At 25.9% G+C, this 121,896-nt stretch overlaps 3 protein-coding genes across 5 annotated transcripts; 2 read left to right on the top strand and 1 right to left on the bottom strand.

Annotated features, from left to right (window-relative positions):
• The first annotated feature begins 5,479 nt into the window (after positions 1–5,479).
• Positions 5,480–20,691, top strand: LOC142234384 (venom protease). 2 transcript variants are annotated; one of them, XM_075305512.1, is made up of 6 exons: positions 5,480–5,716; positions 14,188–14,329; positions 15,965–16,131; positions 16,811–16,947; positions 19,644–20,223; positions 20,284–20,691. In XM_075305512.1, exons 2-6 carry the CDS (start codon positions 14,245–14,247, stop codon positions 20,554–20,556), a joined length of 1,242 nt encoding a protein of 413 aa, XP_075161627.1. In that variant the 5' UTR covers positions 5,480–5,716; positions 14,188–14,244; the 3' UTR covers positions 20,557–20,691. The 2 variants fall into 2 exon arrangements, with proteins under 2 accessions (XP_075161627.1, XP_075161626.1); XM_075305511.1 differs by lacking the exon at positions 5,480–5,716 and adding an exon at positions 5,727–5,880.
• Positions 20,692–22,929: 2,238 nt separating this feature from the next.
• Lon (lon protease homolog, mitochondrial) lies at positions 22,930–33,208 on the bottom strand. 2 transcript variants are annotated; one of them, XM_075305509.1, is made up of 9 exons: positions 32,734–33,208; positions 32,410–32,662; positions 31,095–31,554; positions 30,893–31,022; positions 26,856–27,390; positions 26,602–26,794; positions 25,805–26,527; positions 23,521–23,710; positions 22,930–23,460 (listed from the first exon to the last, which is right to left on the bottom strand). In XM_075305509.1, the coding sequence occupies exons 1-9, from the start codon at positions 33,109–33,111 to the stop codon at positions 23,281–23,283; spliced, it is 3,042 nt and encodes a 1,013-aa protein (XP_075161624.1). In that variant the 5' UTR covers positions 33,112–33,208; the 3' UTR covers positions 22,930–23,280. The 2 variants fall into 2 exon arrangements, with proteins under 2 accessions (XP_075161624.1, XP_075161625.1); XM_075305510.1 differs by having other exon boundaries at positions 31,095–31,500.
• Positions 33,209–45,111: 11,903 nt separating this feature from the next.
• On the top strand, positions 45,112–66,772 carry LOC142234163 (cysteine sulfinic acid decarboxylase). The gene is made up of 6 exons (XM_075305242.1): positions 45,112–45,777; positions 57,768–57,955; positions 58,134–58,259; positions 62,115–62,463; positions 65,818–66,306; positions 66,375–66,772. The coding sequence occupies exons 1-6, from the start codon at positions 45,493–45,495 to the stop codon at positions 66,576–66,578; spliced, it is 1,641 nt and encodes a 546-aa protein (XP_075161357.1). The 5' UTR covers positions 45,112–45,492; the 3' UTR covers positions 66,579–66,772.
• Positions 66,773–121,896: the final 55,124 nt, after the last annotated feature.

Genomic DNA, 121,896 nt, shown 5'->3' with positions numbered 1-121,896 from the left:
AATATGAATATATGTATTTTATCTATGTATTTTGTATTGAAATCAAAATTTTTGTACCTATATTAAGTTTTGTAATATCCCATAATCTCCCCGAACATCTCTATAATCCCATTCCTAGTTTGCATCCCTAAATGTTCTAAGCTATAAAACCTAGAGATTTAAGTACACTGATTAGCCTATTGCACACACGGTATTGTAAGTTTGAAAATGTTAATAAAAATGTATTTAGTAATTTTAATAAATACACAAAAAAATGTTTAGAAAGGGTTAGAAGATTTGAAAGAATTTTTTTTATGCTAGAATGAATGATAAATGTATAAGTGATGTAATTCCATGTTAAAATTTCACGAGTGTTAGCACTCAAAAATTGTAAGAAATTAACAAAAACAAAAACCGTAAGCAATATGGTGTACCAGTATTATTACAAATAAATTAAATAAAATCAAAAATAAATATAAAAAAATATAAACTATTGTCAATGTCTCAAAAAGGTTTGTATAAGTTGACAAGTTACTAACTCGGTTGCCATAACATTTTGACAAAATTTTCTATGGAAATTTAATTTTCTATAGAAATAAAATTTTGCAAAAAAATTTTCTATAGAAAAAAATATTGAGAAATTTTTATATAGAAAAAAAAAAAATACTTTGACAAAATTTTCGATAGGAATACAATTTTTCTATCGAAGTATAATTTTGAGAAAATTTTCTATATAAATAAAATTTTCTATAAAACTAAAATTTTGACAAAATTTTCTAAAAAATATATAGAAATACAATTTTAAGAAAATTTTCTATAAAAATAAAATTTTGATAAAATTTTCTACAGAAAAAAATTTTTAACAAAATTTTTTATAGAAATAAAATTTTGACAAAATTTTCTATAAAATATATAGGAATACAATTTTAACAAAATTTTCTATAGAAATAAAATTTTGATAAAATTTTCTACAGAAAACAATTTTTTAACAAAATTTTCTATAGAAATAAAATTTTGACAAAATTTTCTATAGAAATAAAATTTTGACAAAATTTTCTATACAAATAAAAATTTGTTAAAATTTTCTATGGAAATAGAATTTTGATAAACTTTTCTATAGAAATAAAATGTTGACAAAATTTTCTATAGAAATAAAATTTTGACAAAACCTTCTATAGAAATAAAATTTAGACAAAATTTTCTATAGATATAAAATTTTGACAAAATTTTCTATAGAAATGACATTTTGACAAAATTTACAAAAAAAACTAAAATTGTGACTAAATTTTCTATAGAAATAACATTTTGACAAAATTTTCTATAGAAATAAAATTTTGACAAAACCTTCTATAGAAATAAAATTTTGACAAAATTTTCTATAGAAATAAAATTTTGTTAAAATTCTCTATAAAAATAAAATTTTGTTAAAATTTTCTGTGGAAATAGAATTTTGATAAACTTTTCTATAGAAAAAAAATGTTGACAAAATTTTCTATAGAAATAAAATTTCGACAAAATTTTTTATAAAATATATAGAAATACAATTTTAACAAAATTTTCTCTAGAAATACAATTTTGATAAAATTTTCTACAGAAAACAATTTTTTAATAAAATTTTCTATAGAAATAAAATTTTGACAAAATTTTTTATAGAAATAAAATTTTGACAAAACTTTCTATAGAAATAAAATTTTGTTAAAATTTTCTATGGAAATAGAATTTTGATAAACTTTTCTATAGAAATACAATTTGGAAAAAATTTTCTATAGAAATAAAATTTTGACAAAATTTTCTATAGAAATAAAATTTTGACAAAATTTTCTATAGAAATAACATTTTGACAATGTTTTCTATAAAAATAAAATTTTGGTAGATTATTTTTGGCTCGAGTGGCAACCATGATTATGAACCGATATGGACCAATTTTTGTGTGATTTTGGGGATCGGCTATATATAATTATGGACCGATATGGACCAATTTTGGCATGGTTGTTAGAGACAATATACTAACACCACGTACCAAATTTCAATCGGATCGGATGAATTTTGCTCCTCTAAGATGCTCCGGAGGTCAAATCTGGGAATCGGCTTATACGGGGGCTATATATAATTATGGACCGATATGGACCAATTTTGGCATGGTTGTTAGAGACAATATACCTATAAACGAAAAAGCAAGTAGTCCGATTTGTTTGAAAGAATTCAAATCTTTTCGAATTTGTTTTCAGCACGAAGGATATGGTTGACTAAGTTAACGCAAAATAAAATATAGAAATAAAATTTTGCAAAAATATTTTCTATAGAAAAAAATGTTGAGAAATTTTTATATAGAAAAAAAAAATACTTTGACAAAATTTTCGATAGGAATACAATTTTTCTATCGAAGTACAATTTTGAGAAAATTTTCTATATAAATAAAATTTTCTATAAAACTAAAATTTTGACAAACTTTTCTAAAAAATATATAGAAATACAATTTTAAGAAAATTTTCTATAAAAATAAAATTTTGATAAAATTTTCTACAGAAAAAAATTTTTAACAAAATTTTTTATAGAAATAAAATTTTGACAAAATTTTCTATAAAATATATAGAAATACAATTTTAACAAAATTTTCTATAGAAATAAAATTTTCTACAGAAAACAATTTTTTAACAAAATTTTCTATAGAAATAAAATTTTGACAAAATTTTCTATAGAAATAAAATTTTGACAAAATTTTCTATACAAATAAAAATTTGTTAAAATTTTCTATGGAAATAGAATTTTGATAAACTTTTCTATAGAAATAAAATGTTGACAACATTTTCTATAGAAATAAAATTTTGACAAAACCTTCTATAGAAATAAAATTTAGACAAAATTTTCTATAGATATAAAATTTTGACAAAATTTTCTATAGAAATAACATTTTGACAAAATTTACAAAAAAACTAAAATTGTGACTAAATTTTCTATAGAAATAACATTTTGACAAAATTTTCTATAGAAATAAAATTTTGACAAAACCTTCTATAGAAATAAAATTTTGACAAAATTTTCTATGGAAATAAAATTTTGTTAAAATTCTCTATAAAAATAAAATTTTGTTAAAATTTTCTGTGGAAATAGAATTTTGATAAACTTTTCTATAGAAATAAAATTTTGACAAAATTTTTTATAGAAATAAAATTTTGACAAAATTTTCTATAGAAATAAAATTTTGTTAAAATTTTCTATGGAAATAGAATTTTGATAAACTTTTCTACAGAAATACAATTTGGAAAAAATTTTCTATAGAAATAAAATTTTGACAAAATTTTCTATAGAAATAAAATTTTGACAAAATTTTCTATAGAAATAAAATTTGGAAAAAATTTTCTATAGAAATAAAATTTTGACAAAATTTTCTATAGAAATAACATTTTGACAATGTTTTCTATAAAAATAAAATTTTGGTAGATTATTTTTGGCTCGAGTGGCAACCATGATTATGAACCGATATGGACCAATTTTTGTGTGATTTTGGGGATCGGCTATATATAATTATGGACCGATATGGACCAATTTTGTCATGGTTGTTAGAGACAATATACTAACACCACGTACCAAATTTCAATCGGATCGGATGAATTTTGCTCCTCTAAGATGCTCCGGAGGTCAAATCTGGGAATCGGCTTATACGGGGGCTATATATAATTATGGATCGATATGGACCAATTTTGGCATGGTTGTTGGAGACAATATACCTATAAACGAAAAAGCAAGTAGTCCGATTTGTTTGAAAGAATTCAAATCTTTTCGAATTTGTTTTCAGCACGAAGGATATGGTTGACTAAGTTAACGCAAAATGTTCCTACAAATACGCTTCGGAAGGCGCAGCGAAGCGGGCCGGGTTACACTAGTTTTCTATAGAAATAAAATGTTGACAACATTTCGAGAAAATTGTCTATAGAAATAAAATTTTTACATTATAATATTATGAAAACGTTCGGATTTCTTTACAATATGATTTTAGTATAAGTCTGTGTTCACTTTTATTCTCTGTTTAAACTTTTAAGATAAAATTCTCTAACAGCTTAGCAATGTCGTACAATTAAGCTAAACTTGAAGATAATAGGCAACGATCTGTGAAATTCCATATATGCAGTGTACATTCATCCATACAAACGAGAGATGAGCGCGTGACATAAAACTATCTTAAGTCACGGATGTTCACATGATCTAAGGGATAAGAATCTCTAAGACAAAAAGAACAAAGAAATCGTTCCCGTGATAAGCAGACAATTTTCTCAAAATTTTATTTTTACAAAAAATTTTGTCAAAATTTTATTTCTTTAGAAAATTTTGTCAAAATTTTATTTCTTTAGAAAATTTTGTCAAAATTTTATTTCTTTAGAAAATTTTGTCAAAATTTTATTTCTTTAGAAAATTTTGTCAAAATTTTATTTCTTTAGAAAATTTTGTCAAAATTTGATTTCTTTAAAAAATTTTGTCAAAATTTTATTTCTTTAGAAAATTTTGTCAAAATTTTATTTCTTTAGAAAATTTTGTCAAAACATTATTTTTATAGAAAATTTTGTCAAAATTTCATTTCTATAGAAAATTTTCTGAAAATTTTATTTCTTTTGAAATGTTTGTCAAAATTTTATTTCTATAAAAAACTTTGTCAAAATTTTATTTCTACAGAAAATTTTGTCAAAATTTTATTTCTATAGAAAATTTTGTCAAATCTTCATAGAAAATTTTGTCAAAATTGTATTTCTATAGAAAATTTTGTCAAAATTGTATTTCAATAAAATTTTTTTTTTTTTAAATTTTATTTCTATAGAACATTTTGTCAAAATTGTGTTTCTATAAAAAATGTTGTCAAAATGTTATTTCGTACATCTTTCTCTAGTTTTTTTATACATGTCAACTCATTCTCTCGATTGACTTCCAGATTGATGAATAATTAACAAGCTATTGAAATTGTAGTCACGCGCACAGTTCTAACACTTTTGTAACAATTGATTTACATTCATGGGTAATATAATAGTTGCGATTATAAATACACGTCACACCCAGAGAAGGGGAATATGATTACATTAACTGAACTAACTCATGCAAAAAGTGAACTAGATTGTATGAAAGTTTCTTTTGGTTTAGTTTATATTGAACTTAAGTTGACGGTCATTGAACTTTATACCTACGTTTAGTTCATAAAATATTTGAGACATAGTTAAAAAAAAGTAAAATTTCATTAGGCTGTGGAAAATTTCAAAAATTAATAATAATATAAATATTTTTTTGGTAACAAAAAAAAAAGTTAAATTTAGTGTTAATTTAACTACGGACTTTTTTTCTGTGTGCCAAGTTTCAAGCCGATACCATGTTTCGTTCTAAAGTTAGCATGATTTAGATCAACTCACAATTTCACTACTGCTATTATTTTGTCCATGAATGTATATGTATGTATTCTCTGATTGTATTGCTATTAAAATTCGTTATAAAGATTTCATTATATCGTCTACATTTTGAAAACATTAACGTACTGTAAAAAAATAATCGCTTGAAATTCTAAAAACAAAACCTTAAAACCAAACATTCTGAGTGAACAAAATAAAATTTTGCAAAGAAAAAAAAACATAAAAAATACAGTAGAGAAGGAAGTAGTGAAAATGAAATGAACAAAAAAAGGGGAAATCAACCGGCTTGCAGTTGATTAAAACAACAATAAAATCAAGAAATTGTGTGAAATACATTAAAATTCACCGAAGTTAGTAAATTTATTTTCCTTGCTTGACAGTTGATATTCAAGTCTTGAAACGATATTGTGCTCAAGATTCCATCGTTGTCGTGTCTTCCATTTTTTTCGCAAATCATTACCGCTCATTGTCTTGTAATTCACAACACGGCATTGTGGAGTTTACAAAATTCGGGGTAAATGTTTAGGAACAAAGTGTTTTGTTCGAAAAATATGATTAAAAAAAAAAAAACAAAATATTCAATAACAAAGAAAATGAAAAGGGTTTTTTCCATTACATTTAAGTGAAAATTTGTCCATTTTGTGATCTATAAAAAAATTAAAAAAGTGATGTTTCTGTTTCGGTGTTTATTGAATTGTTGTAATACAAGCAAAACACAAAAAAAAAAATAATAAATAAATAAATTGAATCCTGAACAAATGAAGCTAAAAAAAAAACAAATATTAGTTGCCACTAACAACTTTGTGATCTCAAAGAGGCCAAAGGTTTTAATTAACATGGTTGCCAGAAAGTGTTATGTTATCGATGATTTTTTATTAATTATAAGATCGTAAGAAAATCAAGAATTGTAATGATATCGAATATTTTTTCCCTAAATAGAAATAAAATGTTGACAAAATTTTCTATAGAAATAAAATTTTGACAAAATTTTCTATAGAAATAAAACTTTGACAAAGTTTTCTATTGAAATGAAGTTTTGACAACATTTTCTATAGAAATAAAATTTTCAGAAAATTTTCTATAGAAATAAAATTTTGGGAAAATTTTCTATAGAAACAAAATTTTGAGAAAATGTTTTTCTATAGAAATAAAATTTTGGAAATTTTTCTATAGAAACAAAATTTTGAGAAAATTTTCTATAGAAAGAAAATTTTGAGAAAATTTTCAATAGAAACAAAATTTTGAGAAAATTTTCTATAGAAAGAAAATTTTGACAAAATTTTTTATAGAAAGAAAATTTTGAGAACATTTTTTTCTATAGAAATAAAATTTTGAGAAAATGTTTTTCTATAGAAATAAAATTTTGGAAATTTTTCTATAGAAACAACATTTTGAAAAAAATTTTTATAGAAATAAACTTTTCAAAAAATTTTCTATAGAAAGAAAATTTGGAGAAAATCTTTTTCTATAGAAATAAAATTTTGAGAAAATTTTCTATAGAAATAAAATTTTGAGAAAATTTTCTATAGAAATAAAATTTTGGAAATTTTTCTATAGAAAGAAAATTTTGAGAAAATTTTCTATAGAAAGAAAATTTTGAGAAAATTTTCTATAGAAAGAAAATTTTGAGAAAATTTTCTATAGAAAGAAAATTTTGAGAACATTTTTTTCTATAGAAATAAAATTTTGAGAAAATGTTTTTCTATAGAAATAAAATTTTGAGAAAATTTTCTATAGAAATAAAATTTTGAGAAAATTTTCTATAGAAATAAAATTTTGGAAATTTTTCTATAGAAAGAAATTTAAAAAAAAAATTTCTATAGAAATAAAATTTTGGGAAAATTTTATATAGAAACAAAATTTTCTATAGAAACAAAATTTTGAGAAAATGTTCTATAGAAAGAAAATTTTGAGAACATTTTTTTTCTATAGAAAAAAAATTTTGAGAAAATGTTTTTCTATAGAAATGAAATTTTGAGAAAATTTCCTATAGAAATGAAATTTTGACAAAAAATTTTCGGTAGAAATTAAATTTTGACAAAATTTGCTATAGAAATAAAATTTTGAGAACATTTTTTTTCTATAGAAATAAAATTTTGACAAAATTTTCTATAGAAATAAAATTTTGACAAAATTTTCTATAGAAATAAAATTTTGACAAAATTTTCTATAGAAATAAAACTTTGACAAAGTTTTCTATTGAAATGAAGTTTTGACAACATTTTCTATAGAAATAAAATTTTCAGAAAATTTTCTATAGAAATAAAATTTTCAGAAAATTTTCTATAGAAATAAAATTTTCAGAAAATTTTCTATAGAAAGAAAATTTTGGGAAAATTTTCTATAGAAACAAAATTTTGAGAAAATGTTTTTCTATAGAAATAAAATTTTGGAAATTTTTCTATAGAAACAAAATTTTGAGAAAATTTTCTATAGAAAGAAAATTTTGAGAAAATTTTCAATAGAAACAAAATTTTGAGAAAATTTTCTATAGAAAGAAAATTTTGACAAAATTTTTTATAGAAAGAAAATTTTGAGAAAATGTTTTTCTATAGAAATAAAATTTTGGAAATTTTTCTATAGAAACAACATTTTGAAAAAAATTTTTATAGAAATAAACTTTTCAAAAAATTTTCTATAGAAAGAAAATTTGGAGAAAATCTTTTTCTATAGAAATAAAATTTTGAGAAAATTTTCTATAGAAATAAAATTTAGAGAAAATTTTCTATAGAAATAAAATTTTGGAAATTTTTCTATAGAAAGAAAATTTTGAGAAAATTTTCTATAGAAAGAAAATGTTGAGAAAATTTTCTATAGAAAGAAAATTTTGAGAAAATTTTCTATAGAAAGAAAATTTTGGGAAAATGTTCTATAGAAAGAAAATTTTGAGAACATTTTTTTCTATAGAAATAAAATTTTGAGAAAATGTTTTTCTATAGAAATAAAATTTTGAGAAAATTTCCTATAGAAATGACATTTTGACAAAAAATTTTCTGTAGAAATAAAATTTTGAGAAAATTTTCTATAGAAATAAAATTTTGAGAAAATTTTCTATAGAAATAAAATTTTGGAAATTTTTCTATAGAAAGAAATTTAAAAAAAAAAATTTTCTATAGAAATAAAATTTTGGGAAAATTTTATATAGAAACGAAATTTTCTATAGAAACAAAATTTTGAGAAAATGTTCTATAGAAAGAAAATTTTGAGAACATTTTTTTTCTATAGAAAAAAAATTTTGAGAAAATGTTTTTCTATAGAAATGAAATTTTGAGAAAATTTCCTATAGAAATGAAATTTTGACAAAAAATTTTCGGTAGAAATTAAATTTTGACTAAATTTGCTATGGAAATAAAATTTTGAGAACATTTTTTTCTATAGAAATAAAATTTTGAGAACATTTTTTTTCTATAGAAATAAAATTTTGACAAAATTTTTTATAGAAATAAAATTTTGACAAAATTTTTTATAGAAATAAAATTTTGACAAAATTTTCTATAGAAATAAAACTTTGACAAAGTTTTCTATTGAAATAAACTTTTCAGAAAATTTTCTATAGAAATAAAATTTTGACAAAATTTTTTATAGAAATAAAATTTTGACAAAATTTTTTATAGAAATAAAATTTTGGAAAATTTTCTATAGAAACAAAATTTTGAGAAAATTTTCTATAGAAAGAAAATTTTGAGAACATTTTTTTCTATAGAAATAAAATTTTGAGAAAATGTTTTTCTATAGAAAAAAATTTTTGAGAAAATTTCCTATAGAAATGAAATTTTGACAAGGAATTTTCTGTAGAAATAAGATTTTGACGAAATGTGCTATAGAAATAAAATTTTGACAAAATTTTCTACAGGAATAAAATTTTGACAAACTTTTCTATAGAAATAAAATTTGACAAAATTTTCTATAGAAATAAACAATTTTTTCTAATGTCAAAGTGACTTTAGTCAAACTAAGTTTTCTTTCACGTTGAGATACCCAACTTGAAGTCGAATCACCTAACTATAAGGACAAAATGACTTCATTGAAAAGTTTATCGACTTCTGGACAAGGAAAACAACTTTATATCAGAGAAATGCATCTTCTATGCTAACCAAACTTCCCATTCGTAGTTTGAGGACATGAAATCGTTGGCCTCGTGACAATATGTTTTTTCAGTGTATGTGTTGCATTTCGCGTATGTTTAGCTCACGAGCAAGTTTTCTACAACTGCGGCGTGAATTTCGATCTTCAACTATAAATCTATATAACTATAAATCCTGGTTACCTGTAGTTCATTATAGCCGTGTTCGAATGTGTATGTGTTGCTACTGCTCATCTGATTTAAATTCGCTTACATCACATTCAGTGGAATAGCAAGAGTTTAATGACATATTTGCAATATTGAAGGTCTTATTTTCTGAATCTAGCCACTAAATGGTTGTATAGAATAAATGAAACGAGTGTAGAGTTTGTTTTAGTTTAATTAGGTATTTAATAACCAGAACCATGTTAAATACAAGATCCACAGGTCTTTTCTATATTGTGAAGGTTTTTATTAAATGTTTATTGTGATCCAAATGGGATGTAAAAGAAACAAGCTTGACTACGCCAATATACATATATAAGATAGGTGTTTCATAGAAAGACTTTATTTTATTTTGTCAAAATTTTATTTCTGTAGAAAATTTTGTCAAAGATTTTATTTCTATAAAAATGTTTGTGAAGTACTTCTTAGTTGGAGAGGAATATTTTGGAAAATCTAGAAAACATAAACGATTTTACATTTGTATTTCAATAGAAAATTTTCTCAAAATTTTTTTTAAATAGAAAATTTTCTCATAATTTTATTTCTATAGAAAATTTTGTCAAAAATTTATTTCTATAGAAAATTTTGTCATAATTTTATTTCTATAGAAAATTTTGTCAAAATTTTTCACATGACCTCAAACCAAATTAAACAAATATAATAAAAAAATTTACTTCTATTAAAAATTTTCTAACAAATTTATTTCTATTGAAAATGTTGTCAAAATTTTATTTCTATTGAAAATTTTCTAAAAATTTTATTTCTATACAAAATTTTATCAAAATTGTATTTCTATAGAAAATTTTGTCAAAATTGTATTTCTATAGAAATTTTTGTCAAAATTTATTTCTATACAAAATTTTGTCAAAATTTTATTTCTATACAAAATTTTGTCAATATTTTATTTTTATAGAAAATTTTGTTAAAATTTTATTTCTATAGAAAATGTTGTTAAAATTTTATTCCTATAGAAAATTTTGTCAAAATTTTATTCCTATAGAAAATTTTGTCAAAATTTTATTTCTATAGAAAATTTTTGTCAAAATTTTATTAACATAGAAAATTTTGTCAAAAATTTATTTATATAGAAAATTTTTTTAAAATTTTATTTCTATAGAAAATTTTGTCAACATTTTATTTTTATAGAAAATTTTCTAAAAATTTTGTTTCTATACAAAATTTTGTTAACATTTTATTTCTATACAAAATTTTGTTAAAATTTTATTCCTATAGAAAATTTTGTTAAAATTTTATTCCTATAGAAAATTTTGTCAAAATTTTATTTCTAAAGAAAATTTTGTCAAAATTTTATTTCTATAGAAAATTTTGTTAAAATTTTATTTCTATAGAAAATTTTGTTAACATTTTATTTCTATAGAAAATTTTGTCAAAATTTTATTTACATAGAAAATTTTGTCAAAATTTTATTTCTATAGAAAATTTTGTCAACATTCTATTTTTATAGAAAATTTTCTAAAAATTTTGTTTCTATTCCTATAGAAAATGTTGTTTTATTCCTATAGAAAATTTTGTTAAAATTGTATTCCTATAGAAAATTTTGTCAAAATTTTATTTCTATAGAAAATTTTGTCTAAATTTTATTTCTATAGAAAATTTTGTTAAAATTTTATTTCTATAGAAAATTTTGTTAACATTTTATTACTATAGAAAATTTTGTCAACATGTTCTTTTTATAGAAAATTTTGTTAAAATTTTATTCCTATAGAAAATTTTGTCAAAATTTTTTTTCTATAGAAAATTTTGTCAACATTTTATTTCTATAGAAAATTTTGTTAAAATTTTATTTCTATAGAAAAACAACATTTTGTTTTTATAGAAAATCTTGTTAAAATTTTATTTCTATAGAAAATTTTGTCAAAATTGTATTTCTATACAAAATTTTGTTAAAATTTTATTTCTATAGAAAATTTTGTCAAAATTTTATTTTTATAGAAAATTTTGTCAAAATTTTATTCCTATAGAAAATTTTGTCAAAATTTTATTTCTACAGAAAATTTTTGTCAAAATTATTTTCCATAAAAAATTTTGTCAAAATTTTATTTCTATTGAAAATTTTCTAAAAATTTTATTTCTATAGAAAATTTTGTCAAAATTTTATTTCTATAGAAAATTTTGTCAAAATTTTATTTCTATAGAAAATTTTGTCAAAATTTTATTTCTATAGAAAATTTTGTCAAAATTTTATTTCTGTAGAAAATTTTGTCAAAATTTTATTTCTATAGAAAATTTTGTCAAAATTTTATTTCTATAGAAAATTTTGTCAAAATTTTATTTCTATAGAAAATTTTGTCAAAATTTTATTTCTATAGAAAATTTTGTCAAAATTTTATTTCTATAGAAAATTTTGTCAAAATTTTATTTCTATAGAAAATTTTGTCAAAATTTTGTTTCTATACAAAATGTTGTCAACATTTTATTTTTATAGAAAATTTTGTTAAAATTTTATTTCTATAGAAAATTTGGTCAACATTTTATTTTTATAGAAAATTTTGTTAAAATTTTATTCCTATAGAAAATTTTGTCAAAATTGTATTTGTATAGAAAATTTTGTCAAAATTTTATTTCTATTTTTATTTTATTTTTATTTTTATTTTATTTCTATACAAAATTTTGTCAAAATTGTATTTCTATAGAAAATTTTGTCAAAATTTTATTTCTATAGAAAATTTTGTCAAAATTTTATTTCTATAGAAAATTTTTATCAAAATTTTATTTCCATAGAAAATTTTGTCAAAATTTTATTTCTATAGAAAATTTTGTTAAAATTTTATTTCTATAGAAAATTTTGTCAACATTTTATTTTTATAGAAAATTTTCTAAAAATTTTGTTTCTATACAAAATTTTATTAAAATGTTATTTCTATACAAAATTTTTTAAAATTTTATTCCTATAGAAAATTTTGTTAACATTTTATTTCTATAGAAAATTTTGTCAACATTTTATTTTTATAGGAAATTTTGTTAAAATTTTATTTCTATAGAAAATTTTGTTAACATTTTATTTCTATAGAAAATTTTGTCAAAATTTTATTTACATAGAAAATTTTGTCAAAATTTTATTTCCATAGAAAATTTTGTCAACATTTTATTTTTATAGAAAATTTTCTAACAATTTTGTTTCTATTCCTATAGAAAATGTTGTTTTATTCCTATAGAAAATTTTGTTAAAATTTTATTCCTATAGAACATTTTGTCAAAATTTTATTTCTATAGAAAATTTTGTCAACATTTTATTTCTATAGAAAATTTTGTCAAAATTTTATTTCTAAAAAAAAAAATTTATTTCCATAGAAAATTTTGTCAACATTTTATATCTATAGAAAATTTTGTCAAAATTTTATTTCTAAAGAAAATTTTTGTCAAAATTTTATTTCTACAGAAAATTTTTGTCAAAATTTTATTTCTATAGAAAATTTTGTCAAAATTTTATTTCTATAGAAAATTTTTATCAAAATTTTATTTCCATAGAAAATTTTGTCAAAATTTTATTTCTATAGAAAATTTTGTTAAAATTTTATTTCTATAGAAAATTTTGTCAACATTTTATTTTTATAGAAAATTTTCTAAAAATTTTGTTTCTATACAAAATTTTATTAAAATGTTATTTCTATACAAAATTTTTTAAAATTTTATTCCTATAGAAAATTTTGTTAACATTTTATTTCTATGGAAAATTTTGTCAACATTTTATTTTTATAGGAAATTTTGTTAAAATTTTATTTCTATAGAAAATTTTGTTAACATTTTATTTCTATAGAAAATTTTGTCAAAATTTTATTTACATAGAAAATTTTGTCAAAGTTTTATTTCCATAGAAAATTTTGTCAACATTTTATTTTTATAGAAAATTTTCTAACAATTTTGTTTCTATTCCTATAGAAAATGTTGTTTTATTCCTATAGAAAATTTTGTTAAAATTTTATTCCTATAGAACATTTTGTCAAAATTTTATTTCTATAGAAAATTTTGTCAACATTTTATTTCTATAGAAAATTTTGTCAAAATTTTATTTCTAAAAAAAAAAATTTATTTCCATAGAAAATTTTGTCAACATTTTATTTCTATAGAAAATTTTGTCAAAATTTTATTTCTAAAGAAAATTTTTGTCAAAATTTTATTTCTACAGAAAATTTTTGTCAAAATTTTATTTCCATAGAAAATTTTGTCAAAATGTTATTTCTATACAAAATTTTGTTAAAATTTTATTTCTATAGAAAATTTTATCAAAATTTTATGTTTATAGAAAATTTTGTCAAAATTTTATTTCTATAGAAAATTTTGCCATAGAATTCAAATTATTTCTATGGAATTTTTTCGAAATTTTGTTTTTCTGTAGAAAATTTTGTCAAAATTTTATTTCTGTGGAAAATTTTGTCAAAATTTTACTTCTATAGAAAATTTTGTCAAAATTGTTTTTCTATAGAAAATTTTTAGCGTGGTTTGGGGTTAAGGAAATTTTGAAGATATTTTTAGAGAAAACTATTTTAATATTTCTATTTTTTTTTTGTTTAGAATTTACTATAATTGCCTACATGATTTCTACGAAGGACTACACGAAAATATTGTAAAATGCATTTGAAGTGGGAGTACCTTTTTATAGCCTTTATTCAACTATTGGGCTGGTCACACTCTCTTCTAACGAAGGATTATATAGGTAAGTTAATTTTTAAAAGACATAGAATAATTATAATTAGTACATTGCAAGAATTGCTTTCTAAATGAATTTAAATTCGCAACTGGCATTTCTTCGAGTTTTAAGGGATTTTACATAAAACAAACATGGCAACTTTAATTCCTAATGAGATCAAAGACAATCTAGAGGAAGACGCAGCCTGGTTCTCTGAGAGAGAGAAAACAAATTTCAAGGTATAGAGCATAGACCTTATAATACATAGATGATCCACTATTCTCTCTAAAAAAATGTGTCAGTTCCAAAAATTAATTTTCTGACATTTCGTTTTGATTTTTTCGTAAAGAGTCAGTCCCAAACATTAATTTTCGTGCATTTGCTTTTGTGTTGTTCGTAAAGAGCAATGCTGCTCAAAATTAAATTTCGTATTTTCGCGGTTTTGGTCACAATTTTTTGTTCAAATATGAACTTTTAATATATTAATTTATTTATAAATCCTCTGGTACATCATAAACGGTCTAATTTTGTGTAAAATTGGCAAACTCTTATTTTTCTCGTTTATTCTTAATCTTCGGAACTGTCAAACAGGTATGGAAAATGCAGTACTATAGTACTTTTTTCAATACTTTTTCACCCCGGTCAGTACCGTAGTACCCCCGCGAAGGATTTAGTACCTTTTGTGTAGACATTTTTGAGTCGATATCAGATTTATGGTACAATAGCTTTGACAAAATATTTTAATATTTTGAGAAAGTCTTTATCAACCTTATTTGCTAATAGCCTTTTACAAATATGGCAAAACAGACATGTTCATGTGGGAAGAAAATCTCGATTTTGTAAAAGACATAGTCAAAAACAGGATTTTATTGAACTTCAAGAATGTTTTAGTCGAAAAAAGAATGCGATTCTATATTATCGATTTTTTTATTTTGGTAGAAAATGTTGTCAAAATTTTTTTTCTATATAGAATTTTTGCAAAATTTTATTTTTATAGAAAATTTTGTCAAAATTTTATTTCAATTGAAAATTTTGTAAACATTTTATTTCTATAGGAAATTTTTGCAAAATTTTTTTTTCTGTAGATTTTTTTTGCAAAATTGTATTTCTATAGAAAATTTTTGCAAAATTTTATTTATATAGAAAATTTTGTCAAAATTTTATTTTCTTTAAAATTCAGTCTCTTGACAATAATCTTCGAGTGAAATTTTTGTTGAAATTTAGTAAAAAGTACCTTTCCGCTCAAAAAATACCTTTTTTGTACTTCCTTAAAAATTGTATTTTCCATCCCTGCTGTCAAATATAGTTTGACACCCATGGATCATCTATATGTATTATAATGTCTATGAGGGCTATGATAAAACTTCATCTTCTTCTAGATAGTCTTTGATGACTTCAATTGATGCATGCCATTGTTGCCATGTGTTTTATATAAAATCTGACAAATTTTCAAAACAATTTTTTTCACAGTGATATGTTTAATTTTATTCTATATACAATTGTAAAACAATGCTTGCAAACAAAAAAACTTGTTTTTATAATGCCTTCTATTTAGAGCTGATGTTACCTCAAATAGTATATCATTAATGCCTATATAACTGTTTTTAATTATATCTATCGTATCTTCCTTTCCATTTCCAATTTCATTTATACGTTGAATAGATTTATTGGATTTACCGGATAATGATGAGTTCTATTGGAGCAGACAGGCAAACGATGACATCAAAATTGCTACTCATCTGCATGAGACTACATCAACGAACTTAACTGATTTTCCCATACGTCATCATTTGAGAAAACGTCAAGCAAATAACGTTCCGCAAATACAGGTAATTGAATTACAACACATGCAAAATAATAAGGGGGTTGCCACTCGAAAATAATCTACCAACATTTGGAAAAAAATCTATTTACCATATAGAAAATGTTGTCAAAATTGTATTTCTATAGAAAATTTTGCTAAAACTTTATTTCTATAGAAAATTTTACCAAAATGTTATTTCTATAGGAAATTTTGCCAACATTTTATTTCTATAGAAAATTTTACCAAAATGTTATTTCTTTAAAAAAAAATACTCCAAAATTTTATTTCTATAGAAAATATATACGCAAATAAGCAGTCATTTTGTATTTTTTTCCAAAAATTTTGAAAAATAGCAAGTTTGTCACACAAGTTTGTTTGTAAACAACTTGTTTACTTGTCCTTTGCAAACCATATGATTTGCAGATTTTAAATTTTCAGCGGGCGAATTCGAAAAATTTTATTTCACGGGAAGCCAAGAATAACCAAACATTTTTTGGGGGAAATCAAAGTGAAAGGTGAAATCTATGTGAAGGGAATGCACAACATATTGGTATTCCATCCTTTTGGCACTGCGAAGTATGGATCTCTTGATGCGGAGTTCAGAGTACGGGAAAACCGTCAACGGACGTTACACAAACATTGCGATTTGGCGGAAAACCGAAACCTAGTATCCACCTTTAATATGGAATATTTTTTACTTTCAGGAAAACCGTGCTTATGGGTCTTGTCGTACTCCAGGAGGAGAAGAGGGTACCTGTCGTCATATCGTGTACTGTCGTATGCCAGAATTGAAAGATGACATATGGCGTTTAGTATCGCATTTATGTATTATCCAAGGAAGGTATAAACAGCAATATTTATAACTGTACATCGCAACGAAGGCTTTCGTTCAACTAAAACGTCAAAAACAGCTGCTTTTTGGTTAGAATTTCAGATGTTTCGGAAATTCCAGTGGAAGAAAAGCATTCGTTCTGAATATGAGAAATTTCCCGATAGACTATGATATTTAACTACCCGTTTATCGGGCTTATCTGGAATATAGTAATTTCTTCTAATTGTCAAGTTCGAACGGAAGAACACAGTCCGTGGAGTTAAAACACTTTCATTTTCGGCTGGGTTTGAATCCATGGCGGGCCTACTAACCATGCAGCAGGTTGGCTCTTTATCCTTGCCATGCTCTTAACGAATTTGTCACTTAGACAGAGTAAAAGGGCTTTGTTCTAACTTGTAATGTTAGGTTAGGTGTAGTTGTGGGCCGTTATTTTTAGTCTCATTTAAACCCTTCAGTCCATTGTGATATAACAGGCGGTGCAGTTCTCTCTTTTCAATGAGTGTTGACCGTTTCTAAGTTTAGCTCTATGACAAAGGACCTCCTCTTTATAGCCGAGTCCGAACGGCGTTTCACATTACGAAACGGGGATACTGGGAGTGCGGGTGCACACCTCCTACCCGTCTAGGCAAATCCGACAGATGTACAAATCGACCGACAGACTTGGCGTGTACAATTGACTGACGGAATTTTTGAATTGTCCATGCCTGGAAGGGTGGGAGGTGTGCTCCCGCGAACCCAGTATCTCCCCTAAGTACCACCCACGTAACTTATAGACCCTTGTTGGTCAAGAAAAATTTTCCAACATTTTATTCTCTTGAAAATTTTGTCGAAATTTTATTTTTATAGCAAAATTTGTCAACATTTTATTTCTATAGAAAATTTTGTCGAAATTTTATTTTTATGGAAAAATTTGTCAAATTTTATTTCTATAGAAAATTTTGCAAACATTTTATTTCTATAGAAAAATTTTCAAAGTTTTTGTTTCTATAGAAAATCTTGTCACAATTTTATTTCTAAAGAAAATTTTGTCAAAATTTTTGTTTCTATAGAAAATTTTGTCACAATTTTATTTCTATAGAAAATTTTGTCTAAATTTTATTTCTATAGAAAATTTTTGCAAAATTTTATTTCTATAGAAAATTTTGTCAAAATTATATTTCTATAGAAAATTTGGTCAACATTTTATTTCTATAGAAAAATTTTGTCAAAGTTTTATTTCTATAGAAAATTTTTGTCAAAATTTTATTTCTATAGAAAATTTGGTTAAAATTTTATTTCTATAGAAAATTTGGTTAAAATTTTATTTCTATAGAAAATTTTTGCAAAATTTTATTTGTATAAAATTTTTTGTCAAAATTTTATTTCTATAGAAGATTTTGTCAAAATTTTATTTCTATAGAAAATTTTGTCAAAATTATATTTCTATAGAAATTTTTTTCAAAATTATATTTCTATAGAGAATTTTGTTAAAAGTTTTGTTTCTATAGAAAATTTTGTCACACTTTTATTTCTATAGAAAATTTTGTCTAAATTTTATTTCTATAGAAAATTTTTGCAAAATTTTATTTGTATAAAAATTTTTGTCAAAATTTTATTTCTATAGAAAATTTGGTCAAAATTTTATTTCTATAGAAAATTTGGTCAAAATTTTATTTCTATAGAAAATTTTGTCAACATTTTATTTCTATAGAAAATTTTGTCAAAATTTTATTTCTATAGAAAATTTTGTCAAAATTTTATTTCTATAGAAAATTTTGTCACAATTTTATTTCTATAGAAAATTTTGTCTAAATTTTATTTCTATAGAAAATTTTTGCAAAATTTTATTTGTATAAAAATTTTTGTCAAAATTTTATTTCTATAGAAAATTTGGTCAAAATTTTATTTCTATAGAAATTTTGGTCAAAATTTTATTTCTATAGAAAATTTTGTCAAAATTTTATGTCTATAGAAAATTTTGTCAAAATTTTATTTCTATAGAAAAATTTTCCAAAATTTTATTTCTGTAAAAAATTTTGTTAAAATTTTATTTCTACAGAAAATTTTGTCTAAATTTTATTTCTATAGAAAAATTGGTAAAATTTTATTTCTATAGAAAATTTTGTAAAAATTTTATTTCTATAGAAAATTTTGTTAAAAGTTTTGTTTCTATAGAAAATATTGTCACAATTTTATTTCTATAAAAAATTTTGTCAGTTTTATTTCTATAGAAAATTTTTGCAAAATTTTAGTTGTATAAAAATTTTTGTCAAAATTTTATTTCTATAGAAAATTTTGTCAAAATTATATTTCTATAGAAAATTTGGTCAACATTTTATTTCTATAGAAAAATTTTGTCAAAATTTTATTTCTATAGAAAATTTTTGTCAAAATTTTATTTCTATAGAAAATTTGGTCAAAATTTTATTTCTATAGAAAATTTTGTCAAAATTTTATTTCTATAGAAAATTTTGTCAAAATTTTATTTTTATAGAAAATGTTATCAAAATTTTATTTCTATAGAAAATGTTGTCAAAATTTTATTTCTATAGAAAATTTGGTCAAAATTTTATTTCTATAGAAAAATTTTGTCAAAATTTTATTTCTATAGAAAATTTTGTCAAAATTTTATTTTTATAGAAAATGTTATCAAAATTTTATTTCTATAGAAAATGTTGTCAAAATTTTATTTCTATATGTTTTCGCTAACAATTTCTTTCTTCCAGCACGATTGGAATGTGTTGTCCTACACGTGTCGTTAATCGCCTGGGACCACAAATTATAACAGATCCCAATGAATCTACACCACGTATTATCAACACTCATGCTGAACAAAGAGGCTGTGGTGTAACTACAAAGCAATTTCCTCGTGTATCCGGTGGACGTCCCGCCGAACCCGATGAATGGCCTTGGATGGCTGCCATTCTAAAACCAGGTTTACCACATGTCTGGTGTGGCGGTGTCCTGGTGACAGATCGTCATGTTCTTACTGCGGCCCATTGCATTTACAAAATCAATAAGGACGAAATGTTTGTACGATTGGGTGAATACAATACTTTGCTATTGAACGAAACAAGAGCCCGTGATTTTCGTATAGCCAATATGGTTACACACATCGATTATGACCCTTTGACATATGAGAATGATATTGGTTTGATACGAGTCAATAGGCCCACAATATTTAACACATATATATGGCCAGTGTGTATGCCACCAATTGGAATGGATTGGACCGGTAATATGGGAATTGTAACTGGTTGGGGTACACAAACCTTTGGAGGACCTCATTCTGATATTTTGATGGAGGTAAGTATAGCGCGTGGACACTGTGTGAGTTGGAAATCATTTTTGTTTTGGTGTTCCTAGGCTTCCTTACCCATATGGACTTTGGATGCATGCCGTAAAGCTATTGTTGAACGTATACCAGACACTATGCTGTGTGCTGGTTATCCTGAAGGTGGTCAAGATTCCTGCCAAGGCGATAGTGGTGGACCTTTACTATTGCAATTACCCAATATGCGTTGGGTGACTGTTGGTATTGTTTCTTGGGGAGTGCGTTGTGGTGAACCCAATCGTCCTGGCATGTATACTCGTGTGGATAAATACTTGCACTGGGTTATTGAAAATTCAGATATTTAAAATAGATTTTCATAAATTTTGAGAACTGTTCTTTGAAAGATTTTGATGCTGCAGCATCACAGCATCACAGAATCTAAATATATGCGCATTGATTTTATGTCAATGCGTTTTAATAAAGATAATTTAAACAAACAAGCTTTTTAAACTTAAAACTAGTAACAATTTTATCAATATTTTATTTCTATAGAAAATTTTGTCAAAATTTTATTTCTATAGAAAAGTTTGTAAAAATTGTATTTCTTTAGAAAATTTTCTATCGAAATAAAATTTTGCAAAGGTTTTTCTATATAAATAAAATTTTGCAAAAAATTTCTATAGAAATAAAATTTTGACAAAATTTTCTATAGAATAAAATTTTGACAAATTTTCTATAGAAATAAAAATTTGACAAAATTTCCTACAGAAATAAAATTTGCGAGAAAATTTTCCATAGAAATAAAATTTTGGCAAAACTTTCTATAGAAATAAAATTTGCAAAAATTTTATATAGAAATAAAATTTTGGAAAAATGTTATATAGAAATAAAATTTTAACAAAATTTCCTACAGAAATAAAATTTGCGAGAAAATTTTCCATAGAAATAAAATTTTGGCAAAACTTTCTATAGCAATAAAATTTGCAAAAATTTTATATAGAAATAAAATTTTGCAAAAATGTTATATAGAAATAAAAATTTGACAAAATTTTCTATAAAAATAAAATTTTTGACAATATTTTTCAAAAGTTTTCTATAGAAATAAAACTGCAAAAATTTTCTATAGAAATAAATTTCGAAATTTTTTATAGACATAAAATGTTGACAAAATTTTCTATAGATATACAATTTTGACAAAATTTTCTATAGAAATACAATTTTGACAAAATTTTCTATAGAATAAAATTTTGACAAAATTTTCTATAGAAATAAAAATTTGACAAAATTTCCTATTGAAATAAAATTTGCGAGAAAATTTTCCATAGAAATAAAATTTTGGCAAAACTTTCTATAGCAATAAAATTTGCAAAAATTTTATATAGTAATAAAAATTTGCAAAAATGTTATATAGAAATAAAATTTTGACAAAATGTTCTATAAAAATAAAATTTTTGACAAAATTTTCCAAAAGTTTTCTATAGAAATAAAATTTTGACAAAATTTTCTATAGAAATAAAAATTTGACAAAATTTCCTATAGAAACAAAATTTGCGAGAAAATTTCCTATAGAAACAAAATTTGCGAGAAAATTTTCCATAGAAATAAATTTTTGGCAAACTTTCTATAGCAATAAAATTTTGCAAAAATTTTGTATAGAAATAAAATTTTACAAAAATTTTATATAAAAATAAAATTTTGACAAAATTTTCTATAAAAATAAAATTTTTGACAAAATTTTCTATAAAAATAAAATTTTTGACAACATTTTCTATAGAAATAACATTTTGCAAAAAATTTTTATAGACATAAAATGTATTTATTTATTTAATCAAACGGAGCCCCCATGGGCCATATGTTGATAGATATATAAAGTAGAGCAATAATGAAAAAAATTGGAGAAAATTTTCTATAGAAATAAAATTATGAGAAAATTTTCTATAAAAACAAAATTTTGACAAAATTTCCTATAGAAATAAAATTTTGACAAAATTTTTTATAGAAATTAATTTTTCCTTTCCTTTTGTTTTTTATTGTTATTGTTGGTTTGTACTTCATGCAAGTAGAGGATGCTGATGAGGAATGTGGTAATTTCGAAACGTGCGTCCGTCCAACCATATTGCAGTCTATAGGGCTTTGCCCAAATAAATTTGATAACCATTATTTTCCTCTGTTGGTTAAGCTACTCTTGTAGTTTAGTCAACGCAATGGTTTTTAAGCTGAGATCAAAACTACAAATATGAAATAAAATTTTGCAAAAATTTTCTATAGAAATACAATTTTGACAAAATTTTCTATTGAAATAAAATTTTGCAAAAATTTTCTATAGAAATAAAATTTTGACAAAATTTCCTATAGAAATAAAATTTTGACAAAATTTTCTATATAGACATAAAATTTTGATGAAATTTTCTATATAGACATAAAATTTTGATGAAATTTTCTATTGAAATACAATTTTGCAAAAATAAAATTTTGGAAAAAATAAAATTTTGCAAAATTTTCTATAGAAATAAAATTTTGCAACAAATTTTTCCACACACAAAAAATCTTGACAAAATTTTCTATAGAAATAAAATTGTGACAAAATTTTCTATTTAAATGAAATTTTGACAAAATTTTCTATAGAAATAACATTTTGACACAATTTTCTATTGAAATTCAATTTCAATAAATTTTCAAAATTAAATAACATTTCAGTTTTTTTTTTGGAATTTACAGATAACATGAACCATTTCTGGTTGTTTTTATTATTTCTATTATTACAATCAACAACATATAAACTCTATATATTTACGAATATTTCATGTCTTCATCTTCGTTTTACAGTAAAATTGTAAAAAAGGCAAAGCTGAAGTAAAATAATAAAATTAAAAAAAAAAATATGAATGTATAACAATCTCTAATTATAATACAGACTATGTGTTCGCATAATGGATAGGGGGAAAGAGAATGGTCGAATTGAAAAAAAAAAGAAAAACAAAAACTAAAAAGAACTAAATCTTCTTCTTCTTAGATAAAATATATGCCCTTATAATGCTTAGCATTAATCTAGAAATGTTTATGAATTCTATATCGTATTATTCCTATTATTATTGTTGCTGTTGCTTTTTCAGTTCCTGATCCGAACAATCAAAGGCAATTTTGTACACATCATCGTAGATTGAGGCAAAATGAACTTCGAGACCATCAGTAATGAATGTGGGTAATTCATCATAATCTTTACGATTTTCTTCGGGAAGTATAATGCAGGTAACACCACTACGTTTAGCCTAAAAGAACAAAAATAATTTGTATCCCCATGTAATTTCAAATTGCAATTGAAAACTTACTGCTATGGTTTTCTCTTTGATACCACCAACGGGTAAAACTCTGCCTTTTAGCGAAACTTCTCCTGTCATAGCAATATTCTGCCGCACTGGCTTATCTGTGGCCAAAGACATTAAAGCTGTTACAATTGTGACACCGGCACTGGGACCATCTTTTGGTGTTGCACCTTCAGGAACATGTAAATGAACATTGCTGGAAATGAAACAAAGAAAATCTTATTACTTTAAAATATATTAAATTTTTAATAAAATCAAAATTTATTTCCATAAAAGAAATTTTTGCAAAATTTCATTTCCATAGGAAAGTTTTGCAAAATTTTATTTCTTTAGGAAGTTTTTCTTAAATTCCATTTCTACATGAAATTATTGCAAAATTTCAATTTTTAGGAAATGTTTTGCAAAATTAGTTTTTTATTTATTTATTCAGTCATCAATACAAAGGAAGCCAATAAAGGCCTATTATACATGTATTGTAGTAAGAAATCTATGTGTAGAAATTTAAAGGAAATTTTTTCCAAAATTTCACTTCTAAAGGAAATTTTTCAAAATTCATAATTTCCTCTTTATAAGAAATTTTTACAAAATTCCCCTTTATGAAAAATTTTCGCAAAATTTCGTTTCTAAAGGAACATTTTCAAAATATCATTTCCAAAGGAAATTTTTTGTAAAATTTCATTTCCATAGCAAAATTTTTGCAAAGTTTCTTTCTACAAAAATTTTTGTAAAATTTCCGTTTCTTAAGGATTTTTTTTATAAAATTTCAAAATTTCTTCTTTATAAAAAATTTTCGCAAAATTTCATTTTTATAGAATATTTTCGATAATTTTTTTTATAGGAAATTTTTGCAAAATTTCATTTCTATAGGAAATTTTTGTAAAATTTCATTTCTATAGGAAATTTTGTGCAAAATTTAATTTCTAAAGGAAATTTTTCAAAATTTCATTTCTAAAGGGAATTTTTGCAAAATTGATAATTTATATAAATTTTCATTAGAATTTTTTATAAAATTTCCTTCCTATTAGAAATTTTTCACATTCTCATCTTTATAAGAAATTTTTGCAAGTCCTCTTTATACGAAATTTTCTCAAAATTTCATTTGTATATAATATTTTCGGAAAATTTCTTTTCGACAGGAAATTTTTGCAAAGTTTTTTTCTATAAGAAATTTTATCAAAACTCCATTTCTAAAGGAAAAGTTTGAAAAATTTCATTTCCATAGCAAATATTTGCAAAATTTCATTTCCATATCAAAATTTCCTTTCTATAAAAACTTTTGTAAAATTTCCTTTTCAAAAGGATTTTTTATAAAATTTCCATTTTACAATAAATGTTTACAAAACTTCCTCTTTATAAAAAACTTTCGCAAAATTTCATTTCAATAGAATATTTTCGCAAAATTTTATTTCTATAGGAAATTTTTGCAAAATTTAATTTATATAAGGAATTTTTGAAAATATTTCTAAAATTACATTTCTAAAGGAAATGTTTGCAAAATTTATAATTTATATAAATTTCCATAAGGATTTTTTATTAAATTTCCTTTCTATTAGAAATTTTTACACAATTTATAAATATAAGAATTTTTTCAAAATTCCTCTTTATAAAAAATTTTCGCAAAATTTCATTTTTATAGAATATTTTCTTAAAATTTCATTTCTATGGGAAATTTTTGCAAAATTTGTTTAATGTTTTATCCTAATTTTTCCCTTTGATAATGTATAGATAAATATAGATTAAAACATATTGTTAATATCTCTGATGAAAAATCTTATTTGTAGCAATATCTAAAAGATAAAATCTCATTCAAGCATTGTAATTATATTGAGAAATGAAAACTAATAAAGACGAATTCAAAAAAAAAATTGTTTTCTATAAGAATTTTTTGTAAAATTTCCTTTTTATAAAGAATTTTTGAAAATTTACCTTTCTATAAGAAATTGTCGTAAAATTTTCTTTTTATAAGTAAGATTTGCAAAATTGCACATTTTTTTTGGAAATTTTTGAAAAAGTTCGTTACTATGGAAAATTTTTGTAAAATGTAATTTCTAAATATGCAAAATTTTATTTTCATTTCTATAGAATATTTTTTTTTTTTTTAATTTTATGTAGGAAATTTTTTCTATAGGAAATTTTTGCAAAATTTGATTTCTTTAGTAAATCTTAATTTCTATAGAAAATTTTTGCAAAATTTCTTGTCTGTTTTTTGCTTAATTTTTCATATACTTTATGAGCTATATTTCTTTATTAGGAAAATATATTTTTAATTAAACGCATTCGATTTACTTACGTATTATCTAAGAAATTATTATCTGGATCAATGCCACGCATATAATTTCGTGCTACTGTTAAAGCTATTTGTGCAGACTCCTTCATGACATCACCCAAATTGCCTGTCACATGGATAGTACCAGTAGAACTTTCCGATTTTGATGCTTTGATGGCATTACGTGTTGCTGTTTCGATATATAAAGCCGATCCACCCATTGCTGTCCAAGCCAAACCCATAACTACACCCGGTGGTGTCTGTTCATACATACGATCCGAAGAGAATACATGTTTACCCAAAAATGTGGTGAGATTATCCGAATTCACATCAAAGTGTTCACCCTCTTTTTGAACAAGTTTAAAGGCAACCTTGCGTACAACTTTCTCAATATGTTTTTGAAGATTACGAACACCGGATTCACGACAATAGCTGCGTATCAGAGTATTCAAAGCATCATCGGTAATTGTAATTTGTTTCTCTTCTACACCACAATCTTTCATAGCCTGTGGTATGAGATATTGACGAGCAATGGCTACTTTCTCTTCAGCCACATAACCAGACATTTCAATTAACTCCATACGATCCCGGAGAGGTTCAGGTATTGTGTGAATAACATTGGCAGTGCAAATAAACAGGACATGGGATAAATCGACGGGGACATCAAGATAATGATCTAGAAAATTGGAATTTTGTTCAGGATCTAAAAGTTCCAATAATGCTGAACTAGGATCTCCTTGATAGCCACTAAAATACAAGGAAATAAGATAAGTGGCTAAAGCATATGCATATTTCGTGTATGGGATATTTTGAAATCTTACCGTCCTATTTTGTCAACTTCATCGATAAGTACCAAAGGATTTTCAGTCTTTGTTTTCTTCATACATTGAATAATTTTTCCGGGCATGGCTCCAACATAAGTTCTTCGATGACCCTTGATTTCAGCCACATCAGTCATGCCACCCACACTGAAACGGAAATATTCCCTATTCAAGGCTCGGGCAATGGAACGAGCTAAAATATTAAATTGATTAATTCTTCTCTTTGGTAAAAACAAGAGGTCTTTCAAACTTACCTATACTAGTTTTACCCACCCCTGGTGGTCCATGGAAACATAGAATTTTACCCTGAGTTGAGCCCTTCAGTTGACTTACAGCTATAAATTCCAAAATTCTCTTCTTAATATCATCCATGCCATAATGATCATGATCGAGAATTTCTGTTGCTTGTTCTAAACTAAGATTCTCCTCGCTAGTAACACCCCAAGGCAGTGATGTTAACCAATCCAAATAGTTGCGGGTTACATTAAATTCTGAGCTATGGCTTTCCAAAAAATTCAATTTGTTTAGTTCTTCATCGATAACAGTCATTACATTTTCCGGTACGGTTTTATCTTTGAGTTTTTCACGATATTTTTCTCCGATGGCATCTTTATCGTCTTTCTCAATGCCCAATTCTTTTTTGATGGCTCGCAATTGTTCATGGAGAATATATTTGCGATGTTGTTGTTTAACTTTTTCCTCAACTTCCCGACCAATTTTTTGTTGTAATTTGGAAAGTTCGAGTTCTTTTTTCAAAATGGCCAAAGCCAAATGTAAACGTTTGGGTATCTAAAAATGGGAAGAGATATCCATTTATTATATAAAACAAAGTACGAATGGTATTTGAAAAAAAAAAAAAATTAAATTTTGACATTTTCTGTAGAAATAAAATTTTGAAACAATTTTCTATAGAAATAAAATTTTGACAAAATTTTCTATAGAAATAAAATTTTGACAAAATTTTCTATAGAAATAAAATTTTGACAAAATTTTCTATAGAAATAAAATTTTGACAAAATTTTCTATAGAAATAAAATTTTGACAAAATTTTCTATAGAAATAAAATTTTGTTGTTTTTTTATTTCAGCTTAAAACCATACATTGACTAAACTACAAGAGTAGCTTAACCAACAGAGGAAAAGAATGTTTGTCAAATTTATTTGGGCAAAGCCCTATAGACTGCAAGATGGTTGGATGGACGCACGTTTCGGAATTACCACATTCCTCATCAGCATCCTCTACTTGCAGCAAAACTATCAACCAATTATCAGAATAAATTCAGGCAGTTTATTAAACCCAACAAAAACCACACTTGAACCCTCCGAAAAAAGGTTTTACATTGATAGCCGGCTTATGCCGAAATAAACTCGAAACAAACATATCTCTTTTCCTATGCCACTGTCAAATCATCGATTTGAATTCACATGGCTGGGTTTATTTTGAGCGTGCCTCCTCTTCTTTTTCCATTTGTTTTGTTTTGTTATTGTTGGTTTTGTTCTTTAAGCATTGTTGTTGTTTTTTTATTTCAGCTTAAAACCATACATTGACTAAACTAAAAGAGTAGCTTAACCAACAGAGGAAAAGAATGTTTGTCAAATTTATTTGGGCAAAGCCCTATAGACTGCAAGATGTGAATTCAAATCGATGATTTGACAGTGGCATAGGAAAAGAGATATGTTTGTTTCGAGTTTATTTCGGCATAAGCCGGCTATCAATGTAAAACCTTTTTTCGGAGGGTTCAAGTGTGGTTTTTGTTGGGTTTAATAAACTGCCTGAATTTATTCTGATAATTGGTTGATAGTTTTGCTGCAAGTAGAGGATGCTGATGAGGAATGTGGTAATTCCGAAACGTGCGTCCATCCAACCATCTTGCAGTCTATAGGGCTTTGCCCAAATAAATTTGACAAACATTCTTTTCCTCTGTTGGTTAAGCTACTCTTGTAGTTTAGTCAATGTATGGCTTTAAGCTAAAATAAAAAAACAACAACAATGCTTAAAGAACAAAACCAACAATAACAAAACAAAACAAATGGAAAAAGAAGAGGAGGCACGCTCAAAATAAACCCAGCCATGTGAATTCAAATCGATGATTTGACAGTGGCATAGGAAAAGAGATATGTTTGTTTCGAGTTTATTTCGGCATAAGCCGGCTATCAATGTAAAACCTTTTTTCGGAGGGTTCAAGTGTGGTTTTTGTTGGGTTTAATAAACTGCCTGAATTTATTCTGATAATTGGTTGATAGTTTTGCTGCAAGTAGAGGATGCTGATGAGGAATGTGGTAATTCCGAAACGTGCGTCCATCCAACCATCTTGCAGTCTATAGGGCTTTGCCCAAATAAATTTGACAAACATTCTTTCCCTCTGTTGGTTAAGCTACTCTTGTAGTTTAGTCAATGTATGGTTTTAAGCTGAAATAAAAAAACAACAACAATGCTTAAAGAACAAAACCAACAATAACAAAACAAAACAAATGGAAATAAAATTTTGACAAAATTTTCTATAGAAATAAAATTTTGACATAATTTTCTATAGAAATAAAATTTTTACACAATTTTCTATAGAAATAAAATTTTGACATAATTTTCTATAGAAATAAAATTTTGACAACATTTTCTATAGAAATAAAATTTTGACAAAATTTTCTATAGAAATAAAATTTTGACAAAATTTTCTATAGAAATAAAATTTTGACATAATTTTCTATAGAAATAATTTTTTTTTACAAAATTTTCTATAGAAATAAATTTTTTTTGACAAAATTTCCTATAAAATAAAATTTTTTTGACAAAATTTCCTATAAAATAAAATTTTTTTGACAAAATTTTCTATAGAAATAAAAAATTGACATAATTTTCTATAGAAATAATTTTTTTTGACAAAATTTTCTATAGAAATAAAATTTTTTGACATTTTCTATAGAAATAATTTTTTTTTTGACACAATTTTCTATAGAAATAATTTTTTTTTACAAAATTTTCTAAAGAAATAAAATTTTTTTGACAAAATTTTCTATAGAAATAAAATTTTTTGACAAAATTTTCTATAGAAATAAAATTTGTTTGACAAAATTTTCTATAGAAATAAAAATTTTTTGACAAAATTTTCTGTTGAAATAAAATTTTGACAAAATTTTCTATAGAAATAAAATTTTGACAAAATTTTTTATAGAAATAAAATTTTGACAAAATTTTCTATAGAAATAAAATTTTGACAAAATTTTCTATAGAAATAAAATTTTGACAAAATTTTCTATAGAAATAAAATTTTGACAAAATTTTCTATAGAAATAATTTTTTTTGAAAAAATTTTCTATAGAAATAAAATTTTTTGACATTTTCTATAGAAATATTTTTTTTTTTTGACAAAATTTTCTATAGAAATAATTTTTTTTTTACAAAATTTTCTAAAGAAATAAAATTTTTTTGACAAAATTTTCTATAGAAATAAAATTTTTTTGACAAAATTTTCTATAGAAATAAATTTTTTTTTGACAAAATTTTCTGTTGAAATAAAATTTTGACAAAATTTTCTATAGAAATAAAATTTTGACAAAATTTTTTATAGAAATAAAATTTTCTATAGAAATAAAATTTTGACAAAATTTTCTATAGAAATAAAATTTTGACAAAATTTTCTATAGAAATAAAATTTTGACAAAATTTTTTATAGAAATAAAATTTTGACAAAATTTTCTATAGAAATAAAATTTTGACAAAATTTTCTATAGAAACAAAATTTTGACAAAATTTTCTATAGGAATAAAATTTTGACAAATTTTCTATAGAAATAAAATTTTGACAAAATATTCTATAGAAATAAAATTTTGACAAAATTTTCTATAGAAATAAAATTTTGACAAAATTTTCTATAGAAATAAAATTTTGACAAAATTTTCCATACAAATAAAATTTTGACAAAATTTTCTATAGAAATAAAATTTTGACAAAATTTTCTATAGAAATAAAATTTTGACAAAATTTTCTATAGAAATAAAATTTTGACAAAATTTTCTATAGAAATAAAATTTTGACAAAATTTTCTATAGAAATAAAATTTTGACAAAATTTTCTATAGAAATAAAATTTTGACAAAATTTTCTATAGAAATAAAACTTTGACAAAATTTTCTATAGAAATAAAATTTTGACAAAATTTGCTATATCCATAAAATATTGAAAAAAATGTATATAAATAAATTTTTGACAAAATTTTCTATAGAAATAAAATTTTGATAAAATTTTCTATAGAAATAAAATGTTTACAAAATTTTTTCTAGAGTGGAGATACTTACATCCATTTCTTCCATAACTTTCTGTAGTTCCTCAGGCTCCGCAGCAGACAATGAAGCCCCCAAATCACAAAGATATACAGGATTATCAACTACGCGTTGGTTTTGATGGAGCATTTGCTGCAGACTTTCTCTGTAAGAAAAAAACAAACCAATTTTTTTTTAATATTCAAAATTGTTGCAAATATTTCGATTTGCTCCTTACCTATACAAAGGATTCATAATGACTATGTCACGTATAGTTTTAATGACTTCTTGCGTTAGAGCTTTTACTTCTTCGTTTTGTTTGAAATTATCATGAGTAACATTCACCACTTCGACCATAAGAACAGGCATGGGTTCCGAAGATGATTCAGTCTCATTTATTGTCGTCTCTTTATCTTTTGAGGGCTCAGCTTCGCTAGTTTGGGGCTTACCATCTTCCGATGTTAGTGGAGTTTTCTTAACGCTACTATCGTAAATCGTTTCTGGTCCACTTTGTGCTGGTGATGTTGTCGTCTCGGATGTTACTTCGCGTTTGTTTATACGTCCAGGACGTGATTTTCTTGACATTTTACGTCTTTCGCCATCTGTTGATGATTTGGTGCTACCGGTTTGGGCTGTTTCATCGGCTGGTATTTGCATTTTGATATTAAATAGTGGATAATGTATAGTTGTGGTTTTTTCTGAGTAAGAATTATAGGAAATTTCAAAAACCTCTTAGCATAGAATTATCAGTAGATGCACTGGATGAGTTAGTGAATGCAAGCGGTGATATAGTAGGTATGACATACATTTTTTTAACTCTAAATGCAAGTCATGGAAAACAAAAAATATATGGGATATCCTAACACGGACAAAAATTTCTATAGAAATAAAATTGTGACAAAATTTTCTTTAGAAATAAAATTTTGAAAGAATTTTCTATAGAAATAAAATTTTGACAAATTTTCTAAAGAAATAAAATTTTGACAAAATTTTCTATACAAATAAAATTTTAAGAAAATTTTCTATGGAAATAAAATGTTGAGAAAATTTTCTATAGAAATAAAATTTTGACAAAAGTTTCTACAGAAATAAAATTTTGAGAAAATTTTCTATAGAAATAAAGTTTTGAATTTTGCATATTTGAAAAGATCATCTTTCGACTTTTTTGATTATTCGAAAGTCGCGACTATCACATTTTCCTAATAATTCAAATTTGACTTTTTAGGAAAATCGGTTTGACCCGATTTTCCAAAAAAAACCTAGAAGTCTATTAGTCGACTTTTAAGACAAAGAAACAGTCGACTTTGAGTTTTGTTTGATAGAACGGCAATTAGTCGAAACACTGATTTCTTATTTTCTATAATATTACTTTTTGTAATATTTTTAAGATTACAATGAGTATTTTTTTTTTGTTTGACAAAAAGGCGTTTCCAATTTTCTATAATACTTTGGAAGTATAGCAAGTGACAGTGCCAATACATGATAACAATACAATATAGATTATGTTTTAATTTTATAACTACATAGCATTGCTTAATATAATTGATAATTACCTTGGGGCATTAATTCTTCCAAAATTTGTCCAGTTATTTTAATACGACGATGGGCCACCACAACCATTCTTAGCTTATCCCCAAGATCTTGTAATTCTTGAATTTGAGCAAAAGTGCCAACATTGTACACCTCATCCAATCGTTGAACAATCTCCGCTTCATTGGAACTATCTTTCTTGAGAAAAATACCAACGTAGGGTTGATTCAATTTCACTTTACGGCGAATCAGATCAATCAATTGAGGATTGGATATCTAATTGGAAATATATGCATGAAAATCTATAGGCTATCAACATTTTACATAATATGTTTTGCTCCATTTACCTCCAAAATCTTCATAAAACGTGGAAATACTGGATTCCGATTTGTGGCCAAAAGTGGAACATGAGGCCAAACTTCGGGTACAGCTACAGTGGCCGGTAATCTAGGCTCTTTGTTGACAATAAAGTCTTGGGCATCGAGTAGATCTTCATCATCTCCCTGTTTGTTGTTGCTACTGCAAAAAGTTCTCGAACATACAGTCGTCGCCCCTAATGCTGTTCTCAGCTGTCGTTGTTGTTTCACAAGATCTACATTAAATTGTTTCACTATCAGACCGGTGGTGGTGGCTGTAGTTTGTGAGGGAACACGTCGATTTGCCGAAAAATGGTTAAAATTACGCGTTAGGAAATGTCTTTGTCTTGTGGCCAAACGTGCTAACATTTCGCTGCAAGTTTTAATTGACAAAAATACGAAAAATATATCTCCGAGAGTCTCTGATGCAATCTTCTTTCTGGAACGTCAACTAGATTCTAGTGTTGTGAAATGACTTTTTTCATATGATTTAGTGATGTAAAGCGCAATGAAAGGTTAACGGTGATACCTTATCGTTAATGTTTACATTTTCAATGGGGTACAATGTGGTCACATAGTACAGGGAGAATAAAAACACAAGAGAACGAAACTGTGAAGCGAAACTGTTTCAGTAGGTGGCAGTCATGAGGAAAATTTATCTAATAAAGAAAATAGTAACAAATGTTCTTTTTTATAAATATTTTCATTCCATTACATGTTAGCCTGATACCGAAACAGGCAATTGACGTCCAAATGCATTATATCTAATTATACAATTATTTTTCGAGCTTTATGGACAGATATAGATTAAGGAACATGGTTAATAGAGCCATTGAAAAGAAAACGCCAGATACCAATCTATACACGCCTGGACTGTACATGTTTCGGTTCGGGCGAATGAACCTTTCCACAGCCTTTAGTATATATCTGGCTGGGAGAGATAACTCAATTTTGGGCCCTTTATGCTAACTCCTTATGGAGAAAACATTTGGGAAATTTCCTCTTACAAATTGAATCATCTTTTCTCCCACTGTACATCATCTTTTCATATAACTTACGAGTCCCTTAATCTTATTTTTATTTCGTTTTGTTACATAGTAATGCAACAACACGAAATTTATTTTTAGAAAGCTAATTTGTTAGAATTCACCTAAGTGGTGAACAGTCGAACAATGCTTATTGTTTCTACATTCCATTACATTTTTTGGCAGACAATTTGAAATTATAACTGCCGATGCCTTAATAAAGAATTTATCAAAACTGCGCTTCGACCGCAACTTCGGTTATACCAAAGCTGCAGGCATTGTACGACATCTATACGGTTGACATTTGTTGTTTTTGTAGAAGAGAAATTTACGTCCTCTTGTTTTCTTAATACTCTCTGAATAGTACAAAGATAATTGAGTATAACAAGATTTAGCATTGTGCTCTTATAAAGAGAAAACAAATGTCAAGGTGTAGAGGGCTATGAGAAAAAAATTGTTTTATTTGTCAATTTTTTCCAAAGCAGCTCTGCCCAGGAATAAATTTAAACGGCAATATTCACATAAAACCATAATGAATATTTGCTTTAAAATACACATACGTTTTATTTTAATTTTCTACACTCGTTTTGGTATTGCTTTTGTGGATTTTTATTCAGAAATTTATGAAAAACACAAATGTTTTGATATTTTTCGACGCAAACGGCAGTACATTTGAGAGACACGTCGACGCAAACTTTATGATATTTTGTTGACAGAGTCCTCTGGTGCTTCAGTTTTGCTATGACAAGACTGCATCTTCTTCTCAATTATCTTTGAATAGTATGCTAATAGTGTTACCAGATAATTGGGAAGATTATTAAACCGTTGTATTCAAAAGCATGTGGAGAGTTGATATATGAAATTTCTCCATGGGAGGATGAACTAAACCCGAAAAATTATTTAGAATTTGTAGATAAATATGAAATGATATGGGCCAAGGGAAATAATATCACGTACCGAATTGTCATATTTGGAAATTGGTATATTTAATAAAGGCCCATGTTTTTTTAATTGGAGTATAACAGTTTTTCGTTAGAAAACGTGGTCCTAATACTAGTGAAAGCCATTAACACTACGGCTCTGCAAACCTGACACCTCTCAAAGCTGGACAATTTTCATGAGTAGTTTGCTATATTAGCACATTAAAAAAATTCGAGCGGTCGGTGGTGTCCACTTCTCAGACATTCCACTGTATAGATCAAAACATAGCCATAAAATTTTATACTATTCCACATACTCAAAACCGGGAACGGGGGAAATATGGGCGAGCAAACACGCGCACTGCATTATAATTCACGTGTCAGATGTTGAAATCTCTACCGTGGATTATGTGGTGGCAGACAGAGTGAAATGTCAATGGGATCATCAATCAGGTTTATTTCGTATTTATTGCAATAGTTCGTTATTCTAATCAAATATGATTTCAAAGCTTTTATAAAAATGGAAACATAATGGGCAAGTGATTTTATTTCGAAAAAAAAAATAGAGGGATCCGGGGGTAAAGACAGTATCTGCTAAATCGATTTGCTTGAAGAAGAAAGACAAGTGCTTGGAGGAGAGGAGGATTTTGTGTTATTTGTTCAGAGTTTTGAAATATCACTATATAGTCTCTGATTTTCATGAAATTTTCAGGGAAGATATAGGGTCGGAAATCAAACAACGAGAAATTAGAAGCAATAAAAAATATTTTAAAAATATATGCATTCATAGATAGATTAGTGTCAGCTACCCTGTATATGTATATATGTATAGTACCTTCATTGGGTATATTCCTCCTCATTGATAATTATTGTGAAAATCACCACGAATGCAGTTCAATCCGGTTTTAAGAATTTGCAATCATGACTTCTTGTGCTGCAAAATCAAAGTACAGATTAAGTTTAATGTCATTTTAAATCAATCAAGGAAGAAATAAAATCAAAAGAACCAAAGTGGGTCACCTCATCCGAGTAAATGAATTCATTGTGGAAAACTTTTAGAAAATCACAAACAAATTCAAATCTGAGAAGAAACGTATATAAAAGCGAAAATATTGGACATTGGTCGGGTGAAAACTATTTAAGGTTTTTGATATGGCTACACCGTTGCCACTAGATTCAAAAATAATCTACACAAATTTGGAGAAAATTTTACAAAAAAAAAACACTTAACGAAAATAAGATTGTCACAAATAGAAAATATTACAAATTGAAATTTTGTGAAAATGTTATTCTTACAAAAAATTTTTCACACAATATAGAACATTTTGTCAACATCTTCTTTCTACAGCAAATTTTATTTCTATAGAAAATTTTGTTAAAATTTCATTTACAAATTGAAATTTTGTGAAAATTTTATTCTTACAAAAAATTTTTCACACAATATAGAACATTTTGTCAACATCTTCTTTCTACAGCAAATTCTATTTCTATAGAAAATTTTGTTAAAATTTCATTTCTATAGAACATTTTGTAAAAATTTTATTTCTATAGAAAATTTGGTCAACATTTTATTTCTATAAAAAATTTTCTGAAAATTTTATTTCTCTAGAAAATTTTGTGCAAAATTTTATTTCTATAGAAAATTTGTCAAAATTTTATTTCCATAGAACATTTTGTCAAAATTTTACTTCCATAGAAAATTTTGTCAAAATTTTATTTCTATAGAAAATTTTGTCAAATTTTATTTCTACAGAAAATTAAAAATTTTGTCAAAATGTTGGTTACATAGTAAACATTGCCAAACATTTTTATTTCTATAGAAAATGGTGTCAAAATTTTATTTCTATAGAAAATTTGGTCAAATTTTATTTCTCAAATTTTATTTCTATAGAAAATTTGGTCAAATTTTATTTCTATAGAAAATTTTGCTAAAATTTTATTTCTATAGAAAATTTTGTCAATATTTTATTTCTATAGAAAATTTTGTCAATGTTTTATTTCTATAGAAAATGTTGTCAAAATTTTATTTCTATAGAAAATTTTGTCAAAATTTTATTTCTACAGTAAATTTTGTCAATAGTTTATTTTTATAGAAAATTTTGATACAATTTTATTTCTATTTCTATAAAAAATTTTGTCAAAATGTTATTTCTATAGAAATTTTGTCAAAATTTTATTTCTACAGAAAATTTTGACAAAATTTTATTTGCTATAGAAAATTTTGTCAAAATTGTATTTCTATAGAAAATTTTGTCAAAATTTTTTTTTCTATAGAAAATTTTGTCAAAATTTTATTTCTATGAAAATTTGGTCAAAATTTTATTTTTATGAAAATTTGGTCAACATTTTATTTGTATAGAAAATTTTCTGAAAATTTTATTTCCATAGAAAATTTTGTGCAAAGTTTTATTTCTATAGTCAACATTTTATTTGTATAGAAAATTTTCTGAAAATTTTATTTCCATAGAAAATTTTGTGCAAAGTTTTATTTCTATAGAAAATTTGTGCGAAATTGTATTTCTATAAAAATTTTGTCAAAATGTTAGTTATATAGTAAACTTTGCCAAAAATGTTTGTTTCTATAGACAATTTTTTCAAATTTTTATTTCTATAGAAAATTTTGTCCAAATTTTATTTCTATAGGAAATTTTGTCAATTTTTTTTTCTATAGAAAATTTTGTCAAAATTTTATTTCTATGAAAATTTCGTCAAAATTTTATTTCTATGAAAATTTGGTCAACATTTTATTTGTATAGAAAATTTTCTGAAAATTTTATTTCCATAGAAAATTTTGTGCAAAGTTTTATTTCTATAGTCAACATTTTATTTGTATAGAAAATTTTTTGAAAATTTTATTTCCGTAGAAAATTTTGTGCAATGTTTTATTTCTATAGAAAATTTGTGCGAAATTGTATTTCTATAAAAATATTGTCAAAATGTTAGTTATATAGTAAACTTTGCCAAAAATGTTTGTTTCTATAGACAATTTTTTCAAATTTTTATTTCTATAGAAAATTTTGTCCAAATTTTATTTCTATAGGAAATTTTGTCAAAATTTTATTTCTATAGAAAATTTTGTCAAAATTTTATTTCTATAGAAAATTTTGTCAAAATTTTATTTCTATAGAAAATTTTGTCAAAATTTTATTTCTGTAGAAAAATAAAAATTTTGTCAAAATGTTAGTTACATAGTAAACTTTGCCAAACATTTTCATTTCTATAGAAAATGTTGTCAAAATTCTATTTCTATAGAAAATTTGGTCAAATTATATTTCTATAGAAAATTTGGTCAAATTTTATTTCTATAGAAAATTTTGTCAAAATTTTATTTCTATAGAAAATTTTGGCAAAATTTTATTTCTATAGAAAATTTGGTCAAAATTTTATTTCTATAGAAAATTTGGTCAAATTTTATTTCTATAGAAAATTTTGCCAAAATTTTATTTCTATAGAAAATTTTGTCAATATTTTATTTCTATAGAAAATTTTGTCAATATTTTATTTCTACAGAAAATTTTGTCAAAATTTTATTTCTATAGAAAATGTTGTCAAAATTTTATTTCTATAGAAAATTTTGTCAAAATTTTATTTCTAAAGTAAATTTTGTCAATAGTTTATATTTATAGAAAATATTGATACAATTTTATTTCTATTTCTATAAAAAATTTTGTCAAAATGTTATTTCTATAGAAATTTTGTCAAAATTTTATTTCTATAGAAAATTTTGACAAAATTTTATTTTTATAGAAAATTTTCTGAAAATTTTATTTCCATAGAAAATTTTGTGCAAAGTTTTATTTCTGTAGAAAATTTTATTTCTATAAAAATTTTGTCAAAATGTTAGTTATATAGTAAACTTTGCCAAAAATGTTTGTTTCTATAGAACATTTTTTTTTAAATTTTATTTCTATAGAAAATTTGGTCAAATTTTATTTCTATAGAAATTTTTTTCAAAATTTTATTTCTATAGAAAATTTGGTCAAAATGTTATTTCTATAGACAATTTTGACAAAATTTTATTTGCTATAGAAAATTTTGTCAAAATTTTATTTGCTATAGAAAATTTTGTCAAAATTTTATTCGCTAAGAAAATTTTATCAAAATTTTTTTACTATAGAAAATTTTGCCAAATTTTTATTTCTATACAAAATTTTGTCAAAATTTTATTTCTATGAAAATTTGGTCAACATTTTATTTGTATAGCAAATTTTCTGAAAATTTTATTTCTATAAAAAATTTTGTGCAAAGTTTTATTTCTATAGAAAATTTGTGCAAAATTTTATTTCTATAAAAAATTTTGTCAAAATTTTATTTCCATCGAAAATTTTATCAAAATTTTATTTGCTATAGAAAATTTTGTCAATTTTGTTTTTCTATAGAAAATTTGGTAACCATTTTATTTCTATCGACAATATTCCCAAAATTTTATTTCTATAGAAAATTTGTCCAAATTTTATTTCTATAGAAAATTTGTCCAAATTTTATTTCTATAGAAAATTTTAACAAAATTTTGTTTTTATAGAAAATTTTCTGAAAATTTTGTACAAAATTTTATTTCTATAGAAAATTTTGTCAATTTTTTTTTTTCTATAGAAAATTTTGTCAAAATTTCATTTCTATAGATAATTTTTGTCAAAATGTTATTTCTATAGAAAATTTTGTCAAAATTTTATTTCTATAGAAATTTTTTTCAAAATTTTATTTCTATAGAAAATTTTGTCAAAATTTTATTTCTATAGAAAATTTTGTCAAAATTTTATTTCTATAGAAAATTTTTGCAAAATTTTATTTCTATAGGAAGTTTTTGCAAAATTTTATTTCTATAGGAAGTTTTTGCAAAATTTTATTTTTGTGGAATATTTTTCGTCTATGTCATTTCACATACCACTGACAGACTGCCTAAATATTTTTGTTTTTTTTCCAAAGCCAGTGCACATTGAATTCTTATCATGTGAAAGTCTTTTTTAATGATTCTATCAAAACCGATCTGTATAAGTATTGATACTGATATCATTATTATTATTATGTCCCATAATAGCTCAGCGGACAATAAATCCGAAAATATTGAAGATTGAAGAAATGAAAATATTTTTATATTTGCATTACGGTATATTCACCTACAACAACAATGGGTGGCATTACTCTAACTAATGGTGATAACCCAAAGAATTATAGATCAAATTGAGAAGAAAAAATAGAAAAAATTCAGACGATTATGTTCTTTATACTGGATTACCTTCCTGGGGATTTCCGGATTGTGTGATTTCTTGGTGATATTTAATTTTTGTTTTCTCATCTAGAATTGAATAATCGATGTTCCATTGAACGGAAGCTCACGTGAATGATGAAGTCACCTGTTATGATAATCGGGAAATATTGATAATATTATCGGTAAATATTTATAATATTCAACAAGTAAGTCGAGTGAATACCCTTAAACAAACCTACTAAATCAAATTATAAGGAAGATTTGCTACCCAATATATTTCCCAAGGCGGCAGACCCTTACAAGGGTGAGCCACTAAGTAGATTTTATCACTGTCTGATGTGAGAGTATACCAAGAGCAATGTTCAATCGTGTAGCATGTTCTTGTAAACCGCTAATCTCAAATCAATAGCAGTCCGGTCGAACTGGAATTTTAATACCCACCACAGCCACAGTGGTTCCAAATGGTGGTTTGGAAATAATTCTGCAACTGTTGAACGGATAAAGGTATCATTAGGCATTTTAAAAAACATTTCTATAGAAATAAAATTTTGACAAAATTCTCTATAGAAATAAAATTTTGACAAAATTGTCTATAGAAATAACATTTTGACAAAATTTTCCATAGAAATAGAATTTTGACAAAATTTTCTATAGAAATACAATTTTGACAAAATTTTCTATAGAAATACAATTTTGACAAAATTTTCTATAGAAATAGAATTTTGACAAAATTTTCTATAGAAATAAAATTTTGACAAAATTTTCTATGGAAATAAAATTTTGACAAAATTTTCTATAGAAATAGAATTTTGACAAAATTTTCTATAGAAATAAAATTTTGCCAAATTCTCTATAGAAATAAAATGTTGACAAAATTTTCTATGGACATAAAATTTTGACAAAATTTTCTATAGAAATAAAATTTTGACAAAATTTTCTATAGAAATAAAATTTTGACAAAATTTTCTATGGAAATAAAATTTTGACAAAATTTTCTATGGAAATAAAATGTTGACAAAATTTTCTATGGAAATAAAATTTTGACAAAATTTTCTATGGAAATAAAATTGTGACAAAATTTTCTATGGAAATAAAATTTTGACAAAATTTTCTATAGAAATAAAATTTTGATAAAATTTTCTATGGAAATAAAATTTTGGCAAAATATTCTATGGAAATAAAATTTTGACAAAATTTTCTATACAAATAAAATTTTGACTAATTGGTCTACAGGAGTAACATTTTGAAAAAAATTCTAAAGAAATAATCTCAGCAAAAAATGGAGCACTATTTCAGCAGGATTGTAAGTGAGAGAGGCAGTACCAAATGCTTACAAAACAACCGAATCAGCGCTGATATTTGTGGGCGATGTCCCGATTTATAGCAGCTTTAACATAGCGCTGATATAATTGCTCATTTCAATAACAATATTGCTCAGATGTTAGCAATATTGTTATTGGTACACACAAAAAACAATTTTTCTGATTCAATCACGAAATTAATTGATCCAATTAATTTTTTAATTGAAATGTCTTCAATCACAGAAATGATAGTATCAATTAAAAAATTAATTGAAGGTCAATTAAAAAATTAATTGATCCAATTAAACAATTAATTGATGCTATTAATTTTTGTGATTGATGTTTGTTTCAATTAAAAAATTTGTTGATTCAATTAAATTTTTAATTGAATATTTTTTAAAACCCAATTAAAATTTTAATTGGAAAAATTTTCGTGAAATTTTTTTCTGTGTATGAAGGAAAACAGTACCTTTCGCGCATATATACTCCATGAATTGGTTGCAATAACTTAAACGAATGATTATAAACTAGTTTGATTACTCGTTTACGTTATTGCCGCCGATACATGCAGTATGGATGCACTGTCTACTTTATTGTATACCAAAATGCGCAACTAAATTTTACTGCTAAAATATTTTTTGCTGAGTCGTTTACGTTATTGCCGCCGATACTATAGAAAAAACAATTTTGACAAAATTTTCTATAGAAATAAATTTTGCTGTAAAAATAAAATGTTGACAAATTTCTCTATAGAAATAAAATTTTGACAAAATTTTCTATAGAAATAAAACAAAAAAACCAAAAAAAAACTTTCTATAGAAATAAAATTTTCACAAAATTTTCTATAATAATAAAATTTTGATAAAAGTTTCTATAGAAATAAAATTTTGAAAAAAACATTCTGTAGAAATGTTCACGACCAAAGATGTGGGAGAAATCGCGGGGAAGCGACGGAAGGGAAAATCACCTGGAGTTTATAAAGTTCTCTTGAGCCGACACAAATTATACAAAACTTGTTTATATAGCTTGTGACTCCCGTTTTCACCAAAAGGTTTCAAAGAAATATCATCAAAGCATATGAAATAAAACACGAATAATTAGGGTTTTCTAATGGAATTCAAATTGGAATTATTTTATTTCATTTGGATAAATTCTTACCAAGATGGTCTGTCCTATTGCAAGGTTCAAAATTTTGAGAAATACAACTTTGGAAAAAGTTTCTATAGAAATAAAAGTTTGAAAAAAATCTATAGAAATAAAATTTTTAAAATTTTTTTTACAGAAATAAAATTTTGATAAAATTTTCCTTGGAAACAGAATTTTGACAAAATTTTTCGATAGAAATAAAATTTTGACAAAATTTTTCGATAGAATTAAGATTTTGACAAAATTTTCTATAGCAATAAAAATTTGAAATCTCATCAAAGCATATGAAATAAAACACGAATAATTAGGGGTTTCTAATGGAATTCAAATTGGAATTATTTTATTTCATTTGGATAAATTCTTACCAAGATGGTCTGTCCTATTGCAAGGTTCAAAATTTTGACAAAACTTTTATAGAAATAAAATTTTGATAAAATTTTTTTGCAGAAATAAAATTTTCCATGGAAATAGAATTTTACCAAATTTTTCTATAGAAATAAAATTTTGATAAAATTTTCTGTAGAAATACAACTTTGAAAAAAGTTTCTATAGAAATAAAAGTTTGAAAAAAATCTATAGAAATAAAATTTTTATATTTTTTTTCGATAGAAATAAAATTTTGATAAAATTTTCCATGGAAACAGAATTTTGACAAAATTTTTCGATAGAAATAAAATTTTGACAAAATTTTCTATAGTAATAAAATTTTGACAAAATTTTCTATAGCAATAAAAATTTGAAATCTCATCAAAGCATATGAAATAAAACACGAATAATTAGGGTTTTCTAATGGAATTCAAATTGGAATTATTTTATTTCATTTGGATAAATTCTTACCAAGATGGTCTGTCCTATTGCAAGGTTCAAAATTTTGACAAATTTTTTATAGAAATAAAATTTTGATAATTTTTTTTTGCAGAAATATAATTTTCCATGGAAATAGAATTTTGACAAAATTTTATATAGAAATAAAATTTTGATAAAATTTTCTATAGAAATACAACTTTGAAAAATGTTTCTATAGAAATAAAAGTTTGAAAAAAGTTTATAGAAATACAATTTTTATAATTTTTTTACAGAAATAAAATTTTGATAAAATGTTCCATGGAAACAGAATTTTGACAAAAATTTTCGATAGAAATAAGATTTTGACAAAATTGTCTATAGTAATAAAATTTTGACAAAATTTTCTATACCAATAAAATTTTGACAAAATTTTCTATAGCAATAAAATTTTGACAAAATTTTCTACACCACGGAGCCACCGTGGTGCAATGGTTAGCATGCCCGCCTTGCATACACAAGGTCGTGGGTTCGATTCCTGCTTCGACCGAACACCAAAAAGTTTTTCAACGGTGGATTATCCCACCTCAGTAATGCTGGTGACATTTCTGAGGGTTTCAAAGCTTCTCTAAGTGGTTTCACAGCAATGTGGAACGCCGTTCGGACTCGGCTATAAAAAGGAGGTCCCTTGTCATTGAGCTTAACATGGAATCGGGCAGCACTCAGTGATAAGAGAGAAGTTCACCAATGTGGTATCACAATGGACTGAATAGTCTAAGTGTGCCGGATACATCGGGCTGCCACCTAACCTTACCTTACCTTACCTTACAAAATTTTTGACATAATTTTTCATAGAAATAGAGTTTTGGCCAAATTTTTAATAGAAATAACATTTTGACAAAATTTTCTATAGAAATAAAATTTTTACAAAATTTTCTGTAGGAATAAAATTTTGACAAAATTGTCTATAGAAATAAAATTTTGACAAAATTGTCTATTGAAATAAAATTTTGACAAAATTGTCTATAGAAATAAAATTTTGACAAAATTTTCTATAAAAATATAATTTTGACAACGTTTTCTATATAAATAAAATTTTGACAAAATTTTGTATAGAAATAAAATTTTAGCGAAATTTTATACAGAAATCAAATTTTGACAAAATTTTCTATAAAAATCTAATTTTGACAAAATTTTCTATAAAAATCTAATTTTGATAAAATTTTCTATAAGATTTGGACAAAATTTTCTATAGACAAAAAAATTGACAAAATTTTCTAAATAAAAAAAAATTAACAAAAATTTTATTAACAATTTCAAAATTATTTCTTTTAATTTTGTATATTTTCTTCAAATTTCGGTAAATTTTGATAAAATTTTCTATAAGATTTGGACAAAATTTTCTATAGACAAAAAAATTGACAAAATTTTCTAAATAAAAAAAATTAACAAAAATTTTATTAACAATTTCAAAATTATTTTTTTTTTTAATTTTGTATATTTTCTTCAAATTTCTGTAATTTTGGTACGCTATAAAAACAACACGGGACAAATGTTTAAAAAGATTTTTTGCCTACCTAATTGTTGGCGCGGGGCCAACCTAATGTACTTGAAAAAAAAAACTAATCAAAATTGATGAGAAAAATTTGGTTAACAATGACTGTAAAAAATATGCTGGAATTGAACACCGCAATATACATTTGGAATGGTTGTTTCATATACGAGTAAGTACTTGTCTGGGAAATATTAATCGTGCTCGCATACACATTTGCCTGCCATGGGATCATGCAATCAATGCAAAATGATGATAAAGTTGATAATTTGGGAATGGAATAGTTTTGTTTTTGTACTGGGAATGGGATGGGCTAAACGAGATCGAATAATCAACAATTGTTTGCGATTACCATTCAAACACCGACCGTCGTCCCTTTGCACTTGGTTGAATTGGTATGCCGAGCAGATTGCCGGTAAACAATCAGCAAGCAAGCAATACGCACAGTTGGACACAGTAAGAGTAGTGGTGATTGTGGTCGTGGTGTGGTGCTATTGATACGACACAATTCGTCCAATGCTTTAGTCAGGGTTTAGAGAATTCTGAGCCAGCACAACGTTCGCGGTCTTCGACACAGACGGTTGGTTTTCCCATTCCAAAATCATTTGCAAAAAGAATAACCAACCACCCAACCCCGATCCCAATATAGTGACTTGTCAATAGAAAATAAAAATACAAAACTACAAAAAAAAACAAAAACAACAAAAAAAGATTAACAAAACAAATTTTAAACATAATCCCAAGTGGTTATAGAAAATAACAAGTGGAGAAGCTAGTTGATCAACTCTAACCATCTAAAATAAAAATTTCGAAAATGTTGTCGTTTAACAGCATTAGTGCACCTACTACCTCTAATCCACCTTCCTCCAGCAATGGTCTAAGAGTGGGTGCAACCGCGACGGCATCAATTAGCACATCAAAAGGTGCCAACACTTTGCCATCATCCAAAGAAGTGGCTGAGATACGTCTTAACTTGGCCAACGATTGGAAAGTATTGAGTTCCGTTCATCAAATGTTAGTTGACGAGAAAGCCTTTTGTGCCAACCCCAATGAGTGGCATGAGAAAATTGTCGATTTTGTGCCACCAGAGGAATTGAAGGTAAGTCATATAAGTGAGTTAATAGTACTCTGGAAATCTATAAACGAAATCTGGTAATTACTGTTTGTTCAAAATTTTGCCTTTGTTAAACTGAAATGTCAAAAACAGCTGAAATTTATAATTAGAAATCAGCTGTTGTTGACATTTAAGTCAAATGAGAGCATTTGCTTTGGATATGCATGTATTGTGCGTGATAGTTAAACCAGTTTTCTTTTACTTAATTATGGCCAAGCCGTGAGGGCCTAAACGAAAACATAGTCAGAACATGTACATAAAATGTGCAACACTGATATCAGCTGTTTAAATAAAATCGCAGAAAGCGAGAGCAATTTTACATTTTCCGTTTATGAATATATTTCTGTAGAATTTGTTTTTATTTCTACAGAAAATTTTGTCAAAATTTTATTTCTATAGAATGTTATGTCAAAAATTTTTTTTATAAAAAAGTTTGCCAAAATTTTATTTCTATAGGAAATGTTGTCAAAATTGTACTTCTTTGGAAAATTTTGTCAACATTATATTTTTATAGAAAATTTTGTGAACATTATATTTCTATAGAAATAAAATTTTGACAAAATTTTCTATAGAAATAAAATTTTGACAAAATTTTCTAGAGAAATAAAATTTTGAGAAAATTTTTTATAGAAATAAAATTTTGACAAAATTTTCTATAGAAATAAAATTTTGACAAAATTTTCTATAGAAATAAAATTTTGAGAAAATTTTCTAGAGAAATAAAATTTTGAGAAAATTTTCTATTAAAAAAAATTTATTTCTATAGAAATAAAATTTTGAAAAAAATTTTCTATTGTCAAAATTGTATTTCTATAGAAATTTTTGTGAAAATTTTATTTCTATGAAAATTTTGTATTTCTATTGAAAATGCTGACAAAATTTTACAAAATTTTCTATTGTTAAAATTGTATTTCTATAGAAAATTTTGTCAAAATTTAATTTCTTTAAAAAATTTTGTCAAAATTTTATTTCTATAAACAATTTTTTCAATATTTTATTTCTATAGTAAATTTCTTCAAAATTTTATTTGTATAGAAAATTTTGTCAAAATTTTATTTCTATAGATTTTTTTTTTCAAAATTTTATTTCTATAGAAAATTTTGTCAAAATTTTATTTCTAAAGACAATTTTATTTCTATAGAAAATTTTGTCAAAATTTTATTTCTATAGAAATAAAAATTTTAAATTTTTTTTTTAGAAATTTTATTTCTATAGAAAATTTTGTCAAAATTTTATTTTCATAGAAAATTTTGTCAAATTTTTATTTCTATAGAAAATTTTGTCGCAATTTTATTTCTATAGAAAATTTTAGTCAACATTTTATTTCTATAGATAAATTTGTCAAAAGTTTATTTCTATAGATAAATTTGTCAAAAATTTATTTCTATAGAAAATTTTGTCAAAATTTTATTTCCATAGAAAATTTTGTCAAATTTTTATTTCTATAGAAAATTTTGTCGAAATTTTATTTCTATAGAAAATTTTGTCAAGATTTTTTGTGTATAGAAAATTGTTGCAAAATTTTATTTCTATGGAAAATTTTGCAAAATTTTATTTTTTCCAATATTTTATTTCTATAGAAAATTTTGTCAAAATTTTATTTCTATAGAAAATTTTGTCAAAATTTTATTTCTATACACAATTTTGCTAAAATTTTATTTCTAAAGAAATTTTTGCTAAAATTTTCTTTTTCTATAGAAAATTTTGTTAAAATTTCGTTTCTATAGAAAATATTTGTCAACATTTTATTTCCATAGAAAATTTTGTCAAATTTTTATTTCTATAGAAAATTTTGTCAAAATTTTATTTCTATAGAAAATTTTCGCAAAATTTTATTTGTATAAAAATTTTTGTCAAAATTTTATTTCTATAGAAATTTTTTTCAAAATTATATTTCTATAGAAAATTTGGTCAAAATTTTATATCTATAGAAAAATTTGTTCAAAATTTTATTTCTATAGAAAATTTGGTAAAAATTTTATATCTATAGAAAAATTTGTTCAAAATTTTATTTCTATAGAAAATTTTGTCAAATTTTTATTTCTATAGAAAATTTTGTCGAAATTTATTTCTATAGAAAATTTTGTCGAAATTTTATTTCTATAGAAAATTTTGTCGAAATTTTATTTCTATAGAAAATTTTGTCAAGATTTTTTGTGTATAGAAAATTGTTGCAAAATTTTATTTCTATGGAAAATTTTGCAAAATTTTATTTTTTCCAATATTTTATTTCTATAGAAAATTTTGTCAAAATTTTATTTCTATAGAAAATTTTGTCAAAATTTTATTTCTATACACAATTTTGCTAAAATTTTATTTCTAAAGAAATTTTTGCTAAAATTTTCTTTTTCTATAGAAAATTTTGTTAAAATTTTGTTTCTATAGAAAATATTTGTCAACATTTTATTTCCATAGAAAATTTTGTCAAATTTTTATTTCTATAGAAAATTTTGTCAAAATTTTATTTCTATAGAAAATTTTCTCAAAATTTTATTTCTATAGAAAATTTTGTCAAGATTTTTTGTGTATAGAAAATTGTAGCAAACTTTTATTTCTATAGAAAATTTTGGCAAAATTTTATTTCTAAAGAAAATTTTATTTCTATAGAAAATTTTGTCAAAATTTTATTTCTATAAAAAATTTTGTCAACATTTTATTTCTATAGCCAATTTTGCTAAAATTTTATTTCGAAGAAAATTTTGCTAAAATTTTCTTTTTCTATTGAAAATTTTGTCGAAATTTTATTTCTATAGAAAATTTTTGTCAAAATTTTATTTCTATAGATAAATTTGTCAAAAGTTTATTTCTATAGAAAATTTTGTAAAAATTTTATTTCCATAGAAAATTTTGTCAAATTTTTATTTCTATAGAAAATTTTGTCGAAATTTATTTCCATAGAAAATTTTGTCGAAATTTTATTTCTATGGAAAATTTTGCAAAATTTTATTTTTTCCAATATTTTATTTCTATAGAAAATTTTGTCAAAATTTTATTTCTATAGAAAATTTTTCAAAATTTTATTTCTATAGAAAATTTTTCAAAATTTTATTTCTATAGAAAATTTTTGAAAATTTTATTTCTATACACAATTTTGCTAAAATTTTATTTCTAAAGAAATTTTTGCTAAAATTTTCTTTTTCTATAGAAAATTTTGTTAAAATTTTATTTCTATAGATAAATTTCTCAAAAGAAAATTTTGTCACAATTTTATTTCCATAGAAATTTTGTCAAATTTTTATTTCTATAGAAAATTTTGTCAAAATTTTATTTCTATAGAAAATTTTGTCAAATTTTTATTTCTATAGAAAATTTTCTCAAAACTTTATTTCTATAGAAAATTTTGTCAAAATCTTATTTCATAACAACTTTCTTAAACAGTTAAATTGAAGTGTCTCTTAGTTGTAGTGGAATGTTGTGCAAATTCTACCAAAAAATCAAGAGTAAAAATCTACCAAACACCAAACCATTCTTGTTTTTCACTCTGGCTTTTACAAAATCGAGATTTTCTTCACGCATGAACTTTTTTGTTTTGTCAAATATGGAAGGATGTTGGATCAATATACTGCAAAATACTTTTACCAATTAAATTTGTTAAAGACTTTATTTATATATTTGCAAGTTCAATTTTTAGTCCATTAGTTTTAAGTGCATTAACTACACTATAACATGTTTGGGACATATATGTTAATATTTTACAACATATTATGTTTGGCACACAACATTTTCGTAAATATAATTTCTACGGATGCAAACATGTATTCATTTAGAAATTTCCTATAAACATATATATCTTTAGAAACATCAGAGAGAGAGAGAGAGAGAGAGAGAGAGAGAGAGAGAGAGAGAGAGAAAGAGTGCTGGAGAGAATAGAAGAAAAAGATAAAAATGGAGCTAAATAACGAAAGACATGTAACAGTAAAACATATGAAAAACACTCCTTTCCATTCGTGTAGGGAACATTTTTTTCAACAGGATCGAATGAAATTTGTTGGTCCAAGAGACTCTGGAAGTCAAATCTGGGGATCGGTTTACTCGTAGAGCTGTTTTTATTTATTTAATTATTTTTATTTTTTTGTAATTAATTTAATTATTGTAATTCTTGTTAATCTTAGAGAAATTCGAAAAAAAAATAATTAAAATAATGTGAACCAGCAAATTTCTATAAATATTTATATAAAAATAACAAACAAATTGAAATTATCACCAGGTGACGGCAATCGTCGTCACACATCAGTACACTTCCTATGGCTCTGAGACATATATAGTTCAGAATTGATTAATCTTCGTTAATTGGATGATGTAAGGCATAGTTGAATTGTTAACGACCTCAAACAATGCATTGGGAATATAAGGAGAGAAATTGAAATTTTACAATTATGAAACAAGACATTTAAAAAAAAATAAAACATTAATGTTGCTTTCAATACGATTATCGCTAGTATGTGGCCCTCAGACAATATGATTTGCAAAAGCAGTTCACTGGACCACTATGACGTTCGAATGAATCCACTTGGAGATTGTATGGCAACATTTATCAGCTGTTAATGGAAATTTACTTCATGTAACTAGGGCATTCTTTGAGTTCTGTGTATTAGTGGTAAAAAAAAAACAATCCTCTCTACCGAAAAATTCCAGTGGAAAGGAAAATTTCTATAATAGATTCTAGATAAGGATTAAGGCTACCATATGAGTCTATATAGTGTTACACATTTGCCATTGATCTAATTCCGGCTTAGTCTTTACATTTTTATTACGAGTTGCATATATGCTTCAACACAGAGACGATATATATTCATTTCATAACGGCCAGACCATTATTAGGAGGTGAATCTTGCACTGTGGGATGAAGAGGGCTACAAAATTCCCTTTTCAGGCACACAAAACAGACCAAAGACAATTGTTGCAAATCTTATCAAAAATTCTGACAAAATTTTCTATAGAAATAAAATTTTGACAACAGTTTCTACAAATTTTCTATAGAAATAAAATTGTGACAAAATTTTCTATAGAAATAAAATTTTGACAAAATTCTCTATAGAAATGTAATTATGACAAAATTTTCCATAGAAATGAAATTTTGACAACATTTTCTATAGAAATAAAATTTTAACAATTTTTTTTTAGAAATACAATTTTGACAAAATTTTCTACAGAAATAAAATTTTGACAAAATTTTCCATAGAAATAAAATTTTGACAAAATTTTCTAAAGAAATAAAATTTTGACATTTTCTATAGAAATAAAATTTTGACAACATTTTCTATAGAAATAAAATTTTGACAAATTTTTGTTAGAAATACAATTTTGACAAAATTTTCTATAAAAATAAAATTGTGACAATTTTTTTTTTCGAAATACAATTTTGACAAAATTTTCTATAAAAATAAAATTTTGACAAAACTTTCTTTCTTTTTACATACAATTTTGACAAAATTTTCTATAGAAATAAAATTTTGACAAAATTTTCTATAGAAATAAAATTTTGACAATTTTTTTTTTAGAAATACAATTTTGACAAAATTTTCTATAGAAATAAAATTTTGACAACATTTTCTATAGAAATAAAATTTTGACAATTTTTTTTTTTAGAAATACAATTTTGACAAAATTTTCTACAGAAATAAAATTTTGACAACATTTTCTATAGAAATAAAATTTTGACAATTTTTTTTTTAGAAATACAATTTTGACAAAATTTTCTATAGAAATAAAATATATATAGAAATAAAATTTATAAATAAAATTTATATAGAAATAAAATTTTGACAAAACTTTCTATAGAAATAAAATTTTGACAAAACTTTCTATAGAAATTAAATTTTGACAAAATTTTCTATAGAAATAAAATTTTGACAAAATTTTCTATAGAAATAAAATTTTGACAAAATTTTCTATAGAAATAAAATTTTGACAACATTTTCTATAGAAATAAAATTTTGACAATTTTTTTTTAGAAATACAATTTTGACAAAATTTTCTATAGAAATAAAATTTTGACAAAATTTTCCATAGAAATAAAATTTTGACAAAATTTTCTAAAGAAATAAAATTTTGACAACATTTTCTATAGAAATAAAATGTTGACAATTTTTTTTTTTAGAAATACAATTTTGACAAAATTTTCTATAAAAATAAAATTTAACAATTTTTTTTTAGAAATACAATTTTGACAAAATTTTCTATAGAAATAAAATGTTGACAAAATTTTCTATAGAAATAAAATTTTGACGAAATTTTCTATAGAAATAAAATTTTGACAAAATTTTCTATATAAATAAAATTGTGACAATTTTTTTTTAGAAATACAATTTTGACAAAATTTTCTATAGAAATAAAATTTTGACAAAATTTTCCATAGAAATAAAATTTTGACAAAATTTTCTAAAGAAATAAAATTTTGACAACATTTTCTATAGAAATAAAATGTTGACAATTTTTTTTTTTAGAAATACAATTTTGACAAAATTTTCTATAAAAATAAAATTTAACAATTTTTTTTAGAAATACAATTTTGACAAAATTTTCTATAGAAATAAAATGTTGACAAAATTTTCTATAGAAATAAAATTTTGACCATATTTTCTATAGAAATAAAATTTTGACAATTTTTTTAGAAATACAATTTTGACAAAATTTTCTATAGAAATAAAATTTATAAATAAAATTTATAAAGAAATAAAATTTTGACAAAACTTTCTATAGAAATTAAATTTTGACAAAACTTTCTATAGAAATTAAATTTTGACAAAATTTTCTATAGAAATAAAATTTTGACAAAATTTTCTATAGAAATAAAATTTTGACAAAATTTTCTATAGAAATAAAATTTTGACAAATTTTTGTTAGAAATACAATTTTGACAAATTTTTGTTAGAAATACAATTTTGACAAAATTTTCTATAAAAATAAAATTGTGACAAATTTTTTTTTTCGAAATACAATTTTGACAAAATTTTCTATAAAAATAAAATTTTGACAAAACTTTCTATAGAAATAAAATTTTGACAAAATTTTCAATAGAAATTAAATTTTGACAAAATTTTCTAAAGAAATAAAATTTTGACAAAATTTTCTATAGAAATAAAATTTTGACAAAATTTTCTATAGACATACAATTTTGACAAAATTTTCTATAGAAATAAAATTTTGACAAAATTTTCTATAGAAATAACATTTTTACAAAATTTTCTATAAAACAAAATTTTTACCAAATTCTCTATAGAAATAAAATTTTGGTAAAATTTTCTATAGAAATAAAATTTTGACAAAATTTTCTATAGAAATAAAATTTATACAAAATTTTCTATAGAAATAAAATTTTGACAAAATTTTCTAGAAATAAAATTTTGACAAAATTTTCTAGAAATAAAATTTTGACAAAATTTTCTATAGAAATAAAATTTTGACAAAATTTTCTATAGAAATAAAATTTTGACAAGATTTTCTATAGAAATAAAATGTTGACAAGATTTTCTATAGAAATAAAATTTTGACAAAATTTTCTATAAAATGAAATTTTGACAAATTTTTTTTAGAAATACAATTTTGACAAAATTTTCGATAGAAATAAAATTTTGACAAAATTTTTCAGAAATAAAATGTTTACAAAATTTGTTAGTGAAATAAAATTATGAGAAGATTGCCTATAGAAATTTTATATAGGAATACAAATTTTCTATAGAAATAAAATTTTGACAAAATTTTCTACATAAGTAAAATTTTGACCAAATTCTCTATAGAAATAAAATTTTGGCAACGTTTTCTATAGAAATAAAATTTTGACAAAATTTTCTATAGAAATTAAATATTGACAAAATTTTCTATATAAATTAAATTTTGACCAAATTCTCTACAGAAATAAAATTTTGGCAAAATTTTCTATAGAAATTAAATTTTGACAACATTTTCTATAGAAATAAAATTTTGACAAAATTTTCTAGAGAAATAAAATTTTGACAAAACTTTTTAGAGAAATAAAATTTTGAGAAAATTGTCTATAGAAATTTTATATAGCAATAAAATTTTTACAAAATTTTCTATAGAAATAAAATTTTCTATAGAAATAAAATATTGACAAAACTTTCGATAGAAATTAAATTTTGACAAAACTTTCTATAGAAATAAAATATTGACAAAACTTTCTATAGAAATTAAATTTTGTTGTTGTTTTTTATTGCAGCTTAAAACCATACATTGACTAAACTACAAGTGTAGCTTAACCAACAGAGGAAAAGAATGTTTGTCAAATTTATTTGGGCAAAGCCCTATAGACTGCAAGATGGTTGGATGGACGCACGTTTCGGAATTACCACATTCCTCATCAGCATCCTCTACTTGCAGCAAAACTATCAACCAATTATCAGAATAAATTCAGGCAGTTTATTAAACCCAACAAAAACCACACTTGAAAAAAAATTAAATTTTGACAAAATTTTCTATAGAAATTAAATTTTGACATTTTCTACAGAAATAAAATTTTTACAAAATTTTCGGTAGAAATCAAATTTTGACAAAATTTTCTATAGAATTAAACTTTTGACAAAATTTTCTTTAGAAATACAATTTTGACAAAATTTTCTATAGAAATAAAATTTTGACAAAATTTTCTATAGAAATAAAATTTTGACAAAATTTTCTATAGAAATAAAATTTTGACAAAATTTTCTATAGAAATAATTTTGAAAATATCGCCCAATTCCGCCAAATAATAATATCAGATTTAATCGATAAATCGATTTATACAAGCAATACATAAATAATTATGTCCATATTTATTATTGAAGACTAAATGTATGCCATGTTTAAATTTGGCGTGGAAAACATTTTCTAAAGTGGGTGGTTTTTCTCTCGAAGCAATGGCAAGAAAGTTACCCTTGTCCATTTTGGATTACTTTGCAATGCAGTAGTACGTGTGTGTATCCATGCAATCATTTGAGACATGTTTTGTCAGTATGCCAGTTATTGGATTGCATCCATGGTATGTGGTGAGATTGGTGTCTAGGCCATAACCAATCTGTGATTTTTAGACCATAAGCATTGCAGTGTTTTTAGTGGTTTGCTTATCTTGAATGAATAAATGTCTTGAAGATTGTCAACTGTTTTGGTTATATTTTAGCTTTGCCATCATAATTCCAACTCTAATGTCATCATAGATGTCATTGTTGACATTGCAATAACCAAGAAAATCATCATCATGTGGTGATAACTGTTGCGCCTATGATTTATCTTTGTTTAATCAGTGTTTCCCAAAAAGGGGAGTGAAACTATGTTCTGTGGTTCATGCAGAAAGAAAAATAAATATAAATGTAAATATAAATGAATAAATGTTTCCCCATTACAAAGGAAAACATTTCGCTGGCTCATTTTTATCGCAATTTTCTTTGTGTGTAGTGTCAGGCAAAACCCCAATTGGTTTGGGAAATCCTGAATTAAATGAATATTTTTTAAAACCAATTCAATTCAACTATCTGTAGAAACAAAGTCATTATAAAATTTATGACTGGTCATCCTAAGTGAATTGTGGTGAAATGTCATAATTTTCATTTTTAAGCACAAGTTTTTGTGCAAATACAGGCACCTAAAAGATATTTGTGCAATTCATCATTAGATAGTCGCAGCAAAGTTGAACATAAGCCTTAACATAAATGACACTTTCAACACATTCGTAAACTTTTCAAACAACAAATAAGAAAGCAACACAGATTCCGATATTTTTTTTAGAAAATCACAATTGCTTCATTAGATTTAAAATTAAGAGGGTTTTGTGGACTCAAATATATGTTGTGCATGGGGTGAAGAACACTGTTGCCACTCGACCCAACAATAATCGAACAAAGTTTTGTTTCATTAGAAGATTTTTTTCTTTTCTATAATTTTCTATAATTTTGCCAAAATTTTATTTCTATAGAAAATTTTGTCAAAATTTGATTTCTATAAAAAATTTTGTCAAAATTTGATTTCTATAAAAATTTTTTTCAAAATTTTATTTCTTTAGAAAATTTTGTCAAAATATAAATTCTTAGAAAATTTTATCAAAATTTTATTTCTATAGACAATTTATTTATATTTTATATCTTTAGAAAATTTTGTCAAAATTTTATTTCTATAGAAAATTTTGTCAAAATATTATTTCTTATAAAATTTTATCAAAATTTTATTTCTATAGAAAATGTTGTCAATATTTTATTTCTATAGAAAATTTTGTCAACATTTTATTTCTATAGCTAATTTTGTCAAAATTTTATATTTATAGAAAATTTTGTCAAAATGATATTTCTTTAGAAAATGTTAACAACATTTTATTTCTGTAGATAATTTTGTCAAAATTTTATTTCTATAGAAAATTTTGTCAAAATTTTATTTCTATAGAAAATTTTATAAAAATATTATATCTACAGAAAATTTTGTAACAATTTTATTTCTATAGATTTTTTTTTCTTTTTCTATAGAAAATTTTGTCAAAATTTTATTTCTATAGAAAATTTTGACAATATTTTATTTCTATAGAAAAGTTCTACTCTCTGCGCTTCCTGGACTTGACGGACTGTGGATAAGCCCTTCGCCTTATTTGTATCCTTAGAAAGTGGCTCCAAATTCTACCAACCCTAATAAAATTTTTTCTTTGTTTTCGTTACAGAAATTAATCGATTTAAAAATGGAAGAAAATCAAAAAAAAAAAACAAAATATTTCTTTAGAAAATTTTGTCAAAATTTTATTCTATAGAAAATTTTATCAAAATTTTATTTCTATAGAAAATTTTGTTAAAATTTTAGTTCTTTAGAAAATTTTAACAAAATTTTATTTCTATAGAAAATTTTGTCAAAATTTTATTTCTATACATAATTTTATTAAAATTTTATTTCTCTAGAGATTTTATTAAAATTTTATTTTTCTAGAGATTTTGTTAAAATTTTATTTTTCTAGAAATTTAGTCAAAATTTTATTTCTTTAGAAAATTTTGTAAAAATTTTATTTCATTAGAAAATTTTGTCAAAATTTTATTTCTATAGAAAATGTTGTCAAAATTTTATTTCTATAGAAAATTTTGTCGAAATTTTATTTCTATAGAAAATTTTGTTAAAATTTTATTTCTGTAGAAAATTGTGTCGGAATTTTATTTCTATAGAAAATTTTGTCAAAATTTTATTTCTATACAAAATTTTTGCAAAAAGTTTGTCAAACTTTTATTTCAATAGAAAACTTTTTCAAAATTTTATTTCTATGCAAAAGTTTGTCAAAATTTTATTCCTATAGAAAATTTTGTCAACATTTTTTTTTCTGTAAAAAATTTTGTCAAATTTTAATTTCTTTAGAAAATGTTTGTCAAAATTTAATTTCTATAAAAAAATTTGTCAAATTTTTTTTTCAGTAGAAAATGTTGTTTTCTATAGAAAATTTTGTCAAAATTTTATTTCTTTAGAAAATTTAGTCAAAATTTTATTTCTTTAGAAATATAGTCAAAATTTTATTTCTTTAGAAAATTTAGTCAACATTTTATTTCTTTAGAAAATTTAGTCAAAATTTAATTTCTATAGAAAAATTATTTCAAAATTTAATTTCTATAGAAAAATTTTGTCAAAATTTTATTGCAGTAGAAAATGTTGTTTTCTATAGAATATGTTATCAAAATCTTATTTCTATAAACATTTTTGTCAAAGTTTTATTTCTTTAGAAATTTAGTCAAAATTTTATTTCTTTAGAAAATTTAGTCAACATTTTATTTCTTTTGAAAATTTAGCCAAAATTTTATTTCCATAGAAAATTTAGTCAAAATTTTATTTCTATAGAAAATGTTGACAAAATTTTATTTCTATAGAAAATTTTGTTAAAATTTTATTTCTATAGAAAGGTTCTAGTCTCTGCTCTTCCTAGACTTGACGGACTGTGGATAAGTCCTTCGCCTTAGTTGTAGCCTTAGCTGGTGGCTCCAAATTTTACAAATTCTAATAAAATTTTGGCTTTGTTTTCGTTACAGAAATTAATCGATTTAAAAATCGAAGAAAATCAAAAGTATTCACTGGAAGAAATCCAAAAAATATGCCAACAAGTGATCAAGTATTCAGTGAAAACAAGTCATGGACGTTTTCACAATCAATTATTTGGACAAATGGATCCTTATGGTTTGGCTGGCAGTTGGATAACAGAGGCCCTCAACACAAGTGCGTAAGTTCAAAAACGATGATTATTAAACTATTCCATCCAGATACCATATTAATAATGGTGGTGGTGGATATGTCACATCACAAAATAATTTGTTATCTAAGCCTGTCTATTTGGATTTGGATGGGTACTTGCATTTTGACATCTCTGTCAATGTTATGTGTTTTGCTTTTATTTGCAGGTATACATTTGAAGTGGCGCCAGTCTTCTCATTAATAGAAACTGAAGTTGTGCGCAAAGTATGCGAATTATGCGGTTATGGTCAAGGTGATGGCATATTTTCGCCCGGTGGATCAATATCAAATATGTGAGTAGTTGCACACAACAACACAAGAGCCTGGTAAGATGTGCGATATCGATGATCCAAGGCCATAAATCATAAGAGTGGTGCTTGACAATACTGATGTTTGTGTATTTGACATCTATATCATTAATATGGGCACTTGATTTTAGGTGGTGGGGATGGTTTCAATGTAGGTTCATTACTCTTGTAAAAAAATTATTTCTTTTGAATGGAAATAAAATTTTGATAAAATTTTCTATAGATATAAAATTTTCACAAAACTTTCTATAGAAATAAAATTTTGACAAAATCTTCTAAAGAAATAACATTTTGAAAAAATTTTCTATAAAAATAAAATTTGAGAAAATTTTCTATAGAAATAAAATTTTGACAAAATTTTTTATAGAAATAAATTTTTGATCAAATTGTATATAGCAATAGAATTTTGATAGAATTTTGACAGAATTTTTACTGATTTAGACAAATTTTTCTATAGAAATAAAATGTTGAAAACATTTTCATAGCAGTAAAATTTTGACAAAATTCTCAATAGAAATAAAATTTTTACAAAATTCTCTATAGAAATAAAGTTTTGACAAAATTTTCTACAGAAATAAAATCTTGATCAAATTTTATATAGCAATAAAATTTTGATAGAATTTGACATAATTTTTACTGATTTAGACAAATTTTTCTATAGAAATAAAATGTTGACAACATTTTCATAGCAGTAACATTTTGACAAAATTCTTCATAAAAATAAAATTTTTACAAAATTCTCTAAGAAATAAAATTTTGACAAAATTCTCAATAGAAAAAAAATTTTGACAAATTTTTCTATAGAAATAAAATTTTGACAACATTTTCATAGCAGTAACATTTTGACAAAATTCTCAATAGAAATAAAATTTTTACAAAATTCTCTATAGAAATAAAATTTTGATAAAATTCTCAATAGAAATAAAATTTTGACATAATTCTCCATAAAAATAAAATTTTTACAAAATTCTCAATAGAAATAAAATTTTGACAAAATCTTCTATAGAGATAAATTTTTGATCAAATTTTATATAGCAATAGAATTTTGATAGAATTTTGACAGAATTTTTACTGATTTAGACAAATTTTTCTATAGAAATAAAATGTTGACAACATTTTCATAGCAGTAACATTTTGACAAAATTCTCCATAAAAATAAAATTTTCTCAAAATTTTCTATAGAAATAAAATTTTTACAAAATTCTCTATAGAAATAAAATTTTTACAAAATTTTCTATAGAAATAAAATTTTTACAAAATTTTCTATAGAAATAAAATTTTTACAAAATTTTCTATAGAAATAAAATTTTGACAAAATTCTTCATAAAAACAAAATTTTTACAAAATTCTCTATAGAAATAAAATTTTGACAAAATTCTCCATAAAAATAAAATTTTTTCAAAATTCTCAATAGAAATAAAATTTTGACAAAATTTTCTATAGAGATAAATTTTTGATCAAATTTTATATAGCAATAGAATTTTGATAGAATTTTGTCAGAATTTTTACTGATTTAGACAAATTTTTCTATAGAAATAAAATGTTGACAACATTTTCATAGCAGTAACATTTTGACAAAATTCTCCATAAAAATAAAATTTTTACAAAATTCTCTATAAAAATAAAATTTTGACAAAATTTTCTATAGAAATAAAATTTTGATAAAATTCTCAATAGAAATAAAATTTTTACAAAAATCTCTATAGAAATAAAATTTTCTCAAAATTTTCTATAAAAATAAAATTTTTACAAAATTCTCTATAGAAATAAAATTTTTACAAAATTTTCTATAAAAATAAAATTTTTACAAAATTTTCTATAGAAATAAAATTTTTACAAAATTTTCTATAGAAATAAAATTTTGACAAAATTCTTCATAAAAACAAAATTTTACAAAATTCTCTATAGAAATAAAATTTTGACAAAATTCTCAATAGAAATAAAATGTTTACAAAATTCTCAATAGAAATAAAATTTTGACAAAATTTTCTATAGAAATAAATTTTTGATCAAATTTTATATAGCAATAGAATTTTGATAGAATTTTGACAGAATTTTTACTGATTTAGACAAATTTTTCTATAGAAATAAAATGTTGACAACATTTTCATAGCAGTAACATTTTGACAAAATTCTCCATAAAAATAAAATTTTTACAAAATTCTCTATAGAAATAAAATTTTGACAAAATTTTCTATAGAAATAAAATTTTGACAAAATTCTCTATAGAAATAAAATTTTGACAACATTCTTAATAGAAATAAAATTTTTACAAAATTCTCTATAGAAATAAAGTTTTGACAAAATTTTCTATAGAAATAAAATTTTGATCAAATTTTATATAGCAATAGAATTTTGATAGAATTTTGACAGAATTTTTACTGATTTAGACAAATTTTTCTATAGAAATAAAATGTTGGCAACATTTTCATAGCAGTAACATTTTGACAAAATTCTTCATAAAAATAAAATTTTTACAAAATTCTCTATAGAAATAAAATTATCTCAAAATTTTCTATAGAAATAAAATTTTTACAAAATTCTCAATAGAAATAAAATTTTGACAAATTTTTCTATAGAAATAAAATTTTCTCAAAATTTTCTATAGAAATAAAATTTTTACAAAATTCTCAATAGAAATAAAATTTTGACAAAATTCTCCATAAAAATAAAATTTTAGAATTTTACAAAATTCTCAATAAAATTTTGACAAAATTCTCAATAGAAATAAAATTTTGACAAAATTTTCTATAGAAATAAATTTTTGATCAAATTTTATATAGCAATAGAATTTTGATAGAATTTTGACAGAATTTTTACTGATTTAGACAAATTTTTCTATAGAAATAAAATGTTGACAACATTTTCATAGCAGTAACATTTTGAAAAAATTCTCAATAGAAATAAAATTTTTACAAAATTCTCTATAGAAATAAAATTTTGACAAAATTTTCTATAGAAATAAATTTTTGATAAAATTCTCAATAGAAATAAAATTTTGACAAAATTCTCCATAAAAATAAAATTTTTACAAAATTCTCAATAGAAATAAAATTTTGACAAAATTTTCTATAGAGATAAATTTTTGATCAAATTTTATATAGCAATAGAATTTTGATAGAATTTTGTCAGAATTTTTACTGATTTAGACAAATTTTTGTATAGAAATAAAATGTTGACAACATTTTCATAGCAGTAACATTTTGACAAAATTCTCCATAAAAATAAAATTTTTACAAAATTCTCTATAAAAATAAAATTTTGACAAAATTTTCTATAGAAATAAAATTTTGATAAAATTCTCCATAAAAATAAAATTTTTACAAAATTCTCTATAGAAATAAAATTTTCTCAAAATTTTCTATAGAAATAAAATTTTTACAAAATTCTCTATAGAAATAAAATTTTTACAAAATTTTCTATAGAAATAAAATTTTGACAAAATTCTCTATAGAAATAAAATTTGACAAAATTCTCTATAGAAATAAAATTTTGTATTGAAATAAATTTTTGAAAAAAAAATTCTTAAGAAATAAAATTTTGACAAAATTTTCTATAGCAATAAAATTTTGACAGAATTTTAGTGGCAAGTTGTGGGAATTAAATGATTTTGTTTTTAATCTGTAACTTTAAAGGGATTTGGCATTAAAATGAAAACTATAACACTAAAAACCGGTGGCAAAAAATGTAAAAAGTATGGCATTTATTGACACAAAAGTGTCATCGCTTAAAAAAAAGTAGTCTATGTGGCACAAATCCTTAAGGGGCTATTTAAAATCTCATTAGTTAATACAATTTCCTTTACTATTTTCTACAGCTTATTGTTGTTTTTCTTTTCAGGTATGGTGTTGTTTTAGCCCGCTTTAGACGTTTTCCCAATATCAAATCGTCCGGCATGTTTGGTATGCCACCTTTGGTACTCTTCACTTCCGAAGAATCCCATTATAGTTTTAAAAAGGCCGCGCATTGGTTGGGATTTGGTGTCGAGAACTGTGTAATTATCAAAACCAATGCCAGGGGTCAAATGTTACCCGAAGATTTGGAAATAAAAATTCTCGAAGCTCAAGGTCAAGGGAAGATTCCGCTTTTTGTTAATGCTACTGCTGGTACCACGGTTTTGGGAGCTTTTGATGATTTCAATAGAATTGCTGATGTCTGCCAAAGATATGGTCTATGGATGCATGTGGATGTAAGTATGAATCATATTTTGAAAATTTAGTTTTTGTCAAAAGGAATTTCCTGCACTGATCGGAAAAAATATGGCTCTCCGAGAGTTTATATGGAGGCTATACTTAAAAGTGGTCCCATAGGGCTCTTTTTCAATACCACACACAAATTTTTTTTCTGATTCAATCACGAAATTAATTGATCCAACTAATTTTTAATTGAAATGTCCTCAATCATAGAAATGATTGTATCAATTAAAAAACAAGTAAATACGGCCGTAAGTTCGGCCAGGCCGAATCTTATGTACCCTCCACCAAGGATTGCGTAGAAACTTCTACGAAAGATTGTCATCCATAATCGAATTACTTGGGTTGTGATATCTTAAAACTTCTTAACATCGTTTTCTAAATTGTGAGTTAGTCCATACGTGGTATATAAGTCTACAAATAATTACGAATCGATATGGACTTTTTGCACGATACGTAGAGAGCCAGAATTGAAATATGGGGGTCGCTTATGTGGGGGCTATATACAATTATGAACTTGATATGGACCAATTTTTGTGTGATTGGGGATCGATTTATCTGAGGGCTATATATAACTATAGACCGATATGGACCTAGTTAGGCATGGTTGTTAACGGCCATATACTAGCACAATGTACCAAATTTCAACTGACTCGGATGAAATTTGCTCCTCCAAGTGACTCCAAAACCAAATATCAGGATCGGTTTATATGGGGTCTATATATGATTATGGACTGATATCGACCACTTTCGGCATGGTTGATAAATATCATATACTACCACCACGTACCAAATTTCAAGCAGATCGGATAAATTTTGCTTCTCCAAAAGGCACCGTAGGTCAAATCTGGGGATCGGTTTATATGGGGGCTATATATATAATTATGGACTGATATGAACCAATTCCTGCATGGTTGTTGGATACCATATACTAACATCATGTACCAAAGTTCAACCGAATCGGATGAATTTTGCTCTTCCAAGGGGCTCCGGAGGACAAATCTGGGGATCGGTTTATATGGGAGCTTTATATAATTATAGACCGATGTGGACCAATTTTAGCATAGTTATTAGAAACCATATACTAACACCATGTACCAAATTTCAGCCGGATCGGATGAATTTTTCTTCTCTTAGAGGCTCCGGAGTTCAAATCTGGTGATCGGTTTATATGGGGGCTACATATATTATTATAGACCGATGTGGACCAATTTTAGCATAGTTGTTAGAGACCATATACTAACACCATGTACCAAATTTCAGTCGTATCGGATGAAATTTTCTTCTCTTAGAGGCTCCGCAAGCCAAATCGGGGGATCGGTTTATATGAGGGCTATATATAATTATTGACCGATGTGGACCAATTTTAGCATAGTTGTTAGAGACCATATACTAACACCATGTACCAAATTTCAGCCGGATCGGATGAAATTTGCTTCTCTTAGAGGCTCCGCAAGCCAAATCTGGGGATCGGTTTATATGGGGGCTATATATAATTATGGACCGATTTGGACCAATTTTTGCATGGTTATTAAGGACCATATACTAACACCATGTACCAAATTTCAGCCTTATCGGATGAAATTTGCTTCTCTTAGAGGGTTTGCAAGACAAATTTGGGGGTCCGTTTATATGGGGGCTATACGTAAAAGTGGACCGATATGGCCCATTTGCAATAATATCCGATCTACATCAATAGAAACTACATGTGCCAAGTTTCAAGTCGACAGCTTGTTTCGTTCGGAAGTTAGCGTGATTTCAACAGACGGACGGACGGACATGCTCAGATCGACTCAGAATTTCACCACGAGCCCAGAATATATATATTTTATGGGGTCTTAGAGCAATATTTCGATGTGTTACAAACGGAATGAAAAAGTTAATATACCCCCATCCTCATTAATTGAAAGTCACTTAAAAAATTAATTGATCCAATTAAAAAATTAATTGATACTATTAATTTTTGTGATTCATTTTTGTTTCAACTAAAAAATTTTTTGAATCAATTAAATTTTTAATTGAATATTTTTTAAGATATTTTTCCAATTAAGACTTTAATTGGAAAATTTTTCGTGAAATTTTTTTCTGTGCATTCAACCTACATCAATAAGAAGGGCTTCTACTAACTTTCAAGTCGATAGCTTGTTTCGTTTGGAAGTTGGCGTGATTTCAACAACAAAAAATTTCACCAGCAAATTTTGTCATAATTTTATTTCTATAGAAAATTTTGTCAAAATTATATTTCTATAGAAAATGTTTTGAAAAATTTTATTTCAATAGAAAATTTTGTCAAAATTTTATTTCTATAAAAAGTTTTGTCAAAATTTTATTTCTATAGAAAATTTCGCACATTTTGCCAAAATTTTGTCAATGTTGTCAAATTTTTATTTCTCTAGAAAATTTTGTCAAAATTTTATTTCTATAGAAAATTTTGTCAAAATTTTATTTCCATAGAAAATTTCGCAAAATTTGCCAAAATTTTGTCAATGTTGTCAAATTTTTATTTCTCTAGAAAATTTTGTCAAAATTTTATTTCTATAGAAAATTTTGTCAAAATTTTATTTCCTTAGAAAGTTTTATCAAAATTTTATTTCTATGGAAAATTTTTGTCAAAATTTTATTTCTATTAAAAATTTTGTCATAATTTTATTTCTATAGAAAATTTTGTCAAAATTTTATTTCTATAAAAAGTTTTGTCAAAATTTTATTTCTATAGAAAATTTCGCACATTTTGCCAAAATTTTGTCAATGTTGTCAAATTTTTATTTCTCTAGAAAATTTTGTCAAAATTTTATTTCTATAGAAAATTTTGTCAAAATTTTATTTCCATAGAAAATTTCGCAAAATTTGCCAAAATTTTGTCAATGTTGTCAAATTTTTATTTCTCTAGAAAATTTTGTCAAAATTTTATTTCTATAGAAAATTTTGTCAAAATTTTATTTCCATAGAAAATTTCGCAAAATTTGCCAAAATTTTGTCAATGTTGTCAAATTTTTATTTCTCTAGAAAATTTTGTCAAAATTTTATTTCTATAGAAAATTTTGTCAAAATTTTATTTCCTTAGAAAGTTTTATCAAAATTTTTGGAAAATTTTTGTCATAATTTTATTTCTATAGAAAATTTTGTCAAAGTTTCTTTTCTATAAAAAATGTTGTCAAAATTTCATTTCTATAGAAACTTTTGTCAAAACTTCTTTTCTATAGAAACTTTTGTCAAAATTTTATTTGTATAGAAACTTTTGTCAAAATTTTTTTCTATAGGAAATTTTTTTAAAATTTCGATTTATTTCAGCCGAAACCTTGAGGAGATTTCTGTGTTCCTAAAATCTTTGTCATTTTTTTTCTTTTCAGGCCTGTTTGGGAGGTTCGGCCTTACTATCGTATAAATATCGCCATTTACTCAAAGGATTAGAACGTTCAGATTCATTTTCCTGGAATCCTCACAAGTCATTGGGTGCACCGCTACAATGTGCCCTCTTTCTAACACGTCATGCTGATATTTTGCCACAAGCCAATAGCACAGCTGTACATTATCTTTTCCAGCAAGATAAATTCTATGATGTTAGCTATGACACGGGCAATAAGAGCATACAATGTGGCCGCAAGATAGACGCCTTTAAATTTTGGATTATGTTAAAGGCTCGAGGTTATGGTAGTTTTGGACGTTTAATCGATCATGCATTGGATATGTCCAAATTGTTTATAGAAAAACTGAAACAAAGGCCAGGATTTCGTCTCTTATTGGATGACTATCAATATGGAAATGTGTGTTTCTGGTATGTACCAAAGGCAATGAGAGATCAAAAGGAAGATGAAAAATGGCTACAGAAACTGTATGAGGTAAGCTGGATTTTTACAACTAATCAAATTCGATAGTTTTTTAGCATTTCATACCAAATCTCTTATAGGTTGCTCCCAAAGTCAAGGAACTGATGATCCGCCAGGGTACCCTTATGTTGGGCTATTCACCTTTACAGTATCGTAATATTGGCAACTTTTTCCGTATGGTATTTACCTGTTTCCCCATTATGGATGAATCGGAATTGGATTTTATTTTAAATGAAATCGAAAGATTGGGTGATTGTAGTTGTCATTCAAATGGAATTCTCTGAAATAAAATACACCAGCTTTGACCTGCACACCAAAACAAAAACAAAAAATATAAAATAAATAACATATTCTGCCATGTACCTTAGTTTTTAGATAGTTTTTAACATCTATATGTATGTCTAATTTTAAGGATCTATGATTTGTATTATCCCTTTTTTTTCATATGCAATAAAATATATACCTCACAAAAATTTAATTAATTTATTTCTATAGAAATAAAATTTGGGGGAAATTTTTTATAGAAATACAATGTTGAGAACATTTTTTGACAAATTTTTCTATAGAAATAAAATTTTGAAAAAAAATTGTATGGAAATAAAATTTTGACAAAATTTTCTGTAGAAAAAAAATCCATAGATATAAAATTTCGATATAAGTTGCTATAGACATAAAATTTTGACGATTTTTTCTATAGAAATAGAATTTTGACAAAATTTCCTATAGAACTAAAATTTTGACAAAATTTTCTATAAAAATAAAATTTTAACAAAATTTTCTATAAAAATAAAATTTTGAGAAAAAAATCTATAGAAAAAAAATCTGTAGATATAAAATTTCGACAAAAGTTGCTATAGAAATGAAATTTTGACAAAATTTTCTATAGAAATAAAAATTTGACAAAAATTTCTATAGAAATAAAATTTTGAGAAATAAAATTTTGACAAAATTTTCTATAGAAATAAAATTTTGACAAAATTTTCTATAGAAATAAAATTTTGAGAAAATTTTCTATAGAAATAAAGTTTTGACAAAATTTTCTATAGAAATAAAATTTTGAGAAAATTTTCTATAGAAATAAAATTTTGACAAAATTTTCTATAGAAATAAAATTTTGCGAAAATTTGCTACAGAAATAAAATTTTGAGAAAATTTTCTATACAAATAAAATTTTGACAAAATTTTCTATAGAAATAAAATTTTGACAAAATTTTCTATACAAAAAAATTTTGGACAAAATTTTCTATAGAAATGAAATTTTGACAAAATTTTCTATAGAAATAAAATTTTAACAAAATTTTCTATAGAAATAAAATTTTGATAAAACTTTTTATAGAAATGAAATTTTGACAAAATTTTCTATACAAATAAAATTTTGACAAAATTTTCTATAGAAATGAAATTTTGACAAAATTTTCTATAGAAATAAAATTTTGAGAAAATTTTTCTATAGAAATAAAATTTTGAGAAAATTTTTCTATAGAAATAAATTTTTAACAAACTTTTCTACAGAAATAAAATTTTGACAAAATTTTCTATACAAATAGAATTTTGATAAAATTTTCTATACAAATAAAATTTTGATAGAATTTTCTATAGAAATAAAATTTTGACAAAATTTTCTATACAAATAAAAATTTGACAAAATTTTCTATACAAATAAAAATTTGACAAAATTTTCTATATAAACAAAATGTTGACCAAGCTTTTATATAGAAATAAAATTTTGAGAAAAATTTTCTATAGAAATAAAATTTTAACAAAATTTTTTACAGAAATAAAATTTTGACAAAATTTTCTATACAAATAAAATTTTGATCAAATGTTCTATAGAAATAAAATTTTGAGAAAATTTTCGATAGAAATAAAATTTTGACAACATTTTCTATACAAAAAAATTTTGACAAAGCTTTTATATAGAAATAAAATTTTGACAAAAATTTCTATAGAAATAAAATGTTGACAAAATTTTCTATACAAATAAAATGTTGACAAAATTTTCTATACAAATAAAATTTTGACAACATTTTCTATACAAATAAAATTTTGACAAAGCTTTTATATAGAAATAAAATTTTGACAAAATTTTCTATAGAAATAAAATTTTGACAAAATTTTCTATAGAAATGAAATTTTGACAAATTTTTTTATACAAAAAAATGATTGACAAAATTTTCTATAGAAATGAAATTTTGACAAAATTTTCTATAGAAATAAAATTTTGACAAAATTTTCTATAGAAATAAAATTTTTTTTTATAGAAATAACATTTTGAGAAATTTTTCTATATAAATAAAATTTTGACAAAGCTTTTATATAGAAATCAAATTTTGACAAAATTTTCTATAGAAATTAAATTTTGAGAAAATTTTTCTATAGAAATAAAATTTTAACAAAATTTTCTACAGGAATAAAAGTTTGACAAAGCTTTTATATAGAAATGAAATTTTGACAAAATTTTCTATAGAAATAAAATTTTAACAAAATTTTCTACAGAAATAACATTTTGGCAAAATTTTCTATAGAAATGAAATTTTGACAAAATTTTCTATAGAAATAAAATTTTGACAAAATTTTCTATAGAAATGAAATTTTGATAAAATTTTTTATATAAATAAAAGTATGACAAAGCTTTTATATAGAAATAAAATTTTGACAAAATTTTCTATAGAAATGAAATTTTGAGAAATTTTTCTATACAAATAAAATGTTGACAAAATTTTCTATACAAATAAAATTTTGACAAAATTTTCTACAGAAATAACATTTTGGCAAAATTTTCTAAATAAATAAAATTTTGACAAAGCTTTTATATAGAAATAAAATTTTGACAAAATTTTCTATAGAAATAAAAATTTGACAAAGCTTTTATATAGAAATAATAATTTTGAGAAAATTTTCTATAGAAATAAAATATTGACAAAATTGTCTATAGAAATAAAATTTTCTAAGAAATAATATTTTGACAAAAATTTTTAAGGAAATAAAATTTTGAGAAAATTTTCTATAGAAATAAAATTTTGACAAATATTTCTGTAGAAATAAAGTTTGGACAAAATCTTCTATAGAAATAAAATTTTGATAACACTTTGTATATCACTGTTGGACATTTTTGTAGATTTTGAACTTTGCAAGATATATACCTGACCAATTGTGCTACTCTCATGTTTAGGGTAATCATGTGAACGATATAAGTTGCATGTATGTGATGTCCATTGTAATCAAATAGGGATTTTTACTTACATTTTCTATAGTGCGTTTTTTTAAGTTTCTTTGTAGCATCTCATTGAACACCCTCATGAAGTTCATGCACACGTTTTGTGATTGTGCTGCCGGGGAGTTATGGCATTGACATCATCCAGTAAACTCAATTCAATGTCTTCGGTTTCACATAATACAGGGAACATGATTAAAATTATGTTGGAGTTTCTTTTTCCATTTTTAAATGAAACTCCAACGCATTAAATGAGCTATCCAGAAACGAAACTAATAGCCTGGAAACCTCAATTGCAGGCATTTAGGGGATTTTATTTGTCTTGTAAATTGCAAAGTTTTGCTGAGACATTACGAATGCACACACATAAGGAGGCGTGTGATGTATGAACAATGAAAGGTATAGCTTATACGCAATTATACTGAAAGAAAAAAATCATGAATCACAAATATATAGTGGCCATAAATAATTTGTCCAAAAACTTCTTAGAAGAAAACGAGAGAAAAATTCTTTAAAATGTGTCACAAATTTATTTCCATTGATAATTTTGTCAATAATTTATTTCTATAGCTAAATTAAAAAAAAAATATTTTTTTAGTAAATTTTTCAAAAATCTTATTGCTATAGAAAAATTTTCAAAAATTTTAGAAAATTTTGTGAAAATATTACTTTTATAGAAAAATTTGTCAAAAGTTTTATTTCTATAGAAAATTTTGTCATTTTGTTATTTTATTTCTATAAAAAATTTTGTAAAGTTTTTATTTCGAAAGAAAATTTTTTCAAAATTTTATTTCTATAGTAAAATTTTGTCAACATTTTATTTCTTTGGTAAATTTTGCAAAACTTTTATTTCTTTAGTAAATTATTCAAAAATCTTATATCTATAGAAATTTTTGTCAACATTTTATTCTTTAGAAAATTTTATTTTATTTCTTAAGAAATTTTTATCAACATTTTATTTCTATAGAAAATTTTGACAAAATTTTATTCCTACAGAAAATTTTGACAAAATTTTATTTCTAACGAAAATTTTGTCAACATTTCATATTATTTTTATTTCTATAGAAAATTTTGTCATTTTGCTATTTTATTTCTATAAAAAATGTTGTCAAAAGTTTATTTCTATAAAAAATGTTGTCAAAATTTTATTTCTATAGAATTTTTTTTCAAAATTTTATTTTTATCGAAAATTTTGACAACATTTTATTTTTATAGAAAATTTTGTCAAAATTTTATTTCTATAGAAAATTTTTGTGAAAATGTTATTTTTATAGAAAATTTTGTCAAAATGTTATTTTTATAGAAAATTTTGTCAATTTTGTTTGGCAAAATTGTATTTCTAAAGAAAACTTTATCAATGTTTTATTTCTATAGAAAATTTTAATTCAATAGAAAATTTTACCAAAATTTTATTTTTATAGAAAATTTACGCAAAATTTTATTTCTATAGAAAATTTTTGCAAAATTTTATTTCTATATGGAAAATTTTCTCAAAATTTTATTTCTGTAGAAAATTTTCGCAAAATTTTATTTCTACATAGAACATTTTCTCAAAATTTTATTTCTATAGAAATTTTTGTCAAAATTTTATTACTATAAAAAATGTTGCCAAAATTTTATTTCTATAGAAATTTTTGTCAAAATTTTATTTTTATAGAAAATTTTGTCAATATTTTATTTCTATAGAAAATTTTGTCAAAATTTTATTTCTATAGAAATTTTTGTCAAAATTTTATTTTTATAGAAAATTTGGACAAAATTTTATTTTTATAGAAAATTTGGACAAAATTTTATTTTTATAGAAAATTTTGTCAAAATTTTATTTCTATAGAAAACTTTGACAAAATTTTATTTCTATAGAAAACTTTGACAAAATTTTATTTCTATAGAAAATTTTGTCAAAATTTTATTTCTTTAGAAAATTGTCGCAAAATTTTATTTTTATAGAAAATTTTCGCAAAATTTTATTTCTTTAGAAAATTTTCGCAAAATTTTGCTTCTTTAGAAAATTTTCGCAAAATTTAGCTTCTTTCGAAAATTTTCGCAAAATTTTATTTGTATAGAAAATTTTCTCAAAATTTTATTTCTATTGAAATTTTTGTCAAAATTTTATTTTTATAGAGAATGTTGCTAAAATTTTATTTCTATAGAATATTTTGTCAAAGTTTTATTTCTATAGAAAATTTAGTCAAAATTTTATTTCTATATAAAAATTTTCTCAAAATTTTATTTCTTTGGTAAATTTTGAAAACTTTTATTTCTTTAGTAAATTTTTCAAAAATCTTATATCTATAGAAATTTTTGTCAACGTTTTATTTTTTAGAATATTTTACTTTAGTTCTAAAGAAAATTTTATCAACATTTTATTTCTATAGAAAATTTTGACAAAATTTTATTCCTACAGAAAATTTTGTCAAAATTTTATTTCTAACGAACATTTTGTCAACATTTCATTTCCCTAGAAAGTTTTGTGAAAGTATTATTTTTTTCTATAGAAAATTTTGTCCTTTTGTTATTTTATTTCTTTAAAAAAGGTTGTAAAAATTTTATTTCTATAGAAATTTTTGTCAAAATTTTATTTTTATAGAAAATTTTGTCAAAATTTTATTTTCATAGAAAATTTGGACAAAATTTAATTTTTATAGAAGATTTTGTCAAAATTTTATTTTCATAGAAAATTTTGTCAAAATTTTATTTCTATAGAAAATTATGTCAAAATTTTATTTTCATAGAAAATTTTGTCAATTTTGTTTGGCAAAATTTTGTTTCTAAAGAAAATTTTATCAATGTTTTATTTCTATAGAAAATTTTATTTCAATAGAAAATTTTGTCAAAATTTTATTTTTATAGAAAATTTTCGCAAAATTTTATTTTTTTAGAAAATTTTCTCAAAATTTTATTTCTATAGAAAATTTTTGCAAAGTTTTATTTGTATAGAAAATTTTCTCAAAATTTTATTTCTATAGAAAATTTTCGCAAAATTTTATTTTCATAGAAAATTTTCGCAAAATGTTGCTTCTTTAGTTTTTGTCAAAATTTTATTTTTATAGAAAATTTTGATAAAATTGTATTTCTGTAGAAAATTTTGTCAAAATTTTATTTTTATAGAAAATGTTGTTAAAATTTGAGTTTTATAGAAAATTTTGTCAAAATTTTAGTTTTATAGAAAATTTAGTCAAAGTTTTATTTCTATAGAAAATTTAGTCAATATTTTATTTGCTATAGAAAATTTTGTCAAAATTGTATTTCAGTGGAAATAAAATTTTGGTACTCTTTCATGAGTATCAATTTTTTCCAAGTATAAAGCCATCATTTTTTGTTTGCGATCCCAGATTTTAAGGGCAATTGAAAGCAGGGCTAGTGTGATGCATGTGCCTGCCACTCCCATTAAATTTGCTTTGGTAAGTATCGATTGCCATACGAGCGCATGGCGAACATGTTGAGCATTGTGTTCTGTGTTTTTATGCTCTGTCGCCATTAGCGGTTAGGCTTTTTTGCCTGTTGCATTTGTGTTTTTTATTATTTTCTCGCAGTTACTTGTAATGATTTACTCAGTTATGCTAAATTTAAGTAGGATTCAAGTTCAAAAGAAACCATCAGTTTTTTGTTGTATTCCCTTTTTTTTGATTTTTTGTTGTATTTGAAGTACCTACTGTTTGAGAGACCGATGTTGAGAGCACGTTTCATTGGTTCTTACTTGAATGTTGTTGCAAATTTAGCAGCATTACCCTACGCTGACTATATGTGGCCAATATTAGATCTGGTGGAGGGCTCTAGGGCAACAATGGATGACAGTATTGAGTAAAGAGTATATGGCATTTGGAAGAAGCTTTGTTATTGCAAAGCCGAATAACGAAAGGGGGAATATATCCGACTCCTCTTTTCAATCTCATCTACATTGGTTAAGAAACCAATCATTTCATCTACGAAAAAGTACATTACATTTACGAAAAAAATGTTCGTGACTGAAATTCAGTGAAAAAAAAATTTTAATATTACGCACCCTTTTTTGCCAATGCGTACATAGTCTAACGAGCAGATACGAAACACTGTTTATCGTGCTGGGCCATTGCCATTGGCATCATCATCGTTGCATTTCGTTAACATGTTCGCGTGTTCATTGTAAATGTCAAAAACAATAATACTCGTTTTTTCCTGGTGTTTGTTTGTAATCAGCAGGATCGAAGAACATTGGCGAAAGCTTAGCGCAATGTCAGCAACTCGAATACGATCCATGGTCGTTGTTGTGCTTATTCCGTTTTCAGTTCATCATGTTCTGAGTATTGTAGTGCCAATGGTATTGTTTACTTTTTTCTTTTCGCTTTAAGTTTAATTCAGTTTTTTTTTATGTTCTGGATTTATTTCAACACAAACAAACATGCGTTCGAGTTCGTTGCCATTCTGCTATAAAGAAAGAAAGTCGTTCCCAAACTTTTTCTTATATATAGAAAATTTTGTCAAAATTTTATTGCTATAGAAAATTTTGTCTAAATTTTATTTTAATAGAAAATATTGACAATATTGAAAATATAGTTTAATAGAAAATATTAACAAAATTTTATTTCTACAGAAAAATTTGTCAAATTTTTTTTCTATAGAAATTTTTGTCAATATTTTTATTGTGATAGAAACATTTTACATAATTTTTATTGTAATAGAAACATTTTGCAAAATTTTATTTCAATCGAAAATTGTGACAATATTTTATTTCTATAGAAAATTTTATTTCTATAGGAATTTTTGTCAAAATTTTTTTTTTATTGAAAATTTTGTCAAAATTTTATTTCTATAGAAAATTTTATAGAAATTTCATTTCTATTGAAAATGTCAAAATTTAAAATTTTGTTAAAATTTTATTTCTCTAAAAAATTTTGTTAAAATTTTATTTCTATCGAAAAATTTTTGTCAAAATTTTATTTCTATAAAAAATTTTCTCAAACTTTTATTTCTGTAGAAAATTTTGTCAAAATTTTATTTCAATAGAAAATGTTGTTAAAATTTTTTTCTATAGAAAATTTTGTTAAAATTTTTTTTCTATAAAAATTTTGTCAAAATTTTATATCTATAGAATTTTTTTCAAAAATTTTAATTCTATAGAAAATTTTGTTAACAATTTTATTGTAGTAGAAAAATGTTTCAAAATTTTATTTTTATAGAAAATTTTGTAAAAATTTTATTTCTATAGGATTTTTTGTCAAAATTTTATTTTTCTAGAATTTTTCAACTAAATCTTATTTCTCTAGCAACATTTAAAAAAATTTTATTTCTATAATTATTTTTCCAAAAGTTTATTTCTATGGAAACTTTTATTTCTATAGAAAATTTTGTGGAAATTTCATATCTATAGAAAATTTTGTTAAACTTTTATTTCTCTATAAAATTTTTCAAAAATTTTATTTCTATAGAACATTTTTCAAAAATTTTAGTTTTATAGAAAATTTTGTTTTTATAGAAATTTTTTTCAAAATTTTATTTTTATAGAAAATATTGACAAAACTTTATTTCTTTAGAAAATTTTGTAAAAATTTTATTTCTATAGAAATTTTTGTCAATATTTTTATTGTAATAGAAACATTTTCCATAATTTTTATTGTAATAGAAACATTTTCCAAAATTTTATTTCTATCGAAAATATTATTTCTATAGAAAATTTTGTCAAAATTTTGTCAAAAAAAAATTTTATAGAAAATTTTGTCAAAATCTTATTTCTATAGAAAATTTTATAGAAATTTCATTTCTATTGAAAATGTCAAAATTTAAAATTTTGTTAAAATGTTATTTCTCTAAAAAATTTTATTTCTATAGAAAAATTTTAGTCAAAATATTATTTCTATAGAAAATTTTCTCAAACTTTTATTTCTGTAGAAAATTTTGTCAAAATTTTATTTCAATGAAAATGTTGTCAAAATTTTTTTCTATAGAAAATTTTGTCAAAAATTTTTTTCTATAAAAATTTTGTCAAAATTTTATTTCTATAGAATGTTTTTTTTCAAAAATTTTAATTCTATAGAAAATTTTGTCAATAATTTTATTGTAATAGAAAAATGTTTCAAATTTTTTTTCTATAGAAAATTTTGTCAAAATTTTATTTCTATTGGATTTTTTGTAAAAATTTTTCTATAGAAAATTTTGTCAAAATTTTATTTCAATAGAAGATGTTGTCAAATTTTTTTTTCTGTAGAAAATTTTGTCAAACATTTTTTTCTATAAGAATTTTGTCAAAATGTTATTTCTATAGAATTTTTTTCAAAAATTTTAATTCTATAGAAAATTTTGTCAACAATTTTATTGTAACAGAAAAATGTTTCAAAATTTTGTTTCTATAGAAAATTTTGTCAAAATTTTATTTTTATAGGAATTTTTGTCAAAAATTTTTTTTATAGAAAATTTTGTCAAAGTTTTATTTTTCTAGAAATTTTCAACTAAATCTTATTTCTCTAGCTACGTTTAATAAAATTTTATTTCTATATTTTTTTTCCAAAAGTTTATTTCTATGGAAACTTTTATTTCTATAGAAAATTTTGTGGAAATTTCATATCTATAGAAAATTTTGATAAACTTTTATAATCTATAAAATTTTTCAAAAATTTTATTTCTATAGAACATTTTTCAAAAATTTTAGTTTTATAGAAAATTTTGTTTTTATAGAAATTTTTTTTCGAAATTTTATTTTTATAGAAAATATTGACAAAACTTTATTTCTTTAGAAAATTTTGTAAAAATTTTATTTCTATAGAAATTTTTGTCAATATTTTTATTGTAATAGAAACATTTTTCATAATTTTTATTGTAATAGAAACATTTTGCAAAATTTTATTTCAATCGAAAATTGTGACAATATTTTATTTCTATAGAAAATTTTGTCAAAATTTTATTTCTATAGGAATTTTGTACAGAAAAAAATTTTTATAGAAAATTTTGTCAAAATTTTATTTCTATAGAAAATTTTATAGAAATTTCATTTCTATTGAAAAAGTCAAAATTTTGTTAAAATTTTATTTCTCTAAAAAATTTTGTTAAAATTTTATTTCTATAGAAAAATTTTTGTCAAAATATTATTTCTATAGAAAATTTTCTCAAACTTTTATTTCTGTAGAAAATTTTGTTAAAATTTTATTTCAATAGAAAATGTCAAAATTTTTTTCTATAGAAAATTTTGTAAAAATTTTATTTCTATAGGATTTTTTGTAAAAATTTTTTATAGAAAATTTTGTCAAAATTTTATTTTTCTAGAATTTTTCAAATAAATCTTATTTCTCTAGCAACATTTAACAAAATTTTATTTCTATAATTTTTTTCCCAAAGTTTATTTCTATGGAAACTTCTATTTCTATAGAAAATTTTGTGGAAATTTCATATCTATAGAAAATTTAGTTAAATTTTTATTTCTCTATAAAATTTTTCAAAAATTTTATTTCTATAGAAAATTTTGCAAAAATTTTAGTTCTATAGAAAATTTTGTTTTATAGAAATTTTTTTCAAAATTTTATTTTTATAGAAAATATTGACAAAACTTTATTTCTATAGAAATTTTTGTAAAAAATGTATTTCTATAGAAAATTTTGTTAAAATTTTATTTCTATAGAAAATTTTATTTCTATAGAAACTTTAGTCAACATTTTATTTCTATGGAAAATTTTGTCAAAATTTAATTTATAGAAAAAATGTGGACAAAATTTTATTTCTATAGAAAATTTTCTTGAAATTTTTTTTTCTATAGAAAATTGTGCCAAAATTTTATTTCTATAGAAAATTTTGTCAAAAGTTTATATCTATAGAAATTTCGGAAATTTTATTTCTATAGATTTTCAAAAATTTTATTTCTATAAGAAAATTTTGTTAAAATTTTATTTCGATAGAAAATTTTGTCAAAATTTTATTTTAATAGAAAATTTTATCAAAATTTTTTTCTATGGACAATTTTGTCAAAACTATATTTCTATGGAAAATTTTGCCAAAATTATATTTCTATAGAAAATTTTCTCAGCGTTTTTTCTATAGAAAATTTTGTCAAAATTTTATTTCTGTATTTTTGTTTTTTTAATTTTATTTCAATAGAAAATTTTGTCCAAATTTTATTTCTATAGAAAATTTTGTCAAAATATTATTGCTATTGAAAATTTTGTCAACAATTTATAATCTAGAGAAAATTACGTCAAAATTTTATTTCTATAGAAAATTTTGTCAAAATTTTATTGCTATAGAAAATTTTGTCAAAATTCTTTCAAAAATTTATAATCTAGAGAAAGTTATGTCAAAATTTTATTTCTATAGAAATTTTTGCAAAACTTTAGTTCTATAAAATATTTTGTTAAATTTTATTTCTATAGAAAATTTTATCAAAATTTTATTTCAATAGAAAATTTTTTCAAAATTTTACATCTAGAGAAAATTTTGTGAAATTTTTATTTTTCTAGAAATTTTTAACTAATCTTATTTCTCTAGCAACATTTAACAACATTTTGTTTCTATAAATTTTTTTTCCAAAAGTTTATTTTTAGGAAAATTTTATTTCTATAGAAATTTTTGTCAAAATTTTATTTTTATAGAAAATACTGACAAAACTTTATTTCTATAGCAAAATTTTATCAAAGTTTTATTTCTATAGAAACATTAGTCAAAATTTTGTTTCTATGGAAAATTTTGTCAAAATTTAAATTATAGAAAAAATGTGGACAAAATTTTGTTTCTATAAAAATTGCGCCAAAATTTTATTTCCATAGAAAATTTTTCAAATATTTTATTTCTATAGAAAATTTTGTCAAAAGTTTATTTCTATAGAAATTTCGAAAATTTTATTTCTATAGAATTTTTAAAAATTTTATTTCTATAGAAAATTTTTAAAAATGTTATTTCTATAGAAAATTTTTAAAAATTTTATTTCTATAAAAAATTTTGTTAAAATTGTATTTCTATAGAAATTTTTGTCAAAATTTTATTTCTATAGAAAATTTTGTCAAAATGTTATTTCTACAAAAAATTTTGTCAAATTTTTATTTGTATAGAAAATTTTGTCAAAATTTTATTTCTGCACTGAAAAAAACATGTGCGGTTCCAAAGAGTTTGTCATTACTTTAACAATTTTGTTATTGATTCCGAGCCAAAGAAGCGGAGAATACAAGGATACTTTAAAGACATAATTCTCTTTTGAATTTGGGGTTTGTGTACTTGCTTCTAGGAAGAAAATTTTGATTTTTCAGATTTTTTTCGTCATATTCGATCAAACTTTTAAAAACGAGTTAACGACATCTTTATTTTCCAAATTCAGGCTCGACTTACAGTAGAAAGTATGCTATGTTTCAAGTAAAAAACATATTTAAAATCAAGTGGTGAAAAACATATCCTATTTTTGAACGTTTTTTTTTTGCTTTGTCGTCAAGTTGCAAACAACTGACAACAAATTTAAAGACAATTTCATTAATTTTAAAGAATTTTTCTGAATTATTAAAGTCAAGTTGACCTTAGCCCAAAAAATATTTCTTTCGTGTTATGATACTTATTTATAAGTAAAATCACTTAATTATAAGGACATTCTTTGAAATCGACTTTTGGGCAAGGAAAAAAATATATTAGGGAAATACGTCTTCTATGCTAAGCAAAATTTGCATTCGTATTTTAAGGACATGAATTCTTTGGCCTCACGACAATATTTTTTTTTGTGTATAAATAAATTTTCTAAATTTTTTTTCTATAAAACCATTTATGCTAGATTTTATTTTCACAAAAAATGTATGCTAGATTTTATTTCCACAAAAATTTATGCAAAATTTTAGTTCTTTAAAAAAAATACCATTTTTGCCACAGACTGCTTGGGAAACTCTGATTTTTTAGTGATCGCTTTAATCACGAACCCGTCCTTTAGATTTCTTTCCTTAAGTGATATTTGATTTTGGTCTCTAAGGCCGTTGCAATGATGTCGCACGCATATTGGATGTAAGCATTCAACACAATGGTGGAATACGTTTTTTCATACTGACTCTAAAAAGAGCACTTCAACAAAAACGCACATATCAAACAAACCCGAAAGAGCCATACGAAAGTAGAAAACAAAGCAGTAGAAAATTGAAAAGCAGAAAAACGGCACAAATTATATATTTTTATAGGTCGAACATGAAACATTTATGCGAATTACAGCAATATGCACAACATGCATAATGGCATGGAGTGGGATGGAAGTTGTGGCACACGCATGTGGGGAGGAAAAAATACTTTTGTAGTCACCAAACAACGACGATTGGATAAAACCAAGAAATACAGTTGAATTTTAATTTCAACATAAGGCAAACATACTGATACAATATAATAAAATATTAGCAGTACGAGGGGAAATAAAATTTTGACAAAATTTCCTATAGAAATATAATTTTGACATAATTTTCCATAAAATAAAATTTTGACAAAAATTTTCTATAGAAATAAAATTTTGAGAAAATTGTCTATAGAAATAAAATTTTGACAAAATTGTCTATAGAAATAAAATTTTTACAATTTTTTTTTTATAGAAATAAAGTTTTCACAAAATTTTATATAGAAATAACATTTTGACATAATTTTCTCTAGATTATACATTTTTGAAAGAATTTTGACAACATTTTTCTATGGAAATAAAATTTTGCCATAATTTTCTGTAGATTATAAATTTTTAACAAAATTTTCTATAGAAATAAAATTTGGACAAAATTTTCTATTGAAATTAAATAAAAAAAATACGGAAATGAAATTTCGACAAAATTTTCTATAGAAATAAAATTTTGACAAAATTATTTCTATCTAACTATATATATATATATATATATATATATATATATATATATATATATATATATATATATATATATATATATATATATATATATATATATATATATATATATATATATATATATATATATATATATATATATAAAATTCAAATTATGTTTGTTTATTTGTTTGTTTGTTTGTTTGTTTATTTGTATGTTCCGGGTTGGCGCGAAAACGGCTGAACCGATTTACTTGAAACTTTCAGAGATCGTGGGGGGCACTCATGTGCTGAAAATAGGGTACCTCATTTTTTGACATATGGTCGCGGAGAGGAACCTCCCCTTTGTCCGACTTTTTGCAAATTAGACCAAAGTTGACCGATTTGCACGAAATTTTCTGGGATAGTAGGGGGTGATCCCTAGACAAAGATTTGCAAATTTTTTTTTCGAAATTTGGTCGGGAGGGGGTACCTCCCCCTTAAGCGACTTTTTGAAAATAGAGCTCAAAATTTCCGATTTTCTTGAAATCGGAAACGGCTGAACCGACTTATTTGAAATTTTAAGAGAAGGTAAAGGATGATCATGTAGTACACTGTTAGAAAAATATGTTTTTCATATGTTCCGATATAAACAAAATGTGTTTCGGGCACAATTTTTAAACACAATATATTTAAGTGCAAACATGTAATGTTCCTAAATTAACTCTAAATGTTTGGGACACATATGTTAGTATGTTAGAATATATTATGTTTGGGGCATGAATGTTTCATAAAAATAATATGTGTGAATGTAAACATATATACATTTACAAATTTCGAGTAAACATATATATGTTGTGATATTATATTCAGAGAGCGACAGAGAGAGATAGTATAGAGAAAGAAATAGAAATGGAAACCGGGAGGGTTGACGAAAGATATCAACATAACACAGCGAGAGAATCAAAAGAGAGCAACTTGTGTGAAATTGTTTGTATGTTGTTTCGGAAAACTGTTTATGACAAGGCCAAAAATTTGATATGCTTAAGTCTAAATATTATTTAATTTGAATATTAGAATGAGTATTCGGAGTAAAGAGAATAGACATTTGAAAAAAAAAACAGCATGTAAAAAACTGTACATCCCTAAATAAATTTATGTGTATATTATAAAATTATTTATGTATGTTTATACTCGACTCCACGTTCTTCTTTTGTTAGAGTTTTTGGATTCCTTCCAAAATTTCAAACTTTTGTACCAAAAACAGTTTGTTATTACAAAATTGTTATTTTTCCAATAAAAAAATAATATTTTATCCAAAAGCTCAGTCCATTTCGTTTATATCAAGCACTGTTTCTGACTGTTCATAACCCACATTTCGAAGTTTCATTATAAAAATTTAATATAGTATAAATATAAATGTGTAGATTAAAAAAAAATTGGTGTACGGTCGGAGCAGGGATTGAACCCACGACCCTTTGCATGAAAGGCGGACATGCTAACCATTGCTCCACGTGGCAAACAAATGTATGTTTCTGTTAAATAATGTTTTGTTTGCATCGGCTCGTGGGCGCTGCAGACTATGCTACATAAATATAACTTATAACGATAATTGTCTATTGATGGCAATAACAGCTACGTAGCCCAGTGGATAGTGTGATGGCTTACAAACTGTATGGTCATCGGTTCGATTCTCCGTCCAGGAGAATGGTAAAAATTAAAAAATTTATAAAATTGAATAATTTCTTCAACATTATTTGTATTACAGAAAAAGGTGCAAAGAACTAAAAAATTTCGTGGAAATGAAAATTATGTGAGGGAATGAGCACAATCTTCTTTGGGGATAATTCTTCCAAGCATATAATATTTTTGGGCTCAAAATGCTTCCAAACATACAATATGTTCACATAAGACAAACATATTAATGTTTCGGCAGTATTCAATAATATATATGCTTCCTGCAAAATATGTTTGGAACATATGTTAGAGAAGCGATTTTTTTGAGGGTGTAGAAATAGGGTAAATCATTTTTATATTTCTGGCCCGTGGGGGGAGGGGGTGGGGGTACCACCCCCTTGCTCGATTTTTTTAGAATTGGACTTACGTTTTCAGATTTGCTTGAACTCGCAAACGGTTGAACCGAAGGTAAAATATGATCATTTGGTAGAAAAAGGTACTCCCTTTTGTTATATCCGGTCGTGGAGAGGTACCTCCCCCTTGCCCGACTTTTTGTTAATTTGACTTACGTTCTTCGATTTGCTTAAAATTTTCAGTGAAAGTTGGGGGTGACTATGGGACAAAGATCCGCAACTTCATTTTCTGAAATTGAATCAGGGAAGGGACCCTTTGCCGGAGGCGTACCTCCCCCTTGCCGATCCTTTTTCAAGTTTCGGATTTGCTTGAAGTCGGAAACGGTCAAGCAGATTTACTTGAACTTTTCAAGAATGTAGAGGGTGACCATGTGGTGAAAATAGGGTACCTCATTTTTTGGTATCTGGTCTGGGAGGGGTACCTCCCCCTTGCCCGATTTTTTTTGAAAATTGGACATAACTTCTCCGATTAACTTAAAATTTTTCAGGATGGTAGGGGTGGCCCCTAGAAAAGGAGCCGCTAATTTATTTTTCGAAATTTAGTCGTGGAGGGGTCTCCCCCCTTTACTCTACTTTTTTTAAATACAGTACAGTAAAATACAGTGTACAGTACTACTCTTCTCGGGTTTTATTGAAATTTACACAGTAGTCGTGCAAAATGTTTTTAGGAAACTGCTGCTTTTTGAAAACGAAATAGTGCGGACAAGCGTATCTTTTGATATTAAAACCAGTAAGGAAAGTCTAAAGTCGGGCGGGGCCGACTATATTATACCCTGCACCACTTTGTAGATCTAAATTTTCGATCTAAATATTACATCCGTCAAATGTGTTGGGGGCTATATATAAAGGTTTGTCCCAAATACATACATTTAAATATCACTCGATCTGGAAGAATTTGATAGACTTCTACAAAATCTATAGACTAGAGTGTGGAACACAATGTTAGTAAAAAAAATATGGGAAACATTTAAATCTGGAGCAATTTTAAGAAAACTTCGCAAAAGTTTATTTATGATTTATCGCTCGATATATATGCATTAGATGTTTAGGAAAATTAGAGTCATTTTTACAACTTTTCGACTAAGCAGTGGCGATTTTACAAGGAAAATTTTGGTATTTTGACCATTTTTGTCGAAATCAGAAAAAACATATATATGGGAGCTATATCTAAATCTGAACCGATTTCAACCAAATTTGGCACGCATAGCTACAATGCTAATTCTACTCCCTGTGTAAAATTTCAACTAAATCGGAGTTAAAAATTGGCCTCTACGGTCATATGAGTGTAAATCGGGCGAAAGCTATATATGGGAGATATATCTAAATCTGAACCGATTTCAGCCAAATTTGGCACGCATAGCTACAATGCTAATTCTACTCCCTGTGCAAAATTTCAACTAAATCGGAGCAAAAAATTGGCCTCTGTGGTCATATGAGTGTAAATCGGGCGAAAGCTATATATGGGAGCTATATCTAAATCTGAACCGATTTCAACCAAATTTGGCACGCATAGCTACAATGCTAATTCTACTCCCTGTGCAAAATTTCAACTAAATCGGAGCAAAAAATTGGCCTCTGTGGTCATATGAGTGTAAATCGGGCGAAAGCTATATATGGGAGCTATATCTAAATCTGAACCGATTTCAACCAAATTTGGCACGCATAGCTACAATGCTAATTCTACTCCCTGTGCAAAATTTCAACTAAATCGGAGCAAAAAATTGGCCTCTGTGGTCATTTGAGTGTAAATCGGGCGAAAGCTATATATGGGAGCTATATCTAAATCTGAACCGATTTGGCTGATATTTTGCAAGTTTTTCGAGACTCATAAAATATTCGGATGTACGGAATTTGAGGAAGATCGGTTGATATACACGCCAGTTATGACCAGATCGGTGAAAAATATATATGGCAGCTATATCTAAATCTGAACCGATTTTTTCCAAAATCAATAGGGATCGTCTTTGAGCCGAAACAGGACCCTGTACCAAATTTTAGGACAATCGGACTAAAACTGCGAGCTGTACTTTGCACACAAAAATACATCAACAGACAGACAGACAGACGGACAGACAGACAGACAGACAGACGGACATCGCTAAATCGACTCAGAATTTCATTCTAAGATGATCGGTATACTAAACGATGGGTCTCAGACTTTTCCTTCTTGGCGTTACATACAAATGCACAAACTTATTATACCCTGTACCACAGTAGTGGTGAAGGGTATAAAAACTATTAAATTGTGTCTTTGTTATTTTACCTTTCATAACTATTACCGATAAAGTAGTCAGTGTGAAATCAGTGTGTAGCAATAATTACCTTCGTGTGTAGCAATAATTACCTTTGCATTCACAACTCTGTAACAACTCTGTAACTCCTGTAATAAATTTTTAAATCATGCCAATGAAGAAGAAGGCAACTCTTACGAAACTTTCTATAAAATCGCAGAAACTAAAACAAAGAAGGAATAAAGAGTCGCAAGAAGAGCGTGAGTTGCGTTTAGAAGAAAATAGAAATAGAGCAACAAATTCTAGACAAGCAGAGACAAACCAACAGCATGAAATTCGAATCCTGTCACAAAGATTTCGATCAAGCACATTGCGTACATTAGAGAAATCTGAAGAAAGTCGCCGCAGAATCCAAGCACAACGAATACGGACGTTAGCTTTTCGAGAAATCGAAACTCAGAATCAGCGCGATATTCGGCTCCAATCGCAAATGGTAAGAACTATTGCATTGAGACAATCTGAAACGCAAGAACAACGCGATACACGACTCCAATCGCAATTGGTCAGAACTCTTTCATTAAGAGAATCGGTACGATTTTCAAATCGTATAAATTCAGAATCTGTAGAAGATCAAGCTACGCGTCTTTTATCACAGCGCTTAAGATCATCGAACCCTAGATCCGCCGAAAGTTCCAAAGGGAAGAGAAAGGCGACTAAGGAGAGAAAGTTTTCTTGAAATTTACATAGGCAGTGGGGGAAGGTTATGAACGAAGAGGCAACCTTCCTTGCCCCACACTTGAAGGAAAGTTTCAAGAACTTTCAGGGAAGGTTAGGGGTGCTATTCACTACGGTGTTTGTCGATATTGTATCGGGGAAAGTGACGTCCCTTTAAAACAATAGAGCAAAATTTAAACATCGCCGATCTACTTGAAATTTACAGGGAACGTGGGAGGAGGTGATTAAATTTATACATGATTATACCCTTCACCACTACTGTGGTACAGGGTATAATAAGTTTGTGCATTTGTATGTAACGCCAAGAAGGAAAAGTCTGAGACCCATCGTTTAGTATACCGATCGTCTTTGAATTAAATTCTGAGTCGATTTAGTGATGTCCGTCTGTTTGTCTGTCTGTCTGTCCGTCTGTCTGTCTGTTGATGTATTTTTGTGTACAAAGTACAGCTCGAAGTTTTAGTCCGATTGTCCTAAAATTTGGTATAGGGTCCTGTTTCGGCTCAAAGACGATCCCTATTGATTTTGGAAAAAATCGGTTCAGATTTAGATATAGCTGCCATATATATTTTTCATAATTGGCGTGTATATCAACCGATCTTCCTCAAATTCCGTACATCCGAATATTTTATGAGTCTCGAAAAACTTGCAAAATATCAGCCAAATCGGTTCAGATTTAGATATAGCTCCCATATATAGCTTTCGCCCGATTTACACTCATTTGCCCACAGAGGCCAACTTTTTGCTCCGATTTAGTTGAAATTTTGCACAGGGAGTAGAATTAGCATTGTAGCTATGCGTGTCAAATTTGGTTGAAATCGGTTCAGATTTAGATATAGCTCCCATATATAGCTTTCGCCCGATTTACACTCAAATGACCACAGAGGCCAATTTTTTGCTCCGATTTAGTTGAAATTTTGCACAGGGAGTATAATTAGCATTGTAGCTATGCGTGCCAAACTTGGTTGAAATCGGTTCAGATTTAGATATAGCTCCCATATATAGCTTTCGCCCGATTTACACTCATATGACCACAGAGGCCAATTTTTTGCTCCGATTTAGTTGAAATTTTGCACAGGGAGTAGAATTAGCATTGTAGCTATGCGTGCCAAACTTGGTTGAAATCGGTTCAGATTTAGATATATCTCCCATATATAGCTTTCGCCCGATTTACACTCATATGACCATAGAGGCCAATTTTTTGCTTCGATTTAGTTGACATTTTGCATAGGGAGTAGAATTAGCATTGTAACTATGCGTGTTTTTAAATTAGTATATGATTTTTCGATATCTGGTTGGGGAAGGGGAAAATTGAAATAAACTTTGTCGATTTACTTCGATAGAATTTATAGGGACCATTGAGTAGTTGCGAAATTAATATACGGTACGTGATAGACCGATATCAGGTCGGAGTGGAGCGAAGGTGGGGGGAGGGTTCCCTTTTGTCCTTTTTTTTCTTAAATTGAAAGTAGAGGGTTGTCCGTAAATGGGAACTCGGTACATAATTTTATAATTTTTGCACAGGCTTCTGCCAGACTTCTTTTTAGTAAAGAACTTAAATTTACATGAAATTGGCAGCCAACGTAGAGGGTGCATCATTTTCCAACATTTTAGCAAATGTTAATGTGGTAAAATTTTTTACTAATTTTGCTTTTTCCGATTTATTGGATGGGAAAGAGTAATTCTTTGTATGTTATTATAATATAGTGCCTAATTTTCAGATATGTTGAGGAGAAGGATACCTTTCCTTGACAAACCACACTTAAAATTCACAAGAAATATAGAAGAAGGTACACCCACTCCCACCGTATTTGTACCTATAAACCGATTTGTTTAAAAGAATTCAAATCTTTTCGAATTTGTTTTCAGCACGAAGGATATAGTTGACTAAGTTAACGCAAAATATTCCTCCAAATATGCTTAGGAAGGCGCAGCGAAGCGGGCCGGATTACGCTAGTATTTCTATATATATTCTATATTTATTTATTTTCTATAGAAAAAAAAAATTTGAGAAAATGTTCTATAGAAATAAAGTTTTCAGAAAATTTTATATAGAAAAAATTTTTACATATTTTCTCTAGATTATACATTTTTTACAGAATTGTGACAAAATTTTCTATAGAAATAAAATTTCGACAAAATTTTCTATAGAAATAAAATTTTTACAAAATTTACTATAGAAATAAATTTTTGACAAATAAAATGTTGACAAAATTTTCTTTAGAATTGACATTTTTAAAAAATTTTCTATAGAAATAAAATTTTTAGTGAAATTTTCGACAGAAATAATTTTTTTGGTAAAATTTTTTATAGAAATAAAATTGTGACAAAATTTTCTGTAGAAATAAAATTTTGACAAAATTTTCTAAAGAAATAGAATTTTGAGAAAATTTTCAATTGAAATAACATTTTGACTAAATTTTCTATAAAAATAAAATTTTGACAAAATTTCCTATAGAAATAAAATTTTGACAAAAATTTCTTTAGAAATAAAATGTTCGCAAAGTTTTCTATAGAAATAAAATTTTCGAAAAATTTTTCATGAAAATACAATTTTGACAAAATTTTCTATAGAAATAAAGTTTTGACAAAATTTTTTATGGAAATAAAATTTTGACAAAATTTTCTATATAAATACATTTTTGACAAAATATTTTATAGAAATAAAGTTTTGCAAAAATTTTCTATAGAAATAAAATTTTGACATAATTTTCTCTAGATTATAAAATTTTGAAAGAATTTTGACAAAATTTTCTATAGCAATAAAATTTTGACAAAATTTTCTCTAGATTATAAATTGTTGACAAAATTTTCTATGACAAATTTTTCTATAATTTGGACAAAATTTTCTATTGACATAAAATTAAAAAAAAAAAAATACAGAAATTAAATTTCGACAAAATTTTCTAAGAAATAAAATTTTGACAAAATTTTCCATAGAAATAACATTTTAACAAAATCTTCCATAGAAATATAATTTTGACAAAATTGTCCATAGAAATAAAAATTTGAGAAAATGTTCTATAGAAATAAAATGTTTACATAATTTTCTCTAGATTATAAATTTCAGACAAAATTTTGACAAAATTTTCTATAGCAATAAAATTTTGACACAATTTTCTATAGCAAAAAAATTTTGACAAAATTTTCTATAGCAATAAAATTTAGACAACATTTTCAGTGGAAATAAAATTTTGACAAAATTTTCAATGGAAATAAAATTTTGACATAATTTTCTCTAGATTATAAATTTTTGACAAAATTTTCTATGGAAATAAAATTTTGACTTAATTTTCTCTAGATTATAAATTTTTGACAAAATTTTCTATAGCAATTAAAAAAAATACAGAAATGAAATGACGACAAAATTTTCTACAGTAATAACATTTTGAGAAAATTTTCTATAGATATATAATTTTGACAAAATTTTCCATAAAAATATAAGTTTGACAAAATTTTCCATAGAAAAAAATTTTTGACAAAATTGTCTATAGAACTGACATTTTTAAAAAATTTTCTATAGAAATACAATTTTTAGTGAAATTTTCTACAGAAATAAATTTTTTGGTAAAATTTTTTATAGAAATAAAATTGTGACAAAATTTTCTGTAGAAATAAAATTTTGACAGAATTTTCTAAAGAAATAGAATTTTGAGAAAATTTTCAATAGAAATAACATTTTGACAAAATTTTCTATAAAAATAAAATTTTGACAAAATTTCTTATAGAAATAAAATTTTGACAAAAATTTCTTTAGAAATAAAATGTTCGCAAAATTTTCTATAGAAATAAAATTTTCGAAAAATTGTTCATGAAAATACAATTTTGACAAAATTTTTTATAGAAATAAAGTTTTGACAAATTTTTTTATGTAAATAAAATTTTGACAAAATTTTCTATAGAAATAAAGTTTTGACAAAATATTTTATAGAAATAAAGTTTTGCAAAAATTTTCTATATAAATAAAATTTTGACATAATTTTCTCTAGATTATACAATTTTGAAAGAATTTTGACAAAATTTTCTATAGCAATAAAATTTTGACAAAATTTTCTATGGAAATAAAATTTTGACAAAATTTTCTATAGCAATAAAATTTTGACAAAATTTTCTATAGCAATAAAATTTTGACAAAATTTTCTAAAGCAATAAAATTTTGACAAAATTTTTTATAGCAATAAAATTGTGACAAAATTTTTTATAGCAATAAAATTTTGACAAAATTTTTTATAGCAATAAAATTTAGACAAATTTTTCAATGGAAATAAAAAAAAATTTTTCAATGGAAATAAAATTTTGACATAATTTTCTCTAGATTATAAATTTTTTACAAAATTTTCTATGAAAATAAAATTTTGACTTAATTTTCTCTAGATTATAAATTTTTGACAAAATTTTCTATATTTTTCGAGAAAATTTTCTATAGAAATAAAATTTTCGAGAACATTTTCTATAGAAATAAAATTTTAACAAACTTTTCTATAGAAATAAAATTTTGACAAAATTTTCTATAGAAATAAAATTTTGACAAAAATTTCTATAGAAATAAAATTTTGACAAGATCATCACTAAATCAAATTGTGAAAATAATCAAAAATAATAAACAGGCGATAAATAAACAAACATAATTCCTAGGCAATGTAGCTGGGAAGGAGGAGGAAAAGCAGGAGTATATGAAAGCATCGGCCACCATCAATGCTCATCATGTCTTCCAAGCAGTGGACATGAACATAATGGAATAATGAGAATTGATATAAACTGGAAATGAACTGAAGTTGCATTCAAGCGTAATTATCATTGAAATTTGGAGAGACATGCAACTGTGACAAACTTCAGCACTAACCATGGGACACAACAAAAACGAAATGCATCATGTTGGAGATACTATATGGCCAACGATGGCTTACCATATGGACCAAGCAATGGGGGTTGCCTTGACTAACCGCAGAAGATGATGTTGTCTCGTCCAATGTACGGATTGTTGCTTTGTTATTTCTTTGGTCCTATTGGCCAAGTGGGTGGGTGATGTTTCAACGTTTTTGTTGCTTTGCATTTGCCGAGTGATCATGGCCTTTTGGTGGTCATTTATTATTGATAAGACAAAAAGTTGTTATTGGCTTGTGTGGGGTTCCAAGTGAAGTTGCATCGTCCAAAAAAAAAAAAATAAATAAAGACAAAAAAAGACCCAAGAATGGCCAGTGAGTAGTGGATGTGTCAGATGTATGCCTCTATTATGATGATAAGATGGAAAGTCATAATACACACTGAAAAACAAATACGAGATTCCATTCATTTGTGATTAGGAAAAATTTTTAAGAAAGCTTTCTCCCAATAGACCAATGACCACAAATGACTAATGGATATCTGTGTAAAAGGGGATCCTTAAATTTATTGATATGATGGATGAGCTCCAAATGATTTGGAGCCAAAAGGCCCAAGGAGTTATGTTTTGAAAGCTAAACACATTTAAAGAATTATTGACGTAAAAGCGGAGATTTTTACAGGGAACCTGGAAAATTCGCAGTCGATTCGGAAGATTCGTTCGAAAGTTAACATGATTTCAACAGACGGATGGACATACATCGACTCAGAATTCCACCACGGCCCAGAATATATACTTTATAAGGTCTGATACCGGTTATCGAAGATTTCGATGCGTCCCAAACGGAATGACACAGTAGTATACCCCGTATCCTATGGTAGAGGATATAAAAATCGACATTTCGACAAATCAATTATTCGAATAATAGACTTTTTTGTGGAAAGAAAGTCGAGAAGTTAGAATGAAATCTCTCCATTGTTTATTGAATATTAGTGAAAATCGAGTCGAATGGACTAGTCGAATTTTGATGTCAAAATCGGTCAAAATCTACTAATCGACTGTGGGCAGGGACCAAAATCGATTAATTGATTGATTTTATCCAAATAAATGTGAAAATGAATGATATGCACTTGGAACTGATTCAGTCATCGGTCGAAAGTCGTAGTGGAAAATGTCGATTTTTCTATAATCGCAAAAGTAGAAATCGGGAAGGGAAAATCTTGTTTATGACTCCTGGTTGAGTTGTTCAAAAAATTCGATTTATCCTAGTTATTTGTAGTGAGACTTTTTCCGAAAGTGTTTGGATTAAAAATTCGATTGGTAGTGAGACCTTTTTTGACACTTTGAGGAGTTTTTTTCTCCAAAAATCAAAATAAAACAAGTATATACGGCCGTAAGTTCGGCCAGACCGAGTCTTATGTACCCTCCACCATGGATTGCATAGAAACTTGTACTGAAGACTGCCATCCACAATCGAATTAGTTGGGTTGCTGTAGCACTTGCCGATGGCAAGGTATCTTAAAACTTCTTAACACTGTAAGTTAGCCCATATATTAAAAAAAGGCAGATTAAATACGTATATAAATCAGTTTGACAAAATTTTGTATAGAAATAAAATTTTGACAAAATTTTATATAGAAATAAAATTTATACAAAATTTTCTATAGAAATAAAATTTTGTCAAATTTTCAAATAGAAATAAAATTTTGACAAAATTTTCTATAGAAATAAAATGTCGACAAAATTTTCTATAGAAATAAAATTTTGACAAAATTTTCTATAGAAATAAAATTTTGACAAAATGTTCTATAGAGAAATATTTTTGACAAAATTTTCTATAGAAATAAAATTTTGACAAAATTTTCTATAGAAATAAAATTTTGACAAAATTTTCTATAGAAATAAAATTTTGACAAAATTTTCTATAGAAATAAAATTTTGTCAAATTTTCAAATAGAAATAAAATTTTGACAAAATTTTCTATAGAAATAAAATTTTGAAAAAATTTTCTATAGAAATAAAATTTTGACAAAATTTTCTATAGAAATAAAATTTTGACAAAATTTTCTATAGAAATAAAATTTTGTAAAAATTTTCTATAGAAATAAAATTTTGACAAAATTTTCTATAGAAATAAAATTTTGACAAAATTTTCTATAGAAATAAAATTTATACAAAATTTTCTATAGAAATAAAATTTTGTCAAATTTTCAAATAGAAATAAAATTTTGAGAAAATTTTCTATAGAAATAAAATTTTGACAAAATTTTCTATAGAAATAAAATTTTGACAAAATTTTCTATAGAAATAAAATTTTGAAAAAATTTTCTATAGAAATAAAATTTAGAAAAAATTTTCTATAGAAATAAAATTTTGACAAAATTTTCTATAGAAATAAAATTTTGACAAAATTTTCTATAGAAATAAAATTTTGAAAAAGTTTTCTATAGAAATAAAATTTTGAAAAAGTTTTTTTATAGAAATAAAATTTTGACAAAATTTTCTATAGAAATAAAATTTTGACAAAATTTTGTATAGAAATAAAATTTTGACAAAATTTTCTATAGTAATAAAATTTTGACAAAAGGTTCTATAGAGAAAAAATTTTGACAAACTTTTCTATAGAAATAAAATTTTTACAAAATTTTATATAGAAATAAAATTTTGACAAAATTTTCAATAGAAATAAAAAATTTTCTATAGAAATAAAATTTTGACAAATTTTCAAATAGAAATAAAATTTTGACAAAACGTATTTTGTTTTTTATTGTTGGTTTGTACTTCAATCATATTTGTTGTTTTTGATTTCAGCTTAAAACCATGCATTGACTAAACTACAGGTGTAGTGTAGAGGAAAAGAATGTTTGTCAAATTATTTGGGCAAAGCCCTATAGACTGCAAGATGGTTGGATGGACGCACGTTTCGGAATTACCACATTCCTCATGAGCATCCTCTACTTGCAGCAAAACTATAGAAAATTTTGTAAAAATTTTATTTCTATAGAAAATTTTGTCTAGATTTTATTTCTATAGAAAATGTTGTCCAAAATTTATTTCTATAGAAAATTTTGTCAAAGTTTTATTTTTATGGAAATTTTGTCAAAATTTTATTTCTGTAGAAAATTTTGTCAATATTTTATTTTCTTGTGAAAATTGTGAAAATTTTATTTCTATAGAAAATTTTTTCAAAAGTTTTATTTTATTTCTATAGAAAATTTTGTCCAAAATTTATTTCTATAGAAAATTTTCTCAAAATTTTATTTCTGTAGAAAATTTTGTCAAAAATTTTATTTCTATAGAAAATTTTGTCTAAATTTTTTTCTGTAGAAAATTTTGTTGAAATGTTTTTTTCTATAGAATATTATGTGAAAATTTTATTTTTATAGAATTTTTTTTTCTATAGAAGATTTGATCAAAATTTTTTTCTATATTTTTTATTTTATTTCTATATAAAAAATTTTGTCAAAGTTTTATTTTTATGGAAAATTTTGTCAAAAGTTTATTTCTATAGAAAATTTTTTTAATTTTTTTTTTGCTACAGAAAATTTTGTCAGAATTTTTTCTCTATAGAAGATTTTATCAAAATTTTATTTCTGTAGAAAATTTTGTCAAAATTTTATTTTCTTGTGAAAATTGTGAAAATTTTATTTCTATAGAAAAATTTTTCAAAAGTTTTATTTTATTTCTATAGAAAATTTTGTCCAAAATTTAGTTCTATAGAAAATTTTCTCAAAATTTTATTTCTGTAGAAAATTTTATTTCTATAGAAAATTTTGTCAAAATTTTTTTCTGTAGAAAATTTTGTTAAATTTTTTTTTCTATAGAATATTATGTGAAAATTTTATTTTTATAGAATTTTTTTCTATATAAAATTTGATCAAATTTTTTTCTATATTTTTTATTTTATTTCTATAGAAAATTTTGTCAAAGTTTAATTTTTATGGAAAATTTTGTCAAAAGTTTATTTCTATAGAAAAATTTTTTTTTTAATTTTTTTTTTTGCTACAGAAAATTTTGTCAGAATTTTTTCTCTATAGAAGATTTTATCAAAATTTTATTTCTGTAGAAAATTTTGTCAAAATTTTATTTTCTTGTGAAAATTGTGAAAATTTTATTTCTATAGAAAATTTTTTCAAAAGTTTTATTTTATTTCTATAGAAAATTTTGTCCAAAATTTAGTTCTATAGAAAATTTTCTCAAAATTTTATTTCTGTAGAAAATTTTGTCACAAATTTTATTTCTATAGAAAATTTTGTCAAAATTTTTTTTCTGTATAAAATTTTGTTAAATTTTTTTTTCTATAGAATATTATGTGAAAATTTTATTTTTATAGAATTTTTTTTCTATATAAAATTTGATCAAATTTTTTTTCTATATTTTTTATTTTATTTCTATAGAAAATTTTGTCAAAGTTTTATTTTTATGGAAAATTTTGTCAAAAGTTTATTTCTATAGAATTTTTTTTTTAATTTTTTTTTGCTACAGAAAATTTTGTCAGAATTTTTTCTCTATAGAAGATTTTATCAAAATTTTATTTTCTTGTGAAAATTTTATTTCTATAGAAAATTTTGTCAAAAGTTTTATTTTATTTCTATAGAAAATTTTGTCCAAAATTTAGTTCTATAGAAAATTTTCTCAAAATTTTATTTCTGTAGAAAATTTTGTCAAAAATTTTATTTCTATAGAAAATTTTGTCAAAATTTTTTTCTGTAGAAAATTTTGTTAAAATTTTTTTTTCTATAGAATATTATGTGAAAATTTTAATTTGTATAGATTTTTTTTTATAGAAAATTTGATCAAAATTTTTTTCAATATTTTTTATTTTATTTCTATAGAAAATTTTGTCAAAAGTTTATTTCTATAGAAAATTTTTTTTTTACAGAATTTTTTTTTTAATTTTTTTTCTATATAAACTTTTGTCATAATTTTATTTCAATAGAAAATTTTGTCAAAGTTTTATTTTTATGGAAAATTTTGTCAAAAGTTTATTTCTATAGAAAAGTTTGTTAAAATTTTTTCTCTATAGAAAATTTTGTCATAATTTTTTCTCTTAGAAAATTTTCTCAAAATTTTAGTTCTATAAAAAATTTTGTCAAAATTTTATTTCTATAAAAAATTTTCTCAAAATTTTAATTCTATAGAAAATTTTCTCAAAATTTTATTTCTATAGAAAATTTTCTCAAAATTTTATTTCTATAGAAAATTTTGTCTAAATTTTATTTCTAAATTTTATTTCTGTAGAAAATGTTGTTAAAATATTAGTTCTATAGAAAATTTTGTCAAAATTTATTTTATTTCTATTATGACGACGGACACCAAGGGCTAGATCGACTCAGGAGCTGATTCTGAGTCGCTGTTGGAAAACCCTTTATAAAGATGGCCAAAGTAACGTACAGTGAAAAACAAATCTTACAGACACAAATCTCAGTATAATGACCCATCGAGGGCCACCATCATATATGCCACACCTTGATGCCGAGGCATTACATTGCTATAGAAAAACGGAGTTTGAAAGATTTTGGAAAATGTATTCATAATTGTATAAATGAAAAAAAAAGAAACATAGGAGCCAGTATTCGAACATATAGTGTGGATAATTTAAGCAAGACACACAGGTAACACTGGTCATCAGAGAATGGACAAGTCTCCACTCAAAAAACAGTGAACCCACTAAGAAGGAAAATTTAGGTTAATTTTAGAAAATTTTGATTAATTTTAGAAAATTTCTACTAAACCCCCAGGAAGGAAAATTTAGGTTAATTTTAGAAAATCTAGATTAATTTTAGAAATTTTCTGCTAAACTATATTAAAAACGCCGATATCACAAAAATTAAAAAAAAAAAATATTTTCCGAAAAATTCAAGAAAATTTATTACACATGGTTATTTTTTTTTTGTAATTAATAAAACCATTTTTTAAATTAAAGGAAAAAAATTGGAGTTCAAAATTGCAAGAATATCTTTAGAGCCATACGATTTTCTAGATGCATGCATTTATGGCAAAATTTTTAAATTTTAAGAAATTCTGAACATTTTCTTCCTTTTTTGTTTGGTAGGCTAGTGTCATAAATCTAACTTTGATCGCGAAAACTGCCAAGATGAACATAACTGGAGTGCTGCCAGAACAAACCAGGAACTTTAAAATGTAAAAGATTCCACTGACAACATATAATCAAGTCACATACAACGAGTCCACCAGACCAGACCAGCCAGACCACGCCAAGGCACCAATATACAAAGACAAGTCGAGACGGGGAAACGACACTGATGATGATGATCATGATGATGCGGATTCTGATTCTGATGGAACCTGAAATGTTAAGTTAGGCTTAAACTGAAAAGCAAAAAAATAAGATTTCTGTTGCAATGATGCAAGCAACTGACAGACCGACAAGACTCTAGGCAAGAATTGAAACATGAGAACCTAAGAGAATTTCAATTGATTTACAACACAAAAAAAAAACTTAAAGCCACAACTTGCAGCTTCAATAGCAGAAGCAAAAATTAAAAAATAAAACTAAACTCTTCAACATGAATATGAAATCCTTTAAGTAATCTCCAGAAAGAACGAAAGACATCATGAGCATTTCTAGAGATGCTGGCGGCAGAATTTCTGAATAGTATGCTCGTAGCATTCCACATCTCTCAAAACCCCTAATCAAATATTCATGAAACTACATCACCAGAGAAGTGGGCACATTTCAACATTGCCAACAGTTGTCAGTCAGTGGTCATATTCTGTGAATTCAAAGGAAATTTATACGCAGACAACAACGACGTTGTTTTGTGGCAAATATGTCGCCACAGTGAAAATTGAGTTTAAGGGCAAGAATATTATTATGAGGGAAGATCATTTGGTGTCAGGTCAAAGAACTGTAATTTAAAAGGGCCGGCCCGCGTTGCTGCGCCTTTCTGATTTTTTAAAACTGAGAGTCTCTCTGGTAAAAAAATATCTAATTTTTAAGGAAGAACCATTTCCTTCACAGAATATTTCGAAGGTAAGATAATAAAACAAGTATATACGGCCGTAAGTTCGGCCGGGCCGAATCTTATGTAGCCTCCACCATGGATTGCGTAGAAACTTCTACGAAAGAATGTCATCCACAATCGAATTACTTGGGTTGTGGTATCTTAAAACTTCTTAACATCGTTTTCTAAATTGTGAGTTAGTCCCTAATGGTATATAAGTCTACAAATAATTACGATTCGATATGGACTTTTTGCACGATACGTAGAGAGCCAGAATTGAAATATGGGGGTCGCTTATGTGGGGGCTATATACAATTATGAACTTGATATGGACCAATTTTTGTGTGATTGGGGATCGATTTATCTGAGGGCTATATATAACTATAGACCGATATGGACCTAGTTAAGCATGGTTGTCAACTGAGTCAACTGACTCGGATGAAATTTGCTCCTCCAAGAGGCTCCAAAACCAAATTTCGGGATCGGTTTATATATGATTACGGAGCGATATGGACCACTTTTGGCATGGTTGTTAAATATCATATACTACCACCATGTACCACATTTCAACCAGATCGGATGAATTTTGCTTCTCCATAAGGCACAGGAGGTCAAATCTGGGGATCGGTTTATATGGGAGCTATATATATTTATGGACTGATATGAACCGATTCCTGCATGGTTGTTGGATACAACATACTAACATCACGTACCAACACACAAAAAAATTTTTTTCTGATTCAATCACCAAATTAATTGATCCAATTAATTTTTTAATTGAAATGTCTTCAATCACGAAAATGATAGTATCAATCACAGTTTTAATTGGGCATAGAAAAAAATCTTGATTAAAAAATTAATTGATTTTTTCAGCAAATTTCAATTAATTTTTTAATTGATTCAATTAAAAATTTAATTGGTGTTGATTGCAAAACTCAATTAATTTATTAATTAAAAAAGGTAACTATTTTTAATTACTTTCTGAATTGGCTTAGGGTTTTTATTTGGATTAACAAATGATTGTTTGAAATACATTTTTAATTAGTCTTCCGAATTAGATTAAAAAGTTAATTGTATCAATTAATTTTTTAATTGCAAATTTTAAAATTTTCAATCATTGACTTAATTAACTTAATGTTTCTATCATGATTAAAAAGTTAATTGTATCAATTAATTTATTAATTGAAAAAATTTTCAACTTCAATTAACTTTTTAATTGGAAATATTTTGGTGATATTTTTTTCTGTGAACTTTCAACTGAATCGGATCAATTTTGCTCTTCCAAGGGGCTCCGGGGGTCAAATCTGGGGATCGGTTTATATGGGGCCTATATATAATTATGGATCGCTTTCGACCAATTTTTGCATGTGTGTTTGAGGCCATATATTAACACCACGTACCAAATTTGAACTGAATCATATGAATTTTGGTCTTCCAAGAGGCTTCGGAGGTCAAATCTGGTGATCGGTTAATATGGCGGCTATATATAATTATGGACAGATGTTGACCAATTTTTGCATGGCCATTAGAGACCATATACTAACACCATGTACCAAATTTCAGCCGGATCGGATGAAATTTGCTTCTCTTAGAGGCTCCGCAAGCCAAATCTGGGGATCGGTTTATATGGCGGCTATATATAATTATGGGCCGATGTGGACCAATTTTTGCATGGTTGTTAGAGACCATATTCTAACACCATGTACCAAATTTCAGCCAGATCGGATGAAATTTGCTTCTCTTAGAGGATTCGCAAGCCAAATTTGGGGATCCGTTTATATGGCGGCTATACGTAAAAGTGGACGGATATGGCTCATTTGCAATACCATCCGACCTACATCAATAACATGTTTCAAGTTTAAAGTTTTGCCAAGTTTCAAGTCGATAGCTTGTTTCGTTCGGAAGTTAGCGTGATTTCAACAGACGGACGGACGGACATGCCTAGATCGACTCAGAATTTCACCACGACCCAGAATATATACTTTATGAGGTCTTAGAGCGATATTTCGATGTGTTACAAACGGAATGACAAAGTTAATATACCCCCCATCCTATGGTGGAGGGTATAAAAATGCAAAGGATTTGTAGTTATTTGCAAAATTCACATGAATGCAATGATTTCGGATTTTTTTTAGGTTAAAGATGGGCATTAAGTTCGAGTTTAGCCGCTAAAATCGTCCTTTGTCACGATTGCTTTTCTTTAATAATCCATTTAAGGAATACAAACATTGTGAAAATTTGCTTTGGGCTATTCCCCATCAAGTTATAATAAAATTTGCAAAAAATATGTATAATTTTATGCCCTTTTTTAATGATTTAGTTTTCACTTTAGCGACTAAACTCGAACTTAGTACTCACCTTAAGGAAGAAAATAAAGTCCCGGTGAATACAACATTTTTCTTTCACCTGTGGTTTATTCTTCTTGAATTGGTGTTACCCATAGCCTTTTTAGTCGTTCAGCAAAATTGACGCTTATTTTTAAGAGATTTCACTCATGGAAGTGTTTCACGTATAGTGTATAAATGTGAATAATAATATCAATAATCAAAATTTCATCAAGTTATTAGCCAAAAAATAAATCGGAGAACTCTTTTAAAGAGTAGGACCTACGAAATCCCTTTACTGGCACAACAAATGAAGTGCACCTTTTTCTTCATGCTGTATGGAATCCATGGAGGAAGATAAAAAAGCTCTATGTTGTCTGTCAATAAATGGAAAGGAGCGCCCCATCCCGGGCAAATATCAAAAAAATTAATATTTAGTTCCCATAAAGGACCATCCTCTACCTTCCCAGCACATTTCAAGAAAATCAGAAAACTTTTTCCAACACGCTGAGAAGGAATATGATCACCTCAAACATGTTTCAAGAGCAAAATGTTATTTTTGTATGGTGACCATGTAACATGTTTGTCACTAAAATGTTATTTTCTCGTCAAATATAACCTGTTTGCCGAAATCAGATACATGATTTCCCAGAAAATAACGTGGTGGCGAAAACCATGTTACATGGTCACCACCCAAAAATAACATTTTGCTCTTAAAACATGTTTGAGGTGATCATATTCCTTCTTTGGGTGAAGAAAATAGGACAAAGAGGAGGTGTACATCCTACACCAGATATCAAAAAATCACGTACCCCATATCATATACCCACCCACCTTCTCCCAAGCTCCCCGTAAATTTCAAGTAAAACAAAGTATTTTGCTCTATTATTTGAAAAAAGGGAATTCCTTCCCGGATCAAATGTTGAAAAAGTTAGGGGTTTTCGTTCAGAGAATTCCCTAATATTCTCTGCAATTTCAAAAAAAAATCCTTTAGCTTTTAAAATGTCGAAAAAGAGAAGAGGATATTTGTCTAGACGCCACCTTAACTTAACCATTTCTGAAAATTTCAAGCAAATCGGAGAACTTTGGTCCAATTTTCAAAAAGTCGCACAATGGGATCTGGTCCCCTTGCTCGACCATATAGAAATAAAATTTTGACAAAAACCAAAGAAAGCCTTTTTCTACATTTACCCTCTTGTCGATTTCTGTTCCAGCATTGCAAAAATGTCAACAATAAGATGAGACGAACAACACAGAAATCCACAACAAATTGTTAACGTCCAGCATTGTTATTCCTGGCCAAGCAAGCTAAGATAAACTTTCAACAAAACACTAAAGGCCAAGCCACCCCATTTTATAGGTAAAGCGGGTAGGCAGTTGATGGTTACTGTTGTTTTTTTCTCGTGTTAACTAACCTTGATGCTGCTATTGGACCACGGATGTTGAAGAACGATCAGAACATTAATTTAATCCATGCAGGAGAGTAGAGATGCACATTTGTACTCACACATCCGTACACATCAGCATGCAGAAGCTCTTGTATTGAGAAAAACCAAAAGCCTCAATGGCAAAGGTATCGTGCAATTTTAACACGAGCCACAATTTATTGCTATGCAACAACAACACCAACATGAATACAACTTCTGTTATAACACTAGAATAGGGTGACCACATGTAAGAGAATTCTTGTAGAGGAAAAATATAGTCCCTAATAAACACAAACGTTTGAAAAATAATAAATTTCAACAATTATTCAAAGGGTTGGGGTAAATTGTTAAATGTGAGGCAAATTAAAACTAACAAGTATATACGGCTGTAAGTTCGGCCAGACCGAATCTTAAATATGTACCCTCCACCATGGATTGCGTAGAAACTTCTACTAAACACTGTCATCAACAATCGAATTACTTGGGTTGTGGTAATACTTGCCGATAGCAAGGGTTAGTCCATACGTGGTATATATTAAACCAAAAAACAAAAAAAACAGATTAAATACGTATATAATTCAATTCTTGGCCGGTATATATAGGGAAGTCTATAAATAATTACAATCCGATATGAACTTTTGCGCGGTAAGTAGAGAGCCAGAATTGAAATATGGGGGTTGCTTTATGCGGGGGCTATATATTAGAGGTGTGCACGTGAGTAACATTTTACTCACTCTCACGCACACTCACCACAGAAAAATCTTACTCACGCACGATATTCTTTGGTAGGTCTCACGTACACTCACGAAAAGAAAATTTTTACTCACTCACACTCACGCACGAAAATGTCGTGACTCACGAAAAATACCGTGACTCACGAAAAATATCTTGACTCACGACATATGTAGTGACTCACGAATAATTTTATGAGTAATTTACCTGAAATCATGAGCACGATTAAAATCGAGAGCGTTATTAAACTCAACATCCTAGGTGTCACTAAAATTGTAAATGAATTTAACTTTTAAGCGTTTTATGTTGGAGAGCGGGATTATTTTCGTGAGCGTAATTCGTCACTAACGCACACTCACGACTCACGCGTGAGACACGAACATTTTCGTGAGTCACGACAATTGCGTGTCACGTGCACACCTCTACTGTATATACTAATGAACCGATATGGACCAATTTTTGTGTGATTGGGGATCGGATTATCTGGGGCTATGTATAACTACAGACCGATTTGGACCACGTTTGACATGGTTGTTAGCGGCCACATACTAGCACAATGTACCAAATTTCAACCGAATCGGATGAAATTTGCTCATCCAAGAGGTTCCAAAACCGGAACCGGAGGTCAAATCTGGGCATCGGTTGATATGGGGGCTATATATATAACTATGGACCGATATGGACTTTTTCATCCTTGTTAGAGACTATATACTTACACTACGTACCAAATTTCAACTCGATCGGATTAAATTTGCTCCTAAAAGAGGCTGCGGAGATCAAATCTTGGGATCCGACTATATGGGGACTTAATACAATTATGAACCGATATGTATAAATTTTTGCATGGTTGTTAGAGCCTTATACTAACAACACGTGTCAAATTTCAACCGGATCGGATGTATTTTGCTCATTCAAGAGGCTCCGGATGTCAAATCTGGGGATCGGTTTATATGGGGGCTATATATATTTATGGACCGATGTGGACCAATTTTTGCATGGTTGTTAAAGACTATATACTAACACCTCATACCAAATTTCAACCGGATCGGATGTATTTTGCTCATTCAAGAGGCTCCGAATGTCAAATCTGGGGATCGGTTTATATGGGGGCTATATATATTTATGGACCGATATAGACCAATTTTTGCATGGTTGTTAAAGACCATATACTAACACCTCATACCAAATTTCAACCGGATCGGATGAATTTTCCTCACCCAATTGGCTCCGGAGGTCAACTGTGGGGATCGGTTTATATGGAACTATATATATATATATATATATATATATATATATATATATATATATATATATATATATATATATATATATATATATATATATATATATATATATATATATATATATATATATATATATATATATATATATATATATATATATATATATATATATATATATATATATATATATATATATATATACCCCACCTCTAACTGAAAGTCAATACCAAAATTCTGGGGCTCTTTTATAATTCATTAATTTTCAAAAATGTTAATAATATCGAAAATACACTGTAAAAAGCATTTACGAGGTATTAAAGATTTCGCACCCTAAATTTTAGCATATGCAATAACATTATGCTCTTGTAGCATGTTTGCGGTGATCATATACCTTTTCAGAGCCCTTATAATAGAAAAAGTTCATAACTGGTCACTCTAAAAACGAACATATACAAAATCCTCACACCATCCATAATCAACTTTGGACGGTCACAAAACTCAATTGAAGATTTGCAATTAAACCGGTTCCGATCATACTATGCCACATCGTATAGTTCATACGATTGTCATGACCATTTAATGATATACAATATGTTATCCACAAACATATTGTATAGATGTATGTGTGAAAGCTTAAGTAGGATTATACTACAGTGGCGTAAATTAAGAGGATGTATGATTCGTAATCACGGTTGGCAAAAATTATTTTTCTATAGAAAATTTTGTCAAAAGTTTATATATCTATAGAAATTTTTTAATAGAACATTTTCTCAAAATTTTATTTCTATCGAAAATCTTGTAAAAATTTTAGTTCTATAGGAAATTTTGTCAAAATTTTATTTCAATAGAAAATTTTGTCAAAATTTTATTTCCATAGATAATTTTGTAAAAATTTTATTTCCATAGAAAATTTTGTCAAAATTTTATTCCATAGAAAATTTTGTCAAAATTTTATTTCTATGGAAATTTTTTTTTATGGAAAATTTTGTCAAAATTTTATTTCCATAGATAATTTTGTCAAAATTTTATTTCCATAGAAAATTTTGTCAAAATTTTATTCCATAGAAAATTTTGTCAAAATTTTATTTCTATAGACAATTTTGTCAAAAGTTTATATCTATAGAAAATTTTGTCAACATTTTATTTCTACAGAAAATTTTGACAAAATTTTATTTCTACAGAAATTTTTTGTCAAAACTTTATTTCTACATTTCTATTGTTATAGAAAATTTTGTTAAAATTTTATTTCTATAAAAAATTTTGTCAAAATTTTATTTCTATAGAAAAAATTGACAAAATTTTATTTCTACAGAAATTTTTGTCAAAACTTTATTTCAACATTTCTATTATTATAGAAAATTTTGTTAAAATTTTATTTCTATAGAAAATTAGATTTTTTTCTACAGAAATTTTTGTCAAAACTTTATTTCTACAGAAATTTTTGTCAAAACTTTATTTCTACATTTCTATTATTATAGAACATTTTGTTAAAATTTTACTTCTATAGAAAATTTTGTTCAAATTTTATTTCGAGACAATTTTGTCAAAATTTTATTTCTATAGAACATTTTGTTAGAAATTTATTTCTATAGAAAATTTTGTAAACATTTTATTTCTATAGAAAATTTTGTCCAAACTTTATTTCTACATTTCTATTATTATAGAAAAATTTGTTAAAATTTTATTTCTTTAGAAAATTCTGTCAAAATTTTATTCCGATAGAAAATTTTGTTAAAATTTTATTTCTATAGAAAATTTTGTCAAAATTTTATTTCTATAGAAAATTTTGACAAAATTTTATTTCTACAGAAATTTTTGTCAAAACTTTATTTCTACAGAAATTTTTGTCAAAACTTTATTTCTACATTTCTATTATTATAGAAAATTTTGGTAAAATTTTATTTCTATAGAAAATTTTGTCAAAATTTTATTCCTATAGAAAATTTTGTTAAAATTTTATTTCTATCGAAAATTTTGTCAAAATTTTATTCCTATAGAAAATTTTGTTAAAATTTTATTTCTATAGAAAATTTTGTTAAAATTTTATTTCTATAGAAAACTTTGTCAAAATTTTATTTCTACAGAAATTTTTGTCAAAACTTTTCTACATTTCTATTATTATAGAAAATTTTGTTAAAATTTTATTTCTATAGAAAATTTTGTCAAAATTTTATTTCTATAGAAAATTTTGACAAAATTTTATTTCTACAGAAATTTTTGTCAAAACTTTATTTCAACATTTCTATTATTATAGAAAATTTTGTTAAAATTTTATTTCTATAGAAAATTAGATTTTTTTCTACAGAAATTTTTGTCAAAACTTTATTTCTACATTTCTATTATTATAGAAAATTTTGTTAAAATTTTACTTCTATAGAAAATTTTGTTAAAATTTTATTTCGAGACAATTTTGTCAAAATTTTATTTCTATAGAACATTTTGTTAGAAATTTATTTCTATAGAAAATTTTGTAAACATTTTATTTCTATAGAAAATTTTGTCAAAACTTTATTTCTACATTTCTATTATTATAGAAAATTTTGTTAAAATTTTATTTCTTTAGAAAATTCTGTCAAAATTTTATTCCTATAGAAAATTTTGTTAAAATTTTATTTCTATAGAAAATTTTATCAAAATTTTATTTCTATAGAAAATTTTGTCAAAATTTTATTTCTATAGAAAATTTTGACAAAATTTTATTTCTACAGAAATTTTTGTCAAAACTTTATTTCAACATTTCTATTATTATAGAAAATTTTGTTAAAATTTTATTTCTATAGAAAATTTTGTATACATTTTATTTCTATAGAAAATTTTGTCAAAACTTTATTTCTACATTTCTATTATTATAGAAAATTTTGTTAAAATTTTATTTCTTTAGAAAATTCTGTCAAAATTTTATTCCTATAGAAAATTTTGTTAAAATTTTATTTCTATAGAAAATTTTATCAAAATTTTATTTCTATAGAAAATTTTGACAAAATTTTATTTCTACAGAAATTTTTGTCAAAACTTTATTTCTACAGAAATTTTTGTCAAAACTTTATTTCTACATTTCTATTATTATAGAAAATTTTGTTAAAATTTTATTTCTATAGAAAATTTTGTCAAAATTTTATTTCTACAGAAATTTTTGTCAAAACTTTTCGACATTTCTATTATTATAGAAAATTTTGTCAAAATTTTATTTCTATAGAAAATTTTGACAACATTTTAATTTTACAGAAATTTTTGTCAAAACTTTATTTCTACACAAATTTTTGTCAAAACTTTATTTCTACATTTCTAGTATTATAGAAAATTTTGTTAAAATTTTATTTCTTTAGAAAATTTTGTCAAAATTTTATTATACCCACCACCATAGAATGGTGACGGGGGTGTAATAAGTTTGTCATTCCGTTTGTAACACATCGAAATATCGATTTCCGACTATATTAAGTATATATATTCTTGATCAGGGAGAAATTCTAAGACGATATGACCATGTCCGTCTGTCCGTCTGTCTGTCTGGCTGTCTGTTGTAATCACGCTACAGTCTTAATAATGAAGCAATCGTGCTGAAATTTTGCGCAAACTCGTCTTTTGTATACAGGTAGGTCAAGTTGGAAGATGGGCTATATCGGTCAAGGTTTTGATATAGTCCCCATATAAACCGACCTCTCGATTTGGGTCTTGGGCTTATAGAAATTGTAGTTTTTATCCAATTTGCCTGAAATTTTAAATCTAGAGGTATTTTATGACCATAAAGAGGTGTGCCAAAAATGGTGAGTATCGGTCCATGTTTTGGTATAGCCCCCATATAGACCGATCTCCCGATTTTACATCTTGGGTTTATAGAATCCGTAGTTTATATACAATTTGCCTGAAAGTGGAAATTTATAGGTATTTTAGGGCCATAAAGAGGTGTGCCAAAAATGGTGAGTATCGGTCCATGTTTTGGTATAGCCCCCATATAGACCGATCTCCCGATTTTACTTCTTGGGCTTATAGAAACCGTAGTTTTTATCCAATTTGCCTGAAATTGTAAATCTAGAGGTATTTTCGGACCATAAAGAGGTGTGCCGAAAACGGTGAGTATCGGTCCGTATTTTAGTGTAGCCCCCATAAGAACGATTTCCCGATTTAACTCCTTAGGTTTCGAGAAACCGTAGTTTTTATCCGATTTGCCTGAAATTGTAAATAGTCTGGTATTTAAGGCTCACAAAAACGTGTATCGGATTAAGTTTTTATCGGTCCATTTGGTAATGCCTCCATATAGACCGATTTCACTTCTTGAGAGTATAGAAGGCGCATTGATCATGAAAATTGCTTGAAACTCAATGTAAAATTTCCAGATCTTATTTCTCGGGTGAAAATCTACAGATTTAAGATTTCAAATCACGACGTTATTTTATAATTTTCTTGCACACTTACAAAAGATGTTAATGTTTCCTCTAAAAATCAAACAAAAATGGTTCTTATATATCCAGAATCTGATATAGTCTTCATAGGTAAAATCTTTAAATTTATCTTCGTGCAGTGCTTGATCTGTCCCCTCTGAAATTTCAAAGGAACCCTAATATTTGATTCATGGTGGTGGGTGTTTAAGATTCGGCCCGGCCGAACTTACTGCTGTATATACTTGTTTCTATAGAAAAATTTGTCAACATTTTATTTCTATAGAACATTTTGTCAAAATTTTATTTTTGTAGAAAATTTTGTCAAAAAAATTTTTTTATGGAAAATTTTGTCAAAATGTTATTTCTAAAGAAAATGTTGTCAAATTTTTTCTATAGAAATTTTTTAAAAATTTTATTTATAAAGAAAATTTTGTCAAAATTTTTTTCTACAGAAAATCTTGTACCACAACAAAAGGCCCACTCACTCCCTAAATAACGTCTCTGGAAATTTGTGTATGCTTTGCAGCATCATATTCTGCCATCTCCGACAAAATGGGGTGTTGGTAGTTAATGCCCAGAATTTCTTTGACCATATGCTGTAGATTGAGCTTGCCACTGTGGTCCCATAGAGCCGAAGCTACTTTGCTACTCTGTTGCACTTTAATCGTGCAATTTTTCATACTGATGAGGCGGCCAAAGATGCGGATGTTAGAGCCGATGCTATTTTTGATGATTATCATTGATTGAGTTGAACAGATGCGCTGCAAAGAGAAGATTTCATAGAGCCTATGCCTAAAGATTAACGATCGGACGGACACAATGAGATACAGGGGACACGCGCACGACAAGCCGCGATATGTATTTGTAGAGTTTCTATGGAAAAATTCAACAACCCAACAATGGCCAAAGCTTATGACCGACCGACCGACCGACCACCAACAACTTCGAATTCGCTTTCTTCAACAATCAGCGTTCCATTCATATGGCGACAATAACGACAAAAATGAGAAGTAACGGCTGCAGTTGAATTATGGCAGCAATAGAGGGTCATCTATTGCTCCTCCTCATTTATTATTATTATTGATTTGGGATGGCTACTTAAAATTTTTGATAGGCATGAACTCTTAAGTAAGTTAAGGATTAGTATTGACTTCAAAGTTAGCGACTGATTAAAATGCTGGAAGGATGGGTAATGGGGATTGGAAAGCTTCACCTTAGACCTGGGTGAGACGTTGAGCTGTAAATGTGATTTTGGACTAAGGTAGAAGCATTTCTGTTCACCAGAAAGTTCAAGATTGTTCAATAGACTGTGTCAGTGTCTGCAAGGGTTAAATGATCTTAGGAAGAGCCCTATGAAGAAAACTGAAATGCGTAGGACTGAGAACATTCGAAGATGCTGGGCACTAGGCTGGTATCATCGGTAGCCTCGAAATGAGATTTGAACCCAATGAAAGCAGAACAATAATAATAAGACCAGTCCTAAGTTATGCGGTATTTGCTAGGGCGACATCAGAGGTGGGAAAAAGAACACACAACATTTTTTTTCAACCAGGGGACTACCTTAATGATGCCTTTGACAGCGTTCTGCGACCTTTTTAGGATTTGGGTGGAATTTTCAATTTTTTTTGGGGTGATCACTAATTAACCTTAGGTTAGGTTATGTGGCAGCGCGATGTATCAGGCTCACTTAGACAATTCTGTCCATTGTGATACCACAGTGGTGAACTTCTCTCTTATCACTGAGTGTTGCCCGATTCCATGTTAAGCTCAATGACAAGGGACCTCCTTTTTATAGCCGAGTCCGAACGGCGTTCCACATTGCAGTGAAACCACTTAGAGAAGCTTTGAAACCCTCAGAAATGTCACCAGCATTACTGAGGTGGGATAATCCACCGCTGAAAAACTTTTTGGTGTTCGGTCGTAGCAGGAATCTAACCCACGACCTTTTGTATGCAAGGCGGACATGCTAACCATTGTACCACGGTGGATCCCCTAATTAACCTTCTTTCGTGTCGAGAGGGGAATCGGCTATACTCACACCCGGGTGTTGCGAACGAACCGCGAATGCGGACGAACGGCGCAAACATACGAACTGCGCATGCGAACGTATTGTGTATGCGGATGAATCGCGTATGCGAACGAATCGCGTAGGCGGATGAACCCCAGTAATGGGAGGAGTTGATGGGAAAGAGGGGATGGGAGGAGATGATGGGGAGTGTTGGTTGGTTACAATAGTTGGATGCGAACGGATCGCGTTACGATGAATTGGGTGCCGCTAGCAGAAGTTCCGCTGCGGTCGGTGCCACTCGCTTTACTGTTCGTCAAGCTTCGAAATAACCCCAATTCTTAGGCCGACAATAACCACAACCAAACGAGAATTCCCCCACAAACACTCTATTTATGTTGGGTGTCGAGTCGAGTGGTACAAAGGAAAATAAATATGATAATTAAATTAAACTGAACAAAAGAAATATGTTCGAGAAATTGGCTCGTTACAAATTTTGGATTTTTTAGGATTTGGATGGCATTTGCAATTTTTTTGGGGGTGATCACGAATTAGGACCATAGCTTAAAATCATGCAGATCAAATTAGAATGCCACTGATGATCTGAAATGAAACGGATATATAATGAGGACTATATTGAGTAGAGTTTTGCAAACGATACTGGACATGTAGAGATACATATGAGAATGGGGCCACTATGTCAGCGATAATATTGAAGATATTGGGAAAATGAACAAAACATTACGCTTAAAAGGGGGAACCATCAGAATCGGTTTAGGTTTTTTTTTTTTGAATTGGGGACCTTTGGCACGAATTCCTTCTGGAGACTGGGGTTATATTGGGTGTCAAGTCTGATCACTCCGGACAATAACCGCAACCTTGGGCCCATTTTAGATTTGTTTAAGCGTAATACCAAAGAGTTCCTGTGTAGTGGCATGAAGTCGACAAAACATTAAACGAAACGGAGCCAACGTTGTGCACCATCAAAAAGTTTTTCAGGGATTGATTATCCTTCTCTTTAATGCTGGTGATATTTCTGAGAGTCTCAAAGCTTCTCTATGAGGAGTTCACCGCAATTCACCGTTCGAACTCGGCCATAAAAAGGCGGTCCCTTGTCATTGAGCTAAGCATAGAATTATGCAGCACTCACCGATAAAAGAGAAGTTCACCACTGTGGTATCACAATGGACTGACCTACGAAACATGAATCCTGGATGTGAATCCTGGAATCCTGTGTGAACACGGACAAGACTGGTATAACAATTTGCAAATGTTCCTTACTGAGAGTTAGGCTAGATAAGAAAACTAAATTGAAAAGGACTGATAAAGTTAACAAATGGTGCCTCGTTTATTCACTACAAAGAACAACTACCCAACCTTGAGACCATTTTAGATTTAGTGTTTGTCATATCCCAAAGAGTTTCCGCGCCCGCGTCCGAGTTTCTGAGGTCGATGAAGTATGTACCCTGGATATAAATCTTGGAGGTCTATGTGTGAAGCAGACAGACTGGAATACCAAGAAAAGTCAATATATTGACTCAAAGGTAGCCTTAGATAACTAAATTCAAAAGGAAGTATTGAATTGAAATTCGACAATTCTAAAGGAATTGTAAATGCCTGCACGGCACGGTCCTTTCGTTTCTATGTTATTGTCCATCCAGTATATACATCACGCTGTCCATATATCGACAATTCCGAAGGAATTGCTCTTGTCCTTGTCCAAGGTAGGATTTGTGCATTCGCTCACCCAGTATATCCTATACTGACCCCACCCACGCTACTGTTTTGGTCTACCACGTACGGGCCCAGTTTCGTCCTCTTAACAAATTTCATTCCATTTCAATCCATGGTGTTTTTTTGGGAACTCCGAGGATTGTATTTCCGGCCTCAATTCCTTCCTCCTTCCTTCCCTCAATAAGGCTTCAATCCATCCTCCAAATGATTGCCTTTCCATTCGAACCCATAGCATATGAGATAAATATGTATGGTCCAATCACAAAATCCATCAAGGCCCACAGCTAAAGTTCATTTCAGGATTTCCAAAAAAAAAATCCATGAACAATTTCCATTCACTTTGAATTGCGCTTAACCATTCCCCAGCCAGGGTAGCTGCCATGCAAAAATCCTCTTTCAACTATGAAAGCGCATAGCAAAGCCTATGACGATGATCTTTGGATTTGGAATGGATCGCTATTGGCATTTGTTATTGCATTTAATGCCACAATTAGATTCAATCAAAGATTTGGAGATTTCCTTAAGTGAGATTACTTTAAGGAACAAATTAAAGACAATTGCGTTGCGTGCAATGCGTCTCTGGATATCCATTTGGGTATATGCCATGTTTCTCTATGCTGTTCATCCAATGCTGTGGCCGCCGTACCAATCACAATGAGGTAGCAGTTAGTTATGTGCTTGGGAATGGGGCCAACAAACGCTGTACATACATTTACCGGGCCGTAGCATCCATACATCTGGACAATTGAAGACAACAGTCGCAGCACTTATAATAGTGACAATTGAGCAAACCAACAACATTTTCCCTCCAGAAATGATGTGAATTGAAAACGACATTTTTTGTGCGGCTGAAACTTTTCCATATTCGTTGCAAGGCAAATTGAGATGGGCAGATGAGAAAAATTTCACTCACGCTCACGGTTGAAGATTTCTACAAAGTTAAGAATGACCTCGGACGCTTTCCTGGTAGGATACGCTCATGAATTAACAGCAGTAGTTAGCACCAGAGGCAAAGAAGACGGCCAACGCATGCCACAACAAGTAATGCTTGGGATTCAGGCTAAACTCTCATGGCCTAAGGCTAGCAGCTCAGAAGATCGAAGTGCTACTACAAACCAGAAGACATGAATCAACTGAGATAACTTTTAAACTTTCATTACAGTCCAAACAGTATGTAAAGATATGCTCCGATGACGACGTACGCACATCAGATAAGGCGTCAGATGTCTGCGTCAGAGTGTCGACGACACAGCGTCGTCCGAAGGAATTGTTCGTGTCGGAGGGATGGAGGTATATACTAAATTGGCCACACACGTTACTAGTCGCCGAGTTTCGAGGGCTGCAGTACTTGTGATCGGTGATGCCATTCCCATCGACATCAAGGGAAAACTATGGTGAAGTTAGGTGAAACGCGTCACGCTACAGGTCTGGCAATTGGTCAGCGATGAAAAAAAAAAACAAATGGACAACAACCGGTAGGACGGACCGAGTCGTGCAGGAATCTAGAATTACTATATTGGCCACACACGTTAGGTTAGGTTAGGTTATGTGGCAGCCCGATGTATCAGGCTCACTTAGACTATTCAGTCCATTGTGATACCACAGTGGTGAACTTCTCTCACACGTTACTAGTCGCTGAGTTTCGAGGGCTGCATATCTCATTCGTTTCGAGGGCTGCCGTATTTGTGATCGCTGCTACCGTTCCCACCGACATCTGGATTCTCGAACGGAGAATACTATGGTTATGTAAAGTGAATCCCGCTGCAGAGCAGGTCGAAGAGGACGACATATGATGCGCCCCGTTATATGTCTGGCAATCGAGTTGGTCAGCTGAAACCAAAAGCAAATGGCGCGCTACAAGGCAGGACAAAGAGGACGACATATAACGCGCAAAGTTGCAGGTCTGACAATCGAGTTGGTCCACTGAAACCAACAGCAAATGGCGGGTTACCGAGCTACACGAAGACGATGACATACGACGCGCAACGTTACACGTCCAGGTGATAGGCTCCGCGGAAGAAACAAGGTCCTCAAGTCGCTTGCCGGCAGCACCTGGGGTGCGGACAAAGAAATCTTGTTGACTACCTATAGACCAATTGGCCGGTCAGTGCTAAACTATGCATCGCCAGTGTGAGCACCCCCAGACAATTGATACGCAGTGAAATAACATACAGACCTGCCAGACAGATGCTACCTTTGGAACTGCGATAGAATGTCTCCGCAGAACACTCCTGGATCACCTTTATGTGGAAACCAAGATCCTCGCAGGGCGTAGACACACTTATATGTTGTTAAGGCAGTATCTCCTGGACTGTTCTCGTAGTAATCATCCAAACCATCATCTTATGGATAGACAGTCCTGCAATATAAGGATTGACCTACATTATCTAGAGCGCGAGATCAATGGCTACAAAAGAGAGCCTATAGATCAGGCGGCATGCCAGGCAGGTCTGACCAGGATTCATGAGGATAATGTAGCTGAAGCTGTGGGAAGCTACAAGGTTAATCCTGCTCTCGGTGTTCGACCACCGCCCGTAGCACCGGAGGAAAGCGACCTCGCAAGGCATTTTTGTCCCAGCTAAGTTCCGGCAAGTGCAGCCGCCAAATTTCCTACCTATCAGTAATTGAGATCAGCGTTGCTAACGTCTATCCCATCTGTAATCCAGGGCCTCATGACACGCGTCATGTCGCTTGTCAAACCAACCCTACTCATTTAACTACCAGATCACTCTGGATGTATCCCATCTTAGTCGCAGAGTTTCTAGATCTGGTCACCCACGTTACTGTCTTTCTCAGTGCAGACACTCTGCACACCAAATTAAGCGTATGCTCTGTTCTTATAGCTCATGGTTTTCCCTCATAGCTCAGCAGTCGCCGTATCTTCGTCCAACCCAGTTTCATCCATCCATTTCGGGTTGCGATATGGGATACACTTCCATCCCTCGAAAGAATTGTAGATGCCTGTATGGCGGGGTACGTCCTTCCGTTTCCAGAGTATTTACACTGGATGGACAACAACCGGTAGGACGGACCAGGAATCGAACCCCGCCTTGCATACACAAGGTCGTGGGTTTGATTCCTGCTACGAACGAACACCAAACAATTTTTCAGCAGTGGATTATCCCAGCTCAGTAATGCTGGTGACATTTCTGAGGGTTTCAAAGCTTCTCTAAGTGGTTTCACTGCAATGTGGAACGCCGTTCGGACTCGGCTATAAAAAGGAAGTCCCTTGCATTGAGCTTAACATGGAATCGGGCAGCAATCAGTGATAAGAGAGAAGTTCACCAATGTGGTATCGCAATGGACTGAATAGTCTAAGTGAGTCTTATACATCAGGCTGCCACCTAACCTAACCTATTCCAATTGAAAATTTTGTCCAAATGTTATTCCTATAGAAAATTTTGTCACAATTTTGTTCCTATAGAAAATTTTGTCAAAATTTTGTTCCTATAGAAAATGTTTTCAAAATTTTTTTCCTATAGAAAATTTTGTCAAAATTTTTTTCATATAGAAAATTTTGTCAAAATTTGTTTCCTATAGATATTTTTTTTTCAAAATTTTGTTCCTACCGATAATTTTGTCAAAATTTTATTCCGATGGACTGAATAGTCTAAGTGAGCCTGATACATCAGGCTGCCACCTAACCTAACCTAACCTGTTGGGAGCCACCGTGGTGCAATGGTTAGCATGCCCGCCTTGCATACACAAGGTCGTGGGTTCGATTTCTGCTAAAACCGAACACCAAAAAGTTTTTCAGCGGTGGATTATCCCACCTCAGTAATGCTGGTGACATTTCTGAGGGTTTCAAAACTTCTCTAAGTGGTTTCACTGCAAGGTGGAACGCCGTTCGGACTCGGCTATAAAAAGGAGGTCCCTTATCATTGAGCTTAACATGGAATCGGGCAGCACTCAGTGATAAGAGAGAAGTTCACCACTGTGGTATCACAATGGACTGAATAGTCTAAGTGAGCCTGATACATCGGGCTGCCACATAACCTCACCTAACCTATTCCAATTGAAAATTTTGTCAAAATTGTATTCCTATAGAAAATTTTGTCAAAATTTTACTCCTATAGAAAATTTTGTTCCTATAGAAAATTTTTTCAAAATTTTTTTCCTATAGAAAATTTTGTCAAAATTTTTTTCATATAGAAAATTTTGTCAAAATTTGTTTCCTATAGATATTTTTTTCAAAATTTGGTTCCTACAGATAATTTAGTCAAAATTTTATTCCAATGGACTGAATAGTCTAAGTGAGCCTGATACATCAGGCTGCCACCTTACCTAACCTGTTGGGAGCCACCGTGGTGCAATGGTTAGCATGCCCGCCTTGCATACACAAGGTCGTGGGTTCGATTTCTGCTACGACCGAACACCAAAAAGTTTTTCAGCGGTGGATTATCCCACCTCAGTAATGCTGGTGACATTTCTGAGGGTTTCAAAACTTCTCTAAGTGGTTTCACTGCAAGGTGGAACGCCGTTCGGACTCGGCTATAAAAAGGAGGTCCCTTGTCATTGAGCTTAACATGGAATCGGGCAGCACTCAGTGATAAGAGAGAAGTTCACCAATGTGGTATCGCAATGGACTGAATAGTCTAAGTGAGCCTGATACATCAGGCTGCCACCTAACCTAACCTATTCCAATTGAAAATTTTGTCCAAATTTTATTCCTATAGAAAATTTTGACAAAATGTTGTTCCTATAGAAAATTTTGTCAAAATTTTGTTCCTATAGAAAATTTTTTCAAAAATTTTTTCCTATAGATATTTTTTTCAAAATTTGGTTCCTACAGATAATTTTATTCCAATGGACTGAATAGTCTAAGTGAGCCTGATACCTGAGCTGCCACCTAACCTAACCTAACCTATTCCAATTGAAAATTTTGTTCCTATAGAAAATTTTGTCAAAATTGTATTCCTATAGAAAATTTTGTCAAAATTGTATTCCTATAGAAAATTTTGTCAAAATTTTATTCCTATAGAAAATTTTGTCAAAATTTTATTCCTTTAGAAAATTTTTTCAATTTTTTTTTTCCTATAGAAAATGTTATCAAAATTTTATTTCTATAGAAAATTTTGTCAAAATTTGTTTCCTATAGATAATTTTTTCAAAATTTGGTTCCTACAGATAATTTTGTCAAAATTTTATTCCTATAGAAAATTTTGTCAAAATTGTATTCCTATATAAAATTTTGTCGAAATTGTATACCTATAGAAAATTTTGTCAAAATTTTATTCCTATAGAAAATGTTATCAAAATTTTATTTCTATAGAAAATTTTGTCAAAATTTGTTTCCTATAGTCAATTTTTTTTCAAAATTTGGTTCCTACAGATAATTTTGTCAAAATTTTATACCTTTAGAAAATTTTGTCAAAATTGTATTCCTATAGAAAACTTTGTCGAAATTGTATACCTATAGAAAATTTGGTCAAAATTGTATACCTGCAGACAATTTGGTCAAAATTGTATACTTGTAGACAATTTTGTCAAATTTTTTTCTATAGATAATTTTGTCAAAATTTTATTTCTATAGAAAATTTTGTCAAAATTTTATTCCTATAGAGAATTTTGTCAAAATTTTCTTTCTATAGATAATTTTTTTTATTTCTATAGAAAATTTTGTTAAAATTGTTTTCCTCTAAAGAATGTTGTCAAAATTTCTTGTCACTTGGAATCTTGCAGTAGTGGGTTGGGTATAGTGGCTGGTCCTTATTTCAGGCTCACTTAGAGTGTTCAGTCCATTGCGATTCGGCAGTGGTGAAATTCTCTCTTATTACTAAGTGGTGCTCTATTCCATGATTAGCTCAATAGATATAGGCATGCAATTTTGCCCATGGAGTTGTTATCGATGGAGGCCTGATGTATGTGACTTCTGGAGCCCCAATGAAGAGCAAATTTCATATACCATCCGGTTGAAATTTGGTACATTATATCAATGTATGGCTTATAGCAATCATGCAAAACTCGACTCACTACAAAACTTTCTCATCACTTACACATCTCCAATGGCAAATAAACGACTATTGAAAATAATCGCTAATACTACATACAACACTACTATTTCAGCACTACTGCCTTCAACACTGCTGCTATTGTCTTTAGAAATTCTAGAGGCTAATCATGAGGTTACGCAGAAACTATGAATATTGTAAACATAATGCCTCAACTCTGCTTTGAAATCAAATGGAATCTGAAAGCAACTACATTTGAAAATTTCTTTGAAAAATTATGTTAATCTTATTGCACGTTATGTGAAATATGTCGGATGAAATTTACCCTTCCAAGAAGCTCCGCAAGCCAAATCTGGGGTTCGGTTTATTTGGGAATTATATCTAAAAGTGGTGCGATATGGCCCATTGCCCGACCTCCGCCATCAATAAAAACTACTCGTACAAAGTTTCAAGTCGATAGCTTGTTCCGTTCAGAAGTTAACGTCATTTCAATATACGGACGGACGGACATCGCCAGATTGACAAGAATTCAGTGAATGAATTATTAAAGAAAAGTAACCGTTACAATTTTAGCGCGATAAAGCGATCTCATTACCGACCTTAAATAAAAACTACAGATCAACGAGATAAATTAATTAAATTGAGACAAATAAGCGATAAACTTTTTGATAAACGCCTATAAAGACAACAATAAACTGAAAATCAGCTCTCTAGCACATAATTCTTAAAATGTATATCTCGCGTTTTGTTTGGGTACGAAGAGAGTTTAAAGTGAGGTGAAAGAGTTAGGAAAATAAATAAAAGCTCAATTCTTGTTGTAAACTGAGAGTTGTTATGTGTGAATGTATGTGTGAAATTTGTTTGGATAAATGTTTGAGCGCCAAAGCCTAAAAACAGAATATAAGAGAATTCAAGCATTTTTACATTGGTATACTATAGATTACATACTAACCAGTGTTGCCATATTTAGTCGATTGTTCGAGAAATAAAATTTTGACAAAATTTCTTATAGAAATAATATATTGAGAAAATTTTCTATAGAAATAAAATTTTGACAAAAATTTCTATAGAAAAAAAAACTTTAACAAAGTTTTCTATAGAAACAAAATTTTGAGAAAATTTTCTATGGGTAAAAAATTCTGAGAAAAATTTTCTATAGAAATAAAATTTTGACAAAGTTTTCTATAGAAACAAAATTTTGACAAAATTTTTTTATAGATATAAAATTTTGACAAAATTTTCTATAGAAATAAAATTTTGACAAAATTTTCTATAGAAATAAAATTTTGACAAAATTTTCTATAGAAATAAAATTTTGACAAACCCTATAGAAATAAAATTTTGACAAAACCTTCTATAGAAATAAAATTTTGACAAAATTTTCTATAGAAATAAAATTTTAACAAAATTTTCTATAGAAATAAAATTTTGACAAAATTTCCTTAACAAATTAAATTTTGACAAAATCTTCTATAGAAATGAAATTTTGACAAAATTTTCTATAGAAATACAATTTTGAGAAAATTTTCTATAGAAATAAAATTTTGAAAAAAAAAAATCTATAAAAATAAAATTTTGACAACATTTTCTATAGAAATAAAATTTTGACAACATTTTCTATAGAAATAAAATTTTGAGAAAATTTTCTATACAAATAAAATTTTGACAAAATTTTCTATAGAAATAAAATTTTAACAAAATTTTCTATAGAAATAAAATTGTGAAAAAATTTTCTATAGAAATAAAATTTTGACAAATTTTCTATAGAAATACAATCGTGACAAAACTTTCTATAGAAATAAAATTTTAACAAAATTTTCTATAGAAATAAAATTTTGACAAAACCATCTATAGAAATACAATTTTGAGAAAATTTGCTATAGAAATAAAATTTTGAAAAAATTTTCTATAGAAATAAAATTTTGACAAAATTTTCTATAGAAATACAATCTTGACAACATTTTCTATATATACAAAATTTTGACAGAATTTTCTAATTTGGTCCAAAATAAAATTTCGTTGTGGTAACACTGAAGAGAACCCTCCAACTCAAAGAGTAAGCCGTTCTTTAATTAACAATTGTATTTATCCAATTCGCCTTCCCCCCTTACTAAGCCATACCATAAAAAACGAAACTGAAAATGTAAACAAAACTTAGCATGAAGTGTGTATTGATATATACATGGTCACACATTTATACATACATAAGTTTGTATGATCACACATAAAAAACACATTTGGGGATTTTCTCCAAATGTGATCAGAGAGCAATGTATGGAAGTTACTTTGACAGAACCAAAGACCATACATCAGTGATGGAATATAAGAAAGTGTACCATTTGGGGTAACGAAGATGGACAAGCAAGTATATAGACTTAAATAAATATTCGTATGAACACTGAAAAAAAAGATTTTGCCTTTACATTAATAATTTTGGAGAAGCGGAGAATTACATTTCAGTCGATATTCTGTTTTAAATTGGATTGTTGCGTATTTAGTACTGGGAAACAAATTTGACCACAACTTATACTACATTCACCATATCCCAAAAATCTTGAAGTTTACCATCGAAAAATCTCAAGTGTTCACATTGGTAAAAAAAGAGTCTCCAAGAATTCGTTCACTAGTGCCTAATATTCGGCTGTACATATTTGTCCATGTTCCATCACTATTATTATGGATCAATGGATTACCAGAGTTTCCTGAACTCTTTCTAGTTTCTTAAGCATTCAAATTCATGCACTTCTCTAATGATGAAGTTATTAAAGTCCACATTTATTTTACGACTCAAAGTAAAAAAATTGACGCATAAATTTGTATTTTTATAAACGTGATTTCAGTTTATTGTGCTTGTAATGTAAAATGGACATTAATTTTATGCTAAAAGCCCGTTGCGATTAAGAAAGGGGGGATTTAGAACTGGAGTAGAATGTCTACCATGATTATGCCACAACCATATGCACATCGAGAAGCATAAAGATTATATAGATTTAAAAAAAATCGAAAATCAAAAACGATGATGTCCATCAAAATTTTTAAGCAAATTGAGTCATTTCCTCTTTTATATTATGGATAAACATATGGAACTACATTTGTCCAAGTCATAATTTCTAGCGGTGATCACTATTTTCACCTGTGCATTATTTCCAATAGCGCTAGATTAGACGCACACTGAAAGGAAGGAAATTGTAGATAAACAAAATTGCTGTAGGTAGGAAATTTTGTCAAATTTTTCTTTTTATAGGACATTTTGTCAAAATTTTCTTTCTATAGGAAACTTTGTCAAAATTTTCTTTTTATAGCAAATTTTGTCAAAATTTTCTTTTAATAGAAAATTTTGTTTCAATCTTCTTTTTATAGGAAATTTTGTCAAAATTTTATTTCTATAGAAAATTTTGTCAACATTTTCTATCTATAGGAAATTTTGTCAAAATTTTATTTCAATAGAAAATTTTGCCAAATTTCATTTCTATAGAAAATTTTGTCAAAATTTTATTTCTATAGAAATTTTTCTCAAAATTTTATGTCTATAGAAAATTTTGCCAAAATTTTATTTCTATAAAAATTTTTGTCAAAATTTTATTTCTATAGAAAATTTTGTCAAAATTTTATTTCTATAGAAAATTTTGTCAAAATTTTATTTCTATAGAAAATTTTGTCAAAATTTTATTTCTATAGAAAATTTTGTCAAAATTTTATTTCTATAGAAAATTTTGTCAAAATTTTATTTCTATAGAAAATTTTGTCAAAATTTTATTTCTATAGAAAATGTTGTCAAAATTTTATATCTATAGAAAATTTTGTCAAAATTTTATTTCTATAGAAAATTTTGTCAAAATTTTATTTCTATAGAAAATTTTGTCAAAATTTTATTTCTATAGAAAATTTTGTCAAAATTTTATTTCTATAGCAAATTTTGTCAAAATTTTATTTCTATAGAAAATTTTGTCAAAATTTTATTTCTATAGAAAATTTTGTCAAAATTTTATTTCTATAGAAAATTTTGTCAAAATTTTATTTCTATAGAAAATTTTGTCAAAATTTTATTTCTATAGAAAATTTTGTCAAAATTTTATTTCTATAGAAAATTTTGTCAAAATTTTATTTCTATAGAAAATTTTGTCAAAATTTTATTTCTATAGAAAATTTTGTCAAAATTTTATTTCTATAGAAAATTTTGTCAAAATTTTATTTCTATAGAAAATTTTGTCAAAATTTTATTTCTATAGAAAATTTTGTCAAAATTTTATTTCTATAGCAAATTTTGTCAAAATTTTATTTCTATAGAAAATTTTGTCAAAATTTTATTTCTATAGAAAATTTTGTCAAAATTTTATTTCTATAGAAAATTTTGTCAAAATTTTATTTCTATAGAAAATTTTGTCAAAATTTTATTTCTACAGAAAATTTTGTCAAAATTTTATTTCTATAGAGCATTTAGTCAAAATTTTATTTCTATAGAAAATTTTGTCAAAATTTTATTTCTATAGTAAATTTGGTCAAAATTTTATTTCTATAGAAAATTTTGTCAAAATTTTATTTCTATAGAAAATTTTGTCAAAATTTTATTTCTATAGAAAATTTTGTCAAAATTTTATTTCTATAGAAAATTTTGTCAAAATTTTATTTCTATAGAAAATTTTGTCAAAATTTTATTTCTATAGAAAATGTTGTCAAAATTTTATATCTATAGAAAATTTTGTCAAAATTTTATTTCTATAGAAAATTTTGTCAAAATTTTATTTCTATAGAAAATTTTGTCAAAATTTTATTTCTATAGAAAATTTTGTCAAAATTTTATTTCTATAGCAAATTTTGTCAAAATTTTAATTCTATAGATAATTTTGTCAAAATTTTATTTCTATAGAAAATTTTGTCAAAATTTTATTTCTATAGCAAATTTTGTCAAAATTTTATTTCTATAGAAAATTTTGTCAAAATTTTATTTCTATAGAAAATTTTGTCAAAATTTTATTTCTATAGAAAATTTTGTCAAAATTTTATTTCTTTAGAAAATTTTGTAAAATTT

Source organism: Haematobia irritans, chromosome 4, assembly GCF_050003625.1.
Source record: "Haematobia irritans isolate KBUSLIRL chromosome 4, ASM5000362v1, whole genome shotgun sequence".
NCBI classification, from domain to species: domain Eukaryota; kingdom Metazoa; phylum Arthropoda; class Insecta; order Diptera; family Muscidae; genus Haematobia; species Haematobia irritans.
Note: the sequence above shows the minus strand (reverse complement) of the source record. Positions and strands in the feature narration are given on the sequence as shown.

Excerpts from the sequence above, each read along its gene's own strand:
- LOC142234384 (XM_075305512.1), top strand. The coding sequence starts at position 14,245 with ATGCATTTGAAGTGGGAGTACCTTTTTATAGCCTTTATTCAACTATTG. Across the intron at positions 14,330-15,964 it reads TCTAACGAAGGATTATATAG|ATTTATTGGATTTACCGGAT; the intron begins GTAAGTTAATTT and ends TACGTTGAATAG. Across the intron at positions 16,948-19,643 it reads TTATGTATTATCCAAGGAAG|CACGATTGGAATGTGTTGTC; the intron begins GTATAAACAGCA and ends TCTTTCTTCCAG.
- Lon (XM_075305509.1), bottom strand. The coding sequence starts at position 33,111 with ATGTTAGCACGTTTGGCCACAAGACAAAGACATTTCCTAACGCGTAAT. Across the intron at positions 32,663-32,733 it reads GTTTTATGAAGATTTTGGAG|ATATCCAATCCTCAATTGAT; the intron begins GTAAATGGAGCA and ends ATTTCCAATTAG. Across the intron at positions 26,528-26,601 it reads GAAGTTGACAAAATAGGACG|TGGCTATCAAGGAGATCCTA; the intron begins GTAAGATTTCAA and ends CTTGTATTTTAG.
- LOC142234163 (XM_075305242.1), top strand. The coding sequence starts at position 45,493 with ATGTTGTCGTTTAACAGCATTAGTGCACCTACTACCTCTAATCCACCT. Across the intron at positions 57,956-58,133 it reads GAGGCCCTCAACACAAGTGC|GTATACATTTGAAGTGGCGC; the intron begins GTAAGTTCAAAA and ends TTTTATTTGCAG. Across the intron at positions 66,307-66,374 it reads GGCTACAGAAACTGTATGAG|GTTGCTCCCAAAGTCAAGGA; the intron begins GTAAGCTGGATT and ends AATCTCTTATAG.